The sequence below is a fragment of the Dasypus novemcinctus genome, chromosome 29 (genome assembly GCF_030445035.2).
Source record: "Dasypus novemcinctus isolate mDasNov1 chromosome 29, mDasNov1.1.hap2, whole genome shotgun sequence".
Taxonomy (NCBI): domain Eukaryota; kingdom Metazoa; phylum Chordata; class Mammalia; order Cingulata; family Dasypodidae; genus Dasypus; species Dasypus novemcinctus.
Genome location: NC_080701.1, coordinates 6,503,512 through 6,647,690, shown reverse-complemented (window position 1 = coordinate 6,647,690; position 144,179 = coordinate 6,503,512). Strand labels below are relative to the sequence as shown.

General features: G+C 37.8%; 1 protein-coding gene and 1 pseudogene across 1 annotated transcript; one reads left to right on the top strand and one right to left on the bottom strand.

The window, feature by feature from the left end:
- Positions 1-30,601: 30,601 nt before the first annotated feature.
- Positions 30,602-46,697, bottom strand: LOC101428347 (structural maintenance of chromosomes protein 4-like; annotated as a pseudogene).
- Positions 46,609-139,697, top strand: LOC131276523 (uncharacterized). Its single transcript, XM_058289808.2, has 3 exons — positions 46,609-46,710; positions 51,933-53,060; positions 139,582-139,697. The coding sequence occupies exons 2-3, from the start codon at positions 52,268-52,270 to the stop codon at positions 139,695-139,697; spliced, it is 909 nt and encodes a 302-aa protein (XP_058145791.1). The 5' UTR covers positions 46,609-46,710; positions 51,933-52,267.
- The last annotated feature ends 4,482 nt before the right edge of the window (positions 139,698-144,179 follow it).

The window sequence follows — 144,179 nt, the reverse complement described above, 5'->3', positions numbered from 1 at the left end:
TATATATTTGATCTGAATGTTAAATAGTTAGAGGAGCATTCATTTGTGATAATTCATGGCCCTGTTTATTTTTGTTTTGTGCCCTCCTCTATGCTGTGCTTTACAATAAACAAAAGTTAAAAATGCACCAACTGATATGCACTGATTACTCTAAAATTATTATAAATTTATTTTGGACACAAAAACACCAAGCATCTATAAAATAAATTGGCCTAAACTTTTCAAAAGTTGCCCCAAGTCTAGCCCAGGATTTAACCCACAACAAGGCACCCACTGTCCAACTTCTCTGTACTAAACTGAGCTTGGTCCATTTCTCAATATGAATTCTGGAACTTCCAGTATCTAGTGATAGAACTGGACCTAAGGCATGGAGAATATACTTCTGAGGGAAAGAAGGGAGAGCCAAAAGAAAGGATACTGTGTAAAGGTCAGGTAAAGAACCAGAGACATTGTACAGAGGGATTGGTCCAAGGAGCGAAATCCAATAAAAAAGAATGGGAAGTAAGCCATTTCATTAAGCTGGAACTAGAAGGGGTTCCCTCAGTATTTTGGGTAATATGTAAAGACTTTTCTTATGCTGTACATACAGACTTAGCACAGTGAGGGGTTTTGGGAGTTGGGAAAAACCTCTCACTGTGCTAAGCCTGTCTGGGCAGTTGTTGTCCCAAACCCTTCTGCATATTCCATTCTATTCTTTCCCTTACCATCCTATAGCATCTATATTTTGTAATTGCTAAAAATTTAAATCATAAGTAGTAGAAACATAATCAACTGAGTTCTGCTTTCCAATATGGCTTGCAAAACCTGTAGCCTGTTTTTCTCACTTTTCAGTAACGTAAGAGGTATGCTATACACAAGACCCTTGAGTCTGTTGCAGTCAGAATTTTCTCTGCTCGCTGCCTGTGCACCCCTCCTAGGTTTTGTGGTGATAAGAAAGGTCCTTTGTTCTCCTTCCTTCGGCTGGAGGTTAAATTTGACTGGGCATTAGATGGAAGTTCCAGAAAAGATACTCCACTGTGTGAAACTCAACAGATAAAAAATAGCTGTGTCTATTGCATCTTCTGAAAATCCTCCCTACCAAAACGGGCCCCAATCTTCTACAGAGATGATGGAACTGGCATGCAGAAAGAAAACATAGCAGGGCAGTTGAGATACTAAAAAGATAGGTTTCCCAGAAATAACTAGCTTTGAGAGGAGCTTGCAGAGGTACCTCAGAAGTCAAGATCTCATGCCTTCAATCACCATGATTTCTTACCAAGTTCATAATTACTGTTTTTCTATGGCTTTGTTAAAAGGTAGTACACACTAGATTTATGTCCAGGAAGAGAAATCTAAACAAAAAAATCCACTGATTGATATTGTTTTAGCCAATCTTCTCTCTTCCTAACTGGTCTGTAATTATATATAGTATATAATATAATATATAATACATAATATACATGCATATAATATTTACATAGCTAATTCATCTTCAACAAAAGGGGCTAATTTTGTCTGAATTTAGTTAGAGTGCATTGGTTTCATTGCTTTAATTTGAAAGCTTCTAAGTACTAGTTGTTGTTATTAATTCTTTGGTTAATCATGTTTTATTGTCTGCATAACTGGTATTCAGAGGAGTTGTGTATAGTGAAGACAAGGTGGTGTTTTTTTTTCCCAGTGGCTACTTTCAGACGTGCCGCGTTGAAACGCCCTTCTCTGCTGGGTAGCTGGGCCCTTCACAGGATATGGTTTTAAGTCCATAATTGTGCCATCATTTTCAATTTCTCACTTTAAGTTCTGGATGTGCCATATCACCTTGAAAGCGCGGCATGTCCTCTGCCTGCTAGACCTGAGGCCCGAGGGACGTGGAGCAGCTGGGAACTCGGTCCCTCCTTGCACTCCTTCACCTTCACGCCCTGCGGGACTTGACCTCGGGGGGCCAGGCTTAAGGACCCGGTGGAAGAGGGCCCGGGGCCAGCACACTTGCTCTCCCAGCGACCTGCAGAGGCGATTTCCCTAGTCAGCTCCTGTCAAGTGAGCTGCTGAGCAGGCAGGCAGGAGCCCAGCGCTGGTTACAAGGGAGGCTGATGTAGGGACCTGGAGGGGCACGGGCCTGACTTAGCCTTTTTATCCCTTTTTATCTATAGCAAACTTGTTTGTTCTCTTATACATTCCACTTACTGTATCTTTGGTATGTCCCAGAAGCTACTAAATTACTTCAATCATGAATTCTGCCCAAATGCACATGCTAGTTATTTACTTACCATGTACACATAACATTTTGTATCCATCCTGGTTTGTTTTCCTGTTTCCTATAGCAGAATTGAATTTTACATGTAATACAGAAAATTCACTTTAGGGGTATGGGGCAAAAAGAGTTGAGCTTACACTAATTATAATTAAATATCATGTCCAAGCCATTGCATTAGGCATGCTGCCCTTGTCAGTTCAACTCATTCTTACTGGAAGGGAGACAGAAGTGTTCCCCTGGGGGAGAGGAAGCCCACGGCTCGGAAGGTGGGGGATTTGTTCAGTGCCATGTATCGTAGAGCCTGGGTGGAAATACAAGTCCCTCTGGCATCAAAGTGAGACAAGCCACTGACTGAAGCACTAGTCATTGGATGGAAAGTTGTTCTCTCTTTTTTTTTTGCCTAAAAGAGAAAACAGCAAAAAGGCAGGATGGGAACATCTCAGGAAACTCAAATAATATCACTCCAGGTCCTGAACAGATCATTTAACAATTTGTAATTATTCTATACTGCATGATAAAATAAACAATTGTCTCTCCCTCTGTGCCTTTCTATTTCCTTCTCCCTGGCTCTTTCTGAACAATGTTGTTCAGGCATGACCACTATCTATTTCCAAAAACTTTTATCACCCGTAAAGCAAGTTCTGCATCCATTAAACAAGAGTTCCACAATCCCCCATCACCCCTGGCACCTAGTAACCGCTAGCTACTTTACAGCTACAGGAAATTGTCTGTTGTAGCTATTTCATGTAAGTAGAATCAAGCTTTTTCACATCTGGTTTATTTCACTTAGCTTACTGTTTTCAAGATTCATCCATCTTTAGCATCTTTCATAATTTCATTCATTTTAATGAATTATGTTCCATTGCATGTATGTACAAATTGCTTATCATTAGTCTGTAGATAAGACCCTTGGATTGCTTCCACCTTCTGGGTATTGTGAATAATGTGGCTATGAACACGATGTACAAGTATCTGAGTCCTCGCTCTTAGTTACTCTGGAATTGACTTGCTGTGTCATAAGATAATTCTGTATTTAACTTTTTGGAGTGAACTGATATACACAGTGACTGCACCATTTTACATCCCCATGAGCAATGCACAAGGGTTCCGGTTACTCCACATCCTCTCCAACACTTATTTTTGTTTGTTTTTTAATTATTTTTTTAATATAATATAGCTGTACTAGAGAGTTGAAGTGTGAAGTTGTATCTCATTGTGATTTGGATTTGCATTTACCTAAAGACTAATGATATTCAGCATGTTTTCATGTGCTTATTGGGCACTTGTCTATCTTTTTTAGAGAAATGTTTATTCAAGACCTTAGTCTATTTTTTAAAACCAGGTTATCTTTTTGTTTTTAAAGTTGTGGGAGTTCTTTATATATTCTAGATATTAGATTCTTATCATAAAAATTATTTGCAACTATTTTCTTCCATTTTGTTGTTTCTTTTTTCACTTTTTTGATAATGTCTTTGGATATACAAAAGTTTTTAATTTTGATGAAATCAAGTTTATTTAGTTTTTCTTTTGCCGCTTGTGCTTGTGGTGTCCTATCTAAGAAACCATTGCCAAACCCAAGGTCATGAAGATTTATACCTATGTTTTCTTCTAGGAGTTTTATGGTTTTAGCTCTTATGTACTGGTCCTTGATCCATTTAGAGTTAATTTTTGTATTGGGTGTGGGATAGGAACCCAAATTCTCTCTTTTATGTGGAAATATAGTTTACCCAGCACCATTTGTTCAATAGATTGTTCTTTCTCCATTGAATGAATTTGGTGCCCCTCTCAAAAGTCAATGGCCATAGATAGATGAGTTCATTTTTGGACTCTCAATTCATTCCATTGGTCTATGTGTTTATCCTTATATCAATGCCTCAGTTGTGATTACTGCAGCTTTGCAATCTGCAATTTTTTACTGCAGCTTTGTACTAAAATTTTGAAATTGGGAAGTTTGAGCCTTCCTACTTTATAATTCTTTTTCAAGATTGTTTGGGATATTTGGGGTCTGATGTGATTCCATATAGATTTGAGTATTGGCTTTTCCATTTATACAAAAATGGTTTATACAAAAATTTTGATAGAGGTTGAGACAAATTTGTAGATCTTTGGGTAGTATTCATTCTTAACTATATTAAGCCTTTTAATTCATGAATATAGGATGCCTTTCCACTTGTTCTGGCCTTTTAAAATTTCTTTCAGCAATTTTTGCCATTTTCAGTGCACAAGTCTTTTGCGCTCTTGGTTAAATTTATTCTAAGATATTTTATTCTTTTACATGCAATTGTAAACAGAATTTTCTTAATTTCCTTTTCAGATTGTTCATTACTGGTTTATAGAAACATAACTGATTTTTGCATGTTGCTCTTGTATCCTGCAACTTTACTGCATTCAATTATTATTTCTACTAAAGTTTTCTTTTGGATTCTTTGAGATTTTCAATATATAAGGTCATATCTTCTGTGAATAGTGATAGTTCTTCCTCCTTTCTAATTTGGGTGACTTTTATTTCTTTTTCTTAATCCATAATGTATTGGATGAAAATTTAGAAGTATGGGTCTCTACTTCCCTTTGCCATCTCCTGAGAAATTCTCACATGAAATATATGTTGGATTTGGTCTCAAAGGCCATTCTGTTGGTGACATTCCTGGGGTCCTCTTTAAGGTTGTCAAAGTAGCCAGTGTCTCTTCTGGCTTTATATAAAAGCAGGAAGGATAGACCAAGATCATAAATTTTGATGATGCACAGCAAGCAATAGTAATAAATTTTCATATGCAAAAAAGAAAAATGAATTTGAACCATCCAAAATAGTTGCAAATTTTAAGTCCACTGAAGGGGTAAAAAGGTTATTTCTGATGTTATAGTCTGTTAAATATTTTAATCTATTTACTATGCATGCAATTTAGGGGAGAATTTATTTACTTAAGTCATTTAGGTGAAGGTGATATTTGACAAAAAGTTTCTTTCATTATTATAATTATCACCATCAAAATACAATGACATTTGACAACTATATCTTGGGATTACAGCTTTAGCTATAATTTACTGTGGTGCTCCTTTGCAATAAAAGTGCAACCAGAATAGATTTCCTTTACCTGACCTTCCAACAATTAAATACCAGGCATCATACGAACCTCAGAGATATAGATATTGACATTTACTTAAATTACAAACATCAGTAAAATGTTGTAAGGATAATGAGACTTTTTTATTGCATTGGAAATAGAAAATGAGTCACTCAAAATTTTTGCGTTTTATAAGAACAATTACTGATTTGTGATCGTTTTTCTCACAATTTCCTTCCAATATGGCCTTTCTCGGAAATAGCAGGGAACTTAACTACCTACTGGCTCTTGTAACCCATTACTTAGTCACTGGAGTGCATAGTGATGTAGATTTTCCCAAGGCATAAACTACATTTTGGGGATTAATCAGCCAATTTTGGAAGCTCTTTTAACTCTGTCAGAACTCCAGAGCATTATCAGGGCACTGATGCAGAATTTATTAAGTGACAGTTACATGCTTGAAAAATCAAGCTCAATTATTAATTTGGAAAACATTTTGATGAAGATTGAACTTAATTTTCCAAGACCGTACCTATCATTTAATAAAAAATATTTTAGTATCTTTGAAATAGTGCATATCTTTTCTATTAGATAAGTATTAGCAGATCTATAGGTAAACCAAAACATTAAATCCCATATAACATAAAACTAAGTCCTAAAACTTCATTTTCATATACCTATGTCTAAGATAATATAGCTTAGAACTTCATAAGTGCATTTTATGCTTACAAATTGGATTATTTTTGTACCCTTGGACAAGTGTTGGCAGAGTAAGATGCATTTTCTAGCATAATGTTTAGAAGGAAAATGAGAGCAGCACTTGATTCATTAAATTTTCCACCTAATGATGACAGACATTTACAATTTCATAAGATTGAAAACACTTGAAGTAGTTCATGGTGAACATAGATACTACCCTGTGAAAGAATTTAAGTATCTTGTCAATAATAGAAAGCAAGGAATTTGATGGGATATGTTGTTTCCTGGGTTATCTTGATGTTTGAGGTCCTAATTTCTTAGAAAATTCCTAGCTTCCAATGAATCTTAAAGCAGAAATCATTCAAAATTATTTTGTACAACTTGATATATTCAGTTCTCCCACTTGTTATTTAAAAGATACACAAATCTTATGATATATGTTAAGTTCCAGATGAAGTTTTTAAATAAAATTGAACACTTGTATATTTGACAAATGATTGGAAAAGATTTCAATTGCATAAAATTATTTGTAAAATTATTTGTTTTACCAAAAACTCTAATTTTCCAAATTGATTTTCAACAGTTTGATTGTGCATCATGTAAATATGATATTATAAATGCCACTATTTGGTTTTCAAACATACATAGGTGAAACCAGCTTTCATAAAGTGAAGACGAATTGTTTTTACTGGATTCATCCAAATATATGGCACCAATACTCTTTCTGTTCTCTTTCTCTACTTTTTACACCTTTCAAAAATACTTTGTCATCCCATTATTTATTTTTCAAATAAAATTGCAGCCAGTTGGTTGTTAGAATTGAATTACGACTGTTCTAGTTACTGTATCTGCATCATACATACATTTTCCTTATATTATAGCGATTAGAAATAATGTAATAAGGCTAATAAAATTGATTTTGCTACCACAGGAAAAGAATGCTTCAGATAAATTTGCCTTTTCTTATTTGCTAAAAATAGTTAATGATTTGGTAGTTTTCTGAATAGTTGCTTTTCCTCCCCCACAGTATAGCCTTTTGGGAAAGGGAGGGAAAATTAATGTCTTAGTTTTCCAGGGTGGCCAAAACAGACCAGAGCAAGCTGGTGCCTAAAGCCAGAGACAGGTGCCTTGCCTCGTGCGACAGCGGCTGGAGTCTGAAATCCGGGGTCCAGCAAGGCTGGGCGCCTCTGAGCACCGTGAAAAGAACCTCCTCGGCCTCTCTGGACTTGGGTCAGCGACTTGCCGAGGATCCTCCAGCCCCCTGCCTCATGTGGCGATCTCGCTTGGGCTGTGGCCAACTCCCTCTTGTTCATAAAGGCATCGCCACGTAGGATGAGGGCGCACTCTGATCCAGCCTGGCCTCCTGTTAACTAGCAGAATTTGTTTCAAACTATTTTTAAAGAAGTTTAGGTAACAGAAAACGTTATGTGAAAAATATAGGGGATTGCCCCACCCCCTCCCCTCTCAGATTTCCCCTTTTAACAATATCCTTCATTACTGTGATACATTTGTCACAACTGACGAACACCTCTTGAAGCACTGTTACTAACCATGGTCTATAGTTTACGTGATGGTTTACACTGTAAACCACACGATTTTATAGGTTTTGACAAAAATGGATAATGGCCTCTATCTGTCATTGCAATGACTTTCAGAACAATTTCAATGTCCCCCAAATGTCCCATGTTACACCTATTCTTCCCTCTCCCTCCCTTCAGAACCTTTGGTGACCACTGTCCTTCTATCAGTGTTACAAGCTCTTCCACTGCTAGAATAACATCGAGTCTCCTTTAGTCCATAGTTGCATCCCCCTTATGTTTGTTCATTCCTCAGTCTTGAGGATTTGGGGATGATGATGCCCACTCTGCTTCAGAATGAGAGGGGGTTTAGATTTTGGGGGGCAGATGGAAGGAACTGTTTCTCTTGCAGCTGTGGATACTCTTTGCTTTGGGGGATGCTCATTGTCCATTATTGACATTTTGTGCATTGTCCTGGGAGGGTCTGATGAACTGAGAGTGAATGTTGGCTGCAACTCTGCCGAGATGCAAGGCTCCACTGGTGTATGAACAGACTGAAGATTTAAGTCTCTAGAATATGTATTTAACAGGTATAGTGTTGATTATAGGTTCAAATAAAAGGGGTAGGAGAATCACATGTAGGAAAGTTATAAACGAGTCTAACTCTGCTATGTTGGGGAAGTAGGTTATCACATATTCCAAAGTAAGGTAATAAGATCTTCAAAGACCCCATTTCCAAATAAGATCAGGACTTAGGACTCGAGCCTGTCATTTTGGGGGACACAGCTCTACCTACAGCACTTACCTGTCTGTCATTAGTTCTGAAAATGCACTTAGTTGCTGAGGTACCTGATGATCCTGGTTTTCATTAGTCAGACCTACCTTTGAGAGGTGACTACTAAGGGGTAGCGTTTCTTTGTGTGTATGGGTTTTTTTGTTGTTGATCTTCTTTTTCTTGGAGTAATGAAAATGCTCTGATATTTATTGAAGTGATGAATTCACCACTCTGTGATGCCAAATGTCATTGATTACACACTTCAGATGAGTTGTATGGTTTTTAATATATTTCAATAAAAGCGATTTTTAAAAAAACTTCCCAGAGAATGTGTTGGGGTGCCCACGGTGTCTGCTCTACAAACCACATATTGTAAGTTTACTGAGATAAAGAGCATGTAAACAAGGCAGTGCACAGGAGCTTACCCAAAGCTTCCAAAGCTTTTGAGCCATTTAAGCCACTGGACTTCATTGGTAACTGGACTTCATGTACTTCAGATATGATCTCGAATCAGTGCCTGTTGTACTCTTACACTTATATCAGTTGGCGGTGACTGCATGCAAGCAATCCCTTTTCTCAAACCTTTCTCTCTCTGCTTTAATAAATAGCAGTATCTATCTATATAGAGATATGTAACACTCTATTTCCATCTTTTTCCTTTCCAGTAAAGCCAAAGAAAATATTAATGTTTTAATATAAGTTAAAAAAAACTGGCTAGTGGAGAAAGAGGAAGAGGGCAACAAATATGGCTTTTCTACCAGGGAATTCATAATAAATGACTTTCAAAAGAGGAATTATTTGGTCTACTTAAAAAGAATAGAAACTTTTGTAAGCATAATAGATCTTAATTGTGCATCAGGTATATGTGTGAAAAGTTGAATACAAAAGATGATAAACTTTTAAAAATAGCTTTTATAGTATTTTTATAATCACAGAAGTGGTTATAAAATCATGAACTGTTTTCATTGTGTTAATGGAAAATCGAGGATATTAGGTAAAGGAAATGGGTTCATATCTTATTTTTGTTTTTTAGTAGATTGTGATATTTGGAAACTGAGTATTACCAAAGAAAAATGACTTGGACAAGGTAATATAATAAGAATTTGTGGATCCTTGCTTCAAATCTAAGCTCCTCTGATTCAAAAGATTTTGCTCATGAACTTCATAGGTTATGGCTATTGGTATTTGTGGGGAATGGTTAGAGCATTGTGCTGAATAACATATCATCCATCAGCATATTGCATAATATATTTGAATATGCCATTCTGAATATTCATTCTCCAATCTTGAGGATTTGGGGATGGTGATGCCCACTCTGTTTCTAATTGAGAAGAGACTTAGATCCCATGGGGCAGATGGATGGAACTGTCTTGCTTGCAGCTGTAGACACTCTGCTCCTTGGGATTAGCATTGTCTATCATTATCTCCTTGTTAGTTGTCCAGGGTGAGTCCAATTTTTTAAATCTTAGTATAATCAAAGAATTACTGAGACAAATTGCTATTTAGAATAGTGTCAATAACGTGTCAATAAAATTTACAACTGTCAACTTATGCTACATCTACAAAGATGTTTTTATAATTTTAATTATTGTTGGTCTTCTTTCTTTGCCACTAACTTTGCAAGTATTTCAAACCTAGCTCTATTCTCAAGTTCTACAGTTAGAGCAGACGTCTCATCAGAAAATATGCAAGCCATAAGGCAATAGAGCACTCTTTGAAGTGCTCAGAAAAATGTTGGAAACTCTTAATATTGTCAATCACTGTGGACAAGGAAAAGGTTTAGGCAACAGAAAATCTGAAGAAATGGTTCTTGAATTAGAGAAATACCTCTTTTTCTAAAACTGGTGGAGGGAAGCTACAAGTGGATATGAATATTTATCCTATGTCCACTCATACCGTATATAGTTGGGGAGGGAGTATGAGAAAGATTGTATTTGATCATCGTTCTTTTGGACGAAGGTATAGATGAGGACAATTTTCTGAGAATGAGGGGAAGATGGTAGAGTTCAAAGAGGGTGTGCATAAGAGATAAATTTTTCAATGGCTATTAAGAATTTCACCTAACATTTAAAAATAATAAATCCCATATCTATGTCTTACAGTTTAAGCATTCAAAAAATTTTGTATATTTGATTGTGAAAAGGAAAACCAAAACCATAAAAATGTGAGAGACTATATAAGGGTATATCTATACCTACATCTATCTATCTATCTTTATATATATATATATATGTATGTATGTGTGTAAACATATTTACTTTCTAAGCATGACCCTAAACGTAGAAATAATGTTGGAAAAGTAAATTACACCACCAAAAATTAAGAATAGCAAACGGTTTAAAAAATTTTAAATGCAATAAAGGTACTCCATATCTTGTAGACAGAATTCCACAAATGGATATATACAAGTTTCAGGAAATTTATTAACCAAAATGTTAAAGGCAGCTCCTCAGGTTGTGGATTTTATAAGTGATTTTCCCTCTATTTCCCTAATCATTTTGCAATGAAGATACATTGACATAAATCTAATCACATTCTTAATATATTCAGTTTATTGCATACTAATACCCAGACGCGTGCGTACGACAGGGAGTACAAAAACAATCTGTTACAAAGTCCTTGCTTTCAAGAGTTTGATGGACAAACAGACACAAACAGCTCTGATCTCCAGGCATTTCCCTAGGTAGGTAGGTCTAGAAAATGATCTGCAAGTCCCTTTGGACGAACATGACTGAAATAAAAATTAAGAGCCTTGCAGTTTCTCTACATCAGGTTCTGAGCCCAACTGTAGACCTAAGAGTATTAATATGCACAGAAATGTTCATCCCTGACATTGCTCATGTCCTTTGCAAGAAAAATAAAATGAAAGTCATTGAGAATTCTTCTAGTAGCAACGATGCTTGGTTAAAAACAAAACTTTGTCATTTGTTACCCATAAGAAAAAACAGACCAACCTAGGATACATATATTTTTAAATAACATTTTTGTTTTTATATATGTATCTATTGTTAAGAGGGGAAAAAAATCACATTACCCCACAAATACAGATAAGGTGTGATAAAATACTTTCCAGTCTTTTATAAACGTATACACATGTGGAAACTTATGTTTTAAACAAATAGAGGGTAACATTAATTTTTTTTTGTTTTATTCGGTTAAAATATTTTTTTCACTTTAAATATTTTTATATTATTCTCTTGACTGTATTACAGAAATTGAATGAAACAGTTCATTATAATTTATTTAGCCCATTCCTGTTGGTTGGATTTTTGCTTTGTGATGATCCCTATATAACAACACCATGTTATGAAAATCATTGTATGCAATCTTTGTTCACATTTTCATAAGGAAACCTCTAAAAAGTGGAATAGCCAACTCAAGGAGAACAGAAATATCATGCATTTTGATACATATTGCACAATTAGTATTTTGTAAAGCAGAAGTGAGGATTGCAATGTTGATTGGCATAAACTACTTGAATTTAGATCAGAAGAAAGATCATGCCACCTTGATTCTATTCAGAAAATGACAAGATGGAGAATCTGAGTAATGATCTATGTTTTAGAGGACAAGAAGGTTGTCATTTGATGAATACAGAAGAAGAAGCAATTCTGGTCATGGAAGTAAATAATAGAGCTGGGTCACCAAAGAACAAATGTAACAGGAAAACATGGAAGAGACACTCGTATATGATGCAGAAGGAAATACGGTGGTCAGATATTTGTACTTGACATGATGGTCGAAAATGCCCAGAGGTATAAAAAAATGATCAAATTGGGATGTAGTTCATCTGAAAAGAAATAATCTGGAATTTAAAAATAAATTAATTTTTAAAATTCTTGATCTAAAATTATTTGTTTCTTATCAACCATTTTATTCTTAATTTTTTCCCTGCAAGTGGATGACAGCTTCACAATTTTACTACATTCAGGAGAAAATGGAATAAGAATAAAAATAGATCTTTGGTTATCATAAATTTCCCATTTACTATCATTTTTTTCTTGAAAACTCTGAGGCCCCTTTAGATCTCATCTATTAAAGAAAACTTGTAATTAGTTTTGAGAGCTCACACTGTTTGTTTCTTTGTAAAGAAGGCTCACATTGCTTTCCTTTTAGTCTCAAATCCTTTATCTAATTTGTTGCTGTTGTCCAGGACTCATTAATTCTTTTGTTCTCCTTGTTGTTAGTGCTCATTACTTTGCTCATTTGAAATCAGAACAGGTTAGAAAGGTTGAAAACTTTTCTTAATATGTGTCCTGAGAACAAACAGCCTCTGAGATAAAACCGAACACCCGAGCATTTGATGTATTACATCTCAGTAATATCTGACAACACTTACTCCCTGGTGATGCAATTTTTTCCTAATAATTTAATCTCAGTCTATTAAAAGGCAATTACAGATAATGCACATGGGCAAGTGGTGAAGGATGCCCAGAACAGCTTTTGTAGAGAGGTTATCAAAACACAATTCACCAAATGGACCTCTGCATTGATTTTTTAAAAAACGATTTCAAAACCAGAGTTATACAGATTTTAATGGACTAACTACAACTCAAATAGGATGGGAAGGATTTTATTCTTGCTACTTCATATAACACATTTTTGGAAACACAGGTGAAAATTCACATAACAATTCTTAGCCTTATTTATTGTATCTAAATACTTAATTTTATTCCTTTGTGCCGTTTTGAAATATATATATATACATATTAGAAGATAAGAACGTGATTCTGTAGTTCTCCTGTCGATCCTTCACTTTGTATCATTCCATGACTTATTGCTGAAGTTAGGACCTGATCACAATAGCCATCACTGAGTGACCAGGCTGCCGTGTCAAGACGTTCTACAAAAAAATAAAGGTATATTCAGTCGAAGCTATTGTTTCATTCACTCAGGAACCTCAATTTAGCCCATTAGGGACTTCAAATACACTGACAATCACACCAAACACCAGTGATCCTGTGAGGCGTGAGAGTTCCTAAAATCCTTCTAGATAATTCATTGGTACGTACAGTGCACTTGCCCTGCTGGCTTGCTGCCTGGAGAACGGTAACATCTGGAGTCATCACATGGAACATACCCAGAAGGTCCATCTCATCTAAAAAAACTGCTGCCTGACTAAGGTGGACTGTTCTTCCAAGTTGAGTTGGACTGCTTCTGGAATAATTCATAACAACCAGAAGCCTGTTCTCCAGGCTTACTGCACTTGGTGGGAATCAGAAGACCTGGTCTCTGCTCTCCCATGCCAATTATGCAATTTCAACAGTTTTTTTCCTCTTTAAAATGAAGAGCTCAGAGAAAGTCTCTCTAAGGACTACTTCCTCTATGTCTAGAGGATGAGAGGGACATCAAACAATCTTTATATGAGAGCAATAGGAAGAACATGCAGTGTAGTAGAAGTGAGGAGAAATCCATTTCCTGAGTAGTACAACTAGTTGTGCAAGCTGTGGTTAGTCACATAAATTTTCTGGAATCTCAGTTTGTTTCTCTGTAAAATAAAGGGTTGAACTAGAACAATGCTTTTCAAATACTTTACAGCAAAAACCTTTTTGCCCTAGAAAAATCATATGTTGAACCCACTATATAAAATACAAAAGGAAGGGAGAGCCAGTAAGATGGTGGCAGAATAAGGAGCACCTAGAGTCAGCTCCTGCTACAGAGCAGTTAGTAAACACCCAGAGCTCTCTGGAGCTAGCTGAAGCACCTGTTTGGAGGCTCCAGGAGACCAGAAAAGCATCCTGCCACATCCTTGAAGGAATGGAAGGAGGAGGCTACCCATCTGCAGAGAAGACTCATAAGTAGAGGCTCCATGCCACAGAGACCAGTGCCCATCCTCCAATGGAGGCACAAGCCACCTCAGGAACTGTTCTGTGGCTGGAATAGAAAGTTCCACTTCACCAAAACTAGGGAGGAAGAGATGGTTGGGCACCAACGTCAGCTACTAATGAGTAAATTCAGCAGGCTGAAGTATAATCCTGAGAACAGCTAAGGTTTGAGCTTGTCCAGGTTAGAAAGAGGCCAGGAGCCACCATCTTAACTCTGCACTTAGCAGGCGGGGAAGCAGGGTGGACTGAGAATCCCAGTACTAGTGGGGACCAGCTTCTTTCCATCCAGGTCAGATTGCAGGCCTAGCCCCAGTGCCACCTCCAGCAGGGAGGAAGCTGCAGGGACCTGCACCAGCCTCTCTGGGAAATTGCCAGCCAAGCCAAGGAGACCTGTAATTAACCCCATTTCCAAAACACAGGAGCAGGAGGACATTGGTTGCTGATTTTGGCTACTGATTGATAGAGTAGGCTGGGTAAGACGTAAACCTGGGAACAGCTGGGGTGTGAATCTGCCCAAGTTAGAAACAGGCTGTTGGCTTCCATTTTGACTCCGCCCCCATCCTGAAAGGAAGCTGGGCTAAGCAGAAATCACACAGATGGTAGGATATGGCTTCTTTCACCCAGATCTGCCTGCAGCCCTAGGCTAGGATTCAGCCCCACCTCTGGCAGGGAGGAGGCTGGCGGGCCCTACACCAGCCTATCCACATAACTGCAGGTACCTTTGGCTGGCACAGACTGAAAATCAGGTCTACGAGGGCAACTGCAGTCATCTTGGACCTGCACTGCATAGATTGCTGCCCACACTTGCAGCTCCATCCCTGCCCCAGGCAGGGGAGAAAAGGGTGTGAAGCTTCATTAGTCTCTCTGGGAAACTGCAGTCTAGGCCTGCACAACTTGGATTATTCCACACAGCTGTGACTCTGTCTCTGCCCCTGGCAAAGGAGAAAACTGGGAGAAGCTTCATTGGTCCCTTGCACAATAAGGGCAGCTTGTACCTCCACAGCTTACAACACCAATTACATTCTGGCTCCTACTGCACAACCAGCAAGGGAGAAATAGCAGGAAGCCCTAAACTAAAGAGAAAAACTGCACTGAGAATAAATACTCTAGTAAGCCAGATGCCAAGACACCAACAAAAAATTACAATCTGCACTAAGAAACAGGAAGCTTTGGTCCAGTTAAAGGAACAAGATAAGACTCCAGAGGACATAAAGGAGTTGAGACAACTAATCATAGATATTCAAACAAATCTCCTTAATAAATCTGATGAGATAGCTAAAGAGATTAAAGATATTAAGAAGACACTGGATAAGCAAAAAGAAGAATTTGAAAGCATACATAGAAAAATAGCAGATCTTATGGGAATGAAACTCAGAATAAATGAAATTAATTTAAAAAAATTGGAATCTTATAACAGCAGATTTGAGGAGGCAGAAGAAAGGATTGGTGAGCTTGAAGAAATGGCCTCTGAAAGTGAACACACAAAAGAGCAGATAAAGAAAGAATGGAAAAAATTGAACAAGGCCTCAGGGAAATAAAAGACAGCAAAATGCATGCAAATATACATGTCATGGGTGTCACAGAAGGTGAAGAGAAAGGAAAATGGTCAGAAGGAATATTTGAATAAAATAATAGTAGAAAATTTCCCAACCCCCTTGAGGGACATATCCATGTCCAAGAAGCACAACATGCTCCCATCAAAAAAAATATGAATATATCAACTCAAAGACACATACTCATCAGAATGTCAAATGTCAAAGACAAAGAAAGAATTCTGAGAGCAGCAAGAGAAAAGCAATGCATAACACATAAGGGATATCCAATAATATTAAGTGCTGATTTCTCACCAGAAACCATGGAGGCAGGAAGACAGTGGTCTGATATATTTAAGATACTATAAGAGAAAAATCTCCAGCCAAGAATCTTATATCCAGCAAGTTGTCTTTCAAAAATGAGGGTAACATTAGAATATTCACAGAAAACAGAAACTGAGAGAATTTCTAAGCAAGAGACCGGAATATCAGGAAATACTAAAGGGTGTGCTAGGGACTGAAAAGAAAAGACAGGAGAGAGGGGTCTGGAAGAGAGTCTAGAAATGAAAATTATATCAATAAAAGTAACTAAAATTTTTAAAAGAGTGGTGAAAATAAAATATGACAGACAAAACTCAAATAGTCAGGAATAAACTTAACCAATGATTTAAAGCACTTATATTCAGAAAACTGCAAATTAATGTTAAAAGAGATAAAAAAAAAAAAAGGTCTAAATAACTGGAAGAACATTCCATGCTCATGGATTGGAAGTCTAAATATCATTTGGATGTCAATTCTACTCAAATTGATATACAGATTCAATGCAATCCAATAAAAATTCCACCAGCATTAAAAAAGAAGTTGAAAACAAGATCACCCAATTTATTTGGAAGGGTAAGGGGTCCTGAATAGCCAGAAACATCATAAAAAGGAAAAGTGAACCCTCATCCCCAGACTTTAAATAGTATTACCTAGCTATAGTGGTAAAAACAGCATGGTACTGACATAAAGACAGACACATAGACCGATAGAACCAAATGGATGGTTCAGAAACAGACCCTCACATGTATGGTCAAGTAATTTTTGACTAGCCTATCAAACCCACATAGCTTAGGCAGAACAGTCCATTCAGCAAAATGGTGCTGAAAGAACTGGATATCCATAGCTAAAAGACGTAAAGAGGACCCCTATCTCACACTTTATCCAGAAATTAACTCAAAATGGATCAAAACATAAAAATAAAAACAAGAACCATAAAACTTCTAGAAGAAATTTCGGGAGAATATCTTCAAGACTTTGTGGTAGGTGGTAGATTCTTAAAGGAGATAAGAGAAGGACTGAGATGGACTACTGAAATTTAATGTATGTAGAAGTTTTAATTAGCTTTACTGTAAAAGTGTGGAAATGTACAGAATGTATGGTAACAAAGAGTGAGTAATAGCTAGTTTATAAATAGGGATGTGGCTAAAAATGGTAGTCTAGGTATGTAAATGCCAATTGACAAAATGTTAGAGAATAATCTAGGAACAGAATAACACAGTAAACCAAGAGATGGATGAGAATTGTGGTTGATGGTACAGATGCAAGAATATCCTTTGTGAGCTAGAGCAAATGTACATCACTACTGCAGGATATTTGGAATGCATGGGAAAAATACAACTAGAGTGAACAATGGACTGTGGTTAGCAGTAATAATACAATATTCTTACATCTATGCCAAAGATGTACTGTGTTGATAATGGTGCAGTATTGAAAATGTGAGCCAAATGTATACTATGGACATGGTAACAATCAGATGATATTATCTTATCTGTAACAAATGTTCCACCACAGTATGGTGTGTTGATGGAGGGGTGTTGTTTGGGAATTCTGCTCCTGTGCATGATTGTCATAAGTTTACAACTACTCCCAAAAACTATATTTAAAAAATTAAAATGGGGTGGATTGGGGGAAAAACACACAAATGTAATATAAGGACTATAATTAGTAGTAAGATTTTGACAATATTCTTTCATAATTTGTAACAAACATCTCATGACAATGCAAGGTGTTGGTGGAGGGTTGATGTATGGAACTTCTGTATGATGTTATGCATTTTTGCTTTGTAAGTTCACAACTTTTACTATACACTTAATTGTTTATGTACGTTCACGTATAAATGATATAAGATAATAATAATAGGGTTGGTTGGGAAAAATACTTTGGTCAGTAGTAATATTTTGATAATGTATTTTTAATCATTAGTTAAAAAGGTTTAACTACAATGCAAGTTATTGGTGGAAGGAAGAATTATGAGAGTCCTGTATGATATTATATATTTCTGTTTTGTAACCTCACAACTATTATTATACACTTATTGTTTATGTATGTTTATGTATGAGTGATAATCTTCAATAAATCAATTTTTTAAAAAAATTCAAATGACTGGATGTAACCACATTTAACGCCTTTGCACCTTTCCCCTCAGATATGTTGTATATAAAGATAACATGGTTCTGTTTACATTTTACCCACTTATTATATTGTTAAGCATTTTCCTGTCTTCCCATGACATTATTTTTATATGGCTGCATTGTATTTCATTTCACAAATGCATCATAACTTTGAAACTTCATGTAGATTAGTATATTAAAATCACATGCAGTGCTGGCAGACCCTTATATTTAGATCCTCCCTATATTTAGAGGACCTGGACAGAAGAGATGAAAATTATCAGATGAGAACCTACAGACATAGAGAAGTAAATAACTCAGTTGAGATCACAGTAGATTGGGACCCGGGCTGAGAGGGGAGCCTGTGCTTCTTATTCTGAGTTTAATGCTCGGTTCAGCATCTTTCCCTACTCCCAGCCCCCACACCCTGTTATGACCTTACCTCCAAGTAAGATTTCCTTAAGGTCACCTAATCAAACTTCTTGGGAGTTATCAACATATTGGGTGATTTATATTGCAGTAATGAGATATAAAGGAAGAAAGTGATGCTGGAATGGAGAGAGTTGGGATGGAGCATTGCTCTCCCTCAATTGGGAGCACCTCCTGTGTGAGGCTCTCTCAGATTTTGCAGACAGCAGAGGTTTAGAGATCATTCCAGTCTCCTGCAGTATGAGATGAAATGGGGAAAAAATGAGTGTGGAGCAAACTGCCACTTCTAATAACTGGAAAGCTTCTTCCAACAAGTAGAATCCATTCACTTAGTGACTAAATGAAACAAAAGAACATGAGGTGGGCATTCCCATCCCTTAAGCAACTACCCTGCAGTGCTTTCATGAGCCTTGAGGAAACGATTTGACAATGTAATGGAGCAGGAGACTCACTGCTGACCAACAGTGAGAAGAACTCATTCAGATCAGATATGATACATTGTCCTTCCAACCAATCATCCTGCAACTCTCCCTCTTTCTAAAGTAAACAAACTATTTTGATACAGTGTTGGAGGCACAAAGGACACGGATCTATTGGATTGCTACTTTCTGTAGTTATTCTTTTTTTCCTGTTTAGAAATAAGAACATGCTTTTCCTCCCAAACATGTAAGACTGTCTCTTCCTTTGTAATTTTCAAAATAAAAATTTCTGAAAAAAAAAATATAAGAGGAAGGCTACTTAGGAGAAAGGTAGATTGGAAGTGAAGGGTCCTGGCCGTACATCCTTGAGTCCGCGTACACCTCACTCAGATCCATGCAAGGTGAACATATGTTGAAAAGTCCTGGATTAGATGTTCTTAAGGACAACATTGAGATAAACCTGCACTCCCTCATTCTCTCCTCTACCCTTCTACACACATATTCAAGCCCCCAGACTTTTGAAATCAGATTACTCTCTAGGTTCTAACTAGTAACACCTGAAAGTAAGTGATAGCATTATCCATTTGCAGGGGCAAGTTCTGGGAATATCTTGTGGCAGGAACTGAAGAGATTTGGAAACAACCTACCATGATGAAACCTCAGCAAGGGAGAGCTGTAATATCAGAGACTGCAATGACCTGGGCTGTACCCTGTCTCAGGGAAAATGGTTAAGAAGAGAGGATGGTCAGGATAAATCCAGTGTGATATTTTTCAGAGAACACTCTTCAGTGTAGCTCCTCTATTTAAGAAACATTGTATTAGACAGAGTTAAAATGGATTCCTTTATTCTTTTTACATGCACTTTGATATGCTAATTTACATGATAAACTTCCAAGAGGGATATATAGTTTGCAACATTTTCAAATTTATGTTAGAGAGTCCAAAGAATTGAAAAAGGAACGCTCAGTTTGCATTAGTTGAAGAAGGTGTTGGAACCAGACTGGCTTTGTCAACACATCCAGTGTTTGACGGCTCTGGAAAAACTCTCCTAGGCTTGGGTAAGTAAAAATAACGAAATCATAATTAGAATAACACACAAGTTCCCTCTCACCCCTCCCACCACTGGTATGCCTATCAGTCCAGCTGCGCCTAATCTGTTCTTGATACCACAGACAACTGCATGCTTATCACTGTCACCCTCACAAACTTGCACTAAACCTGCATCTGTTGACCACATAGTAAGATGAAGCTTGTAGCAGAGCAAAACATTTTACCCTAATACAGATTATAATCAGATAGCAAGTTGAAAGTAGTAGTTCTAACAATCGTTTAAGGTGCCGAAGAGTTTCAAAGTGAAGTGCTTGGAGTATAAAGAGTTTCGGGAGCCCTCACTGGGGCTCATGTTCCCCTGTATGTTCCTTAGTTAATTGCAATAAAATGTAACTTGTATGGGATTTATGTGCCAGGGTCAACATTTTCCACAAACCTCAAACCCAAAAATCCATCTATACACTTTATACCAACCCATTCCATCTCAAGAGAGAACTCAGCCTTTGGGAGTAATTAAGAGAGCATGTTTAAGACCTTGTGTTATAAATTTGCAGTCGTATATGTGCTCCTTTGTTTTCTTTACAGAATGTAAAAGAGTGGCTACTCTTTCATGACTCTTTTTCTTACTCATCAATAAGTTTTACAGATCTTCTTATATCTGAACTTATATTCTGCCAAATGACTTTTGTGACTGTCTTGTGTCACAGAGCAATTCTTTTGCAAACATACAAAAGCGACCAGTCTTTGTACACACCTCTTGAACACACATGGATCAATTTCCTGAGATAGTATCTTTTTTCATCTTTTTAAAAAGAAGTTACCAGGCATTGAAGCTGGGACCTTGAACGAGCCAAACAGGTGCTCAACCACTGAGCTACACCCACTCTGCAAGTGATAGTCTCAAAATTGGCACAGTTTAGTTTTTATCACATTGCCCTAACAAATGCATTTCCCACTCCAGTGTTCCCAACTGGATTAGCGTTTCCATTTAGCTGCTCCAAAAGGCGAGGCATATTTTGGTGCCATTCTAATTTCTATTTCCCTGAATCAAAGTGAGGGTCCCCCTGTTTTCATATGTTTCTTGAACATTTTGTCTCCTCTCTTTCTCTGATTTTTCTTTTGGATCATTTGTCCTTATTTTTCTTATTTATTTGTCGGAGACTTTACGTTATACGTTTTGCAAATGTGTTTTCAGCATGTTACTTATCAAATAACTTTGTTTATGGTGCTTTTTATCAGAAAGAAAGCACTTATTTAAATATTTATTTTGTCTAGTCAAATATGTTAAACTTTCCCTTCAATACTGCAAGAGTTATTCGTTGTCTTAAGAAAACTTTCACATGCTAAGATTGAAAAAAACATCACCACTATTTCTAGCAACTTCTAATACTTTCATTGTTTGGGGGAGGTGGAAATGCTTTTTAACTACTCTAGCTCTTCCTTTCAAATGGAGAGTTCACTTTTCACCCAACATTCCTGCGCTTCTCCCTCTCATCCCCAAGGGAATAAAGATTGGAGAGCTGGGGGAAACACTGGACATGTATGGAATCCTCCAGCAGGTGAACCTTCTGTTCTCCTCCATGCTGTAAGTCTTTCAGAGACAGACTCTGACCTAAATGGTGGAAGGTGGCAACTATATTTGGAAGATAAATTGAATTTGGTAGATACTATCATTTGATGTACAGGGCCAACTCATTTGAAAAAGAGCCTGGAAGTAGGATTTTTAGGAAAAAGAGTCTTTCCCTAGGGGCTATTTAGTCACTGGTGGGAAGAACAGTATCTGCTGATACTAAGGTGTAGTTTAGATTGAATTATCACTGCCAGACCTAGGTAAGCAACATCTGCACTGGACAGTCAGCCTTCCAATCTGCTCTCTACAGGATAGAACTGCGGAGGAAAAGGTTGAATCGATTTGCCTTTTTCGCACACTTAAGGGTTGGAAGTAGAAGTACCCCTAGAACTTCTTGGTTACCTTTAGTTATAGTAGATGCTTATGAAAGATACTTTTAAGAAATTGAACTCTAAGGGAAGATGGGACCATAAGAAAACTTATTTTAAACAGTAGTAGTCAGGAATAAAAAGTGTATCGAGCCCAGATCTGATTTAGAGACTGTCTTTGGGAAAAGAATATGACTTTAAAAGATGAAAGTAAATCAGATCTAATTGAATAATGGATAGATGCTTTTGACAGACTCAGAGTAATATGTTAGGGAAATGTACGTAGGCCAGAAAGCAAAGAGGAAACAAAGAGAGAAGGGAAACAGGTCCAACAAATTCCTTTACCACGAGGGGGTGCCAGCTGATCGATGGGGCTTTTGATGACAGGTGGTAGATTCTAATGTCACTCCACGAAGATACCTTCTTCCCATCCCTGAGGAACACTGGGGTTCCAGAAGTATTGGGCTTAAAGGGAAACTATAGCTAAGAGGTTTGTAATATTTGAAAGGGAAATAAAGTCACCTAAAATAAGACCAGTGGGACAGGGCTGCTGCCAATGAAAAGTTTAAAACTTTGTGAGCAGTCACTAATGTCTCAAATGCTGCTCTCTGTACAAAGAAGTCATATCACATAGAAGGGCTTTTATCTCCCAGATATTATGAAAACGGTGCTATAATTCATTTTTAAAGGAGCATTTTCCAATTTTGGTCAGCCATGCAAACTTGGGCAAGCCTATTTTATTTGCTCAATTAGGAATTACTAAATCTCAACTGTGTTATTAGCAATCAGTCTCTGGATTGAATGAAATATTGGGTTCCGGATACAAAATTTGCTCCTCTAAGTGTTGGGGAATAGTGAGTATATTTGTCAGCTGTTGCCTTAATAAAGCAAAATAACAAACAATATCATTTTTTAACCAAGAATTTATTTAATCAAGGATATATACACACATACACACTTATACTAGGCAACTAGAGCTCAGGATCAGCATGGAAAAATAGGCTTGCTGCCTTGAGTTGATATAATTCCATTTTTTAAAACAAATCAATTTAATTGACACTTAATAGTAAAACATACAAGACATCCAAAGTGTACAATCATTGATATTTGGCATAATCACATAGTTGTGCATTCATCACTTCGATCATTATTAGAGCATTCTCATTACTTCTATAATAAAAATAACAGTAATAAACAAAACACAGATGAACAAACAAACCATCACCTCTCAATCTCTCTAAGCTTCGCCTGCTATACATAGCTGCTATTTCTGGCTATTCTTACTTACTTACTTACTTACTTACTTACTTACTTTATTTATTTATTTTCAACCAGTTTTACTGAGATATATTCACATACCATACAATCTATCCTAAGAGTATAACCAGTGGGTCTTAGTATAATCACAATGTTGTGCATTCATCACCAAAAATTTTTAGAACAATTTCATTACTCCAAAGAAAAAGTCCACACCCCTTTTTAGTCAACTTGCAATCCCTCTATCCTTCCCCTGTCTTACATAACCACTAATCTAATTTCTCCTTTATAAATTGATTTATATTTACATATTAAATGGAATCTTAGAATATGTAGTACTTTGTGCCTGATTTCTTTCACTTAACATAAATTTTTATCTGATACTAACATCTTGTTTAGCATATTTTTGTTTAGTTTCAAAGATAAAACATTTTATATATGCAATTTTATCCATATTCATATTTCACATGAGGTTTTACTGTTATATAGTCCCATGTTAAATTTTTCAGCTTTCCTTTTAGTAATTTACATGACCTTAGACTTTCCCTTTCAACCAATCATACCCATATAGTAACACTGCTAGTTACAAACATTATGTTGTGCTTTCACCTTTTCTATTCATTTCCAAAGATTAACACACATCCTTTTTAACAATTCTGCACTAGTTAACCCTCAGCTTTGCATTCTCTAAACTCGTTCTATTTTCTGGTGACCTATATTCTAATTATTAATTCCACGTACTCACATAATATATTTAGTTCATATTAGCCCAATCATACAGTATTTGTCCTTTTGAGTCTTGCTTGCTTCACTCAACATAATGTCCTTCAGGTTCATCTATGTTATAATATGCTTTACAACTTCAGTTCTTCTTTCAGCTGCATAATATTCCATCATGTGTTTATACCACGGTTTGTTTATCCATTTATCAGGTGATGGACACCTGGGTTGTTTCCATCATTTGGCAATATGAATAATGCCACTATGAACATCCGTGGGCAGATGTCTGTTTGTGTCACTGCTCTCACTACTTCTGGGTATGTATCCAGTAGATGTTTCACCAGGTCATGTGGCAAATCTATTTTCAGCTTCTTTCGGGACTGCCAAACAGTTCTCCACAGTGGCTCTGTCATTCCACATTCCCACCAACAGTGTAGAGGTGTTCCCACCTCCCCACATCCTTTCCAGTATTTGTAGTTGTCTGTCTTTTTAATAGTGGTCATTCTAATAGGTATGAAATGATATCTCATTGACATTTGATTTGCATTTTCCTAATCCCTAATGATGTTGAACATTTTTTTTTCTAGTGTTCTTTTGCCGTTTGTATTTCTCCTTTGGGAAAGTCTTTTGCCCATTTTTTAATCAGGTCCTTTGTGTTTTATCATTGAATTGTAGCATTTCATGTATATCAGATATGTGATTTCCAAGTATTTTCTCTCATTGAGTGGGCTGCCTTTTCACACTTTTGGCAAAGTCCTGTGAGGTGCAAAAGTGTGTACTTTTGAAGAGGTCCTATTTATCTACTTTTTCTTTTGTTGCTTGTACTTTTGGTGTAAGGACCAAGAAACCACCACCTACTACAAGGTCTTTAAGATGTTTCCCTATATTTTATTCTAGTAGTTTATGGTTCTGGCTTTTATATTTAGGTCTTTAATTGACTTTTAGTTGATTTTTGTTTAGGGAGTGAGAGGGGGATCCTCTTCATTCTTTTGGTTATGAATATCCAGTTCTTCCAGCACCAATTGTTGAAGAGATTGTTTTTTCCCATTAACATGGACATGGTAGGTTTGTTGAAAACCAGTTGACCATAGAAGTGAGGATTTATTTCTGGGTTCTTGATTCTATTCCACTGATCAACGTGTCTATCTTTATGCCAATACCATGCTGTTTTGACCACTGTCACTTTGTAGATGTTTCAAGGTCAGGCAGTGAAATTCTCCCGAATTTCACATCATTTTTAGAATGTTTTGGCTATTTGGGTGCACTTTCCCTTCCAAATAAAATTTGGTAATTGCCTTTTCTCTTTCTCTAAAGTAGGCTATTGGAATTTGGATTGGTATTGCATTAAACCTATAAGTCAGTTTGGGCAGGATGGCCATCTTCATGATATTTAGCCTTCCAATTCATGAACACAGTATGTCTTTCCCTTTGTTTAGGGCTTCATTAAATTTTTTTTTTTTTTTTTAGCATTGCTTTGTAGTTTTCTGAGTATAAGTCCTGTTCTTCCTTGGTTAAATTGATTTTTAGGTATTTGAGTCTTTTTGTTGCTATTGTAAGTGAAATTTTCCCCTGATTTTCTCTGCAGATTGTTCAGTATAAGTGAGTGTACAGAAACATTTATTGATTTTTGCATGTTGATCTTGTATCCTGCCATTTTGCTGGACTTGTTTATTACTTCAAGTAGCTTTGTCATAGATGTTTCAGAATTTTCTAAATATAAGAATATGTCATCTGTGAATAGTGAGAGTTTTATATCCTCTTTTCTTATTTGAATGCATTTTATTATTATTTTTTCTTGTGTAATTGCTCTACCTAGAACTTCTAGCACAATATTGAAAAACAATTGGGAGCGTGGGCATCCTTGTCTTTTTCCTGATTGTAGAGGGAAAGCTTTCAACTTTTCCCCATTGAGTACAGTGTTGGTTGTGGGTTTTTCATATATGCCCTATATCATATTGAGGAATTTTCCTTCTATTCTTATCTTTTGAAGTGTTTTTATCAAGAAAGGATACTGGACTTTGCCGAATGCCTTTTTGGCATCCATCAAGATGATCATGTGGGTTTTTCCCCCTTCAATTTGTTAATGTGGTATATTATGTCAGTTGTTTTTCTTATGTTGAACCAGCTTTGCATACCGTGCATAAACCCCATTTGGATGTGGTGTGTAATTCTTTTGAAATGCTGTTGGATTCTATTTGCAAGTATTTTATTTAGGGTTTTTTTGAGGTACCAGGGCCAAGGATTGAACCCTGAGCTTAAACAGATGGATCCCCTGAGCTTGTTCCTTGTTCCCTCACTTGTCTGCTTGTTGATTTTTTTTTTTTGTTCTCCCAGAGGCACTATTAACTGAACCTGGGACCTCCCATGTGGGAAGCAGGTGCCCAACTGCTTGAGCTACATTCACTCCCCTTGTTTAGAATTTTAGCTGCTCATCATAAGAGACATCGGTCTGTACATTTCTTTTCTTGTAGTGTCTTTATCTGGCTTTAGTATTAAGGTGATATTGGCTTCAAAAAATATGTTGGGTAAATTTCCCTCCTCTTAGATATTTTGGAATAGTTTTTTAAAACAGGATTGGCATTAATTCTTCTCAAAATGCTTGGTAGAATTCACCTGTGATGCCATCTGGTTGGACTTTTCTTGGGGAGATTTTTGATGATTGATTCAATCTCTTTAAATGTGATTGGTTTGAGTTCTTGTTTTTCTTGTAGCGTCAGTGTGGATTGATTTTGTGGTTCTAGGAATTTATCCATTTTATCCAGGTTTTCTAGTTTGTTTGCACACAGTTTCTCCTAATATCTTCTATGGTCCTTTTTATTTCTGTGGGGCCATTTGTAACTTCCCCCCTTTCATTTCTTATTTTATTCATTTGCATCTTCTCCCTTTTTTTCTTTGTTAGTCTAGCTAAGGGTTTGTCAATTTTATGATCTTCTCAAAGATCAGCTTTTGGTTTTGTTGATTTTCTTTATTAGATTTTTGTTTTCAATTTCATATATTTCTGCTCTAATCTTTATTATTTCTTTCCTTCTGCTTGCTTTGGGAAGGGTTTGCTGATCTTTTTTTGTTTCTTTAGTCGTTCAATTAGATCTTTGATTTTAGCTCTTTTTTCTTTATAATATATAGGCTTTTAGGCTATAAATTTCTCTCACAGGACTACCTTCACTGCATTCCACAATTTTCTATGTTGTGTACTCATTTTCATTCATCTCAATATATTTACTAATTTCACTTACAATTTTTTCTTTAACCTACTGATTGTTTAGGAGTGTGTGTTCGGCCTGCACGCATTTGCAAATTTTCTCCTTTCCTGTCTATTACTGATTTCCAGTTTCATTCCATTATGATCTGAGAAGGTTCTTTGTATAACTTCAATCTTTTTACATTTATTAAGACCTACCTTGTGACCTAACATGTTGTCTATCCTGGAGAAAGGTCCATGAGCACTTAAGAAGAATGTATAACTTACTGATTTTGAGTGCAACATTCTGTATATGTTTGTTCGGTCTAATTCATTTATCATATAGTCCAAATTCTCTTTTTCCTTTTTGATCTTCTCTCTTCTTTATTTATCTAATGAAGTGACTGGTATATTGAAGTCGCCAAATATTATTGTAGAGATGTCTATTTCTCCCTTCAGTTTTGCCAGCGTTTGCCTCATATATTTTGAGGCACCCTGGTTAGGTGCATACACATTTGTAACTGTTATTTCTTCCCTGTGAATTTTCCCTTTCATTAATATATAATGGCCTTCTTCATCTCTTATAACATTTTTGCATTTAAAGTCTGTTTTGTCCACTATTAGTATAGCTACCCCTGTTCTTTTTTGGTTACTGTTTGCATAGAGTGTATTTTTTTCCGAACTTTCTCTTTCAGCCAGTTTATAACCTGGGTCTGAGGTGAGTCTCTTGTAGGCATCATATGGCTGGCTCATGATTTTCTATCCATTTTGTCAGCTTTTATCTTTTGATTGGGAAGTTTAATCTTTTACATTCACTGATACTCCTGCAAATGCATTATTTACTTCCACCATTTTATCATTTGTTTTCATATGTCATATCTTATTTTGATCTGTCTTTTTACTCTTTTGGTTAACCTTTCTGCCAGTGTTGCCTTCTGCACTCTCCTCTTTTTTTTCCGGCTGTAAGACTCCTTTTAGTAATTCCTGTAAAGGCAGATTCTTTATTTATGAACTATTAGTTTCTGTTTGTTTGTGAATATTTTAACTCACCTTCATATTTGAAGGACAATTTTGCTGGATAAAGAATTCTTGACTGGCAATTTTCCTCTTCCAGTATCTTAATTGCCTCCATGGTTTCTGGTGAGAAATCTGCACTAATTGTCACTAGCCGTCCCTTGTATGTGATGGTTTGTTTCTCCTTTGCTGCTCTCAGAATTTTCTCTTTGTCTTTGATGTTTAACATTCTGAGTAGTGTGTGTCTTAGATTAGATCTATTCGGACTTTTTTCTGATTGAGATATGCTGTGCTTCTTGGACATATAAGTTCATTTCTTTCAACCCTCCTTGGTTGATGTCTTGTATGTTTTTTTTATTTCACCAACTATAATTGGCCTGCTTTCCATTTTACAGGAATTCAAGGTTTATGATCCATTCATGGGGCTCTTTAATTTTAAATTTAACATGCTCGATATAGAATTTTAATTTAACATGCGGATATCTTTGTTGTTATTTGAAAGGTTTTAAGGGTGGGAAACGTGGCAGAGGAGAATACTCAAATCACTACATTGATAAATTTTTTCTAAGGGAGAGCTGGAATTTGAATTGACCTTCTGACTCAATTCTTATTCACATAGTGTACTTTATATTTCATCTGTCTATATTGCATCAAGTGACTGCCTTATTGTCATCAGCTCTCACCTCCATAACTCTCACCCTGCTTGTTTGGGTATTTTGTGTGTTATAAATATCCACTTGCCCAATGTAATTAACAGCCAAAAGGGGAGACAGCTCTGTAGGGGAAACAGCTCTGTAGGGGAAACTTGTTTGTTGAACCCTCAGTAATTTCTCTTTTTGAATTAAGTTTTCCTTCATTAAACTTTTAGGTATAATATCTGATAAACACACAAAAAACAAGTAACATGTTTGTGCATTTTTATATACACCTGAGGAACCAGTACCTAGCCTAAGAACTAAATCTTTATCAACCACCTGGATTGGTATGCTCTTTTCCATTATCCAACTGTCCTGAAAGTATGCAAACTTTTGGTTTAGCAGTTCCTTGTTTTTATGTTTATAATTTAATCGCATGGGTATGTAACTATTAGCATCAACCTGCTCTTTTATGTTGATATTGAGCTTTCATAAATGATATCTTAGTAAGCGGTTTTCTGGGCCTAACTTTTTCCATGTATCATGTGCCTAAGAGTCATCCATAATATTAAATGTAGTTCAAGATCATTTCTCTTCTGGAGGTTTTGTATTATCTTTAATAAAAATACCAGTGTTTACTTATCCACTCTCCTGTTAAAGAACCCTTGGGGTGCTGATAGATTTTGCTTTATTTTACTGTGCTAGTTTAAACATTCTTGAACATGTCTTGGTGCACATATACAACAGATTTTTAGGAGTATTTCCTGGAAGAGGAATTGATAGATATGAGGGTACATTAACTATAACAGGCTAAATCACTTTAACAAATTGACACCAAATATAAAAACTCAAACACAATAAAGTTTAATTGTTTTTATGTTTTGATTTTCAGATTTTGCTTTATTTGAAATGCTAATGTATTTACATCTTTAATGGCAATATTACCATATAAACTGTCTTTGTTGGATTTTAAATTCTTAAACAATAGTGCACTGAATAATGAGGCAATTAGCTCACGTTTCATTCCTCAGGATAAAAATCTAAAAATTGAATAGCTATGGCAAAGACTTTTGATTCAACTCCAAAATTCCTTAATACCAAGTGGTTTCCAACCTATTTTCAGTAGAATTAGAACAATCTTGAGCCAATACAGTGTTAAAAAAGAAAACCTGATAAATTGACAGGCAAAATAAACAGCATTCCATCTTAATTTTATTGATCTTGTCACTAAGGAACTTTACCCCTACATACTTCACAGTCTTTTTATGAAGCAACTACAGTACAGTATTTTTCCTTTTTACTTATGGCTTACCCTGTTCAGATATTGCCTTAGTTTGCCAGCTCTCTTCCAAGTAAGCTTTTAAAAACATCCAAACCTGTCAAGTTTTAGAAAAACTTATGAGGCATTTACATTTCCATCCCTACAATTCAAAATGACTTACTTTTAAAAAAACTTTCCCATTAATTGCGTAATAAAGAAAGTGATTGACTAAATAAGTAAATTAAGTGGGATTCCTTAAGAAAGTATCTAAGATAAGTTAACAGACTTTTCCAGTATAGGTCGTAAGTTCAGAAGGGTATGATGAGCCTTGATCATAGGACCTAGTCTAGAACTTTCCAGTGCATCAGCTAAAATACTTTTAGCTCTGCTGGTGGCAGTTTAGGATTTAGGGCAAGTCACCTGACCATCTAGGCATCTTATTTTCTCCATAGGCTGATGCTAAAAAGTTGTCAGAGTCCTATAATTTCCTACAAACAGGATTCAGAATATTTATTACAGTTATAACATATCATAACAGCATGAAATAGAAACCAGTTTTTTAAAATCTAGTCTGTATTTTTTATACAGTTGGATTCAATTTGGGGAATCTTCAAGTTTAGTGAAATTCTTAACATGCAATTTCTTTTGGATTTACTGCAACCCTTTGGCTATATTTATGTCTTATGGACTCCAGTCTGAACTGAAATCTCGAACTTATTTCAAAGAGAAATTATTACGAACTGGGCATTTTTTTGGCTTGTTCATATATATATGTTTGGTTTACATACATATATATATATATATATATATGTATGTAAAATACAACAATGGACACATTTTTTTTAATCCAAGGGCTGTGCCAGTCTTGCCCCTGAAGTAAAGGGGAGTGGGCTTGCAGTGGTGAAGAGCGCATACAAAAGCAAATAAACTAGGGTTTTTCTCTCTTCCTGAAAGTTTGAAGATCTTCTTCTAAATTTTCTTAGGTGGCCAAACACTGGCCCTGATTCCTTGAAAGAAAGTATACAGGCTGTCCGTAAGCTCCAGTTCAGCATCTCCTCCCAAAACAAACATTTGGTAATTCTCCTTTAATTTATTTGTTATTACATAAAAACCTGCTATAAGTTCATTCACCTTTGTTTCTGAAGATCGTATGCCTGTCTAAAATGGTCTCTTCCCTAGGTAGTTTTGATCAATTCTGCTACCCATTACAAATATAGTTCTTCCTTCTTTTTATACTCTGCAGTGTCCTCAAGGTTCATTTTCATTACATGACACAGGGATTCCAAAAGCGCAATTTGATTTGTTATAGAATCTGGATTCTTGACTGCTTCAAGATCCTCTGGGCTTAGAATGGAAAACCTCTTCAACAGGATTGTCTTCTATGGGATGCAATGATATTTCCACCAGTGTCTCACTTCAGAATGTAATTTAATATTAAGTGCATCTTTTCGAATAGCATATCTCTTGCCTTGAATTGCTTTTAGGTTTTGAAATAGATTATGCTGTTCTTTCTGGATGGCTGGTAAGAACTCCTTTGCAGTATTTGTATTCTTTACAGCCTCTGGAGCTTTGTCCTCAAAGCTTTTTAGGTCTGCTGTTAAGTCATCTACTTCTTTCTCAGTATCTTTCATTTCTTTCTCAATGTGAAAGAGTCCTGTGCCTTTTTAAAATTTCTGAATGCAGTCTTGAGCCCAACGTGGGATTTATTAATGGCAGAGGCACATTCATCTAAATGCTTACTTATTTGCTAAAGTTTGTCTTGATGTGTCTTTACTTTATGGTTACTGATTTCTACAATGATATTATGTTAACTTTTAATCTTAACTTCTACTTTATCAGCCCTCAGCAACATTGCCCTTTCTGTTTTTAAAGCACCAGCATTTTCTCCCAGCCAAATTATACTTTTTGGGGGGAGTGGAAAAGAAGGGTTGGAGAGTCAGGGCCTATAGCAAGTTCATAGCAAGTACATTAACTTCAAGTTTCTTACCTTGGCCGTGCAAATATTCTTCTTGTTCTGATAAAACCTGCATGCTTCGCAGTAAACTCTTCTCATTTCTCTTTCACTATGTAGTAACTTTATTGCTTCTTCAAGTTGCACGTTCTGTTCCTGGATCTGCACTGCTTTTTAAAAGTCTTTTTGCAGCTCTGATCCCATTTGCTTTACCTCTTTTTCAGAGATTTCAACCGCAACTGATTAACTCGTTCTTCCTTTCATTACTTTGTTTCCACTGCCAGTCATGGTACATGACTGTTCTATGATTTGCCACTGTAAAGTTACCACTCTCTGTCTTCAATCTTTTTGATGTGCTACTTTTGTGGCTTGATTCAAGTTGTTAGCTACCAAGGAATCTTGTTAAGGAAAGTCAAACGCTTGGAGGACTTTTCTTATCTTTTACCTGTACTAAATAAAATAAGAGAGGAGTGTTTTCAGGAGTTTGCATTTTGGTCATTCCCCCACCCCCCGCCCACACAGTCATGTTATCTAAACCTAGAAAAGTTGTAAGCCTAATATGTCTTTTAAGGAAGATTACACATCTTTAAGCTGTTTCAGTAGAATTAACAATAATGTAATCTAATGCATGACAACAAGATCAAATAGCAGCTCATATTTTTCATCAGGGATTCCAGTTCCTAAATCCTTCAATGTTCCATATATTACTGGAATCCTGCCAGATTTATTGTTAAATTATTGCAGCAAGGACTAACCTTCCCCCTGCCCCAACCTGATTCATTGCTAAAGTACTCTGCTTTTTCAGCTTTTTGAAAAGATCAGAACCAAACTCCAAGTTTATTCCTTCTTGTCTAGGTTTTAGAAGTTCTTTTTTCTCCTTTAATTCTTGTTCAATTTTAGGGAGTTCTGCTTCTACATTTTCAGTTGCAGCTTTCCTTTCTTTGAGAGTCTCAGAAGCTGTAATTAGCTTGTTTGGCCCTACCTACTTGAGGCTGTGGGTCTGTGAAGACGAGATAGAGGCTAAGTTCTGACTGGCTGCATCCATCTTTGAATGTGTTTCGTTTACCAATTTGCCGAAATCCATGAGATCTTTCACTTGACTTTCTTTACGAAGTCCTGTGTTTCCTGTTTAAAGGTATCCATAACTTCCTTTAATTTTTTTTCTTCTTTTTCTTTTTCCCTCTGTTGTCTCAGTTGTTATATTTTTACTCTTAGCGAGTATAGCAGTTTGGCATAGTTTATGAATTCCAAAAATAGACATTGGATTATGTTTGTAAACTGGTCTGTTCCTCTGGACATACCAGATTTTATTAGATTCAGAGGCTTCACTTTTACCTGATTAAACTATAATTAGGGCTTTGATTGGGCCATGTCAGTAGGACATTGAGTTCCTGCCTACCAAGGGAAAACAAAATGGCAGAGGAGAGTTGGAGTTTTGATGCTGGAGCCCTGGGAATACACAGGGGAAGAACACAGAGGAACAGAGACAGTTCCATAGACACGGCAGAGGCCCTGGGAAGAGAGAGAGCCTGAGGGTCTACAGCTGACCTTGTGGAGAGAGCAGAGCAGCTGAGCCTGGGAAAGAAACAGACCCCGGGGAGAGAGACAAGCCTTATCCCAGCCTACAGCTGATATTGGAAGAAGCTGGGACCATGGAGCCTGAAGAGGAAGAGGGAGCTGAACCCTTGCAGCCAACTTCCTCCAACCCACGGCAACAGACTTTGGTGAAGGAAGTAATTTACTCTTTTGGCTTTGTGACTGTAAGCTCCTGCCTGAAATAAATATCCTTTATAAAACCAAACAATTTCTGGTATTTTGCATCAGCATCCTTTTGCCTAACTAATACAGTATGTGTACTTTTAAAAGTCTTTGACCTTTTCTTTTTGAAGATGTTTCTCAAGTTTTTTGTCTTCATGTTTGGTGTCACGTTTTAATTTTCCCCTAACTTGAACATCTTTTGAACCCAGGTGTATAGATTTCCCTTTGTTCTCAATATATTCTGTAATTTTATTCAGTTTCATCTCTACATGTTTTACAGCCTTATTTGTAGCTTTCATTTCATTAGACTATATATCCTCTTCTCATTAATTTCTCTGGTATAATCATGGATATTTTCCTTTTTGCTTCCTATTTTAGCAATTAGTTTCTGCAGGTAAGTGTACTGGCAACACATGTGACTCTTTACCTCAAATATTTCATTTTCCGAGGTAAGAAATTTGATGGTTCTTTTCTTCCTTTCTCCTTTACCACCATCTTTTTCTCTCTAGCACCGTCTTAATTCTGTTTGACTTCTTTCTCTGTGTTAATTTAATATTTCAGCTATTTGACACAAGAATTTAATCGATCCACGTAGCCATCCACGACCAATTATGTCTTCCCAATATTCCAAGTTTATCTTCATTGTGTTCAGTTTGACTTTTTGGTTTCATCACAACAAATTGTTCAACTTCATGATGTAAAACTAAAAATCTTTATTAACCAAGAATTATATGAAAACAACTGTTTACAAAACTCTTTGTTACCATTTATGTCTGTAGGCTCTTCTGCACACATGGCAACTATTGTTAGACTCTCCTTCCTGCAGGGCAGGCCTCTCAGACCAGAGTTAGAAATGGGAGCATAACCCAACCTCTCTGGTCTGCTAAATAAAATGCTTTGCTATAAATATATGTATACAGATTGATATGATGACTTAACTGACTCCAGAATAAGAAAGCAATACACAGACAAATATTTATTTATTTTATTAAACTTCTGTTAATAATTGGGAGAATATAAAATAAGCAAAGTGTTGTCTACAAACAGGGGTTCAACTGCTGCATCATAATCATTTATGATATATATGCTTAAGATATAAGCTCACCAAACAGTGGGACACACCAACTTACTTGGCCCACCTCCAGCCAGAGTCCCAACTGGATGTAAAACAAATACGTATATGCACATCTAGTTTAATAAGTCTATACTGACAATTAGACTGAGACAAGAATACCAAAGCCAGTCAAAAGGTTAAATCAATATTGATCAGAGTCACAAAATGACAGAAAAATAGAACAGTTTTACATACAAACTCACTACCTTCTAGCTCACAGCTGGGAAGCTCCAAGTCAGAGGCCCATACCAGGGTCTGAATTGAAAGCAACACCTGTTCAGAGCACCATCTCCCAGAGTGGGATTTCAATTGGCCTGACCAGAGACTGTCCTTTTTATTGCTCTCAGAATCAATGAACTCGATGCTATCGACGCCAACTTGTAAGTACTGTGCCAAATCCCAAGGAAGTGACCAGCCTCCTCAGGAAGGAACACAACACTCCCTGGGTAGTAGTTCCAAGGTTTATGTGTCCAGCCCAAGAAAGTGGCCGGCCATCCCAGGGAGGAGCACAACACTCCCCGGAATGCACCCTGTCTGTTCTTATTTCTTACACAACATCTGGAATGCACCCACTGTTCTAGTTCTCATCTTTCCTCCTGAAACATGAAAAGTTCTGACCAGCAAGGCATTGGTTTGCTGATTAACAGAGCTTCCTGCCTGATGCTTCACTTTGGGGTTTGAACAATACTCACAAAACTTTTTCCCAATACACTCCCCCAGCTCCTACCATGCTTCAGTTCTGGGTCTTTTATGAAAAATCTTTCTTTTTTAAATTGTAATATATTTAGGTAAAATTGTGAGGATGTGTTTAGTAGGCAGAGGGATTTGCCCTATGTGTGATTCAGGAGCGGGCTCCTTTTGTTGTGTGACTCCCCCTTTCCAATGTTTTCTTATCATCTACTGGCATTTTCACAAGGAAAAAGTATATGCAGATATGCTTCTGCTTTAAAAGCCACTTCACTTGTACTCATATTCCTTTGCCTAGAGTTTAAATACATTGCCACAATTAACCGCAAGTGACACTGGAAAATGTAGCTCATCTCGGTGCTCAGGGAAAAGAGGATGCATGTTGTGGGCAGGTAGCAGCCCAGTCACTATCTGCTCCCTGGCCACCAAAAGTCCACCTGCATTCTTTCCCCTTTGGTACACAGCCCGTCCCTAAAGGAGTCAACCCAAAGTTCCACATGGACGCTATATTCAGCCAAAATCAAAGATCTCTGGGTGATATTTACTACCCTTTACGGTTCAGTGATCTAATGAATTAAAGACAAAATATCCTTTTTTTCCTCCCGACACAATCAAAACAGTGATGTGGAAGAACAAGATGACAATGACAAAAATAAAATCTTCAAATTATCATATAGAAAGAGAAATGGAAAACTCACAGTAGAAATTGAACCATAACAGTGATGGATACTGCTGGACAGGAAGGGAGAAGATATTTTGTCCCTATCAATGGAGAAAGTATCTTCAGCAATTGAGATATACCATCCATTGCTCCTCCTGGTTCTGAGCTGCCGAGATGGTCTTCCTTGGCCATAGTCCTTCATCATCATCATGATAATAGTGAACGTAGGGGAGTATGTCTTCCCTGGAGACTGACAAACTTCTGCAGTCCTCTTTACTATGCATGTTTTGGAACTGTGTCAATTAGGCTGGCATTTTAGACCAAGACTAAGTTTTATCAGCAATATAATTATTTAAATAATGAAATAGGTTTCTGAAATTTTTCTTAGAGGCAGATCCATATGCATATGATCACATCAAAATATTTTCTGGGCACTGTTCTCATTCCTGCTGTACTTATTTATTTTTGTGCTCTGCTTACTCTCCACCCTCGTTTTCTCTTTTTCTCCCTCTCACTTAATGAAGGATATCTTGAAGCCATTCCAGAAATACTAGTCCTGGAGGAAATGCAGCTGCAGTTAGCTTTCCGAAAGGCCTTGGATCTGTAAACTCTTTCTATTGCTTGTAAGCCTCCCGATTTTCGCCCAGGCCTATCTCTATTTTTGTAGTATCTTCCCCAAAGCCTCAAAAAACCAGTAAACCAAATTGACATTCTGTCTCTTTGCAATGTTCCCTTTAGAACTACAACCTTAGTTGTAGGTATATGGTCTGCTTTTTTAAGTTGTCAAAGATGACAGTTTTAACAAGTGTTTTATTTGACAGAAGAAAGGGGTGCAGCTGTCCAACCTGCGGTATTTGTTTCCTTGCCAGGAGGTGCCTGATTGCTAGGACACTGCCGCCTGTTTCTAGTTAGGTAACTCCCCATTTTCTTTAATTCTTCATATGAGTTAGAATAGACGACTTCTATAGCAAACAGCCCATAATGCAAGAGGAAATAACAGGGGCTAGATTTATACTCACTTGTGAAACAACTGAAAACAAACAAACCTGAAGACATTGGTCATTGGGCAACAAAGTACTGAGGTCCTCGAGGGATGGTAAATTGATGAGGTGAAGCCTGCCGTGGTGCAGCTTATCTGCTGAGACAATTTCCAGGTCATGGCACGTGGGGGGGGGGATGGGAACCCAGGCGGAGGATGGAGGAGAAGTAGGAATCTGGGGAAGTCAAGGCTGCCAGAGCTCCCAGGGGAGTAGATGGGAGAAGAGAGAGCTACACAGAGAACGGGGAGCTCCAGAGATGTGCCGAATCCTTCTCAGCATTCAGCTGGCCTCAGACCAACCATCGGGTACATATGAGGAGGCTTTCTGAGAGTGGAGAGAAAACTACTAAAAAAGAGGGAAAATAAAAAAGCACCTGCAGGGTGGGGTGCTCACAGATCACACAGGGCCAGGGATAATAGCTACTCCCAACTCTGAGGGAAAAGCTTTGTAATTCAGGGGACATCGCAATTAGAGTGCCAAGAAGGACCTTGCCTCAATGGGTAGGAAAAATTATTCCTAATATAAATACCCTCCTGGTCTTGCCTAATAAAACTTAAAAGCAAGATATGAAAGAATCAAACTATATTCAAGTATCTTAACTGTACCCCACCAACAAAGCTCAAAAATGTTTTCAGAAAGACAAAAATATCCAGCACTGTCTGGCATCTGGTAAAAATTATCAGGTATGAAAAGAAGCAGAAAAATACGTTACATTGAAGAGAAAAATAAATCAATAGAAAGTGACTCAGAAATGATACATGATAGAATTAATAGTTAATGACATTAAAATTGTTGTTATGACTGCAACACATCTGTTCAAAAAGCTAGAGGAAAAATTGGACGTAAAGTGCAGATATAGGAGATTAAAAAATATCCAAGTCTAACGTCTATAGAAATGAAATTTGTGATGTCTGCGATGAAAAAAATAATACACTGGAGCTGCTTTTTGGCAAATTGAACAAAGCAGAAGAAAACTTAGTGAGCTCGAGCACATAGCAATAGAAATCATCCAAAATGAACATGGCAAAAAAAAGAGTATCAAGAAACAAACAACGAAAACAGCATCCGTTAACTCAAGACAATTTCAAGTGGCTAAATACATGTGTGTTTGGAATTTCTGAAGGAAAGAAGAGAGAGGGAACAAAAAATATTTGAAGAATAATGACTGACTTTTTTTCCAAAATAGTCTCCCTCTATATAGTGCAAATCTGAAAGAAGAAAACTATATCATGGCACAGCATAATGCAATGCTTAAAAAACAGTGATAAAGAGAAAACCTTCGAAGCAGTAAGAGAAAAAAGACAAGTTATGTACAAAGGGAAAAAAGATAAGGGTAACTGCAGTTTTCTTATCAGAAACAATGCATGCTTGAAGACAATGAAAGAATACCTTTAGAGTATTAAAAGATTAAAAAACAAAAACTGTCAATCTTGAACTCTTTACCCATTGAAAAGTTTCCAAAAGATAATGAAATAAAGACTTTTCCAGACATACAAAAGTTGCATATGCAAAAAATTCAACCTTCAGGTGATAATGCCCAATAGTTTTACCAAATTGTTCTCTCTGAAACTTGACATTGGTAGGCTTATTACTTTTTGCTGATTTATTAAGTCTATAGGTAAGGCGCACAGCCCCTTGAAATCAGCACTCTGTCCATGGGCCCTACCTTGGAATATATGGCAATCTATTTCCCCAATGTAACAGAGGTAGACTCATTTATAATTTCCCTACATGTGTTTCTCTACCCCTATTATTTGAGCCTATAATTAGCACTGTACCTGTTAAATACACGTCCCAGAGATTTAATCTTTGGTCTGTTCAAATGCCATTTGAGCCCTCAATCTCGGCAGAATTGCGGTCAACAACTACTCTCCAGTTCATCAGAGTTGGAGAGGACAACTAACAAAATGATGATGATGATGGACCATGCCCATCCCCAAACACAGAGTATCTAAACTGCAAGCAAGACAGTTGCTTCCATTCTGGCCCATAAGATTTAGGCCCCTTCTCAATCTGAAGCAGAGCAGGCATTGCCACCCCCAAATCCTCAAGATTGAGGAATGAACAATCATAAGGGGGTAATGTACCATGAACCAATGTAAGCTTATCATTATTGTAGAAACAGAAGAACTTGTAACATTTATTTAAATGTAGTGGTTACCAGAAGTTCTGAGGGGAAGGAACGGGAATAATAGGTGGAACACAAGGCATATTTAGGGCATTGGAATTAAGTGTAAAACAATGTAAACTCTAGACCTTGGTTAGTTACAATGTTTCAATATATATTCATCAATTAAAACAAATGTACCACACTACTGTAAGATGTTATTAATAGAAGAAAATGTTTAGGGGGTTTGGAGTATATGGGAAACTCTTTTACTTTCTATGTAACTTTTCTGTAATCTAAAACTTCTTTAAAACAAAGTTGATTATATGAAAAATTATAGTCTTAATGTACATTTAATTTTAATATACATCTTTTTTGTCTGTTTATTGATGGTAGGAATTTCTTCCTCTATTGATCATTCATGATTGTGAACATTATTCTATTGGTTTGTCTGACTTTTTTTTTTGGAACTACCAGGGTTGGGGATTGAACCCAGGATCTTGCATGTGGAAGAGGTGCTCAGACTCTGAGCCTCATCGGCTCCCAACTTTTTCTCAATGATTTGTATTTTATAAACTAACTTTGTTCTTAATACAGAGCTATTATCATTTCTTTTCTTATGGTGTCTATTGAATAATAATAGTTCTTAATTTTAATGAAGTAAAATGTGCTGATTTTTTTAATGGTATGTTGGAATCTTGCTTATTAAATAATTTTCTCTCCAAAAAGCAAAATAAATCCTTTATAATTTCTCTCTGAATATTTTAAAGCACAGGCAATGCTTGTTTTGCATGGTTCTGATATGCACAAATTTCAGCTGCCATAGTTCATTCACCACCAGTCCCCAGCAACACCATTTTATAAAGCACAAAGTTTAGTGGTACTTTTTTCTTTTTTACGAGGTACCAGGGATTGAACCTAGGACCTTGTACATGGGAGGCAGGAACTCAACCACTTGAGCTACATCTTCTCCTCCTGGTACTTCTTCACTCCACAAATTATTATGTGAATAAATGATGCATATCATAATCACTTACTAATCGCATAACTTCTTTCAAAATCTCTTGGTGAATACTAACTGTGCCTCTGATATCCAGTTCATGCATAGAAAGGAAAGCATGCAGGTGAGTTGCCTTGTCTCCCAACGATGAACCCACACAACCTTTTACAAAAATGGATAATCAAAAGAGGCAATAGACTGAAAAAGATTGAAGTGCAGCAAAGGAATAAAAAGTGATGACATTGGAAATGAAATTCAGATTGAACATAAATGGAATTGTAGCAGAAATAGTTGATCCTACCACTATTGGACAGACTCTAAATGTGCCACCCAAGGAATTTAGTGACAGCAAACTTATCATCGTAAATGAGCAAAGTGGCTGTGACCGAAAGAATGAAGATGTCTTGGGGAAATGACACTGGCAAAAAATTCACTTAAAGGAACTCTCAGAGATATTTCACAACCCTAAAGTGCAAAGGAGAAAATGTTGAAAGCTAATCCAAACTTAGAAAGCAGCCTGGCAGTTCACCAGCACAGAAAAAAGGCATGCTCTATATTATGTTATACAATGAGAAGAAAGCAAACTGCTCAAATAATTCTTGCTGCGTTTTTTACACAGAAATGAAACACCATAGTCTCGATATGCCTAATGTTTTATAGCAAACTAAATAAATTTTAGATTTATTATATTTTTCTTTCTCTATACCTTTATAGGCTAAAGAAAGGAAGTTTTTAATGTCTTGGAAAAAATATTGAAAGTTATGGAATAATCATGATTATTGATTGTTGAGATCATTTTGCAGTTTCAGGTTGCACCATCGTTTTCATGGTGCTACAGTACCATACAAACAAGGACTACCTGTGCCTGACTTGCTTTTTACCTTTAATTCCCTATTGCATATAGGATTGAGTTTTTGGTCTTTTGGGATTTTCTTTGGTTTTGGCTTTTTCTTCTTTATTTATTTTAAAGAAATTTTAGATGGCATAAAATATAAAGAATTCCCACATGCCCCACTCCCTCCTCCTCCCACACTTTCCCACATTAACAATATCCATCATTATTGTGGTACATTTGTTACAATTGATGAACACATATTGAAGCATTGCCACGAACTGTGGATTATAGTTTACATTGTAGTTTATACGCTGTTCAGCACAATTTTGTAAATTATGACAAAATATGTAATGGCCTGTATCCGTCATTGCAAAGCCATGCAGGACAATTCCAATGTTCTGAAAATGTCCCCATATTACACCTATTTTTCACTTTCCCTCCTCTCTGGTGACCATGCAATGGAAAAGCCAAGAAGTCCGAAGACTGCTGGCCAGCAAGAAGATAAAAACCCTGTGAAGAGGTAAGCCCTCTAGCCTCTAAAACTGGGAGCCAATAAATTCCTATTAAATCAACGCATTATAGGATACCTCTTGTATAGTTACGAAACTAAAGCAACATCCATGGTTAAATTTATTCCTAGGTTATTTATTGATTTAAGATCTATAGTGAATGGGATTATTTTTAATTTCCATTTCAGAATATTCTTGGCTGCTGTATTTTTATCACACAATAATACATAATAAATAATAAAATACATAAATAACAAATAAGTATAAATAATAATAAATAATAAATAAAAATAAATAATAATTTATATATTTATAAATAATTATAAAGACATAATAAAATAAAATAATATAAAATAATAAGGTACATAAAACGTGTATTTTATCACACAACTATATTTTTGTGTGATACTTTTGTAGCTTGCAACTTTGCTGAATTCAGTTGTTGGTTCTAATAGTTTTCTTGTGGATTTTTTTTTTTTTTTTTGGATCATGTCTGTGTGAATAGAGACAGTTTTTCACTTTACTTTCCAATTTGGATGTCTTTTATAGATTTTTCTTGACTGATGGCTCTCGTAAGGATTTCCAGTACAATGTTGAATGGTAGTGGTGAAAGGGGGCATCTTTATCTTGTTCTGACTGAATGAGGAAGCTTTCAATATTTTACCACTGAAAATGATGTTAGCTGTGGGTTTTTCATACATGCCCTTTATCATGTCATGTTGAGGAAGTTCTTCTATTCCTATTCCTATTTTTCCAAGTTTTTTTTTTTTTTCTGGTCATGAAAGGGTGTTGGATTTTGTCAAAATCTTTTCTGTACCTATTAAGATGATCATGTGATTTTTCTCCCCTTCATTCTGTTAATGTGGTATATTGAACTCCTTGCTTTTCTTGTGTTGATTGAACTTTGCATTCCTGGGATAAATCACACCTGGTCGTGGAGTATATTCTTTTCACATGTTGGATTTGATTTACTAGTATTTTATTGGACACTTTGCATCTATATTCACAAGTGACATCTTATTATATCTTTATCTGGTTTTGATTTTAGTGTAATCTTAGCTTCATAGAATGAGTTAGGAAGAACTCTCTCCTCTTCAAATGTTTGTGTAATTTTGAAAAGGTTTGGTGTTAATTATTCTTTAAATGTTTGGTGGAATTCACCAGTGATGCGATCTACTTTTGGACTTTTCTTGGTTGGGAAATTTTTGATTATTCATTCAATGTCTTCAGCTTAGACAGTTATGTCTTTCATGGAATTTGTTCATTTCCTCTAGGTTATCCAATTTGTTAACATACAGTTGTTTTTAGTATTCCCATAATTCTTTTACATTCTGCAAGATAAATGATAGTGCTTGCCCTTTCATGTTTTATTTTAGTTATTTGCAACTTTTCTCTTTCTTTGTTAATTTAGCTAAAGTTTCATCAATTTTATTGATCTTTCCAGAAGACCAAATTAGGTTTCATAGATTCTCTTGTTTTTCTATTATTTGTTTAATTTATCTCTTCTCTAATCTTTATCATTTCTTACCTTTTACCAACTTTAGGTTTAGTTTGCTCTTCTCCTTAAATTCCTCCAGATGTGATGTTAGATTATTGGTTTGAGATCTTTCTTCTTCTTTTTTAATATAAGCATTCAAGCTACACATTTCCCTCTGCACTGACTTCATTGTATCTCATACATTTTGGTATGCTGGATTTTTGTTTTCATTTTTCTTAAATTATTTCTTAATTCCCCTTGTGATTTCTTCTTGGACCATTTGATTGTTTAAGAGTATGTTGTTTAATTTCCTCATATTTGTACATTTTCTGGTATTCCTCCTTTTATTGGTTTCTTCATTCCATGTGGTTGGAGAAGATGCTTTGTACAATTACAATCCTTTTAGATTTATTGAGACTTCTTTTGTGACCTAACATGTAGTCTGTCCTGGAGAATGACCTTGTGCACTTTAGAAGAGTGTGTATTCTGCTGCTGTTGGATATAGTGCTCTTTATATGTCTATTAGGTCAAGACAGTTTATTATATTGTTTTAGTCCTCTATTTCCTTATTGAGCATCCATCTAGATGTTCTACCTATTAACAAAAATAGTGTATTGGAATCCCCAATGATATTTTTAGAAGTACCCATTTCTCCCTTCAGCTTCATCAATGTTTGTCTCATGTATATAGGGTATATGTGATTAGGTTCATATATGTTTATTATTGTTATATCTTCTTGGTGGTTTTACTCTTTTAATAAATATAACTTTGGGTCAAGGTGATGCTCTTGTAAACAATATAAAGCAGAATTATGCTTGTTTATTCATTCTGCCATGTGTATTTTTATCTAATTTTTAATTAGAGAAGTTGTAGGTTTAGAGAAAAATCATACATAAAAATATTGTTTCCTTAAACCCCCCCAAACATACAGTTTTCCTAATTATTAATATTTTGCATTAGCATGATGACTTTGTTACAATTGAGGAAACAATATTGTTATAATTGTAATATTAACTACAGTCCATGTTTACATTAGAGTTCACTGTGTTATAGATTCATGTGAATTTTTAAATAAATCCATTTATAATATATATACAACCTAAACTTTCCCTGAACTACATTCAACTATACAATTTGATGAACTAAGTATCATTCACAGTGTTGTGCTGCCATCACCAACATCCATTACTAGAAGTATTCCATCAACTCAAACAGAAACTAATAACACTAAAGTACCAACTCCCCATTCTGTAACATCACCCCACCTTTAGGTAACATTTATTCTAGTTTCTGAATTTATGAATTTATTTATACTAATCATTTTATACCAGTGAGATAATATAATATTTGTTTAATTCACTCAACATGATGTATTCAAGATTCATCCATGCTGTTGCATGTATCAGATCTTCATTCCTTTTCACAGCTAAATAATATTCCATTGCTTGTATATACCACATTTTGTTTATCCAGTCCTCTACTGATGGACATTTGGGTTGCTTCCATCTTCTGGCAATTATGCACAATGCTGCTATGAACTTTGGTGTGCAAATAAATATCTGTTCATATCCTAGCTTTCAAATCTTTGTGTATATACCTAGAAGTTGATTGACAGATCATCTGATAATTCTACACTTAACTTTCTGAGGAATTGCTAAGTTGTGTTCTACAACAGCTGTACCATTTTATATTCCCACCAACAATGAATTACTGTTCCTATTCCTCCACATCCTCTCCAATACTATTTTCTGCTTTTGTTTCTAATATTAGCCATTCCAGCAGTTTGAATGGTAATTCATTGTGGTTTTGATTTGCATTCCCTAAACCAATGAAGTTGAACATCTTTGCATGTGTCCATAAGCTTGTTGTATATCGTCTTTGAAAAAAATGTTTTCTCAAGTCTTTTGCCCATTTTAAAATTGGGCTTTATTTTTATTTATTTTATTTATTGTTGTTGTTGAGTTGTAGGATTTCTTCATATAGCCTCAATATTAAACCCTTATCAATTATGTGATTTCCAAATATCTTCTCCCATTGTATAGATTATGGCTTTCATGATGAAGTACTTTGATGCACCAAAGTTTTTAATTTTGATGAAATTCCATTTATTTACTTTTTTTGTTGTTGGTCATGCTTTTGGTATAAAGTCTAAGAAACCGGGAAACCGACTTTGGCCCAGTGGTTAGGGCGTCGGTCTACCACATGGGAGGTCCGCGGTTCAAGCCCCGGGCCTCCTTGACCCGTGTGGAGCTGGCCCATGCGCAGTGCTGATGCGCGCAAGGAGTGCCCTGCTACACAGGGGTGTCCCCCGCGTAGGGGAGCCCCACGCGCAAGGAGTGCACCCATAAGGAGAGCCGCCCAGCGCGAAGGAGGGAGCAGCCTGCCGAGGAATGGCGCCGCCCACACTTCCCGTGCCGCTGACGACAACAGAAGTGGACAAAGAAACAAGACGCAGCAAAAAGACACAGAAAACAGACCAACCGGGGGAGGGGAGGGGAATTAAATAAATGAAAATAAATCTTTAAAAAAAAAAAAAAAAAAAAAAAAAAAAAAAAGTCTAAGAAACCATTACCTAGCACAAACCTAACTTGCTTCTGTACATTTTCTTGTAGAAGTTCCATAGTTAAGATTCCTATATTTAGGTCATTGATCCATTTGGAGTTAATTTTTTGTATATGGTGTGAGGTAGGGGTTCAACTTCATTCTTTTGTAAGTGGATATCCACATTAGCCAGCAGGATTTGTTGAAAAGGCTATTCTTTCACCATTGGTTGGGCTTGACACCCTTGTGAAAAGTCAATTTGCCATAAATGTGAGGGTTATTTCTGAACTCTCAATTTGATTCCATTGGTTTATATATCTGTCCTTGTGCCAGTATTATGCTGTTTTAATTACTATGATTTTGTCATAAGTTTTAAAATTGGCAGTGAATTTTCAATCTTTGTCCCTTTTCAAGTTGATTTTTTAAATTTTGGTCCTCTTACCTTCCATATGAATTTGATGATTTGTTTTTCCATATTTGCAAAGAAGCTATTGGAATTGGAGTTTTGATTGAAATTCCATTGATTGAATTGAATCTGTATATTCCCTTTGGTAGAATTGACATTTTGTTGCTGCATCCCTTCCCCCAGCCTTTGTTATCTCCTTCCTCCAGCCGTTGCTGTCCTTCCCGCCAGTCCCGCCCACGTTGCCAATATATAATCTGCCTCCTTCCCTAGCTACTGCCTACCTCATAGCCGCCTGCACAACTCCGCCTATCCACTACTGCCCCGTAGTTAATCCGCCCCAGCTCCTGCCCCTCCCTCTACCCAACCCTATATAACCAAGTGTATTTCCGCAATAAAGCAGACTTGTTCCTGCGCTCAGGCTGTCTCCGTGGTTTCTACCGCGCGTCCCCCACACCTGGAGAACCTAGGCTAAAACCTTGGCCTAGGGGCTCCCCGCCGAGCCGTGGAAGGCTTCCCGGACTCCGTGAGCCGCTGACCCACGACAGCGCGCCCACACTTGGGGGCTCGTCCGGGATCCTTTCCTTCCACTGCCCTACGGCCCCTGTTGTCTGCTGTTGCTGTTGTCTACTGGCGACCATTTCAGCTCTCCAGGTAGGGACCACATCGCCGTCTTTTCTTCTCCCACTATGGGCACCTCTCTCTCCTCACACCATACACCTCAGGTTCGGCTTTTAGCCGCCCTGCTTGATACCAATGGAGTCCGCGTTTCCCTGAAACAACTCCAAAAATATTGGGACCTGCTCCTCCCTTTTAATCCGTGGCTTGCCATCTGCCAGCTCTGGAGCCCAGACACATACTCTCGACTCATAGATCGGGTCACCTCCGCCATGGAGCATGAAAAGCGGTCTTTTCCGCCCGGCCTGTTACCCACTCTAGTGGCCATTCGAGCCTGCCTTCTCGGTGCACCATCCGAAGTCATACGAGATAAATCGATTAAGCAACCCAATGACTATGAGCCCGATGATCCTAGAAACATGAATTCTCTGTCCGACCAGCTCGCCGCTGCTCTCGAGCGCGAGCCTCCCCACCCGCGCTCCCCACAGCCCCCAGAAACCGTTTCTGTGGCTCCTCAAAATGGCGGACCTCCTCCTCCTTCTTCCACCTCGGCCCAAAATGGCGCACTTCCAGCTTCTTCCTCACCCAGATCAGAGCCCGCCGGCGAGAACAAAGGCGCTTCCTCTCGCCTTTACCCACCCCTTCCTGTCTCGTCATCCTCCGGCTCGGCCCCCGGAAATGATGTGTCCTCGCCGCCATCTTGGCCGGCCCCCGGAAATAATGTGTCCTCGCCGCCATCTTGGCCGGCCCCCGGAAATGATGTGTCCTCGCCGCCATCTTGGCCGGCCCCCGGAAATGATGTGTCCTCGCCGCCATCTTGGCCAGCCCCCGGAAATAACGTGTCCTTGCCGCCATCTTGGCCGGCCTCCGGAAATGACGTAACTTCGCCGCCATCTTGGCCGGCCTCCGGAAATGACGTAACTTCGCCGCCATCTTGGCCGGCCTCCGGAAATGACGTAACTTCGCCGCCATCTTGGCCGGTTTCCGGAAATGACGTGGCTTCTCCGCCATCTTGTCCGACGCCCAAAAAGGTCCCGCCGCCAGCTTGCTGTCGCTTTGACGTTGCTAAGATGCCGTTCTCTCACCTGTTTCCCGCTACCGTTCATTCCTCGCCACCGCCATATAGCGGCGGCTCCGGAGAGGCACACCCTTCCTCCCCCCAGTTATACCCGCTCAACCCGCTGCCCACACAGCAACGCCCTCAGCCTTGGCTTCCCTTTACAGCCGAAGAAGTTAAAACTCTTCGTAAAGCGGTTAAAGAAGACGGCATAGGTAGCCCATATGTCCAACAATTAATAGAAGAGTTAGGGGTCCAACTTGTTCTTCCTTATGACTGGATTTCTCTAGCCCGTTCCATCCTTCCGCCAGGCCAATTCCTTGAATGGCGTGCTTATTATCAAGTAGCTGTTGACAAGCAAATGGTAGAAAATGTCCAAGCAGGTATCCAAGATCCAGCTGACGCCTACACGGGAATTAACAACTATGCTGACCCTCGTTCTTATGTCAACATAGATCCAGGGTTTTGGCACCGAGTAAAAGCTCTTGTTCAGCGATCGTTCTCTTTAATTTCTCCTAAGCAGTCCACCAAATTTGCGCAAATGCTTCAAGACTCTCAAGAGACCTTTCCAGCATTTGTCGCACGCGTTCTAGAAGCATGCCAACGGAAAATTACTAACGAAGATGCCCAGTTTGTGTTAGCAAAAGAACTCATTCTCGACGGATGCCTTGCACCCTTCCGAGCTGTTATTCTTCCTATCCGTGATAAGCCAATACATGAATGGGTATTAGCTTGTCGAGATATTGACCCACAGACTAAAGCACTTACCGCGGCCTTTACCTCCGCCATGTCCGTGTCATCTGCCTCAGCTTCTGCCTGTTATCGGTGCGGTCAACCTGGACATTTCATCCGCGAGTGCCCTCAGCAAACGACTCCCTGCCCTGCCGGGGCACTGCGCAGACCAAGAGGCCCCCCCACGCCGTGCCCGCGCTGTGGAAAAGGATATCATTGGGCCCGCGACTGCCGCTCGTCACAACAGCCTTTAAACTCCCAGCGGGGCAGGCCTCAGCCCCTCTCCCAAGAGGCCCTCCAGAGAGCTCCAAAACCTTGATGTGGACAATGCCTATCACACGCCACCAGAGACCCTCCCTCGAGCTCAAAATCAATGGGCAATGGCTTGAAGGGCTCTTAGACTCTGGTGCCGAAATCTCTTGTATTCCCTTTGAAATCGCCGCTTTCAACCATTGGCCCCTCGAGACCGGCCCTCAAGTCATTGGCGCCACAGGAGCTGCTACCTCCTGGAAGACCTCACAACCTTTGCATTGGAGCGATCGAGAAGGTCACGAAGGCCAAATTCGTCCACTCGTCCTTTCCTCAGTCCAAACCATCCTATGGGGAAGAGATGTCCTCAGCCAGCTAAAAGTTCGAATCACCACAGAAGCCTTCTCAGCTGCGCTGCCCCCCCCCCTTCTAGGGGCCACTGCTCCCGTCTCAAGACCTGACCCTATCCCTCTGGAATGGGACACAGAGGAGCCCATCTGGGTCGAGCAGTGGCCCTTGCCCGCGCACAAGCTACAAGCTCTCTCTGCCCTCGTCGACGAACAACTACAAGCGGGGCACATTGAGCCGTCCACCAGTCCCTACAACTCACCGATCTTTGTCATTAACAAGAAAAACACCGGTAAGTTCCGCCTTCTCCACGACCTTCGAGAAATCAACAAGCACATCAAGCCAATGGGATCACCTCAGCCAGGCTGCCCCCATCCTACTGCAGTCCCCCAGCATTTTCATGCAGCGACCATCGACATCAAAGACTGTTTTTTCTCTATTCCTCTTCACCCGCGAGACTGCCCACGATTCGCATTTACAGTCCCACGCACCAACAATCAAGGCGCCGCGCTTAGATTCCAATGGCGGGTGCTACCTCAGGGCATGCGGAACAGTCCGACAATATGCCAACTTTATGTCAATAACGCTATTGAGCCGCTACGTTCTAAATTCCAGCCTGAGCAAACTTACATCCTTCATTATATGGACGATCTTCTCTTGGCAGCGAGCTCGAGCGCCCTTCTCAATGACTTGCTCTCAGCAGTAATAACAAACCTCTCCAGTCTCGGACTCACCGTGCAGCCAGATAAAATAAACCTCCAACCTCCTTTTCAATTTTTAGGCTTCCATTTTCATCACTTCATTCAACCCTCCAGCCCACGCCTTCATACCTCTCCCACCATGACGCTCACTGAACTTCAACAGCTCTGTGGGCAAATCAATTGGCTCCGATCAGCGCTCCCCATTACGACAGCACAGATGCAGCCCCTCTTTGAGCTCTTACAAACCAAGAATAGCCCGCCGGCCGCAGTCAACCAAAAAATTACTCTCACTCACGCTGCTCTAGAAGCTGTCCAACAAGTCAGTAATGCTTTACAACAGTGTCGCTTAGAGCGATTCTCTCCCGATCTCCCAGTCCTTGCCCTAGTTCTGCCGACACCGATCACCCCTACGGGCCTCCTGTGGCAAGATGGTCCTCTCCTTTTTCTGCACACGTCAAAAAGCAAGCTCCCAAAAATTTGCCCTTTTATAAGGGCTTGGATTGCGCTAGCCACCGACTTGGTACTCCTTTCCATACAAACATATGGCATCCCGCCACACACCATTATTTGGCCTTTAGATACTAAAGAAGTTACATCCCTCATCATGAACAATGCCCAAATGCAGAGCCTGGTAGAGCTCTTTCGCGGCTCCTTTGACAATCACTATCCTCATCACCGATTGCTGCAAGGAATGTCTCAATTAGCGTTCTCCAATCCGTTTCATCCGTTGCCTGCGCGAAACCCAATTCCCTCAGCCATCACTGCCTTCACAGACGCCTCAAAAGCGGCGTTTGCAGCCATCATATACACTCCTGGAAACCCTAAACCCCGGCAGCTGTCGTTCACTAATGACTTCTCTGTTCAAGTAGGCGAGCTCCTGGCAGTCGCAGTAGTCCTCAATCTCCACCCAAGCCAGCCTCTCAATATTTTTACTGACAGCCTATACACACTGCAAGTTTGCCGCAGCCTGCCGCTTGCCACCTTTTTACCAGGCGATTCAAACATTGATCGAGCGCTCACCTTCGTGCAACGCCTGCTCGAAGAGAGACAACAGCCATGGTTCATCGCTCACTTAAGAAGCCACTCCAACCTCCCAGGGCCTTTAGCCCACGGCAACGACCTTGCCGATGCAACTGTGTCAAGCCATAAAGTTTTTCCGCTAGCCTCCAAAGACTACGACGCAGACGAAAATCAACTGGGAGACTCTGTCAACAAAGCAAAATTACTGCACTCTCGGTTTCATTACTCTGCACGGACTATTCACAAACTTTACCCAGATCTGCCCATCGAAACCTGTAAACATCTAGTGCGCTTGTGTCGCATTTGCGCGCCTCTTCTCCCCCTAGGGCCCCTGCAACCTCAAGGCGTCAACCCTCGCGGCCTCCGACCTAACTCGCGATGGCAATTAGACGTCACTCACGTCAGCGCCTTCGGCCGCCTCAAATATCTTCACGTAGCCATTGACACCTTCTCACACCTGTGTTATGCAGTGCCCCTCGCAGGAGAAAGCGCCAAACATTGCATCAAAGCTCTTCGCCAAGCCATTCTGTTCATGGGAGTCCCGTGGGACCTCAAAACAGATAACGGGCCAGCATACCGCAGTGCTTCCTTCGCCAACTTTGTGCAGATGTATCACATCACACATCACTTCGGCATTCCGTATAACCCACAAGGACAAGGAATTGTCGAACGCACTCATCAACAGCTCAAGCTACTCATTCAAAAAGAGAAAGCCTCTTCCCCGCACAAAGCTCCAACAGATGTTGTAACAGCTTGTCTCATCCATCACAATCTTTTAACCTTTGATAATCAAGGACTCTCTCCCACACATAAGCATTGGGGGCCTCTGTGGCCGCCTTCTCAAGTTCTTGTAGTTTACTGGAAAGACCCAGCCACTAGCCGTTGGCAAGATCCGGCTCCCCTGCTAGCACAAGGAAGAGGCTTCGCCTGTATCTTCCCAGAGACAGAACGACAGCCCATCTGGGTCCCAGGGCGAAACATCCGGCCTGCAACGCAGCCACTTGACCCAGAAGACCTCCCGCGCCCTTTGTCACCCAGACAACAATGCTACCAACAAATCTAAAAATCCCAAGTGTTTTTTATCTTGCTAAATATTTCTGCTAATCGTCCCTCCTCCATGAGGGCTCCTTTTCTTCTTTTTGTCATTACAGATCTCTCAAAAACACTTGACCCTGCATACTCCACAAGAAAAGCTTTCGCTGCCTCCCCAACCCGCTGTCGACAAGTGCCTGACCGTCACTCAAACGTGCCTTATCGCCCATCAAGAAAGAACTCCCAGTGCAAATGCTCCTTAAGCTCCCCTCCCACCCACTTTTACTTTGCTTTTTTCTTGTAATTTTTACTTTCTTAACAATTTTTCAGCTGTCTGTCTCGCAGCCACGGCCCCGACAGATTGGAACCTTCGCCAACGCCTTCTCCTCGCTGTCGCCTGGCTGCTTTTAATTGCCATCCTCATCTCCTTTGTAGTTTTTCTCCCATAACCACTATGCGCCCCCAGGTACAATCATCTGAGCCTGCCATTCCAACACCGTCGTCCATGGGGACCACACCAGCTCTCTCTTGCCGCGAACGACGTCGACAACGCTTCTTTGCCCGCCGCCTAAGCCGTCTCTCCCTTGAAGATGATGACCCCATCGAACGTCAAGTTCTTCAACTCCTCAGACAAGCCCGCTCTATCCAGACCCCCGCCTCCTGCCCCTCCACCCTCCCCCGTCTCATTCATCTCCTTATCCTCATGCTGTCTCTAGCCTCCTCTGCTACCGCCAACCTGAATCACCAGCCCTTCAATTGGACCCTCAGCCTCTGGCAGTTTGAAAAACTTCTCGCCTTCAACGTGACTGCTGGAGCCCCCTCCTTCACGCTGCACGTTTGCCGGCTAGCTGGATACGATCACACAGATACTAAAATCTCAGGCTCTGTTATAAATACATTTAACATGGGATACATCAGTAATAAGTTGCCACCCCGACCCAAGTGCTCAGGCACCCCTAGTAGTGGCCTTACTGGCCCCTACGGAAAAACTCTTTCCGGTTACTATATATGCCCCCCTTCAGTGAGAGGCTGTCATGATCCAACACATTACTACTGCCCATCCTGGGGCTGTGAAACCATAGCCTATGGCCTGTCTACATCCCCAAAAGACAAAGACCCATATCTCACCCTCAAGTATGGAAATCGATGGGACCGCGTCACACTTTCTGTCAAAGACCCTAATTCAGATCAGTGGTTCACAGGCCGCATTTGGGGGATCCGTCTGTATATGACCGAGTATGACCCTGGTGCCTTTTTTATTATAATGAAAAGACCTGTCTCCGCCCCACTCTCTGCTATTGGTCCCAACCACATCCTTAACCCTCCTCCCCCACCCACTGTTCACCTTCTTCCATCCTCATCTACTCCCCTCAAAATCTCTTCCACCTCGACCGCCTTCGTTCCTTCTACTAGGCCCACTTCCCCCCCTGCTTTAGATATACAACCACATCCTCTCATCTCCTCTAGTCCCTACTTCAAACTCCTAAACGCCTCCTATTTCTCTCTCAATGCCTCCCACCCCAACCTCACTCGCTCTTGCTGGTTGTGTCTTTCCCCCAGCCTCCCCCTCTATGATCCACTTGCTATTCCTTCACCACTCTTTACTTCCTCCACCGACGATTCCCCCTCTTCCTGCAATTGGAATCAATCTACTCATGTCCCACTCACTTTTACGCACATCTCTTCCAAAGGTTTATGCATTCACCCCCGTTCTTCTCGCACTCCCAGCCTTACAGCCTGTGCCAACTATACCTCCCCACACATCTCTGCCAAATATTTAATTCCCCTAAACACCACCCTATGGCTCTGCTCTTCCACTGGACTTACTCCATGCTTATCTGTTGCCACACTTAACAAGACCAAAGAAACGTGTGCTCTCATCCTCCTCACGCCTCGAGTCATCTATCGCACTCCTCTACATTTCTTTGAGGCCTTTGACCATACACAAGAAGCTATTTACCTCCACAAACGCGAACCTATTACTGCTGTACTCACTGTCACTTCCCTCCTAGCTGCAGCTGGAGCTGCCACTGGTGTTGCAGCTCTAGCCACACAAGCATCCGCCCTCCAAAACCTCAGACAAGCAGTAGACTCTGATATTATCTACCTCCGAGACGCAGTCAAATATCTTAAAGACTCTCTCAACTCTCTCTCTGAAGTCGTTCTGCAAAACCGCCGAGGCCTTGACCTCCTTCTCCTTAAAGAAGGTGGCTTATGTGCAGCTCTGGGAGAAGAATGCTGCGTCTATGCCAACTATACCGGTTTAGTAGACTCCAGCTTAAAAGAACTTGAAAAAGGTCTCAACCAACGCCGACTTGAACGAGCCCAAACTGCTGGTTCCTGGGGCTTCCTGCAGCCCCTCCTCCCCTATCTCCTCCCGTTATTAACCCCAGTTCTGCTCATTGTCCTGGGCCTCACCGTCGGTCCCTGGGCCATTCAACGAATCATCCGCCTTGCCAAAGATCATGCTGACAGTGTATTCTCCTCATTTGTCCAAATCCATTACCAACATCTCGTTGCTTCTGATTCCATTCCTCAATCTCGACCACGTCCTCGCCCCCCTTCCCACCGTACTTCCTGCCTGTAAGCTGCTTACTGTGAAACTCCCTGACTTTAGCCGCCGGCACGGGTTTGTTTCCCTCGGCGTAAAGGGCTTGGGTGCACCCTCCGCCCCCCTTTATTGCTATACGTCAGAGAATTTTTGCAGTTAAGTTAACCACAGTGCTATCCACCCCAAAAAGAAACGTCAAGTTAAGTATTTCATCTAGCACTAGCGCGTACCGACCCTAAGGGCTATACATGCATCCTGATCAAATGCTATGTCATTTGCCCTTAGCCAGTCAATTCTGCCCCCTCACCCCTCGTCCTCCCCAGAGATACTCCGTTTTCATCTACTCTCCCTTAAAAAACAGAAGGAGCAATTGTTGCTGCATCCCTTCCCCCAGCCTTTGTTATCTCCTTCCTCCAGCCGTTGCTGTCCTTCCCGCCAGTCCCGCCCACGTTGCCAATATATAATCTGCCTCCTTCCCTAGCTACTGCCTACCTCATAGCCGCCTGCACAACTCCGCCTATCCACTACCGCCCCGTAGTTAACCCGCCCCAGCTCCTGCCCCTCCCTCTACCCAACCCTATATAACCAAGTGTATTTCCGCAATAAAGCAGACTTGTTCCTGCGCTCAGGCTGTCTCCGTGGTTTCTACCGCGCGTCCCCCACACCTGGAGAACCTAGGCTAAAACCTTGGCCTAGGGGCTCCCCGCCGAGCCGTGGAAGGCTTCCCGGACTCCGTAAGCCGCTGACCCACGACAGCGCGCCCACAACATTTTAACTATTAATCTTTCAAGTCATGAACACATTCCATTTATTCATGTCTACTTTGTTTCTTTTAGCAATGTTTTGTAGTATAAATCCTTTGCATCCTTGGTTAAAATATTCTAGATATTTGACTCTTTTAGTTGCTATTGTAAATGGAATTGTTTTCTTGATTTCCTCCTCAGATTGTTCATTATTACTGCATGGAAACAGAACTGATTTTGGTGAGGTGATGCTGTACTCCACCACTGTGCTGAAACCATTTATTTTTTCTGATTGTCTTTTTTTGGTGAATTTCTCAGGGTTTTCTAAATATAGGATCATGCCATCTGCAGGGAGGCAAAGTTTTACTTCTTTTTCAATTTGGATGCTTTTACTTCTTTTTCTGGCCTAATTGTTCTAGCTTGAATTACAGTACATTGTTGAATAAGAATCATGATGATGGGCATGCTTGTCTCACTTCTGATCTTAGAGGAAAATTTTTGGTCTTTTACCATTTAATATGATATTAGCTGTGGGTTTTTCATATTGCTTTCATTATGTTGAATAAGTTTTTTTATTATTTCCTTTTTATTATTAATTACATGAATTGATTTTCCTAGGTTTAACCACTTTTACATCTTGTATAAATTCTGGTTGGTCATGTTGTATAATTCTTTCAATTTGTTGCTGGATTCAGTTTGTTCATACGTTGTTGAGGATTTTTGTATCTATATTCATATAGGAAATTGGTTTCTAGTTTTCTCTTCTTGGGTTATCTTTATCTTGAAAAATGTGTAGGAAATGTTTCCTACTTTTCATTTTTTAGGAATAATTTAATCACAATTGATGCTTATTCTTCTTGGAATATTTGTTAAAATTTATCAGTGAAGCCACCCTCTAGTCCTGTGATTTGTGTGTGTGTGTGTGGGGGGGGTGGATGGGGTAGGAGGGGTGGCAGATTTTTCATTACTCCTTCCATTTTTAATTTGTTGTGGATCTGTTGAGATCTATTTTTTTTGAATATGTGCAGGAAGTTTATGTGTTTCTAGGAATTTGTCCATTTCACCTATGTATATAATTTCTTGGTGTTTTCATTCTCCAACTGCTAAAACAAATGGACAGGCTTAAACAATGGGAATTTATTGACTCATGATTTTGAGTTAGGAGAAGTCCAAACTCAACCATCATCAGGGTGGTCCTTTCTCCCAGGTGACTGTGGCATTCTGGGACTGGCTGCTGGTAAGCCTTGTTCCTTGGCTTCTGTGTCCCATTGCAGTGTCCCTGGTCACCTCTCCTGACCTCTATGGGTACTGTAGACTTCCAGCTTATGGCCCTCTTTATTTGCCTGAATTTCATCTGCTTATAATGACCTCCAACAATAGGATTGAGACCAAACCTGATTCAGTTGGGTCACACCTTAACTAATGTAACCTTATCAAAACATCCTATATAAAATGGGTTCACACCCATGGGAATGGATTAAGATTATGATCATGTTTTTCTGGGGTACATATGTCCAATTCACTACAGTTGGAGTACAAATGATAATAGTATTCTTAATAACCCTTTTTGTTTCTGTGGGCTCAGTAGTAATGCTCCCTTTCATTTCTGATTTTACTTATTTGTATCATTCTCTTTTTTTCTTTGTTGTCTAGCTTAATGTTTGACAATTTTATTGATATTTTTCAAAGAACGAAATTTTGTTTTTGCTGATTTTCTTTTTTTAAATTCTCCACTTCATTTATATTTGTGCCATTTGTTCCTTCCTTCTACTTGCTTTGGTTATCCCTGTGATTTTTTTTTTTTTTACTTTATTGCTTGTATTGTACTGGAATTCAAAATCTTTTTTCTTTAATCACTACCCTTGAAACATTATCATGCATATTATACCTAATTTTATCAGATATATCACCTTAATTTAATTATCCCTTCTTGATATGCAATCAAATGTTATCCAACATATTTTAGTTCTATCAGGTTTTTTTAACCATGCAAATTAAATATAGTTATTATGCATATTTTACTTGGGCAATATCAATTTATAAGCATTTACCATTTATCCTTGCATTTCACACCATCTTTCTGGGTGGAAATATACTTCCTAATTTTTAAAAATAGACTTCATTTTTTAAAAGTTTCACAAAAATAGAAATATTTGGATGATTATAGTGAGTGTCCCTAAACATTGCAACTGATTTTTCTTATTGTTAATATCTTATATTAGTATGATGCATGTTTTACATGTAACAAATCAATACCAATAAATTATTATCAAAAGTCCATAGTTTATTCAAATTTTCTTAGTTTTCACCTAATGTTCACCAAACATATTACATTACATTTAATGGTCTCACCTCTTTTTGACTTTCTTTACTATGACAGTTTCTCATACAATTTTGAAGAATAAACTCAAGATACATTATAGAATGTTCCTCAGTTAGTACTTCTGATGCTTTTGTCATGTTGAGCTTTGGGGAGTGTATTAGTCAGCCAAAGGGGTATTGATACGAAATACCAGAAGCCTGTTGGCTTTTCTAAAGGTATTTATTTGGGGTAGGAGCTTACAGATACCAGGCCATAAAGCTTAGGTTACTTCCCTCACCAAAGTCTACTTCCACATGTTAAAGCAAGATGGCTGCCAACATCTGCCAGGGTTCAGGCTTCCTGGGTTCCTCTGGGCTCAGCTCCTCTGTTTTCTCCACAAGGTCAGCTGTAGACTATCAGGAGAATGGTTCTGTCTCTCTCCCTGGGGATCCAGCTTAAGACTTCATCATCAAACTACAACATCAAAACTCCAACATTAGAAACCTCATCTCTGTCCTTTGCCATCCTTTTGCCCTAATGATGTGACCCAATCAGAGCCCTAATCATAACTTAATCATGCCCAGGTACAGACCAGATTACAAACATAATCCAATATCTATTTTTGGAATTCATGAACTATATCAAACTGCTACAGGCGGGAAGATCACAGAGGTGAAGTGCCATTTTCATTATCCCATATCACAGGTACATGCTGTCAACATGATTTATAACTGTTGACATAGACCTTGATCATCAGGCTCTGTATTTGTTGGGTTTCTTTATTGCAAAGTTACACTTCACCTCCACATCTGTACTATATCTCTTGGAGGGGAGTCACTATATGATGCTCACACTGAAGTGGGTAATTTTTCTCCACCTCTTGAGGGTGGAAGGTCTATATAAGTTATTTGGAATTTTCCATGGGAAAATTGACTTCTCATCATGGATATTTATTTTATACTTTTGGCTATAATCCAATAGTGTTTTAATTTGTTACTCAAATTGTTTTAGCTTTAGCTATTGGAGGCTCTTTCAGTTGACCTTCATGCCTATTTGCCATATTACCATCAATATGGGGTTATTTTTTAGCACTTCCTTATAAAATACCCTAAGAAAATGTTAAGTCATTCTTGTTTTTTTAAAAAATCCAATTATATAAAGCTCAAAATTTGATTAGGGTAAAAGAAATATATAGCTTAAATATCAACTAAGTCCAACTTGTCTCAGATCTATCTGTCTATCTATCTATCTACCTATCTATCTATTATCTACCTACCTACCTATCTATCATCTATCTATGCACACATACCCATAAACAGAAGCTCTACTCTGCTAGCTCATGATCTAATGCTCAAAATTTTACAAATTTTTCCTCATGTCTTAAATCCATTGTAATATCCTTTTGCTCCAAACCAACCCAAATGTACACTACAAATTATTTTCTCTGACCTCTGAAAATAGTAAAATTTACTTGATTCCCTATTTCATGGTTTCTATTTTTCTTACTTTATTATGTTGAGCCATATAGCAACAAACCTTTCACTACTAAATCACCTCTGGGGCGATCTTTAAATCTTTTATGTGTGATAATAAATGATGGATCCTATTTCTCAGGTCTTCTGGAAAAACAAACATTTGGTTTAAAATTTCATGTTGTATTTTCCAGTTTTCTTTGAATCGTCCCACCTCATTTATGTGACAGAATTGGTAAAAGTCAAAATAACATTGAGTGTGTGAATATCCAACCATTCATCCAACCATACATGAATGTGGAAAAGAATCAAATAGTACAGGTCTGGGATTGCCCACCAGCAATCCCACTATCCCCAGAGAAATATGAGAGATGGGGATTTATCTTCCTTACTACACTTTTCTGTCACTTGTCCTCCCACTTTTTGATAAATATTGTTATTGTATTTTAATTCTTCTAATGATTTCCTTTGAAGTATCAATAATATATTTAGCCTCTATTGATTTTCTGATAATCATTTATATAATCTATTGATTCCTCACTTTTTAGACAGATATATGTATGGCATCATATCTTTCTGGCCACACTTTATAAGATGAAGGTATCAGCCAGTGCATTTCCTTAGTAATTGTAGAAGGAGCTAAAACCCCATTTGTCTGGAAATTTAGGTGGGGAACTTGGTATAGGGTGTCAGTTGGCCAGTTTGTTATCTTTATTGGGTGGAGGGATGGCTTTCAGACTCAGGGATCCAAAGGACACCAAGAAGTCAAAATGAAAAGGGTTTTATTCTGGGCGACTCAACAATGTTGTTTTTAGTATTCCCCAAATAATTCTTTCAATTTCTTAGTGAAAAAAAAAGTGTATGAGTGAGCACCAGGGAAGAGTATGATGGCTATTTCCAGAGAACTCACTTCAAAATGTGTTTAAAAGAATGTTTTCCAAGTATGGTTCTTGTGTCATTTGGGATACTTGTTTAAATGCTATTGCCTACCACACCCAGATTTAAACCGAATTTTTGAAACAGGGTCTAGTACATTTATACTTCAGCATGACTAGTCAAAAGAAGGACATGTTTCTCTCCACTGGGGTTTAAAAGCAGGATTTATAGAATTGACTTTGTCCACAGACTGAATGAGTATACAGTGTAGAGAGAAGGGGTGAATATTTAATCAAAAGCCTCAACTTTGGTAGGCAAGGATTCAGTATCTACTCATTTTAATTAGTGAATTAATTAATCATGGGATTGCTTTGAGACGTCGGATGTTGCCATAAACCCAGCACACAAATTCTGAATTTGTCAGCATCATTGAATGCCATTTTTAAATAAATAATGTCATCACTAGTTCACACGCACAGTACATAACTGGCCTTGGACCCATATTCACATTTTCTAAGTGCCCTGAACTTTATAAGAAGTTCCACATTATTGCATAAATACATAATGATTGAACCTAAGTTCTATTTAAAATTGTCAGCTTCAATAAAGAGCATGTATCAACTGGGGTAGGAGGAAGAGAAATACCTACATACAGGTGAATGCATGCCAGTTAGTTCTGGAAACATTTAATTAACACAGATGTGAATTTAGTTTACTTAGGTTCCTTAATATACAGCATAAGCTGATTTTGAAATCTAAAATGTAAGAGCAGCTGCAAGCACATGTCAGTGATCACATCATCTTAGCCTTAATCAGAATAGCTCTTAAGACAGTAATGGAGATGATATGCTGAAAGAAACAGCTGGCTTTGTTTTGCATTAGAATCCCCAGCAATATGGATGAAACCCAGCTGCTAATAATTCTGATTAATTATGTATCAAACTATAGTTCAATTTTCTTTCTCTTTTAGTTGAACATAAAGTTTCCAAGGTTTTTCTTGTTTTCTCTTTTAATATATTAAGGACAGATACTTTCCACAGAATTTCATTTTATTTATGAAATTATACAGAAACTGATTTAAGATGTGATTCAGCTAGAGCATTTGAGTGTGCCTAGTGGTAAATTTTGACCTTGTCAAGGGGAGACAGCTGAATTATGATTCAACTGCTGTGAAAAATTATATGCTTCCAATATTAGATTAATTTCCTATAAACTTTACTATTCTGCATTACCAAACCTTGTAAATGTCATCTTTATCCATCATCCTGAGGTATTTCGATGTTGCTTGTATAGTAATTTTTATTTTATTTTCAGTTTTTCTGAAGAGACAGTTATTTCCCTATTAAATCACACTCTACATTTTTATTACAAATTTTCTCAAAAGATCCATGATATCCCTTTGAAAAAATAATAATACTTGTTTGTTTTCCATATAAATTAGATGACAGAGTGATGCATTTCTGGGGGTTAAAATGGAGCATCATAGAATGAATATTTATAATTAAGTTAATATATTTTTATACAGTACAGAAACAGTAACTTACGATTAGTTCATTGCATTAATTTGTTGCTTATGTATAATTTGAAATTTCCAAACATCCACGTTTATAATGACTTCACTAGAGTACAATGAGCACTTCATAAGCAATCAAAAGACATGGGGTTGTAGTCCAGGTTCAATTAAGTCTTAAAATTATCACAAAAAGATATTCAGTTTCAACAAACCTCTTTTTGCTGGTTTACTAAAAAATAGAATTACAATATCTATTTCAAGAGCCACTTCGAAGTTCTAGTGTTCTTCAGTGCTATCTGTTTATTATACTTAATGGGAGAAGAATTGCTATACATTTGTGCTTTAAGTCTTATGCATAAACACACATAAAATATAGAACAAATATATCAAGTCACAAACATTTATTGAATACCCAGTCTATGAAAAATGTTGTATACAATTCAGGGAATAGCATTAACTCTAGATAAGGTAATTTGAAAAAAAGAGGCCACAGTATTTTGCTATTCAACTTTAAGAGGTGACGTATATTTCTCTACTGTTTGAATTTGGCCTGAATTCTTGACCAATTGGATTTAACAGCAGTGACTGGCTACAAGATTAAACTACAAGAAACCTTGCAGCTCTGACTCTTGCATTCTTGGAACACTGAACAAGTTCAGAAGAGTCTGCTGGATGATTCAAACCAGCTGACTTCCAAAGCCTCCTGCAGTTAATCGCATGAGCTCAGGTGAGAAGCAGAAAAACCATCCTGCTGAGCCCAGTCCAAACTGTCCACCTCACAGACCTGTGAGCTAATAAATGTTACTTATTTTAAGCCACTACCTTTTGGAGCTGTTCATCATGCAGCAACAAATACCAAATATAGCAACTATCATTCTTTGAGCATTACCATATGCCAGGCATGTCTATGTTCAAGCACGTAACAGGTTGTCTCATTACTCATTATTATCCTTCTCCAAACTCTGATATTGGAAATCTAATTATCCCCAGATTATGGGTGTGAACCATGAGACTTAAAGACTTTACTTACCTTGCCCAAGAGTACAGAATTAGTCCACTGTGGAACCATGATTTAACCCTGTGGTTCTGATATCATAGGCTGAAAATATAACCATTAATCCTCTGCTCTTAAATGACACATAAGTTGGTATTTCTTATATCTTCCCACCTATAATGATATGGTGCCTGCATGCATAGAAGCCTGCAGAAGTATGCATTTGTATTATTACTACCTACTTCAGTAAAAGAAACCACTCATTCATTCTCCACTTTGGAATCCCTGCATACTTCATGCAGTACTCTTGGATTCTTTATTACATTAGGCCTTGAAAACTGTGTTGCTGTTACTGCTAGAGCCTGAAGTCAAGGTGTTTGACACTGTCTTCTCCAGTGGGAAGGGGAATGTGTTCTTCATGTTTCATGTTGGAAATGAAGATAAAATTCAACAGTATTAACACCGTGGCTGAACATTTAGTGCATTGAAAACATATTTTGAATCATTGATAACAGGTTCACCAATCATTAACATTTTTAAATTTTAGAGATTTCCCTATACACTCACACACATGCATTTCATTCACATTATTTGAAACTTATAAAATCTGAATGAGTATTTGACCAAGAATTATCATTTGACGAAAGCAAACTCACTATTGGAAAACCAGATCTGCTAAGTCAGAGCCTATAAACCTAAAGATTCATAGCTGTTTAGAATGAAATTTGTAAGTCAAAATGTTTAGAAAATTCTGCCTGTCTTTGTCTGAATTGACTGGATAGTTTTCTAGATAAAGTGAATTCCTCCAAATAATTACAACAAGTCATGCCATCCTCATCTTTTATGTTAGTGGTTGGCTTTTGGGAAGTCATTTGTTGGCAGAAGACATCAGATCCAAATGAGGTTAAATTGTAGCATTGATGTGGAGAAAGTGGCCACGGTAGCTGCTGAGGGTAGAGAGAGGGAAGAAGAGATAGGATGTGGGGGCATTTTCAGGATTTGGAGTTGTCCTGGGTGGTAGTGAAGGGACAGATGCTGGACATTGCATGTCTTACCATGGCCCATTGGGTGGCCTGGGGAGAGTGTGAACTACAGGGTAAACCATTGTCCATGTGGCACAGCAGTGCTCCAAAACACATTCACCAAATGCAATGAATTCCCACAGTGATGAAGGAGGTTGTTGATGTGGGAGAAGTGGGGCGAGGGGGGTGGGGAGTACATGGAGACCTCATATTTTTTTAATGTAACATTTTAAAAAAAATAAAGAGAGAGAAAAAAAGATTACCTCTAAATTTGTTTCAGGAATCCATAAGGGATCTCTAAATACTGGCACTGAGATTAGCATATGGAAGTCCCTTCAAGAACAGCACTCTAATCTACTTCCCCCTCTAAAATAAAGGGATTTCAGCTGGAAATGAGGTCAAGCCATATTTTCACTGATAGCAGGAAACATATTTGACTTCAGGGAATAAAACAGTGTTAACACAGGAGTGGGGTACATTTCTTACTTCCAATCTTTACTCCTACCAAATGATTGTCAACTAATCACAGAGCGGGCATCGCAGCACTTGATGCCTCTTAAGGGTTTCTCACTCCCCGTCCCACATGCCTGGCGTTGTTGGTCCAGACTGAAAGTCTTGTATGCTGACATCTGACTTCAATTGCACGACGGACTGCAAAAGAGAACTACTTAAAGAAACACTTCCTGGATTCTCTTTAAACTGCCAAGTTTTCGGGTATTTTTAAAAACATGTAGATGTAGTAACTGGCACAGAAAATACCTTGCCGTATTTTAAGACATGTTTCAGCTTGGCTTCACTCCAATGAAAATCAGAGATTATGAGCTCTTAAATATATATCAATCTCATATTAGTAAGTAACTATGCTTGTTATAAATGATTCTTCATTTCAAATAATGACTCTAAATACTAATACCTTTATAACAATTTAATGTTTGAGTGCAATCTTAGAGTAAGCCTTTTTTAAATTTAGCAGTTGATCTTTGAATAAGTATTGAGATTCTCAAGTACAATGTGTTATATGACTCTCCCCTTTCCCCAGCCTTTCTGGTGACATTCTTATAGGGTTCTTAAAGGTTAATTCACAATTACTAAAGGGGCAGGCACATCTGGGAAAGTTGTGTATTCAAGTGTAAAGTAAATTTCATATCGGAATTGATGAATATATGGTATTTAAGTGGACTACAGAATTGAAAGGAAATAATCTTGCAAATGTAAATTCTCATGTAATAGATATAGGCACATAAGTTATCCAAAGGCAGCAAGAAATGGTGGGAAAAGAAAAGATTCTTGTTCCAGCTTTGTCACAAACTCGCTTCTTAGGCTTATTCAAGTATTTTACCTCCCTAAGTATGTCAGTTAGTACACTTTTTGCTTGCAGTTGATAGAAAACTCAAATAAATCTTAGTCAAAAGGAAATTCATTGGGTGGTATAAACTACAGGTTCCCAGCAAGGATTGGAATGATATTATCATCAAGTAATTAAGTTCTTTCTTGGTTTTGTCCCCTGAAGCCCAAGCTCACATTGGGATAGGCAGAATTCTAGGGCGTGCCCCTTCTTTTTCAATAATCCCCTTCCATGGAGTATGGACAGGACCAGTGAATGTGATGACCTGTAAGTGCCCTAATTAGGTTACCAGTCAGTTGACTTGGTCAACAAAAGGCAGATTACCCTGGGTGTGTCTGACCTGGCCAAGAGGACCCTTTAGAAGAGGGAGAGGCATCAGGGAGCACTGTCCTCCTATCTCCCCATCAGTTCAATACCTGCAGCCCCTTGAGAGAAAACCCCAAGCCCTAGAGGGGCCCACAGCTTGGCCGAAATCTTCAGTGCAGCTGCCTAAGCCTCGAGCAGGTAGTTTATGCTAACCAGTGACTCAACTCCTGATCCACAGACTGCGAGAAAATAAAAAGGTGTGTGTGTGGGGGGGAGTGGATGTGGCTCAAACGTTTGAGCGCCTGCTTCCTAGATGGGAAGTCCCAGTGCCTCCTAAAACCAAAAACAAGAAACACCAAGCAAAATAAACAAAGAAGCAACTCCGAGGAGCCGATGTGGTTCAGAGGTTGAGAACCACCTTCCCACATATGAGGTCCCAGTTTCAATCCCCAGAGTTGGTACCTAAAGAAAAAAAAAAAAAAGAGGTATCTTAAGCCACTAAGTTTGTGGCAATGTGTTAGGCAGTAGTAGAAAATGAAAATACATGGCCTCCAAATTTTGGATCTTGAAGGCAAGCTTACCCATGGCATTTCCTAGGCTGTTTAAAGCAAAATACCCTGAAATAGTTCTGCTTAAAGCATGAGAATTTATTAACTTACAAACTTATAGTTTGAGGGCTGAGAAAAAAATGTCCAAATCACGGCACTGGCCGGTGATGCTTTCCCCCTGAAGACAGGCTGCCGGCGATCCTGGACTCCTCTGCCACATGGCTAGGCACATGGCGGCACCTGCCGGTCTCTCCCTTCTTTCCCAGGGTTCATTGCTCTCAGCTTCTTGCTTCTTTGTCTTTCTTTCTCTTTGTTTGAATTCATTCTCTTATAAAGGACTCCAGTAAGAGGATTAAGACCCACCCTCGGCCACCCCTTAACTGAAATAACCAAACGAAAAGGTCCTACTGACAATAAGTTCACACCCATAGGAATGGATTACCTTTAAGAACATACTTTTCTGGGGTCTATTCAGCTCCACATCATCACAAATTTTGTACTGCAATTTAAACATGATCTTTGTCTTGGTCTTCGTTCTGGTACATATGGACCCAATGAAACTTAGTTCTCTTTGAGGTGTGACATCAGTTAAGGTGTAGCCCAACTGAATCAGGTTGGACTTTAATTTAGATTACCAGAGTTCATTATATACTGAATGAAAGTCAGAGAGAGAAAAAGCCAGGGAGAGCAGCCCGAAGCCGAAAGTCAACAGAACCCAGAGGAAAAGAAAGATGACATCGCCACATGCATTTCCATGGGACAAAAACCAAAGTCCAAGGATAGCTGGTAGCCAGTCCCAGAATGCCAGTCTTCTGGAAAAAAGCACGGCTTTGCTGACACCTCAATTTTGGACTTTTAGCCTTAAAACCATGTGCCAATAAATCCCTGTTTTCTAAGACAAGCCATTATATGGTATTTGTTTTAGCAGCTGGGAAACTACAACAACTTCTTCCTTAAATTCTGTGATATAATGCTTGCAAGGAATAAAGGAGAAATTCAGATTATGTTGTTTTATCTGTCATTATGTATTTCTGTTTCACTTAACATGCTAGTTTACAACCACCAAGATTAAAGTTATCAGATTTAAAATTTGGGGACTTGCATCTCTTCCAGTCTCACGCGGCTAAATAGAAATACTCCCTAAATAAGGAATATTCATGCATAAGCATACATTCTTATCAATCAAATTATGTATTATTTTGTAAACCATTATATGTTTATTTCCCATTTTAAACAGGGCAGTTTGGGTTTGTAAAGACAGAACTCAAACTTGGAACAACTCCTTCTAAGCTTCTATTCATAAATTGTAAAATATTTTCTCTTCCTGTGTCTCACAAGCTTTCCAAACACCAAAGCAATTGCAAAATGAGATTCAAATTTTTCAAAATAAGCATCCATATTTGTCTTAGTTTGCCTGAGCTGCTGTGAAAAAAATGCCAGGCCGGATGGCTTAAACAAGAGGGGTTTATGGGCTCATAGTTTGGAAGGCTCGGAGCTCAAACTCAAGGCTTAGGCAAAGCTGCGTCTTCCTCCACGCCTCCAGCGCTCGGGTAATGGCCTGCTGCGGTCTCCTTGGCTGGCGCCTCTGCCTGCGGTCACGCGGAGAGCCTTCTCCTGTGTCTGCTCCTCTTGTTCCACTGACTTCCGGCCTCTTCTGCAGCATCCTCTGACTCCCTACATCCGAATTTCCTCTCTCTAGAAGGCCTCCAGTTTATGAATTAAGACTCACCCTGATTCAACTTGGCCACACCCCAACTAGTAAGAGCCTCTTCGAAAGGTCCTTCCAGTGTCCATGGGAGGTGCTGAATTCAGGGAGAGGGAAAAGGGGTGTAAAATGGGGGCACTCTAGGGACTTGGAATTGTCCTGAATGACACTGCAATGCCAGAGGCAGGCCATTATATATCCTGCCATAACCTACAGAATTGAGTGGGAGAGAGTATAAACTACAGTGTAGGCTATAATCCACGCTGTGTGGCAATGCTCCAAAATGTGTTCATCAATTGCAATGAATGTACCAACGTAATGAAAGAAGTTGTTAATGTGGGGAAAACTGAGAGGTGTGGGGAGTGGGGCTTATGGGAATCCCTTTGAGGTAACATTTTTTGTATTCTAAGTATCTTTAAAAATATATACATATTAAAAAAAAAGATAAAGAATCCTCCCCCCCCCCAAAAAAAAAAGTCTTATTTACAAATGGGTTCACACCCACAGGCTTGCAGATTAAGATTTGAAATGCCATTTGTCTTTTGGTTCAATCCCCAACCATATTCTAATCCTGCCATCCATTCTTGATTGCAGCCAATATCAAACACACTGAAATGCATTTGTTAAGGTCTTTGATTCCTTTTAAATGGAAGCAAGTTAATAATTCCAGTGACAAGTTCTGCTTGTGATGAGAGCCTGACTTTACTATTAACAGCTGTGTGAGCTTAGGAAAACCACAAACCTCTTTCTACATCCATTTCCCCGTGTGCACAACAGGGATGAAACTATTAAATATTTAGCATGGTTGCTATAAGGATTATATGAATTAATGAACATGAAAGTATTAGAACAGTGTCCGAAGCATAGTGATAACATAATAAATGGTAGCTCTGAATAATATTAGTGATGATATAAACATTGAGATGTTAAAAATCAATTTTTTTTATTGTTATTTTAGGAGGTACTGGGGACAGAACCCAGGACCTTATGCATGGGAAGCAGGTGCTCAACCACTGAGCTACATCCTCTCCCCAGAGGTGTTAAGATTTGTGACAAAGCCGCAACTTCCTGAACTCATTACTTTCAAACCCTGACATGTATGAAACTATCACTGCATTGTTTTATTAAGTCCCATTAAATCCGGCACTGAGCTCTCCCCTCCTGTCTGACTGTGGGGCAATAAAATGTCAGTCTTTTTTTGATGGAACTCTCTCCTGCCTAGAGAGGGGCAAGGCTCTGAGACTGGCATGCACCCAAAACATGGGAAAGAGCCTTTGTGTCCAGGCAGCTGTCCCCAGGTGGCTATTTTTCCAGGACTACCTGGCCCATTCAGGTAAAATGTAAGGAATAAACTTGTTAATGGTTTTGGAATTCAGAAAGCCAGTCCCCCTGGACACGCCTGGATGCCACCTCCATAGGGTTTTTTCCCTTTAGAGGGTCGTTGCCAGGGTGGGGCTCGGCTCCCTTTTGCTCCCGTGTCTGTTAGGAGCCCAGATCCCACCCGGTCCTGGGCGGGGCAGGCTCCATCCAGCGCTGTGACTGCGGGGGCCCTGCACTCAGCACCCGGGCCAAATGTTATTACTCGATTGCCGGCTTGGCCTTCTTAAGACTTTTAGCCACGGATGTGTATTTCTCACGTGATGCCCGATGGGAGGACGGATCCTCTGCTGGAGTTTGGAGCCTCTACTCAGGCACAAGCCTCCGGGGCCTCCCTGCCTCCCCTGCGCAGGTGCTGGGCAGGTGCTGGGCAGGTGCAGGGCAGGTGGCATCCAGTCTCCACTCCACTGCTGCTGCCCTGCCCTGGGAATGGGTGCAGGTGGGAAGGGGTCTTAGGGGTTGGCACGACCGCAGCGCCTGGTTAGGGAAGAGGAAGCAGCCACCATTCTGTGCCCCAGCCTGTACTTCCCAGGGGTATACTGATGCTGAGGAAGAGCAACGCTGGATAGCCAATACAAATGACAAAAACGGGGCGTGGGCGTGGCTCAGTGGTTGTATTAGTCAGCCAAAGGGGTGCTGCAGCAAAATACCAGAAATTGGTTGGTTTTCATAAAGAGTATTTTTTGGGGGTAGGAGCTTATGGTTACCAGGCCATAAAGCATGTTATTTCCCTTACCAAAGTCTATTTTCACATGTTGGAGCAAGTTGGCTGCCGACAGCTGCGCGGGTTCAGGCTTCCTGGGTTCCTCCCTTCCAGGGTCTTGCTTCTCTCTGGGTTCAGGGATCCTCTCTTCCTGAGGCTTGCTTCTCTTTCCTCTTCCTGGGGCTCCAGCTTAAGGCTTCAGCATCAAACTTCAACATCAAAAGCCCTCAACTCTGTCCTCTGCCTTTTATCTGAAAGTCCCCACCCACCAAGGGGTAGGGACTAAATGCCTTAATGAGGGGCCCAGTCCAAGCCCTAATCATAATTTAATCACGGCCAGATACAGACCAGATTACAGACATAATCCAGTATCTAATTTTGGAACTCATAACCATATCAAACTGCTACAGTGGTTGAGCGTCTGCTTCCCATGTAGGAGGCCCTGGGTTCAATCACCAGGACCTTCTAAAAAAGTGACAGCACTCCCCCCCTGCAAACCTACCATGACTGGTCAAGTGAGAGACCATGGAAGAAAAGAAAGTGCAATCTTTCCTGCTTCTTGAACAAGGGGCCCCACATTTTTGTCTTGCACTGGGTCACACAAATTATGTAGCAGATCCCGTCCCCAGTGCTGGCATGACTTCTCCATGCACTTTCCAGCCTTCCCTTTAGCATGGCTTTCAGAAACCAGTCCACATGAATAGAGGCTGCCTTGAAACTGCGCAATCTTTCTGTGAGCCAAGGGAGCACAACACAACGAGGAGACTTTCTTGGGTCATGGGATGGAAAACCAAGGTAGGAAAATGACTTAAATGGAATAAACGATCTACCCACGATAGTTGGGTAGAAGATGCCGTGTGACTTGGTTAAACATTTTATCTCATCTGATTCTCACAACAGTGTTATGGGGTTGGTACCATTTTATAGGTATTATGCATTAAGACGTTTATACAAATTGAGCTGTTTCTGTCTTCACACTCTGGCAGGGTTGACAAGTCCATAAGAAATCCTATTCAGGCAGGATGACCGCTATGGCTGTACACAAATGCTCCCGGGCAATGGGATGGCTTTTATGAGGGGCCCCAGCACCAAACAGCAAAGAGGATCTCACGAACATGGAGATTCCGAATGCTGGGGCATGGAGGGATATTATCGGGCTGTTTGAATTAGGAAGTATGGAAAAAGTTGTGGGAGAAAGAATTTTGCATTTATCAAAAACAGTATGTTTAGAGTGACCAGCTTGTCCTGGTTTTTCTGTTTCCTTTTCCCCATGTTTTCTTGATTTTAGCACTGCGAATATTGTATCCTGGGAAACCCTTCAGGTCGGGCAGAGCAGGATGGTGTGTATGCTATCACTGTGCTAGGCCCCTGACAGAATTACCTTAGATCAATCTCTACGAATAAAATATGAGCAAAGGCCCAAAGGCAAGGAAGGGGCTTCCATAGGGAATGCAAATCTTCCATTTGTAGCAGAGGAAATGAGGTAGAAAGTGGTGAACGTGGAGGACGTTTAGGTCAGGGAAGGCTGATTAATAATTTAAGCAGATCCCAGAAATTCGATCTAGAGTGAAATGCAAGAATAAATGGCAAAATATTAATTAGCTTTCACTGAATGGCAAAACATTAAGGAACAACAATAATCTGCAAAATTACACTGAAGCACATCAGAAAGCTCTGAATAACTCTGGTTATTTTAAGGACATCTCAATACCAATCTGGTATGTAACATTTGAGTTGGTGTGACCCTCTTGAAAACAACTATCTTGTGCCAAACAAGTTTCTTTTTTCACTTGTGGAATTATTTGTAGTCCATAGAAAGAAATGTCAGTTTTCCTTCCTTTAGTGAGAGCTGTGATACATTTAACGAGATTTTCAGTGGCTGCATCTTTGAATAAAAGAACAAATGCGTTTTATGGTTCATTAGCCATGCTAATACCTAACATATTTTGCCAATCAATTTGAATAATAGATTACAGCTCACAGTGTATTTTCATTGGGATTTACTGTTGAAGTTATTTTTAAATAATCTGATCAGGAATTAAAAGCAAGCTTTGATTATTGTACGCACCCCTGCTATATTTGCATCCTTTTTTTTGTCTCTGTACATGTATATACGGATCTTGCTTAACATTTTTCTCTGGTATTTTCCTGGTCGTGGTAATTTTGTTTTTGTTTTGAATTTCTAAAATCCCATGCTGCTCAAGATGATCTGTGTCAACATAATTTCACACCCCTACAATATATTAAACCTGCACAAGGATTTCTCCTTCTTATTCTAATTATTACTTCAAACCTTTCAATTTGTCCTCGATTACCATTGATTGCATATGATCTCTCATTTAGTTCTAGCTACTGATAAAAAGGAAGAAGAAATAGACCAAGCAATTGGAAATTCAGTCCCACCAACCAAAGCACGGACCCAAGGAAAACTTCTCCCAAGCATCACTTAAATGAAATTTTATGAAGAGCCTAACATGCAGGTGTGAACAGCTCATTTCCACTTTAATCCCCGAGGACTCAAATGCAGGCATTTAGTGGGATTCTGTTGTAGCCCAGCAGCAGGCAGGAAGGAAAGAATTGTCATATTCTAGAAAGGAGGCAGGTTACCCCGATGAATGTGTGCTGTTAGCAGAATTACCTTCAAGAGGAAGGAAAAGGAAGTTCAGTTTCTCCTGGCCACTGCACAGAGGCCTCACTCACGCCTGCGTTTTCCGAATCTCCTCTATTCCCACTGTGTTTCTTCCCAGCAGCACAAAGCCACCGGGGACCGCAGTGGATGTCCTTCCTTGCTCGCCCCCTCACGCCTCACTTCTCAGGGGATAATTACTTTATAGTTGAAGAAACAACATAGTAAGCGTCGTTCAGTGGATCGATTCATAAAATGAGCGGGAGAACTAACCAGATGATTCCACAAGCCCTGAGATGCATTTGGGCTGGGCAAAACTCGTTCCCTTTCCTCATTTTGACTCATAACTTAATAATTACAAACATAGCTATATCTCAGATACTGTGCAAGTTCTGATTAAAGCAATATCCTCTCTATATTTCTATATATTTTTCACTTAACCTTATGTTTTTTTGTTTGTAAGGAAATAATACAGACATCTCCTCTTCCTATTTGGATCTCAGTCCAAATTAAACTTAGTACTAAATATTACTCCACCTTCCTGGATTCTCACTGAATGGCTTCAGTTTTTAATAAATGAAATGGTAGTTTGAGCATAGATTTTCTGTAAATCTAGACCAGAAATAAGAAGCAAGGTTATAGTGAGTTTTAATTTCTTTAAATAATTACACTTTGTGATATATTTATTTTTTTACTGGACTCCTGGTATTTATTTATTTCCCAAAGTATTTCTTTATATTTGCTCACAGATACCTTCAGGAAAGTACTACAATATGCATACAATATGTAGTGATGTTCATGGCATTGTAGCTCTCTCTGTTAAACTGAGAAGGTGAAATTGGTTTATGCAGACAAGGAATCACATTTAATAAGTTTTTTGTAACAACAAGCTAAGTTATCAAAGAAAGGAACATATATACCTGCATAAAAGAGCTGTGTGACAAATGATCTCAGTACATAAAAAGGGCCACATTTGTATCTTAAAATATTAAAGGAATGTAAAATAGTAGAGGATTACTTTGGGTCACTGAATTGTGTGTGATATTATGGTAGTAGCAAAAACAAGAAAACTGATATAAATAAGACTTTGTCTTGAACGTTAATTTTAAATATGCAAGGTAATGAAATTCAGTGTTATTAATAGAGAGAAGTTTCCACAGCACACATTAGGTTTTAAAAGGTGTTTTCTGGCATTTTTATTATATCACTTGCATGTCAAGGAGAAAGAATTTCTATTTTAATTAGAATATAAATAGAAAATGATACAATTTAGAATGTCCCATTCTCTAGGGAGACATCATTTCACTTCATGCTCTTCTAAATCCTAATCAGTTTTAGTTTTGCCATGGTTTCTTTTATATCTTCAATAATGGGGATTCATTTAGCATGATATTTACATAAGACATTTGCCTACTGTCTTAGTGTATTGGAGCTGCTATGACAAATACCCCATGATGTGTGGCTTAAACAAGCATTTATTTTCTCAGAATTTTGATGCTGGAAGTTCAAGTCAAGGTGTTAGCAAACAAAGTCTGTGGCTTTCTGGTGATGGCAGCCCTGTGTCACATGGTGATCTCTCTCTGGCTTCTCTTAATTCTAGCCTCTTGTTAGGCCTGCCTTCCTGTGACCTATAAAGACACCAATCATGTGGATTAGCCCCATCTAAAGAGGATCTTTGAAGATCATATTCTCCAATGAATCTACTCCTTAACCAATAATAGCATCTTCCAAAGATCCTATTTAGAAATGGGTTCACACCCACAGGAATGTGAATTAAAACTTGAACGTGTCTTCAAGGGGGAGATGCCCAACACCTACAAATAAAAATCTTATACAATTTTCCTATAACACAAATCCCATGAATAGAATAAACATAAGACCATTGCTATTATACCCTTAATTTTTTTAGAACAAAACTAAAAAGAAATAATAGAACATTAGAAATAATAGAGTATATATGTAAAATGACTATTCAATTGAAAAATAATGTGACTAGTAGTTTGTCTTTGTTGGTAATCTCTTCCTTGCTTACTTGTTGACTTACAAGTAAGTCAAATAGTAGATTAAGTGCTAAGTCATTTGTGCTATTCACCAAATACCTTTGGCTGCCTGCCTTCCTGGGATAGGGTCAGATTGTACTTTTCCATATACTTTTGATACCCATTAAAATGAGATAGGGCCATGTGGCAAGTTTTCACCAATGATTTGAGAGCCATGTGTTTAATTTGCACCTGGAGATAGTCAAAGCTTTAATGTACATTATGTTAGCTTATAGCCATCTATACTATGTTAATGGATTTGGAAGACTCACAGTGTTAAAACATCAGTTATCCCCAATTTGTTCTGTAGATTCAATACAATTTAATCAGAACCACAACAGTTTTTTTGGAAGAAATTGACATGGTTATTCTAAAATTTACATGGAAATAAAATGGATATAGAATAGCCAAAATAACTTTGAAGAAAAGAAAATTGGATTATTATTACTACTAAAAATCTAAATGACTCTTTAAATTGAATAACAAGAAAAAGAAGACCAATAGAAATGGTTGAAAATTTGAAAGACAGTGTACCACAGCAGATTTGTGAGTTGCAAATAAGAGGGTTGCACATGAAAAAGATACTCGATACTGTCAGTCATTAGGGAAATGCAATTTTAAACCACAATGAGATCCCACTTTACACTTATTAGAATGGATAAAATTTAAAAGCCTCACATTAACATGTGTTGGCAACAATATTTCTTTCCTTCTGATGGCAGATATAATGATCCAAGTTAAAAGATAAGTTTAGAAAGATGGCATGAATATTTTGGTCAGGAATGGGAGAGATTTGAAAATGAATGACTGTTCTGTTCTGTGTTTAGCTTCCCAAGGAACTGCCAAGCTTTCTTCCACAGAGCCTGCACCATTTTACAATCCCACCAACAGTGAAGGAGTGCTCCTATTTCCCCACATCCTCCTCAGCACTTATTGTTTTCTGTTTCCTTTTTATTAATGGCCATTCTGTACTAGGTGAGATAATATCGCATCATTTTGAGTTGCATTTTCCCTAATAGCTAGTGATACTGAACCTTCTTTCATGTGTTTTTGGCCATTTATATTTCCTCTTTGGAAAAATGTCTATTTAAGTCTTTTGCCCATTTTTTAATTGGAGTCCTTTCTCTTTTATTAAGTTGCCTGATTTATTTATATAGAATGGAAATCAAACCCTTATCAGATATGATCCACCAATTCCACTAAAAGGAATATATATGGAAGAGCTGAAAACTGTGATGCAAACAGACATTTGCACACTGATATTCACAGCAGCATTATTCACAATTGGAAACAACTCATTGTCCATCAACTGATGAATGGATAAATAAAACGTGGTGAACACGTATGATGGAATACTAAGCTGCTGGAAGAAGAAATGAAATCGGAAAACACATGGTAACATGGATGAACCTTAAGGACATTAAGTGAAATAAGCCAGACATGAAAGGACAAATACTGCATGGTCTCACTAATATGAACTAAATATGAAGAATAAGTGCAGGGGGTTAAAACCTAAAGTACAGGTTATTAGGGGAAAAGAGGGCTGAGAAGGAGCCCTGATACCTAATGTACGCAGTCGTTTTAATTAACTTGACTGTAAAAGTGTGAAAATGGATTAAGTTGATGGTAATACATTATAGTGAGTAGAACTGACACGGCTGGTTTATGAATGGGATTGTGGCTGAAAAGGGTAGTCTAGGGATGGAAATGCCAGTTGAAAGAAAGCAAGAGAATAACCTAGGGACTGAATGACATAGTGAAGCCAGAGGTGGATGGGAAATGCAGTTAGTAGTACAAATACAAGAATGTCCTTCTGTGAATTAGAATGGATGTACATCACTATGGGAGGGTGGTGGGAATGTGGAGAAGCATGGGAAAAATACAATTAATGTAACCTGTGGACTATAGTTAACAGCAATACTGTAATATTTGCACCAATGCCAAATATTTACTGTGTTCCTAGGGGTATGGAAAAAATATACCAAATGTACACTATCGACCATAGTTAGTGGTAACAGTCTGATGATATTTTCTCATAATCTGTAACAAATGTTACACAACAATGGAGGGTGCTAGTGGAGGGCTGTTGTGTGGGAAGGCCACATGTGTGTATGATTGTTTTGTAAGTTCACAACTGCTCTAATAAAAATATATTTTAAACAATGAGTGATGTTGAGGTCACATCCCACACTAACCTGGGCTGGGGAGCCATCGTCTGTGGGAATGGGGGCTGGGGACCCAGGGAAAGCCACCACGGGACCCCTGCCCCTGGGGCGGCACAGTGTTCTTGCACTGAATATGAGGATTTTAGGTGGACATATCGCCAGCAGGCCGCTCCCTTCGTTATGGCTGGAGTTAATGACCCCGAGGATGAGGTGGCTATTTACAATCCCGCCATAACTACGGAAGTTTTAGGTGAGTGCTTCAGCCAAGTGAGTGAAGTAAAAACAATGTTTCATTCGGAAAAGGACACATCATTTTTGATGAGATGGTGTTAAATGGCTGCACTGTGGAAACTAACAGGACGAGAATCGTGGCCCCTCTGCTAAGTTTTGGTAAGATGTCAGAAAGCTGAATAATGGAAGGCCCTGCCAGAAAACACTGATCCACCAGAAATGCATGTGCTATGCCCTACTTCTCAGCATCTGTCACCCGAAAGAATCTGCAAGACCACGCATTGCGAAACAGGTATCCTTCCAGAGCCGTTATAAATAGGCATTTCCCAAATAGGAAACAAAAATGCATTTTAAGATAGGATGTACAAGGAAAATTTGTATCAAAACCAAGAGATATGAGTTTTATTTTCTAACAGCAGGCATTTTTATGCACTGTAAAATTTAGGGGGAAAAGGAGGTTTTGGTCTGTGCTTTTTTGCTTTCAACTGTTAAAATATTTTTTTGTTGTCATGGTACCAGGTATATAACATAAACTTTGCCATTTTGGCCATTTTTAAGTGACAGTTCAGTGGTACTCTTTTTCAGCACTGTGGTACCATCACCACTTTCCATTTACTGAAATTTTTCATCACCTCGAACCGAAACTCTACCCATTAAACAATAATTCCCAATTCCCCTTACCACCAGCTTCTGGAACCTCAAATAAACTTTTTGTTCTGTGAAGTTGCTCCATCTAGGTATTTTGTATAGGTGGGATCTTATAGTGTTTTTCCTTTTTGTGTCTGGCTTATTTCACTTATTTCACTCAGCACAGTGTTCTGAGGGTCGTCCATGTTGTACTATGTATGTGAACTTGCCTTTTTAGGCCATTGGATGGGCCACAGCTTGTCCTTTCAGCCATGGATGGACAGTTGTATTGTTTCCATCTTTTGCCTCTTTTGAACAAATGTTGCTATAAATATTGGTGTAAAAGTAAAAAAAAAAATCAATGAGTATCTAGGGCACATGTTCAAGGTCACTGAATGGCATTAGAAAGCCTACCGAGGTCCTTGACTTCATAGATTTCATAATATAATTATGAGAGGAATACAAGCAGAAAGTTAAATAAGGTTTATAAAAATGTTAGATAATAATGTACAAAATTCCATGAGGAAGAATGTCATTCACAGCTAAACCCAGTGGTGCAGTGAGGGGGTTGATGGTAAAATTTCGAAGGAGAAAAGTATCATTACAGATGTCTTCGTGAACAGTTTTTGAAGAGTTGGTAAGAATTGAGGTGAACTTTGATGGGAACTGGCAGAATAGGAGCGAGCATTCAAAGAATGATAAATGTAGATACATTTGTGGAAATGAGCAGAGCATTTTTAAAAAGAGCAATACAAAGAACAGTCTGATTGGATCAGAGGATAAAAGGAATGAGGTTTTAAAGGTAAGCTGGGTCTAGAATGTCAAGACTGGAAAGCTCGATTTGCCCTAACAAAGAACTCTAGAATTCATCGTTTTCAGTAGTAGATTAAAAGAGGGATTGATGAATTTTGAAGCGTACTTTCATCATGAGCATACTGTTGAGGTTTTTCTCCAAAATATTATTGTGGAAATATGAATTACAGCTTGACTCACATGAAAATCATTCATGCTAGGACACATTGTTTCTAATTAGGCACTGCCCAGCAGGTGATTGCTACAAAGGAAGCTATTACTAGATATGGCTCTATGCAGCTCTCCTGCTATCTTTTTTTTTTTTTAAGTAGATACCAGGGATTGAACCTGGGACCTCATATGTGTGAGGCAGGCACTCAATTGCTGAGTTACACCTGCTCTACCTTGCTGTTTTGCACAATATCCAAAGTAAAGACCCTGGCGATGCCAGCTGCTTGCATCCACACTGACTTCTCTTCCTAAGGAAGTTCATAATTCCACATTCTCACCATCATCTTTGCCCCCTTTCACTGCTTTAGCAAGTTCGCATAAAGCCTGAAAAAAACAATTCAATCTAAAAGGGACTTAATCACAATTAAATCTACTCTGACTTGCAGGGGGAGATGGCACAAAATACAAAAGCCTCATGGTTTGTATGTTTTTTTCTCCAATTGATTGATGATAGAAATGACCCTTCTTGAGAGGGTATACGTCAGGTTTAGTACTCCACAACCTATTTCAAATGTAGCTGGTTCAAGATGCGTATGTTGCCATGCAGAGGCTCCAATTATTCTATTACAAAGTGAATTTAAGCCTTATTGTTTCAGTGTGGTCCAAAAACAGATGGACATGAGGACTTTTAATAGGGTGGCTTTGATCAATGGAATCATTTAAATTGGATCAGACTCCTCATCAGTGTAACAGGACCTGCACTTTGAGTTTCGTTTTTGCTGCGCACTGCCAGGACCTCAGGCGTCCCTGGGCATATGTGCTGATCTGGCTGGGCCACCTCAGGGTTCTGCCTGCACGGAGGGGAGGCTTTTCTTACCCTGTCCCACTCCCACTCTCAGAAGCTCCTCCTGCCTAGCCTGCTTTCCTAGGCCTGATGTAGAATATGGACTGCGTGCTGGTAAAGGCTACTCAGGAATGCGCTCCTCCTCAACAAAGTTCCAGGATCACTCACACTCAAATACAGCATCTTGGACCTTCCACCAAGCCCAGCAACTGGTGCAATAGTTTTCCAGCTGGGTAGTGCCATGACTAGCAAATAGCTAAGAATAGCCGTACTGCGTTTGGGAAAGCTTCTCTTTCCAAGAGGATGTGTTTGGGTAGCGATACACATGAGCTGGCGGGTGAAAAATAGTCAAATCCATTGAATTCCTCTCTGTAAGTGATATGTTGACCGCTGCCTGTTCCGGTTGCGTCCTTGACTACTCCATGCTCATCTTCCAACGTACCCCTCTTCTCCAGGTACTCCAAGGACTTCAGGTCGTGTACCTCCAGTGACGCTTGCTTCCCTCTACACACCTTCGCCCTGTTCTTCAACCTTGAATGTCTCCCCTGCCACCACCCTCTGTTAAGAGCCCTCTGGTTCTTTGCGACCTGACTCACATTATGCCCTGAAGAATTAGAATCCTAAAATAATTATTGTGGGACATAAATGTTTCTTTTTCTATGAGAAATGCCTACCCTACCATTCTGTCGAATGAATAAGCTTCTTGCTCAGTGTTTCTTATCTATAACTTATTATTGTCTCCTAGATCATGCCTTTCATTCATTAACATTTTGTTTTCACTAAATTTTACTGGTATACTCATAATAATATTTATTGTGCACTTACTATATGTCAGATACTTTGCTAAGTTCCTAACATATATTATAATGTTTAAACTCAAACCACATGGCACAAACTTTCCATTTATAAGAAAGGATCAGATTCCTGGAAAGATCAAGTTAATTGCCAAATTTTCAACTCTGGGATGCAAAGTAAGCAATATCTAACTTCAAATCCATGTTCCTTATCACCTCATTATATGTCAAATATAACATTACTCAATAAAGAAGCTACTTACCAATATGAGAAGGCTCTCATAATCATTCCTTGAATGCACTTGCTCATTCGAAGGGAAACGCCTATCTAACTAAAATTGTCTCATCAATAATGCCAGGTTTTAGTAATATGGAACAAGAAGTAAGGAAAAAATAATAACAACACAAAAGGCTGCTGGCATGCCATAATAACACTGAGAAATATTGACAAACGCACAGAAAAAATACAGCTGCTATTGTCCTATATCTTAGCTGTCTGCTCATTGATCAATGTCCCACAACAAATAGACTAAAAATCTCCTGTTTCTTTTTTTCTTTTCTGCCTTGCTCTTTCTCTTTCCTATGTTTCTACAGTTCTCAAAAATAGACAGTGCATTTGACATTTACGTCCCTAGCGTGCCCTTTTCAGCCATAATCCCATTTATAAACCAGCTGCTACCCACTATAATGTGTAATGTATAATCTAGGGACTCTATAACACAGTGAACCCAAAAGTGGATGAGAATTGTGGTTGATAGTACAGATGCAAGAGTGTCCTTCTGTGAGCTAGATCGGATGTATGTCACTATTCCAGGGTGGCGGGAATGTGGAGAAGCATGGAAAAATACAACTGGTGTGACCTCTGGACTGCAGTTAACAGCAATGCTGTACATTCTTGCATAGAAGCCAAAGATGTACTGTGTTGAAAATGAGGCAGGTATGGTAAAAGAGTGCCGAATGTACACTGTGGTCTGGGGTAATAGTCTGAGGGTATAATCTCATATCATCAGACTGAAGTGTATTGGTGAAGGAGTGCTATATGGGAATTCTGTACCTGTGCATGCTTGCTTTGGAAGTTCACAACATCTATAATAAAAATATTTTTTAAAATAATGATAAGGTGGGTTGGGGAAAATACACCAAATATAAGATACAGACTATAGTTAGTAGTAAGATGATAGTCTTTCATCATTTGTAACAAATGTTTCAAAACAATACAAGGTGTAGGTGGTGGGTTGATGTAGGGGACCCTGTATGATGTTATGTGTGTTTGTTTTGTAAGTTCACAAATTTTATTACACATTTTTTGTTTACGTATGTTCATGTATGAATTATATACTTCAATAAAATTAAAAAAATAGATTGTGGAGTTCCGACAATCCATAGGTAGAACAGATGCACAATAAAAACGATACCAACAGCTTTATGAAAGCAATCTCCAAGAAACCAAACATGAAAATGAAGTATTTTTAATTTCATTGAAACTCAGTATGCAAGATATTTTCCCATGGAGATATGGGGAAATAATGGCAATAAAGGTCTTATTTATTCAAATCTATATTTATGGAGCACCTGCTACATGCCAGTTCAACTTCTTGTCCTGCTATAATACACGTTAGTGGAAGAGGACGTGAGTGTGGGGGTGGGGGTGACCACTGCTTGGCAACAATAATGAAGATGAGGGGTTGAAACCACCTTCATTAAAACAACAAAACAAAAGAAACCTGTCCTTCCTGGTTGCCCTCTATTTTTTCTAGTCAAATAAAATATCTCCTTCTCTCTAGAAAACTTGGTCCTCGCTCAATGCCTGGTAGTGGATCACTGAGGCTAGAACTGGGCACACTCTCCCTGCTTGGCACAAGAGGGCATCCTTCTTGGTCTGTTTTGTTTTGTTTCTTTTCCACTGCATTTTCCCAAAACATTGGACCTTCCAGGTTTTATCTCAAGCAACAGGACTCAAAACAGACTTCCCAAAGTTTTTATTTCACTTAAATATTTTGATGCATACAATACCAGAATCCTTTTAAGCAATGATGGATTCAAAGTGGGATTTCATTAAGCCCTTTTTATTTTTCTTCCTTCTGAATCATCATTTACATACTTGGCCACATAATTCTTAACATTTTTAGCAAGGGCATTTCATAATGAAGGCAACGAATATCTTATAAATATTAATGAAAGTCCAGGCCATAATATATAAACCTCTGAAATTAATTACTAGCAATTTATGAGATGATAGGAGTTTGAAGGAATGAAATAAAATAAAAAATTATCTTAATAATGTATTTTTTTAAATCATAGGAACATATATCTTTTCCTCTGTAATTCTCAACAAAATGATCAGGGACTTTTGCCAAACAAGATTATTTCTATATGAATGTCTTAAATTTAAGCAATCTATTTTGCATGCATGTATGCTTTTAAGCAAGAAACTAATTATTATTTCTAGCTAGAGATGTTCAATACTTCTTTCCACTGACAAAAACTGCTTATTGCAAAATTTGATTAAAACCCCCTATTGTTATTCTTTAATCATATTTATAATTTGATATGTGAAGAAAGCATATTTTACCATAAATTTATACTTTACAAATTTTGTTTGTTGCTGTCACACATTCTATGAGACGAATATAGAAGTCTATATTCTCGGGAAGCGGGCTTGGCCCAATGGTTAGGGCGTCCGCCTACCACATGGGAGGTCCGTGGTTCAAGCCCCGGGCCTCCTTGACCCGTGTGGAGCTGGCCCATGTGCGGTGCTGATGCACGCAAGGAGTGCCCTGCCACGCAGGGGTGTCCCCCCTGTAGGGGAGCCCCACGCGCAAGGAGTGCGCCCCATAAGGAGAGCCGCCCAGCACAACAGAGAGTGCAGCCTGCCCAGGAATGGCGCGGCACACACGGAGAGCTGACACAGCAAGATGACGCAACAAAAAGAAACACAGATTCCCGGTGCTGCTGCTAAGGATAGAAGCGGTCACAGAAGAACACACAGCGAATAGACACAGAGAGCAGACAATTGGGGGGGGGGGGGGAAGGGGAGAGAAATAAATAAATAATCTTTAAAAAGTAAAAGAAGTCTATATTTTATAGACTTCAGGTTTTAAGGTAGAGATGTGTAGTCTTTCATTTATTTAACTTATGAGTATTATTTGTGCTATGGTTTTCAAGAGAGCTTTTAAAACCTTTCGACAATACAATTAATTAAAATTGATAATAAAGGAAATAATTATTATCAGCAGGCAGCATTTATCCTGAGCCATAGAATTTACCCAATTTGCGATTAGCCACCAGAAAACACAATTTAGTTTTGTTCCAAGGAAAGGTTAATTTCGCAATAACCACACTACCCTGGATCTGAGAACACAGTGGTCGATATGATCCCACATCGTGCTGCTCAGCAAATGAAAACGTCTCTTTTGTACGGTGGCAAGGAACAGGCTCTGCTCGTTTACCATGAGTCCAGGAATGCTAAGTGCTTTCCTTAATAAGCTTGGCAAGCACAGATACCTGGGGAAAGCTTAAAAGAAACATTCAAGTAAAAAAAAATGCAAAACCAAATCTTTTCTGAAGATCCCCAAACCCTTGCACCAGTTGCGTGCTGGGAGTGAGAAATGTCTCTTCTCTGGGACTCACGATTGCTGTTCTGGTCAGAGCATCTTCAGCACCGAAGTTGTACCTCACCCAGGGCTTAAACAAGCTGCGTTTCATGCTTTGTCATCTGGGAGGAAACTAGCAGACAGAAGATGAAGTCCTTACATTCTTTGGAAAGATGATGATTGATGGCCTCCTCACAAGCTCATGTGATGGTGAAAGAGGCCATGTTTTCCTCAGATTTGCCAGGCATTACAAACACAAAACCCAAACAGGAATTTTAATGAGAGTCTCAGGTCCCATTCAGATTCCAAGTCTGGAATCATCCTCTTCATTCTTCATTGGAAAATGAAACAAAGCTACAGACAGCAGCGATAAACAACAAGGAATCGTCAGTAAATTTAAATTATTATGCTGTTTATCTCCCAGCTTTCTTTAGCAATTCATAAAACAGCAATTTGTGATGGACACACACTGAAATTTGCATTTTTTTTTTGCGTTCTTCCATCATGATCAATGCATGAGACTAAATTTTAAATACAGTTTCTAAAGCCTTCACCTTTCAAATACAAGTTTGAAGCTCCAGGCATTTTAATGATAGTCTCAGGTCCCATTCAGATAATTTGTATTTGTGGGGAGGGGGTCGGGGGTTGCGCCTCTTAGGGTGAAAAGGAGGCTGGAAAATTCCTTCTCTTAACGTAGATACTCGTAGGATTGTGATTCTCTGCCAGGCTTTGTCTTACTGGTCTCCTCAGGAGCACTCTGTAACTATTTAAAACCATCACAGGCCAAGGTAATTTCCTCCAAAAGTATTTTTTGTTCTATTCTAAAATCCCCCCTTTTAAAAAAAAAAAAGTTCAAAATAAAATATTGAAATTACCCTCAAAAATGATAATCTTTGTAAGGTTTACTGGGGGACAATTCTAGTCAGAGGGGAGGGGATGCCCTAAAGACAGATATGCATCATTTTTATGCCCAAATGCTTGCCATTTGCTGCCTCTGTACCCTGAGTTGCCTGGTGCCTCTGCTTGGAATGTATGGCTTTCTTCACTCGACCCTACGCTAACCCAACCACGAATATAATTAATCAGCTTCCATTGTTTTTTGAAAACCATTTTTATTATTCAATATTTCAAACTTGCAAAATAGTATCTAATGGATATTTAAAGTATAAAGCCTAATAAAATAAAGCTATGGCCCTACTACCCACCCTCCGAAGTCGGGTACTAGAGATAACCTTGACGCTTCTTTGTTCCCCTCCTTAGGAGTATTCATCTGCTCATCACAGGGTTTATGCAATTAGAATTTTGCATGACACAGACCCATGTTTTTCACTATAAATTTAATGCATATGTTGTGTGTCCCTAACATATGCAAGGTCAAGCTTTGTAGGTTTATGAACTTTATATAAATGATGTCATACTATATTAATTCTTCCATGACTTGCTTTCTTCATGCCATATCGTTTTTGTGATTTATCCATGCTGATGAGGGAAGCTGTGATTCCTCAATTTTAATAATACAGGTTACTTATCCGTTTTCCTGCTGATGACCATTTGGATTGTTTCTATTAAATATTAATACAAAGCTGCAATGAAGTTTCTTGATGATGTCTCTTGATATATATAACAATAGTTTCTTTTAGGGATATAGAGTATTATGTATTTTTAATTATACAAGAGAATGTTAGATTGCTTTTTCAAGGTGATGTACAAAATTACATGGCAACCAGTAGTAAATAAGACCACATCTTCATCACCATGATTATCTGGTCCAAATTCCACAAAGAGCCCTGTTTGAATTTTAATTGAAGACCATTGAATATTTTAATCCACTCCAGAACACATATTTTTATGATAATAGGTCTCCTATCCATGTGCATGATTCATCTCTTTATTTGGTTTGGTCTGATTTTAGAGCTTAATAGTGGATATCTATCAAAGTTTTTCTGTTGTTGGTAGGGAGAAATGCCTTGAGGTTTTGCATGTTGATCTTGAATCCTGTCACTTGGTGAATTGTCTGATAAATTATAATTTTTCATGATTTTTTTTTGTTTCCTAAGTAGGCAATTATTTAATCTGTGGCTAATGTAATTTTGGTTTCTTCTTGTCAATCCTTACATTTTTCAATTAATTTTTTTTCTTCTTTCACTCACTGTGACTACCAATAAAATAATGGCCATTTTTTCTTCTTTATGGTTAAATAAATGCTTTCAATGTCATTAAGTTGATATTAGTAGTAATATTATGATAGATATCCTTTAATGCACTAAGAAGCCATTCTCTTTTTAGTTTGCTATTGAATTTTTTCAAATGCTGCTTACATTTCTTATAAAGTAATAATTTGGTATTCTTCCTTCAGTTTGTTATCATGAGGAATTAGGTAAGTTATTTTCCAAAGAATCAAAACAGAAATCCCTACTTGAATAATCTTAGCTAGATATTTTTTGTTTCAATGCTAATCATTGAAATTACCCTTTCCTTTGTCATAATTTTCTGATTTTGATAACAAAGGTATGTAAACCTTGTAGAATGAATGATATTTTCTTCACTTTCTCTCTAAAAATAAATATGTAAAAGGGATTACTTATTTATAGGAATTATCTATTTAGTGATAGATTGGTAAAACCAAAGTTTGAAACCATTTATAAATAACTTGTTGAGTGTTTTAAAATGTATTAAAGTTATTCAATTGTAAATAAATTTATTCAAGCTACTTCTTGAGTCAGTTTTGGAAGACTATATTTTTCTTGAAATTGATCGTTTTTTCTAAGTTTAAAACTTCTTGGCAAAATAGTATTCAACATTTTCTCTTATTTACTTTATAAGTTCTCTGCTTAGTGCTTTTCTCTTTATTATTATTCATATTTTGTTTCTTTTAATCTTTTCCTTGACAATCTTTTATGTATTTCAATTTTGTTTATCATGTGTCTCATTGAATCAAGCAGAACTAATATCAAATCAATGCATGATAATTAAGTAATAAATATTGAAGTTATAGTGCAAAACAATCTTAGTTATAAAAACTGACTCAAACTTACTAAGTTATAATATTATTGAGACTATCCATTATGTAAAATATTATTATATGGTGTTTTTCCAAGAAGGCAAGGATGCTTTAAATTATTATTATTATTTTTAAGGATGCTTTAAATTAAAGGGAAAAAACTTTTTAGTGAAATAAGTTATTATGAATAAAATGAGAAAAAAAATTTAGATTACCATGCTTTGCATTGCCAATAATTATGAGTGTTCTGTTTCCGAATGACTGCCCATCTAATTTGAGTAGATTAAGAAAGCCTAGCATAATTGACTATGGTTCACCCACATATTTTATTTTAATTGAGCACTCTGGATACAGGAGAATTTAACAGTGGAAACAGATTCATTAATTTGAGTGTATTGAACAGAATAGAGGTTGTTTCTCTTACTTCCCCATTGTTACACCTGCAGTTTCAGGGTAGATTATATTTGTAAATCATATTTTGCAAGGTACTTAAATTCCCTGTGTGTCCCTTTCTACCTGTAAAATGGGGGAAAACACACAATAAAACCCAGTTTGTGCAGGGATCCAATAACATGTAAAACTCATAGAATAGCACCTTGCACATAAGAGTGCACAAACATTGGCTATTACTACTAATATTCTGTTGGCAGAGATATGATTAACTGCAGATCCACTGCAAAGAGTTCCTTCCAAACCTTGGCGAAGCTGTGCCGACCCCTGCAAAAATTCTTGGTACTGAACAATGAGAAGAGAATGACTGAAGCTCTGGGACGCACAGAAATAGGACGGATATTGTATTAATTTGCCAGGCTGCTATCACAAACACCATACAATGGTGTGATTTAAATAACAAGCATTTATTGGCTCATGGTTTCAGACACCAGAAGCCCAATATGGACAAGGTTTGCTTCCTCCTGGAAGGCTGTAACCTTCTGGTGTTGCTGCCAGTGATTTTCCAGCTCCTCAGCCTCCATCTCTGCCTCGTGCCCCACAGAGATGTCCTCTCCTTTGTGTGTCTCTCCTCTGGTTCTGACTTCTTAGCCTCCATCTCTGCCTCGTGCCCCACAGTGATGTCCCCTCCTTTGTGTGTCTCTCTTCTGGCTCTGCTGACTTCTGGGTCCTGGCTCCTACAAAGCCTGCAATCGTGGTTATTAAGATCTCCCTTCCCCTTAACTAAAAGTAGCATCTTCGTGGGTTCTTCTTTGCAGTGGCTTCATTGCCCTAGGAATGTGGATTAAGAACATGCCTAACCTGGGGTGCATAATTCCATCTGGCACAGATAGGAGCCAATGGCAGCTCTCAGCCTGCCTGTGACCCATCTCTCATTTACGAGCCACCCCTCCCACTTCACACATGCACACGGAGGCACGGGGGGCCTGGGACAGTCCTTCTCCCCCAAGGTTTACGCCTTAACCTATTCTCCGCAGAGTCAAAGCCGCGTAGTTGAGATCCCCCTTCTACTGGCATACCTGCTTCATCTGACCCAAGGACACATCAGAACAATTCTCTCACCACATTTCCCTAATCCTTAAATTTATGTCTAATTAAGCTAAACCTCAATCATGATCCAAACTCAATCACCTCACCTTTCTTTTTCTAAAGGAACAATATCTTAACATCAACCTAAAAGAAAATTTCCTACATCCTATTCCAGGAACAATATATTGAATGAATACTTGAATGAAGAGACTACAAGTGAGACTAAACAGACATACTATCTTCTGTGATTTTAATCAAAATTAGAGAAACAGTTTTGCTGAAGCAGTTCCACATCGTTGAATAATGTAGTAAAATTGGCCACCACTATCTTGGTTACGATAGTAATAGGAAGTTCTGCTGCTTTCTTTATGCTAATACCTGTCTTTATCTTGTCTTATTGCACTAACTAGGACCTCTCATTAACTGTTAAATAGAAGGGTGAGAGCAAGCAATGGTCTTGATTTTAGAGAAAAGACGTTCTTGTTTCACTGTTAGTTAATGATGCTAATTGTAGCTTTTTTGTAGATATCCTTGCTATGTTGAGGAAGTCTCCTCAATTTCTAGTTTTCTGAGATGCTTCTTTTATTTAATCAACATTGGCTATTGAATATTTTCAAATGTTTTTTTCCTGCATCTATTAGGTATATAGATTTTCTTCTTTATTTTGTTAAATAGTTAATTTTATTGATTAATAATCTTTGAATATTAAACTAACCTTGCATTTCCAGGATAAATCACACATGGCCATGCGTGCTGTCTTTTAATATATTGCTTGCTTTGATTTGCTAAAGCTTTATTAATTATATTTCTTTCTATTTTTCATGGCTATTTTTCTGTAATTTATTCTCCTTGTAATATCATTTTCTGAATCTCACATCAGAATAATACTGTTCTCCTGAGTTTCTGAAGGTCTCCTCTTCTATTTTCTGAGAGTATGAGTAGAATTAGTGTTATTTCTTCCTTAAATGTTTGATATTATTAAAAGTGAAGCTATCTAAGGCCTGACATTTTCTTTTTAGGAATATTTCTAATGACAGTTCAAGTTGTTGAAAAGAAATAGGTCTATTCAGGTTTTCTATTTCTTCTAATTGTCAGATTTAGTAAACCATTTCTTTCAAGGAATTTGCCCACTTATCTAATTTGTATAATGATAGATTCATATTAAACAGCTTGATCTTAGAATAGCAATGAGTTCAAACCCAAAGTCTTATGATGATGAAACTCGGAATAGGTACCCAATAACAGAAAGATATCCTCCTAACATATGACTTTACACAACATTGTCATTCTTCTTGGTAAACCTGTGTCTTCCTTACTTATCTGCCTGTCATATTGCTATGTGCCCATCAAGACTGTGTCAAATGTTACCTCCCTCTTCAAGATTCACTGGCCCCACTCAGGCACAGCGTTCGCAATAAAGGTGCCATTACTCTTCAGTGTCTCGTTTATTCACTCAATTATTTATTCAAAATTATTTGCTGAATACTATTTGCCAAACACTAGGATCAGTGTTAGGTGTGCAGAGAGCTATCAATGAGATTAGGTCCATTTCCTCGTATGAGTTTACCAGCCGTAAATAAGATGGATAAACAAGTAAACAAAAGACTCACTGAAGAGAAGAAATTTGTACAGAGAATTTGAAGTATAAGGAAAACCAGGCCTGAAAATGTGCACACGAGTGACTACTTTAAGTTTAGGGAGGGAATGTGTAAAGAATGGTGAGTGTGACAGGTAGGGAGGAGAAAATGTGGGGAGGATTGTAGAGAAGAAATCAGAACGTGAAGCAGGACATTACCTGATCCAGTTCTTAATAATATTTGCGGGCTGGATTTGGGTTTTAAGAATTGGAAGTCGGTGTGTTATATAATCTGTACCTATGATTTTTCATTTGCTATATAAAACATAGAGCTGCAATGCAAGATTAATAATGACAAAAATATAAAAAAATATATAAGGAAGTATAAATGTTAGGTGAGCATCAGTTTTGTCAGTTTAATTTGTAAATAGTTAACCCTTTTACTAAAAGTATCCCCACATTATGAGAGAATAAAATTATTTAAAGCAAATGTTTATTTCATTAGGTTATCTCTTCTGGATGATTCAATTTCTACCCTATGAAACTACCTATATTTTCATAGAGAACAGCTATCTCTAAAGCCACCCAGTCTTAGAAGATTTGGGAATGAAAAGTTGAACGAGGAAATACCTTACAACTCAAAGAATTTTTTTAAAAAAAGTCACAATTCGGATCTCTCAGATATGTTAAACAATCCAAGGCAGGGAGCTCATAAACATAGTTGGCATTTGCATAGAAATTGCCCAGGTATGATGAGAATGTATTGTCTTTCGTGGTTTTGTCATAGCTATTCTTTCTCCATTCATCTTATTTTATAAATTCAACTCTTCTGTAAAATAAATTTTTTACCAAATGAATTAATCAAACCGTCATTGTCTATGTTTCAGGGTATTTGTACCTCTGAAAGATGAAGATAATTGAACACTTATCTTAATGGTGTCCCCTTTGGGCTCATAAAATTTGGGGGCCAATATAATATTTCTGTTGTAATATGTAATATCTATACATGTAATATTTAACCTAACAATACATTCTTGCCCTATTGCTACTGTGTAGGCTCAGTTAGAATGAAAGTTTTCTTTTCCAGAGACTGCAATTTGTTTGTTGCTATATACAGCACAAAATCTACATGTGCAGTCCTCATAGATTTTCAGTATTTTGTGAAACTTAAATTAAACATCTGTGATAGATATTGTAATTTCTCGTTAATATTGACTTTTTGGGTTTTGTTTTTGTCTTTCCGGTAAGCAGCAAACTCTGCTTTTAAGTTTCTACTCAGCCAGGACCAGGGGACAGGTTCTCTCAATAGGTTGAAAGTAAACATGACTTGTCACACTTCCAAGCCCAAAATTTCCAGAACACATCGACTTTCTTGTCCCATAACATAGTATAGTAAGAGGGAAGTGGGATATTCCACATGGACTAGCTAAAAGATGACACTGCTCTGCACAGATCCACAGGTGATATGTAGTGTGAGCAGCAAAATTACTTTCTGAAGCCATGCAGATTTTTGGGGCTGTGTCACTGCAGGAAGGTTGATTCAATGGTAACTAATTTATACCTTTCTTCTTTAGGGGCATATAAATCTTAGTGGCTATATAAATCGCAGTGTTCTCTCCTTCCTTTTTCTCTCTGGGGCAGGGTTCAAATGGGAAGACTGAAGAGTTGTAATAAATCTTATATAAATTACCATCCATTTGCTTTCCAAGTTGAAATTGCTCTATGTAGAATGGTTACCAAAAAGGGTTGTAACGACAGCATATATGGAGAAAAAACCCTGAGGGGAGAGGGGCTAGCACATAACAGGCACTCAATAATGTTTTCTTGATTAATTGTCAAGGTTTAATGAATTTCCCGAAGTCCACAAATAAATGAATTTTTATCAGTCCTGCACCAGATATGTATCACCCTCACATATTTTTGTCCAGAATTATACAAAGCCCTTAGGATCCTGCTAGCAATTTTGTAAATGAATCTTTCCAAACCCCATATAATAAACATCACAACATGCTCTCTTTCAGCTTCTCATTGTTTGATTTTATTAAATCTGTAATGGATTTCAACTAGTTAGTATTATAGGTTTTATTTAAGTATTATAGGTTTTTCTCTACTTCAACTCAGGATTTTATACCAAGGAACTGGTGATGGAGAGGAGAGTTGTACAAATGTGGTCTTTTCATTATGATCTTGCCACATACTCACCCCATTTTTATAATATTTCTGTGTCTATGTTATCCCTTCTAACCACACCAGACTATATATCAAAACATTGGAGGAAAAGTAGATAAAACACGTGGACACATAAGACATTGTTTTTCTGAACTTCATCCTCCAGATTCACTATTGAATCTAGGCTCTATTCTTACAAACAACTTCCTATTTTTTTTCAAACTGAATCTGACATTTCAGTCTGCTTTCTTTCTCTCTAAAAGCTATCGTTAATAATCATTTCTTGAGAGTTGCTCTCTGTGAATTCAAGATTGAGCAGTGTCAGTTGGCCCTCAACTACCAGCTATATCCTATCAGAAAAACAAAGGACTTTCTGCATGTGACACAATAAATAAGCAGAAATTTCAAAGTTTCAGGTTTTAAGAAATCTTTGATATTTTGCATAGTATTCTTATTCTACATTTGCAACTGTCTTTTATAAATGCTGCTTGGTTTTCAGGATGTCCCCTCTTACTTTCATGTTTCATTCTTGAAGGTCGAATCTATCAGTCTGCTTTTTAGGCCAACAGGTTTCTTGCTCAACAAGGATTCAGTAGGCTTGAAGGTACAATTAGAAAGAAACAAGAAAATCACTAATAAGTAATGGATGCATCAGGAAAAAAATCCAAATAGGTGATTCACATCATATTATATTTTAGCTCCTTATGGGACAAACTACTTTGAGACACAGATTTCTTATATTTACTCTATAAAGACCCACTTTATTGTGAAAAAAGGGTTATTAACAGACACTAGAAAATAGTTGTATTTTTAAAATCTATCAATTGAGAAAATGCTTAGGAACATAAAATTTCCAATAGTACTTTTATAATATTTTAAGTTAGGCTGTGCTGTGGTAAAAAGAAAAGAAAGAAAAACACCAAACTCAGTGACTACAGAAAGATTGGGGGTTGTTGTCTATTTGTAGAACTGCCCTGTGTGTCCTCCAGTGCCGGTGTCCCAGCTAATTAATCAGACTCCACCTGCTACATGGTGTTCCTGGGGCAGAGAGAAAAGATCAAGAGAGTGCCTAAAACATGCAAGATCTGTAACGAGGAAAGAACTGTCAACAAGCATTTTTCAAAATATTGGTCAAAGCAAGTCACAGGGCCAAAGCTGAAAGCAGCACAAGAAAAACGGTGCCTCCGACCACAAGGCACTGCAAGTCAGGTGGTATGATGGATTGCTTATATAAAAAAAAGTTCTATTATTCTCCTTGTGTCTACACGTCCTGCAATGTGACTTCGTAGATTGTCCCATTGACAAGTGAGATTATTTCCCCACCCTTTAAATACAAGCTGACTTTGTGACTTGCTTTTGGTGATAGATTGAGCTTTAATTCATAGGTCATCAGCTTTGAAGGTAGTCCTCAAGGCGCTTTTTACACTTTTTCTCCCTCTTCTTGGACCCTGCGCCACTCTGAGAAGAGACAATTCACCAAACTGAGGCAATCCTAGGCAAGTCGGCCCCATCAGGATGCTACAGAATAACAATTTCCATAACAACTTCACGATTTACCCATCCATTATTACTTTTGGGTTCTTAGATCTTATTTCTCAGAATGTTTTCCAACATTTCATACAACCGTCTATACCCTCCCTTTCTTAAAGCTTTTCATTCCGTTGACGTCCTTGGCAGTTTATCTTCCTATCTCTCTTCCTTTTCTCCCATAGAACTAAATATAATTAGTGGATGCCCTATATTGCCTGGACCACAAAATAAATGCATTCATAAAAATCACTCAGCTGCTTAAGAACATTCCTATAATCTCTCCCATAGAAACTATTTAATATTCAACTGCCCTTTCATTAAGAAAATCTTCCCAGTCTATAGCTCTGATACTGACCTATTCTCTCCAAGCCTTGTATTTTCAGCCACCTACTGTCATTTACTATCCTTTTAAAATATTTTTTTTCCCAAAATTCAATTGCTTCTTGCTACCCAGATTGGAAATAGCACTCATCTTTGATTCATGCATACATCTCATTTGCTATATCTCATCAGTCACTAAGGTCCTTTTAAACTTTACTTTTAATCATTCCAACATCTATTTTTTCCTTTGTGCACTGTCAATATCATCACCCATGGATTTACCAGTTGATACCTCAACTAGCATTCTTCATTTGGGCTTGTCCACTCTAATCTGCGCAGCGCAAGGATGCCGGGTTAATGTCCCTCCCTCATCCCTCCTTTCCTCCCCCCTTCCCTCCCTTCCTCTCCCCCTTCCTTCCCATCCATTTTTTTTTATTGACTTTGTAATAATATTACATTAAAAATATATATATATGAGGTCCCATTGAACCCCAACCCCCCACACCACCTCTCCCCCCCCCCTCCCCCCAGCAACACTCCCTCCCATCATCATGACACATCCATTGCATTTGGCAAGTACATCTTTGGGCACCTCTGCACCTCATGGTCAATGGTCCACATCATGGCCCATGCTCTCCCCCATTCCATCCAGTGGGCCCTGTGAGGGTTTACAATGTCCGGTGATTGCCCCTGAAGCACCATCCAGGGCAGCTCCATGTCCCAAAGACGCCTCCATTTTATAGTTACTCAAAGCTACCGACTCAGAACCAGTTAAATAAATCTAAAATAACTTTTGTTGTCTAGTGACTTCTGATTTCAGGTAACTAATCTCATCAATTCTTTTTCAACAACAGAGAGGATGCTTTTGATCAAATCTACTATGTTTTTGCAGAAAATGTCTCTTGAAATTTTCCATTTTAATGTTTTTGATTTTTCACAAATTTTTTTAAAAAATTTTGTTCTGTCAGAGCACAATTGCAATTGTCATTCATTATAAAATGTGTATTTCTACATCCCCACTTGTTTCTGTAACAGTACTATACCTCCACTTTAACTTTCCAAACTTGTCCGTACTTATTAAACTAGAAAAATACTTTAATTATATTGCAATTAAAATATGACATATTTAAATTCATTTACCAATTATAAATTACATATCCAACACTAAGTCATGCTCATGCTGTATTCATTATTCAAATACTTTGTCGTGCTTACTGGTGTGTAGAAACAATTTCATTGGAAATGCTTAACACTGAGTGGGTTACCAATTAGTTTATATACAATATTAGAAATGATACACATGCCTGGGCACTACAATGTAACAATATCTCATGTGATTAAATTATTAAAGTGAAAAACATTTCCCCCAAAACAATAAAGTTGCATTTAATAGAAAATGTTTTACACTGCTCTGGTTTTTAAGTTAAAACTAAGTAAAATTTAAAATTCACTTCATCTGAAGGGTTAGCCATTTATTACCTACCGTTTTGGATTAGGCAGTCTTAAAGCAACTGATGCAGTGATTATCATGAGTATTTGATTGATTGTTTTTGAAGAGACTAAAGAAAGAAAGAAAATGGAGATGCCCAAAGCTGATAATCTAAACAGATTGTTTTTGTAATATTTATTTTTGCTACTGAAGAGTAAACAATCAGCAACAGTATGAATTTTAAAAACTTTTGTTTTATTTTGCATTTATATGCTTATATAAACTCTTTGCTTTGCAGCTCAAAAATCCTAAATGAAAAGACATTCTTCTCTAATAAATCTATATCAAATGGTAACTATGAACCAAACTCTGTCAGGAGTCACATGTTGTGTTATTTATAATTACCTAATTTGGACAACTGATGTATTTTAAATGTTTCTCACTCTCTGAAATGTTTCCATATAACAAATGCTGCCGTGGGAATCTACAGTTTTGGTTTCTACTTACAACTCTGTCATGAAAATCTCATAGCATTGGAGAAATCATTTCAAACTGATTCTCAATGCAACTGTGATACAAAGCCTGAAAGTTGTTATTTATGGCAAGATACTGCCTTGTGCCTCTCCCTCTCTTCCATCATAAACAATTGGTCACTTACATCCAGGATGAAAAACATAGAAAACAAAATCAACAGCATTCTCATAGCACGTAGTTAGATCTTGACTTTTGACCTCTAAAGTAAAACTGAAAAACAAACAAAAAATCAAAAACAAATGGAAAGGAGGAATTTAAAGCCTATTCCTGAAATACCTTGTTTCTTATAGTTCTTCCACAGTACCACCGGAAATTGGTTCCTAATTAAAAACGGTACTTCTACATAATTAGTTCAAACTTAGGTGGGAGTTTTAGGTCCCAGTCTGTATTTCAGCAGAGTCGATACACAAGGACACAATACAATTATGTGACTACCACTAGCCATGAATTAGCTATTGCAGTCCCTATGAGTGTCCCTTTAATGCTTGCCTTGTGTCACAAATGTTCAGTGGTTTGAAACTGTGACTGATCTTAGTTCTAGCTATATCAGCTTATTTTGTAAGCACTGTTTCTTACAAGAATGTTAGTGATTGCAAAGGCCGTTTTAATTAGCAAACGGATGCCTTACTCCTTCATAGGATAAAAATGACATCGCATTTAAACTTGCAAAGAAGTTTTGCGCCCGTGTAGAGGAAATCGTGCAGTGGAAAGAGCAGGACTGGGCGTTGGCGGGCTCTGCTTCCTGCCTGCTGCTGAGCGCTGTGTGGCATTGCCAGCCAGCTGCCCACTGCCTCCCCGTCCCTTGAGGACTGAGGTCTCTGTTACACCCCTGCTCTCTGCTTAACAGGGGTGGACTGAGAATTGATGAGGGAAGGCTGCAGTCTGCTTATAGCTGCCCTAACAAATGCATGCCTAAAATAAATAAAACAGTTCCTTAATAGTTAAAATGACTAATGCATATCCTCAGAAATGATCATTTTAATGTGATGGGTTCAAAAGGGAAGCAGATTTGGCTCAACTGATAGGGCGTCCATCTACCACATGGGAGGTCCAGGGTTCAAACCCCGGGCCTCCTTGACCCGTGTGGAGCAGGCCCATGCATAGTGCTGATGCGTGCAAGGAGTGCCCTGCCACGCAGGGGTGTCCCCACGCAGGGGAGCCCCACGCGCAAGGAGTGCACCCCGTAAGGAGAGCCACGCAGCGCGGAAGAGAGTGCAGCCTGCCCAGGAATGGTGCCGCACACACAGAGAGCTGACACAGCAAGATGACGTGACAAAAAAGACAGCAGTTTCCCCATGTGGTGCCGCCGATGGTGCAAACGGACACAGAAGAACACACAGCTAATGGACACAGCAGACAACAGGGGAGGGAAGAGGAGAGAAATAAATAAATAATAAAAAAATACATAAATAAATAAATAAATCTTAACCAAAAAAAAAAAGATGGCAATTGTGCCTGCAGGCAGAGAGTAGCACCTTGCTTAGAGGAGGTCCAGACGTGAGTGGTGCAAAACTCGAGAGCCAATCACTTAAAATAGAGGCTTGATTTTGAAATTCGCCCATTTAACTAACACATTCAGGATTCCTGCTTTAGAAAACACAGAAATGGAGACTTAAATAATAATCTAAGTGTAATGTGAATGCCACTGTATGTTTAAAGATTTTTCAGAAAACATAGTGGATTAAAAGATTAGACTACTGCCAGCAAGTATAACTAACTCTACCTTAATTTTAGTAGGAATGCCTGGAACAGACAGTAAATAACACACTGCATCGTCTATGGAGTATGGTTAGACACATATCCAGATAATTTTTATAGGTCAGTTTTCATTGATTCAACTGTTTTGAATTTATTGAATCATCCCCCAAAATTCTAACCCATATCCTTGAAATAATAACATGCTGAAACTAGAAGAGTCCTAAAATTTTGAAACATACTGCTTTAATAACGCTTAAGAAAAACACAAAATGCATTGAAATAATATTCAAAATACACAATACAATACTTAGGACATTGCAAAATAAATAAGTTTCCTGTGCCTTTCAATTTGTGTTGTACAAGACTAAAAACACTTATGTATGTGGAGATCAGCAAAAGACATGAAGTTGGCAAATCTGTGTTCTCACTTTATATTTGGTGCTTGGAAACTATGATCCTGGGCAAGCCAGCTTTTCATTTGAGAAATAACAAAATTGTACAATATGTTCTCCAGTTCCCTTTAAAGTGCAAAATATTGGAATACTATATGAACTCAAGACACAAAGGTTTGGAACTGAAATAATTTTGCTTAAGTCATGAATTAATACATAGTGCTTACTGGATAGATTATAAAAAGGAAGGTGTCAAATATATTGTAAAAAAATGCTTTTGATGTTTGAAAAAATTTAACTGTTCAAATTATTTAATTACTGCGCTAGAAGAAAGCTTGCCAATTTTCATAAAAATGCACATAATTATTTAAACAAATACTGGCAATTGTAAACTCATATATAGAACAAAAGAATGATGTTTTTTTAAGTTCTTAAACATGACAATCCAGCAAACAGCCTTTTTTTGAAAGTTACAGAAACATATAGCTTAAATAAGTAACTTCTCTTGAGAATGCCTACTAGCATGTTTAAATCGGTGACCTGATTTTTTTATCTTTTACATCAATTTTAAATGAATTAAAGTGTGTTTATTAAGAAGGTGTCTCTGTAAAAGCAAAAGTAACAAATAAACCACTTGCAAAACAAAAGCAAATAGAAATATGAAACTCAGGAAGGTCCAGAAGCGATTTATACAAAGCTGACATTTGGTGAGTGTATAGTTTGTGCCATATGCTAAGAGCCTTGTACTTCCGGGTGTCTTAGATCTTCCACAACTCAAATGGTAGGTGCTATCCTTATATCATTGACAAAGATCACACCAAGGCACCTAGAGGTCAAGAAATGATCAAGTGCATCCAGCTGGCCAGCGGCAGAACGAGGAACTTAAGCCAGGAAGCCAACCTCCAGAGGCCATGCTACTTATCACTCAGCTGCTCAACATATATTTAGTTTGGGGAGCAAGACAGATCAGTTTGCCTGAATTACAGGGAAATGTGAGAGATGGCAATCAGAATTAGTTTGTGTTGCATTAGGTGCCAGGTCAAGGAGTCTGGATTTAAATTAGTAAGATATGGGAAGTTGTTGAAATTTTCTGAGCAGTGCTTTGATGAGACAAGAGCAGAGTTTCAAAACAATTCACCTGGCAGCAGAGTAGAGCACTCAGTGTGTTAGAGACACTTCAAGTTAGGAGGCTCCCACTATAGTGAAAATGAGCTAGCAGTGACCTGGGAAGAGAACAGCCGTCTAAAAAATTAAGGAGGCATTGTGAACATAAAACAGCGAAGACTTGGCTGCTGATTAATATTGGAGAAGGAGCCGTGACAAAATGTTCATAATAAAAGGAAGCTCCACAATCTTGATTTGGCTGGGACTTGGAAATGCATGGTAGCATTATAGAAAAAAGAAGGCCAGAAAGCACAGTTGGTTGGGAATAGTTAAGTCTGAGATAATGAATTCAATTTTAGGCTTTTTAACAAACTCTAAAGCCTCAATTTAATATTATAACAGTTTGAAGATAAAATACCTACCTAACCTACTCTTCTGGGTAGAAGGGATTTAAGAATACTACAAATTTTCAAAAACTAAACTACATAAGATTTTGTAATGTCATCAAAAACTGTATTTTGCATCATAAAAGGATGAAATTATTGCTCAAAAAATCTAATCGATGTAAACCTGGATACCTTCCTAAAGAAGATATTTGTCATTTTAACATGCTAGAGAAAAAATTGAAATGGATTTTTTAAGTAATCAAATTAACTTATCAGATAAACTATTTCTCCATCTGTAGCTCTGTACCTGCCAGTTCAAATTATTTGTGATAAAGCACTTTTAAGATACAGAGGGAAACTAAGAATATTTTATGCACATTGTTTTAGTTTGTTAAAGACTGCAGATGCAAAATACCAGAAATGAGGTGGCTTTTATAATGGGGATTTATTAGGTAAATTCTCAAGTTCTGAGGCTGTGAAAATGTCCAGATGAAGGCATCATCAGAGAGGCTATCTCAGCAAGGGTCGGCCTCTGGTGATGCAGGACTCCTGCCACATGGCGAGACAAGATGGAGACTGATCTCCACCTTCTGCTCCCAGGTGCTTTCTCCCAAGCTCAGCTGTAGGCGGTCAGGTGCATGGTTCATCTCCCCCCTCTCTTCTGAGGTTGCTTCAGCTTTGGGCTGCTTCACTGATTCCAGCCTCCAGTCTCTCTCAAAGCTTCCCAGGGTTTCTCTGTTTTTCTATGCCTGCAGGAGATTCTGGAGTCCTCTTTCACATGGCAGGGTAAGAAGGCAGCTTTTCCCGTCCACTCTCCTCTGTTTATATAGGACTCCAGTAAAGGATTAAAACCCACCCTCGTCCCACAATCTAACTGAGGTGATCTAATCAAAAGTGATCTAATCAAAAGGTCCCTTAATGGAATCTAGCCAAAAGTTCCCTTATAAATAGATTTACATGCACAGGAATGGGTTAATTTAAGAACATAATTTTTGGGAGCCCACAAAAGACTCAAACCAGAGCATATGTTTTTCCTCTTTCAAATTCATTATCTCTTTAATGGTTTTAATAAGATGCTTAATATGTTGAAATAGGATGGGTCCTATAGAGGACTATTAGCGTGGTGTAGCAGACACTATTACTAATGAAAGCAAAATTGTTTAATGTGCCAAGAGTAAACCTGCATTCTTGGCCTCCATCTCTAAATACTAGGAATTTATAAATCCCAGGGATCCATGTTCCACAGAATGGAGCTTCATCAAGGAATATTCAATCTCAGTTCAAGCTGAAGAAAAAAACAAAAACAAGTGTCAAATTATTTATTTCTTGGTGAAATACAATCATTTGTATTAGTTAACATTTGTAATTAATATTATAAAAATTGATGGTAGAGGGGAAGCAGGCTCCTGTGTGGTAAAGCAATGCACCAAAAAGATGATGATGCAAACAGATTGAAAAAAAATTAAAACAGATAGAAACGCATCTTTGAAAGGGGTGGTGGTAAGTAGAAATCCTAGTTTCAAAACTCCATAATTTTTTTTTTAGTTTTACACTTATAACCTATCAACTATTTAATTTTTAAATCATATTATTGCAACGTGTTGAGACTCTGTTTCCCAAAAGTAATTCTAGAGGGTGAAATCAAATGATTACATAAAAAAAAGAATATATCTGAACCAAATGTAAAGTCCACTGTTTCAATTTAAAACACATTTAATGCTCTACAAAAAATACCTAAATAGACGAACAAAGAAACAAATTTCCTAACAGCTCATATGCACACACACATTGGTTACTGATATGACTCAGGATGCATTATTTGTTGGATCATTAGACTTAAAATGGCATCCAAAATTGTCCTGCTTGTAAACAAAAGAAAATATTAGTAATGCCTCACCCTGAACACAGTGCCTCCCTCCTAATTGGAGTCACTGAAGCTGTTTTAACCAGAGTCTTAGGCCACCTTCTCTATACCTTGCAGGATTTTTACCTTCTTTTTTGTTGTTGTAACATAAGTATTAAAATTTTTATGTTTTTACAGCTTAGAAAATGAAGTGAAATGAATTAATGAAAGGGAAACGCAGTAGCACACCTTGAATTTTTCTGAAAAATGATTTTTCATACAAGAATACATTCTCAAGATTCACCCATGTTATATTATGCATGGTATTCCATTTTAAGAATATTTTGCAGTGTATCTATTCAATTGTTGATGGCTATTTTGATTATTTATAAGTCTTTATTACTGTGAACAATGCTGCATTAAACAGTCTAATAAATAAATGGTTTGGAGACCACATAAATACCTCCCTTCAAGCAGTGGGTCTTAACATTGGTCCTTCTCGAAAGCTACCCCCTCCTCTCAATGCTTTTAACTGAGAAGTAGGATCAAGACTTGGTATTGTTGACTGGGAAGTACTGCTCCTGCTCTGGAAGAAAAGAGATCATCCACAGAAAGATTTGTAGCTCCTAGTTGCTGTATACAAGTGGACACTGGGACGATAGGCATTACAAAAAAAAAATTTACATTACATTGAATTACATCATTAAAAACACAGGCAATTTAATTTTTCTTTAGAAATATTTCCTTTGTATAATACTTTGTGATATTCCAACCAATATGTCATAATCTATTCTGAGTATTAAAAAAATCTTATTCTTTTTAAATTAAATTCAATATGAGTAGAAACATGTATTTTCATCTGTGAGACTTAAATTGTCAACCATTCAACACACAGTGTGCTTCTTAAACATTAAAATACTACATTAAATTTTCAAAAGTCATATTCATCTGAGCCCTACTTCTCTTTCTGTTCCAATAATATTACCGATAATAAATTGGGAAGGAAAAAAACCTTTAATGTAAGATTTTATTTTGTTAATGACATTAGATGTTCAGGCAACTCTTTTCAATCAACATAGGACTATGTCAGAAAAGTCACCTATGTGCCATGATCAAAGAGCAAATCTCGAGGGAAAAAACACAAAATTTATGTTGTAGGTATACAAAGTTTGCCTTTATTATTATTGAAAAATTACTTTCAATAAGTAATAAAACAAAATTCTACTAGGATATAAATCATCAGCAATTTGATAGGCAATTTATTTTTTAAAAAAAGAAGAGAGAAAAAGGAGTGTCAGAATGCATATCCCAATTATCTTTGGGATAAAGATGTTTATTATATCTTATTTAATCTTCAAAATGATCCATGTAAGGTAGTTAATATTATTCCCATTTTATATGTGGGGAAACTGAAAATCAGTAAGTTAAATAAGACTAGTGTAATCATTAACAAGCTGATAGATCCTGGTTTTGTTGAACGTCGTCAAAACAATAACAGAACATAGATAAAGCATGATAGGTACTTTTTGTTTAAAGATTTATTTATTTACTTTGAAAAAAATGTATCCTTCCCTCCCTCAGATAGTTCTCTCCTTGTTTGCTTGCTTCTCTAGGAGGCACCAGGAACCAAACCGGGGACCTGCCACATGAGAGGTAATACCCAATGGCCTGAGCCACATCTGCTCCCTGTGGGCTGCAGTGTCTGCTGGCTTGTAGCATCTGCTCCTTTAGGCATCTCCTCATTGCAGCAGGTGCAGCATCTGCTCCTCTTCTTTAGGAGACACCAGGACCCCAACCAGGCCTACCATGTGTAGGCAGGCACCCAACTAGTTGAACCACATCCTTCCCTTTAGGTACTTTTGTTAATCTGTTTGTTTCATCAGTGGACATTTTTGAAGGTTTGTAGAAAAAAGTGTTCTTTTCTAGGAGGTAAGTTTTCTAAACATTAATATAGGTTGTCAAGCTTCCTTCATATAATACATGAATATCAGCTTTTATATCCCATGGTCAACTTCAAATGATTCATTGGAAAGATAAATTGTATCTCCTCTTAAAATCACACATTATAATATGTGGTTAAAAATACATAGGGTTAACTTTAAAGTAATTCTGCACTAAATACATCTGAAAGATACACAACACATTTTATAGACACTAAAGAATAATGTCACTTTTTAATAAATCGTAAATATGTTTAAAGAGAAATGATGATGTAAATAGAATGGAGAAAATTGGGATTTCTTATAAACTATATCTTTATTCAACAATGTACCAAACACCTAATTGAATACTTTAGGAATGAGGAAATCAGCAAATATAAAAATTTGCATCCAAATTTTATATTCATATGTCAATAAATGGTCTGTTTAAGGGGAAAAAATGCAATACACAATGGAGACAAGCACATAGCTCTACTTGTTACCAGAAGGTAGATGAAAGTTGTCAGATGTCTAGAAGGTCCTCCATGCAGTCTACCAGAAAATGGTGGAGAAAATGAGCTAATCAAAACAGTCACATGTATCTGTTACATATTTCTTAAATTGTTAAGGTGACAATACCAGGGCAAAATGGTGATGGTGGAAAAACTTGAGAGCTGAAAGGAGAAACACTCTTGATAGAAAATCCTGAATCTTTCATTTTAATTCTTATTTGATTGACTTATCTTCCAGAGAATTCAAAATCATATCTGTCATCATATTCTTAGTCAGTAAGATACTAATATTCTCCATTTTATGTCAGTCAGACTTGTATGTAAGGAATAATTTAATCAAGAGAACAAACATCTGCACAAGCTCCTTGATGATCCAAGGTAGATGAAAGAGTGAACTCAAAAGGTTTACATAGAGAAAAAGGAAATATTTCCATGGTTATTCAAATTTAAACATTGGCTGATGATGACTGAACATATTTAATTCATTCAGATTTTATGTGCAAGAGGAAAATTCAATCTGAAGAAAAGAGGAGAGATACTGTAAATATTTGGAGTAAGCATTTTGAAACTATGCATATACTTCTGGAGAGTATTTGTTACAAGAAAATAATTTTTAGGTATCAGTAAGCACTTAGGTTGGATTTGAGCCTATATATTCTCAATTGCTCCATTGTCAAAAATTCTTGACTTAGGAATGTAAGCGTTTATTAAATAATAATTTTATGAAAGGTATATAATTAGTAGAAAACATTGTTTATTAATTTAACAAGAAAGCAGAATTTTTTTAGGAGGTGCTGGGATTGAACCCAAGACCTTGTAAATGGGAAGCAGGTGTTCAAACAACGAGCTACATCCACTCCCCAATGGGAGTTCATTTTTACATTTACTTGTTTTCTGGAGGTACTGTGATGGAACCTGGGACAGTACGTGTGAAGCAGGTGCTCAACCACCTGAGCTACATCTGCTCCCCCTAAGTAGAATTTTTATATGCTAAGCTTTAGGACATTATCCCTCAAAAATCTAAAACAAACCCAAAATAAAAAAAAAACAACTACCAGATGTAAAGGTTTAGAGAAAGAGAAGCTCACAAGTTACAAAGTTCGGGTTGAAAAAGAAAAAAAATAATATATCTAGTACAGATAACCATTATGGAAAACCACCAAGGAAAATATGTCACTGTTACAATTAGAATAGAGAACTTCTAATCATCTGTATTTTAAGTTCCAATTCACAATAAAAGATGCTATTACCAAGCACCACAAAGAAATATTACATCGAGCCAATAAAACAGACACACAAGCAAAAGTACTATCTTCATCTCCCCAGGGCTGATGTGAATTATTTATGGCAACTAGAAGTCCTCAGAAACACCAAACCTTTTTAAGAACTTATATCCTCACTATCCACACATGTCAGGGAATAATTCTTTGAAATTTTACAAATTGGCTCTAAGAAAGTAGGAGTTATAAGGAGATAACAATTCAGAAAAACTGTGAGACTTTATTTTCCTTTCTGTAACCTTTATTTAAATAATACCCATTGGAAGATCTGTTTGATCCTTGGAAATTGAAAAAGGCAGAGGATTTGGTAAAGGACACTGAGCCTAGGAGGCTAAATAAAGAATGGTTAATAAATACTTGATAAGAGAAACCACGAACACAAGAAACCTGCCAACATTTCCTCATTTTCCATTTTTGAGGACAATTTCAACTGGAAAAACAAAGGAATACTATAGATTGTTCAATGAATTTGCTATTTCTGCATAACAATCTTCTAACTAGCTCATTGCTTAAAAAAGGAATCATATATTTAACTCATTTTTGTATGAACAACTTAGGCTGAGATTGCATAATTGGTTCATCTGGACTCCCCTGAGCCCACATACAAATCCAAGAGTAAGCTGGACACTGAAGAGCTGGGGCAACTGTCATAAGTAAACTGTTAATCTTTTCAACAGGTTTCTCAAGTCCCTCTAGTAGGCTGTCCTGGGAATTTTCTTTTAGTGAAAGCCTGGGTTCAAGAGCAGCAAGAGAGAGAGACACAGTTTCCCAGTTTCCAAGCCCTGATGACATCACATATGCTAAGGTTGGTTGGCCAAACCATTCATAACGCAGTCCAGAGTCAAGAGGTGGTACAGATTACCTCCTGTCTATTGGAAAAATGGATTTTGGACCATCAGTATGATCACTCCATCACAGCCCACCCTCCAGCCACAATTATTCACAATAGTCTCATATGCAAAATATGCTGCCTTGCATCTGGGACCTCCAAAGCTTCATCCAATCATGCACCAGGTTTGCTTCAGGAGCTCATGGTTCACACAGGACCACCTGCAGCTCTTCTGATAGGGCTTCTCTTGATTGGGAGACCTACAAAGTAAAAAGACAAATTATCCAGTCCCCACACACAAAACTATGAGACAGGGACAGGAAAACTGGGATAAACATTATTTTTCTTAAAAGAAAATAATGGAAGGAATGTAATAGTCACTGGTCCACTAAAATTGTGAAATCCTGCTGGGCAAGTGTTGCAGCAACCTCTGATCTGGGGACAGGTTATGTCCTCCTATCAAGGCTTAGCCCTGCTCTTGGGAGAATCTCTCTAGTCCAATGTTCTCTATAATAATTGGCTCCACTTTCTGGAATGTCCTCCCTTTTCTGCATTTTTTGGCCACTTCTGAGAGTTAATTAAAAATTATGCCCTTTGAACAAACTTCTTAGACAGCTTCCTGCCAGTGGAAAGTTGGGGACGCAGAAGCCTTTTTGAATTTGAATAAATTCATACCATTGTAAACTAAGATTGTAGTATATTTCTCAATTGCCCCCCTCAAACATTGTGTGAACTTCCCATGAATGCAATTAGATTCCATTTACTATACCAAAAACCAAGTTCACAATTCGTTTCAGACATGATCTCACTACATTTGAGCACTGCTACTTTTAGTTATTGTGTGACAATCCCTTAAAGTTCCTATAAGTTCATTTGTGTAACTGCAAAAACCTAGTAGGCATTGCCTTAATTCTTTTAGAAGAGTCTTATAGGACCTTGATTTTATTTTTTTCCCCTAACCTGTATTTTACTTTGATAATCTAGCTGGAAAGACTGGAGGTGGGAAATAATTTTATTTTCCAGTATAACAAATCCTGCACCTTCTATATTTTCTCACAATACTCTTGTAAATTTATTAGTTATTTTATTTAGCTTATCATTTTTTTCTTATAATACTTTATTATATGCAACTAGCTAAAGCCTACTTACACTTTCTGCCTAAAAATTTTGTTGCTTTAATTAAAGTCTTTCAAGAATATCAAATAGGTAATGAAAATGTTCAATATATGATGGACTCTACTTTCTACATGTGCTTATTAAGCAATCGAAATGTGAATAGTGCATTCTGGAGCTTAATATTTAATTTAATTTTAATTAACTTAAATTAAATTGTCACATGAAGCTCGTGATTGTTATTCTGGCCAGTGAAGCTTTTAGTACATTTTCTGTCAGGTTACTGCAGATAACAACTTTACCAATTTTTCCATCACTGCATTAGACATTTTTTCCCAACTTCCATTAACCATTTCATCATCTGTTTTCCAGGTTCTTCCCACCGTCTGGTCGCAAATTCTGATTTTAACTGATTTTGCTGGTTGTTATGGTCACACCTCGCTTCTACACATATTTCTGTGGTTGTGTAACAAATCGCTCATTAGGGTAGTGGTTTATGACAACCTTTTAACTGGGCTTGGCTGGTCCATTCTGGTCTCCTCTGGGATTCCAGCCTAATCTGGAGAAACTTCAGCTGGGACATTTTGGGCACCTGGAGAGACAGGACAGCTGAATTCTTCTGCACGTTTCACATCTTCCCAGCAGTTCCCATTGGTGCTGGTGCAGGAAAAGCAAGACATCAAACCCTAGCACGCAAACGTTTCTCAAGCCCCTGTGTATTCAGAAAGAGGGACAAACTAACTAGCTAGATATATAGAAATGATTTTACAAAAAGTGGAATCATCTTATAAGGACTTTAAAACTACATTAGTTTACATGAAATCTAGAGAAGAAAAAAGAAACTGAACCGAAAGAGAAGGAATTCTTGGATTTCAGCTAAATAATTTCACCACAATAAATCTCTCTAAGGTTGTAAAAATAGATTTCAACAAAATATTAAGAGGAGAGAATCAATATATTTTCACACTGAAGGATTTCTGCTTTATAGAATATTGATTGAATTCCTGCAAAGAAGTATAAAGAAATTAGTATGATCACATATCCTCCCTGCTCATATGTCCTCACTTCCTGAATTTTGTTGAATATATCTTTATCAATATATTTCCATGTCACTACCACAATGCCCAAAGATGTTTACCCCTAAGCTTATTCCACATGGATAACCAGCTTCGATTATTTTTAATTGTTATAGTAATTTTGAAGACTGATAGAAGCAAATATTAAATATATTTCTACTTCCTCTCTCTCACATAAAAAGTTGCATATTGTACATATAATTCTATAATTTTTTAACTTATTGTATCCTGGATCTCTTTCTCCATTAAAAAATATAATTTCAATTTTAACAGCTTTTTTGAGGTATAATTTCATAAAACCAAAGGTATGTATTCAGAGTATACAATTTGATAGGTTTTAACAAATGTATACACCCATGAACCACAGACACAATCAAATAATCAACAAATACCATCCTCATGTTTCCTTGCAATCCTCCATTATATCTGCCTCACATTTCTTCTTAATCCATCTCTAGATAGTCACTGATATTTTTCTTGTTTCAAGAATACATTTTTATTTTCTAGAATTTTATATGAATGGAACTAGTGCATATGTAGTTTTTATTGTCTGCCTTCCTTCACACAGGATAATTATTTTGAGATATAACAGAGCTTCATGTATTGATACTTCATTACTCTTTAAATTTTTCTTAATTAAAAAAATGTTTTAAAGATATATTATAGAAATTTCAGATAAAAAATATAGGGAATTCTCATATGCCCCACTCCCTATACATCCCATATTTTTCCACATTGACAACATCCATCATTAGTAAGGTACCTTCACTGCGATTGATGAACACATTTTGGAGAACTGCCACTAAGTGCGGATTAAAGTTTATATTGTAGTTTACACTCTTTCCCACATCATTCTGTAGGTTATGACAAGATTTATAATGGCCTGATTCTGCTGTTGCAATGTCATTCAGTACAATACCTAAGTCCCAAAAATGCCCGTGTATTACTCCTGTTTTTCCCTCTCACTGCCCTCAGAACCTCCAGTGATCACTGCCTCCACATCAACGATATGATTTCTTCCATTGCTAGAATCACAATAAGTCTATAGTAGAATACCAGTAAGTCTTCTTTAGTCCATAATTCATTCCCCAATCCTGAGGATTCTAGGATGGTGAAGTCCACTCCACCTCTAATTGAAAGGGGTCTGTGATACCATAGAGCTGATGAATGGGAATTTCTTGTTTGCAGTTGTGGACTCTCTCAGTTCCTTGGTATGTTTGCTGTCCATCATCACCTCCATGTTAGCTGTCCTGGGTGAGACCAATGAAATGGAGAGTAAGTGTTGCAACTCTGTTGAGATTTAAGGCCCAGGTGGCATGTGGACAGCCCAAAGATTTAGCTCTCTTGAACATACACTTACCAACTCAAGCAGTAATTATAGGTTCAAATAGAAGGACAGACAAGCCATGTGTAAGGAAACCACAACTGAGTCCAAATCTGTCACTCTGGGGAGCATAAATTCCAATGTAGGATCCACTGGCAAGGTACCAAACTCCTGAGCTATCTTCCCTGACTATAGTGTCTGAATGTCTCCAGAGCCCTCAGGAGTCCCACTCTTTGGGGTAGTGTCTACTTTGGCAGTCAAAGAGATCCTGCTGAGATACACATAAGCTTAAGCTCTGGAATGACCTCCCGACTCACTTTGAAGTCTCTTAGGCATATAAACTCATTTGTCTTTACCATTTTCCCCTTTTGGTCAACGTCTTTTTCCAGTTGCATTACTAGTTGGTGCCTGGTAGTAATCACTTGGTGCCAGGGAGACTCATCCCCAGGAGTCATGTCCCACATGGCATGGAAGGTAATGTAATTATATGGTAAGTTTGGCTTAGAAAGAGGCCTTATTTGAGCAATACGGAGGCTTCCAGGAGGCAGCTCTTAGGCACTCTACAACACTAGGCTAAGTTTCCATTTTAAGAGTAAATGTTTATAAGCATAGTTATCAATATCAAGGAACTGTCAACGGACCATCCTTCTTCACTAGTCATTGTTCCTATACTTGGGAGTGTTCATGCTAATCTATTAGAGAATGTGGCAGAGCTCTCTAGAATGGGAATTTGATATTCCTTCAGTTATTGTGTGAATTTCCACCCACCATGACAATGCTCCATGAACATATGAACACATTCATATGCCTTATATGTATGCCCAAGTGAGCTTCCTCCATGTATCCCCTGTCACTGTCACCCCATACCAACGATCCTCTCTTTTCACAGTTGTAACCCTTTGGTGATCCAAAACTTCTTCAAAAAAGAAGCTAACAAAATAGCTAAATAAGATTAATAAGAAAATGAGTGATAATGATAGTTAAAAATAAGAAATAAAATTTTAAAAAATTTAAATAAGTATTTTTTATTAAAATAAAAATAAAAATTTGGAATAATAAAAATAACGAAAAATGTTTAAAAATTTTTTTACAATTTCCCTTTCATCACTGCAAGATCTATTGTGCTATAGGTACAGTGATACTGTCTTCCGTTTATTCCCCCAGTGTCTTTCATTTTGTCCTCAGAGAAGTTTAGGTTGCAGAAAAGACACATACCAAACACAAGGGACTCCCATATACCTAACATCCTGCCCCTTTTCCCCCTTCCCCTATTAATAACATTGCATATGTGGATGGTATGTTTGTTACAACTGATGTATAAATATTGAAACATAGCTACCAACCATGGTAAATTGTTTATATTAATGGCTTACTTTTTGGACCATACACTTTTATAAACCTTGATGCAATTCAGCATGGCCTGTATCTATCATAGCAAGATCATGTAGAACACTTCCATCACCCCCAAAATGTGCTCCTGTTCCATCTATTCTATTCCTTCCTCCCCCTTCCCTGGGGACCCATGGAAACCACCATGCTTCACCACTTGAAGGAAAAAATTCATAGTTACTTGCAACAACACTGGGGTCTTGATATACTGGTCTCCCCTCCCCCATTAGGCACCACCCGTGCTCTTGAGAAACTGCTGTCACTCTATTTGAGAACATTGCAGGCCTCCTTAGGATGGGAGTCCACCACCTTGCCACTCATTATGTGGGTCTTCTCCCACTGATATAAGACACTATGGCAAGATGAACACTCACACTTCCCAGAAGCCTGCCCTTGGTGTGCCCTGTCCCAAATGCCCCCCACATCCAATGTCCCATACCAGCAACCCTCACTTGACGTAGTGCCAAAAGAGATTTCCAAACATTGTGGCTTCAGCCATGTACCCACCAATCCCCAGTGTTCACCTTCTCCCTCAGCCAACCCTCCCCTCTTTTCCATGGAGTGTCCAACCCACCCTCCCCAACTTACCCCCATGACAAACCAGCACCACCTAACCAAAAAGCACAATTATACCACTGTAATAGTCAGAGTTCTCTAGGGAAACAGAATCAATAAGGGATATCTGTTGATAGTAAGAAATTATCAGAGTCTCTCACGCAGTTGTGGGTATGCACAAGTCCAGGTTCCACAGGCAGGCTGAAACCAGGAGCTCCATTGAAAGTCCAGTGAAGATTCTTGGCAAGTTCTGGGAGATGTTGGTTGTCCAAAGACAAGCTGGGAAATTCTCTCTCAATACTGGAATCTCTTCCCCTTTTAAGGCATTTGACTGAATGGGTTAAGCATCACTCACTGCTCATGGCAATCTCCCCAACTGCTGTGATTATAACTATCTATCTATGATTTACCACTGCAGTAAAGTCAATGGTGACTAAAGCCCATAACTGCCCTTGTATTACAATTAGCCCAGTGCTTGCTTGACCAAACAACTGGGCACAATTACCTGGCCAAGTTGACACAATCGCCTAACCATCACAACCACTATCATTCCCCATGACTGTACAACTACACCGATGTGGGCATTGGTTGACAACCTTCTTCTCCTTTTCTATTTCCTTTAAGCCAATCTTCCAGACTCTAGCTCTGTGAGTCTGTTTGATTTGCTTAATTCCTATCAGTGAGTTCATATAATATTTTTCCTTCAGTGCCTGACTTGCTTCATTCAACATAAGGTCCTCAAGATTCATCCATGTTACCCTAAGTGTTAATACTGTAGTCCTTCTTGTAGTTGAGTAATATTCCATTTAAGGTATATACCACAATTTGTATATCCTTTCATCTGTTGAAGGGCATTTGGGATGATTCAAAGTTTTGGCAATAGTGAATAATGCCACTATGAACATTAGTGTGCATGTATCTGTTCATGTCCTTGCTTTCAGTCCTTCTGTGTATATATCCAGCAGTGGAATTGCTGGATCATATGGCAGTTCTATAGTTAGTTTTCTGAGCTGTACCATTCTCCATTCCCAACAGCAGTGGATAAGGGTTCCCATTTCTCCACATCCTCTCAAACACTTATAGTCCTCTGTTTTTATAATAGCTGCCAGGCTAATGGGGGTGAGATATCTCTTCATCATAGTTTTCATAGGCATTTCCCTAACAGCTAGTGATGTTGAGCATTTTTCATGTGCTTTTTAGCCATTTGTATTTCTTCTTTGGAGAAATGTCTATTCAAATCATTTGACCAATTTTTAAATGGGTTGTTTGTCTTTTTATTTTCAAGGTGTAGGATTTCTCTATATATACTGTATATTAGGCCCCTATCAGATACATGGTTACCAAATATTTTCTCCCATTGAGAAGGATGCCTTTTCACTTTCTTGACAAACTCCTTTGAGGTGCAAAAGTTTTTAATTTTGAGAAGGTTCCATTTATCTATTTTTTCTTTCATTGCTTGTGCTTTGGGTTTAAAGTTCATGAATCCATTTCCTACTACAAGATCCTGTAGATGCCCCCCTACATTATCTTCTAAGGTCTTTATGGTCTTAGCTCTTATATTTAGACCTTTGATTTATCCTGAGTTAACTTTTGCATAGGTGTGAGACGGTGTTCCTCTCTCATTCTTTTAGATCTGGATATCCCATTCTCTAAGCACCATTTGTTGAAGAGAACATTCTCTCCCAGTTGGATGGGCTTGGTTGTCCTGTCAAATATTGATTGACTCTATATGCCAGAATCTATATCAGAATTCTCAATTTGGTTCCATTAATCAGTATGTCTAACATTGTGCCAACAAAATGCAGTTTTGACCACTGTAGTTCTCTAGTTTATTTTAAAGTCAGGCAGTGTGATTCCTCTGATTTCATTTTCTTTTTCAATGTCTTTGGCTATTCAGGGTCTCTTGCCCTTCCAAATAAATTTCATAGTTAGTGTTTCCAATTTAGTAAAAAAAAAATGCTGTGATGATTTTTATTGGGATTGCATTAAATCTGTAGATCAGTTTGTGTAGGATAGACATCTTAATGATGTTTAGACTTCCTGTCCATGAACGGAATAACCTTCCATTTATTTAAATGTTCTTTGATTTCTTTTAACAGTGTTGTGTAGTTCTTTGCACATAAGTTATTTATATCTTTAGTTAACTTTATTCAAAGTTTTAATTGCTATCGTGAATGGGATTTTTTTCTCGATTTTTTTCCCTCAGATTGCTCATTATTGGTGTACAGAAATGCTACTGATTTTTGCACATTGATCTTATGACCTACAACTTTACTAAACTCATTTCTAAATTCTAACTAAATTCATCTCTAGAAGCTTTGTTGTAGATTTCTCAGGGCTTTCTATGTATAGGGTCATATCATCTGCAAATATTGAAATTTTTACTTCTTCCTTTCCAATTTTGATGCCTTTTATATCTTTTTCTTGCCTACGTGCCTGAGCAAATACTTCTAACACTATGTTAAAGAAGAGGTGAAAATGGACATCCTTGTCCTGTTCCCAATCCTAGAGGGAAAACTTTTAGGATTTCACCTTTGAATATGATGTTAGATGTGGGTTTTTCATGTATTCCCTTTATCATGTTGAGGAAATTTCCTTCTATTCCTATCTTTTGCAGTGTTTTTATCAGGAAACGCTGCTGTATTTTGTCAAATGCTTTTTCTGAGTCTATAGAGATGATCATGTGATTTCCTCCTTTCAGTCTGTTACATTGATTGATTTTCTTATGTTGAACATCCTTGCACACCAGGGAGGAACCCATTTGGTCATGGTGCATAATTCATTTGATGTCTTGTTTAAAATAGTTAGCAAATAGTTTATTGAGGATTTTAGTATCTAGGTTCATTAGAGAGATTGGTCTAGTTTTTCCTTCTTGTGGCATCTTTGTTTGGCTTTTGTATTGGGGTGTTTTTGGCATCACAGAATGAGTTAGGCAATATTCCCTCTACTTCTGTTTTTTGGAAGAGTTTAAGCAAGATTGGTGCTAGTTCTTTCTGGAATGTTTGGTAGAATTCACCTGTGAAGCCTGGACTCTTCTTAGTTGGAAGGATTTTGATGACTAATTCTATCTCTTCACTTGTGATTGACCTGTTGAGTTCATCAATTTCTTCTTTTGATAGAGTAGGCTGTTTGTGTATTTCTAAGAATTTGTTAATTTCCTCTAAATTACCATCTTGTCATAAAATTTTTCTAAGTATCCTCTTGTGATACTCTTTATTTCTGTGTGTTAAGGGGTGATATCCCCTTCTTCCTTTCTTATTTTATGTATTTGCATCTTCTCTCTTCTTATATTTGTTTGATAGCCTCAGGTTTGTCAATTTTATTAATCTCCCCAAAAAACCAGCTTTTGGTTTTGTTTCTTTTTCTAGTGCTTTCTTATTTTCAATTTCATTTAGTTCTGCTCTAGCCATCATTATTTCTTTTTTTTTTTTTTCCTACTTCCTTTGGGGTTATTTTGTTATTCTTTTTCTAATTCCTCCAGGTGTGAAGTTAGGTCTTTGATTTTAGCTCTTTCTTCTTTTTTAATATAGGCATTTTGGGCTATGAATTTCCTTCTCAGTACTGCTTTCACTGTATCCCATAGGTTTTGATATGTTGTGCTGCCATTTTCATTTATTTCTAGGAAGTTACTGATTTCTTTTGAGATTTCCTTCTTGACCTACTAATTGTCTAAGAGTGTGCTGTGTAACTTCCATATCTTTATGCCTAATCTGGTTCTCTGTCCCCTACTGATTTCCAGCTTCATTCCATTGTGTTCAAAGAAATAACGCTGTATAACTTTGATCTTTCTGAATTCATTGAGATTTGTTCTGTGGCAGAGCATGTGGTCTATCCCCAGGAATGATCCATGTGCTTGATAAGAATGCATACCTCATTGTACTTGAGTGTAATGTTCTGTTTATGTCTATTAGATCCAGGTCCTTTAATGTATTATTCAAAGTCTTTGTTTTTTTATTGATTCTATGTCAAGATGTTCTGTCTAATAGTGATAATAGTGTATTAAAGTCTCCCACTATAATTGTAGAGACATTTATTTCTCCACTTAGTTTTTCCAGTGTTTGCCTTGTATATTTTGAAGTGCCCTGTTTTGGTGCATACATGTCTATAATTGTTCTTTCTCCTTGGTACATTAACCATTTTATTAATACATAGTGTCCTTGCTTGTATCTTACAATATTTTGGCATTTAAAGCCTATTGTTTCTGATTTTAGTATTGCTACAACTGCCCTTTTTTGTTTGTTTGTTTGCTTGTAAAATTGTTTTCCAACCATTCACTTTCAGTCTCCTTGCATCCCTGCATTTAAGGTGGGTATCATGTAGACAGCATATGGATGGGTCATATTTCCTTATCCATTCTGCCAATCTGTGTCTCTTGACTGGTGAGTTTACTCCATTAACATTCAGTGTTATTACTGTCAAGGAATTACTTACATTAGTCATAGTTTCTTTAGATATATTTACTATGTGTTGTTTTTATTTCTCTTTTTATGTTTTTAGTTGTTCTTACACTATCTTCCAACTCTCTCTCCTGCATTTTCTTTTCCACCTACAGAATTCCTTTTAGTATTTCTTGAAGTTCAGGTGTTTTATTGAAATAGTCTCTTAATTTTGGTTTATCTGTGAATATTTTGAGCTCTCCCTGATTTTTGAAGGTCAGCTTAGCTGGATAGAGTTCTTGACCGGAAATTTTTTTTCTTTCAGCACCTTAAGTATATCAACCACTGACATCTTGCCTCCATGGTTTCAGATGAGAAATCAGCACTTAATATTATTGAGCTTCCCTTGTATGTGGTGGTTCTCTTTTCTCTTGCTGCTCTCAGTATTCTCCCTTTGTTTTGAGCATGAAACAATATGATAAGTATGTGTCTTGGAATAGGCCTGTTAGAATTTTTACTGTTTGGAATGCACTGTGCTTCCTGGACATGTACATCCATATCCTTCAATAGGGTTGGGAAGGCTTCAGCCATTATTTCCATTAACATTCTTTCTGTCCCCTTTCCCTTCTCTTCTCTCTCTGGAATGCCTAAAATGCATATGTTTGTGCATTTCATGTTATCATTCAAATCTCTAAATCCCTGCTGAAGTTTTTCTATCTTTTAATCTATCTGTTCTATTATCTGTTTGATTTCAAATGTACTGTCTTTCACATCACTGATTCTTTCCTCTGCCTGTTCAAATCAGATTTTATGTGCTTCCAGTGTATTTTTTAATTTTTGGAGTTTGCCCTTCATCACTATCATATCTGATATATCTTAATGTATGCTTACAATTTCTTCAATATGTTTTGTCAGTGTCTTCTTAATATCTTTAATCTCCTCCTTCACTTCATTAACTTAATTCATGATATTTGTTTGGACATTTCTGATTAGTTGTTCCATGTTCTGCATCTCCTCCTGGTTTTTAGCTTGTTCATTGTACTGAGCCATGTCTTCCTGTTTCTTAGTATGGCTTGTAATTTTTTTTAAAAAATTAATTTACTGAAATATATCACCTGCACATAAACATATACAAATAATAAGTGCATAGTTATAGTTGTGAACTTATAAAAGAGACATAAATAACATAATACAGGACTCTTATAACTCACCCCACTGAAGTAGGCTAGTGAGATAGGGAATTAATAGATGATCTGGAACCTGGCAGAGAGTCCACATGGACATCAGCAACCCCAAGATTGCTGCTGGAAGACCCTCCCCTAAGATTCTGCCACTCAGAAGAAGACTTCCTCTGGAACCAGGAGTAGCTCTGGATATTTCCCCAAGGACTTTATCATTGGGGCCTCCTGGGAGATTGATGGGGGAAATAAGCAAAGTGGTGAACAGCTGGGACTCCTCCTCTGCCATTAGCAAAGGGGTGGAATAATTAGCAGTTTAGAAAGTGGCACTGGGCCCAAGTTCTTTCTCTTGTGCTCTCTTGCCTCTGGACCCAGGTTCCAGCTGCTTCTCCCCGACTTGGATCACCACACAAGTAAAACCTGGGCATTTATTACCTATAATGGGGAATTGTAGCCTGTAAATCAGCTTTCTTTACTTTTCATCTCCTTTCTCTCTACCCAGGAACCCTGCTCTGTTATTTTCTCCTATTTCTCTTCCCTCCCTAGCTGAATAAATTACTGGCCTAACTCACCTGATGTGCTCTTGAAGTTAATTTCTCCAGCATAGCCAAAGAATCTAAATGAAATCAGTAACACAACCACTAACACATTACATTGCTGTTAAGCCTTTTTAACTAATGATTAAAGAGATTGTCAAAATATTATACTAACCAAAATATTTTCCCCCAACCCTCCCTAATTATTATTATCTTTGTGTAATTTATATATGAACATACATAAACAATTAGGTGTTTAGTAAAAGTTGTGAACTTAAAAAGCAAACGTGCATAACATCACACATGGGTCCCATACATCAACCCTCCACCAACACCTTGCATTGCCTTGAAACGCTTGTTACAAATTATGAAAGAATATTGTCAAGATCTTACTACTAATTATAGTCCTTATCTTACATTTGGTGTGTTTTCTCCCCAACCCACCCTATTATATTTTTTTAAATATATTTTTTATGACAGTCGTAAACTTATGACAATCTTGCACGTGTGCAGAATTCCCAAACAACACCCCTCCTTCGACACACCATACTGTGGTGGAACATTTGTTACAGATAAGATAATATCATCTGATTGTTACCATGTCCATAGTATACATTTGTCTCACATTTTCCATACTGCACCATTATCAACACAGTACATCTTTTGCATAGATGCAAGAATATTATATTATTACCGCTAACTACAGTCCATAGGTCACTCCAGTTGTATTTTTCCCATGCATTCCAAACACCCTGCAGTAATGATGTATATTTGCTCTGGCTCACAAATTACATTTGCATCTGTACAATCAACCACAATTCTCATCCATCTCTTGGTTTACTGTGCTATTCAGTTCCTAGATTATTCTCTAACATTTTGTCAATTGGCATTTACATACCTAGACTACCATTTTCAGCCACATGCCCATTTATAAACTAGCTATTACTCACTATTTATTACCATCCATTCTATACATTTCAACACTTTTACAGTAAAGCTAATTAAAACTTCTACGTACATTAAATATCAGTAGTCCATCTCAGTCCTTCTCTTATCTCCTTTAAGAATCCACCACCTACCACCAGGTCTTGAAGATATTCTTCCAAAATTTCTTCTAGAAGTTTTATGGTTCTTGATTTTATTCTCAGGTTTTTGATCCATTTAGAGTTAATGTTTGGATAAAGTGTGAGATAGGGGTCCTCTTTCCTTCTTTTGGCTATGAAAATCCAGTTCTTTCAGCACCATTTTGCCAAATGGACTCTTCTGCCTGAGCTATGTGAGTTTGACAGACTAGCCAAAAATCACTTGACCATACATGTGAGGGTCTGTTTCTGAACCATCCATTTGGTTCCATTGGTCTATGTGTCTGTCTTTATGCCAGTACCATGCTGTTTTTACCACTATAGGTAGGTAATATGATTTAAAGTCTGGAGTTGAGGGTTAGCTTTTCCTTTGTAAGATGTTTCTGGCTAGTCAAGACCCTTATCCTTCCAAATAAATTTGATAATCATGTTTTCAATTTTTTTTTTAAATGCTGGTCAAATTTTTATCAGGGTTGCATTGAATCTATATATCAATTTGAGTAGAATTGACATCTTAATGATATTTATTCTTCCAATTCATGAGCATGGAATGTTCTTCCAGTTATTTAGGACTTTTAAAAATTTCTTTTAACATTGGCTTGCAGTTTTCTGAATATAAGTGCTTTACATTGTTGATTAAGTTTATTCCTGACTACTTGGGTTTCATCTGTCATATTTTATTTTCACTCTCTTGACACTTTTAGTTACTTTTATTGATATAATCTTCATTTCTAGACTCTCTTCCAGATCTCTCTCTCTCCTGTCTTTTCTTTTCAGGCACACCCTTTAATATTTCCTGAAAATCTGGTCTCTTGCTTAGAAATTCTCAGTCTCTGTTTATCTGTGAATATTCTAATCCTGCCCTCTATTTTGAAAGACAGTCCTGCTGGATATAAGATTCTTGGCTGGAAGTTTTTCTCTTGTAGTATCTTAAATATATCAGACCACTGTCTTCTTGCCTCCATGGTTTCTGGTGAGAAATCAGCACATAATTTTATTGGGTATCCCTTATATGTTATACATTGTTTTGCTCTTGTTGTTCTAAGAATTCTCTCTTTGTCTTTTGACATTCTGAGTCTTGGAGTTGATCTATTCAGGTTTTTTTTTTTTTTTTTTGATGGGAGCATGTTGTGCTTCTTGGACATGGATATCTATATCCTTCAATAGGGTTGGGAAATTTTCTACCATTATTTCTTCAAATATTCCTTCTGCTCTTTTTCCCTTCTCTACTCCTTCTGGGACATCCATAACACATGTGTTTGCATGCCTTTTGCTGTCTTTAAATCCCTGGGACTTTGTTCAATTTTTTCAATTCTTATCTTCATCTGTTCTTTTGTATGTTCACTTTCAGAGGCCATTTCTTCAAGCTCACCAATCTTTTCTTCTGCCTCCTCAAATCTGCTATTATGTGATTCCAATGTTTTTTTTAAAATTTCATTTATTGCACTTTTCATTTCCACAAAATCTGCTATTTTCCTATGTATGCTTTCAAATTCTTCTTTGTGCTCATCCAGTATCTTCTTAATATCCTTAATCTCTTTAGTGATCTCATTGAATTTATTAAGGACATTTTTTAGTACATTTATGATTAGTTGTCTCAACTTCTTTATGTCATCTGAAGGTTTATCTTTTTCCTTTAACTGTTTCTTGGTGTGGGTTGTAATTTTTTGTTGGTGTCTTGGCATCTGGCTTACTGGAGTATTTATTCTGGGTGCAGTTTTTCTCTTTAGTTTAGGGTTTCCTGACTTTTCTCCCTTTCTGGTTGTGCAGTAGGAGCCAGGGATATAATTGATGATATAAGCTGTGAGGACTTAAGCTGCCCTCATTTTCCCAGGGACCAATGATGCTTCTCCCATCTTTCTCCTTTACCAGAGGTAGAGACAGAGTTACAGCTGTGTGGAATAATCCAAGTTGTGCAGGCCTGGACTGTAGTTTCTCAGAGAGACTGATGGAGCTTCATGCTCCTTTCTCCCCTGCCTGGGGCATGGATGGAGCTGCAGGTGTGGGCAGCAATCTATGCAGTGTGGGTTCAAGATGACCACAGTTGCCCTGGTGGACTTCAGAGTATTCATTTTGTGCCAGCAAAAGGTGCCTTCAGTTATCTCAATAGGCTGGTGCAGGGCTTCCCAGCCTCCTCCCTGCCAGAGTTGGGACAGAAGACAAGCTAGAGCTGCAGACTGATCTGGGCAAAAGAAACTGATTCCTGCCATCACTGTGATTTTGGTCAGCCCGACTTACCCTCAGGCTGGGGATGGATTCAAAATGGCTGCTTGCAACCTCTGTCCAACTTGGGTAGATTCACACCCCAGCTGTTCAGTGGGCTATTCCTTAGCCATCCGAGTATACCAATCAGTAGCTGAAATTGGTAGCCAACCATCTCCTCATCCCCTGTTTTTGGGAAATGGAGCTTCCAATTCCTGCCACAGAATACCTCCTGGGGCAGCTTGTGCTGCCAAAGTAGGGCCATTACTAGCCTCTACAGCTTGGCCCCACAGTTTCCTCCCTGGTGGAGGTGGGGCTGGGGCTTATGCTAGAACTGCAATCTGATCTGGATGGAAAGAAGCTGATCCCCACCATCACTGGGATCCTCAGTCCGCACTGCTTCCACTTGTGCCAGGCACGGAGTTAAGACGGTGGCTCCTAGCCTCTTTCTGACTTGGAAAGGCTCAAATTTTAGCTGTTCTCAGGATTATACTTTAGCCCACTGAATTTACTCATCAGTAGCTGAAAGTGGTGCCCAACCAGCTCTTCCTCTCCCATTTTTGGGAAATAGAGCTTCCAATTCCAGTTGCAGAACAACTCACGAAATAGCTTGTGCCTCCAGTGGAGGATGGGCACTGGCCTCCGGGGCATGGAATGCTCTGCAGATGAAGAGTCTCCTTCCTTCCATTCCTTCAAGGATGTTGTGGGATGCTCTTCTGGCCTCCTGGAGCCCCCAAACAGGTGCTTCAGCTAGCTCCAGAGAGCTCTGGGTATTTACTAACTGCTGTGTCGCAGGAGATGACTCTAGGAGCTCCTTACTCCACCACCATCTTGCAGGTTGTCCAGCTTGTAATTTTTTGTTGATGTCTAGGAATCTGTTTATCTTGATGGGTTTATTTGGTTGATTAGATTCTATTCTATGGTTTTATTTTGTTGTTTGTGTGTGTGGTAAGGTTTCACTTTGACACTACATTCCTCTTATTCTATTTCCTTGTCACCTATGTCCAATTAGTGTTTTGGCTTCTTCTTCTCTTTAACCCTCATTTTTCTTGGAATTGTGAAGCAGTGTTCTGGTTTGCTGTACCTCAAAGCAGGTCCCCAAGTCAGCCTCTGGCTTTTTCTCTTTTGTTTTAGTGAGACTTAAGCTGCAACTACCTAACCCATTAGCCACTTTCCCCACAATCCCCCTCCCTTTTTACTTTTTATTGGTGTATTTCAATTTCTTATCCATTCACTTCTTGTTGGTCATCTGGGTTGCCTCCAAGTTTTAGCTATCACCATAAGGCTACTGTGAACATTTGTGTACAAGTCATTGCGGAGACATATATTTTCATTTCTCTTAGTAAAATACTGAGGAGTGGAATAGCTGGTTCATGTGGTAAATGAATACTTAACTTTTACAAAACTGTCAGTTTTCCAAAGACTTGCCATTTTATATTCCCACCAATGACAGTTACTCCATATCATTACCAACTCTTGGAATGGTCAGTCAGTCTAATATTAGACATTTTAATAGATCTGAAAGGGTATCTTACTGTGGTTTTAATAAGCATTTCACTAAAGATTAATGCTGTTGTGTTTTCACTAATGATTAGAGTTTATGTGCTCTTTGTCATCTACACATTTTCTTTGGTAAAGTACCTGTCTGTATATTTTGACCATTTTTAATTGGGTTGATTCCTCACAGTTTTGAAAATTATTTACATATTCTTGATAGGAGTTCTTCATCAGACATGCCATTTCCAAATATTTTCTCCCAGTCTTTTACTTGAATTTTCACTCTCTTAAATGTGTCTTTAAAGAGTAGAAATTATTGATTTTAATTAGCTCTAACTTAATTCTATTTTCTTTTGTGGATCATGGTTTTGAGGAGAGTTGACAATTAATGATTTTGAATCTTCCAATCTATCATTATCTCTTCATATGTTTAGGTTTCCTTTAGTCTTTCTCAGCATTGTTTTTTTCAATTTTCAGTGTACAGGTAGTTCCTGTCTTTTTTTCAGATTTATTCACAGCCTTTTATACTGTTAATACTATTGTAAATGGTATTAATTTAATTTTAATTTCCAAATTTTGTTGCTGGTAGTTAGAAAATAAAATTGATTTTTATATTGAGTTTCATCCAACAATCTTGCTAAACTTATTTTTCATCTCATTAGAAACCGCATAGATTCCATCAGATTTTATACATCATGTTTCGAGTGAATACATTTTACCATTTTCTTTTGTAATTGTTTTTTATTAGAGAAGTTGTAAGTTTACAGAAAATCATGCATAAAATACAGAGTTCCCACTTACCATCCTATTATTAAAACCTTGCAATTATGTGGTACATTTGTTACAATTGATGAAAAAATGTTTTTATAATTATACTATTAACTATAGTCCATAGTTTCAGTTAGAGCTCACTGTTTGTGTTGTGTGTTATACAGTCTTATGTTTTTTTTCCTAGAAAAAATTATTCTGGTAACATATATACAACTTATAATTTCCCCTTTTAACCACATAAAATGCAAAATTCCATGCTGCTAATTACATTCACAATGTTGTGCTACCATCACCACCATCCATTACAAAACTATTCCATCAACACAAATACAAACTCTATACTTAAGTATTGATGTCCCATTCCCTATACTCACCCTGGCCCCTGGTAAACTATATTCTATTTTCTCACTATGAATTTGCTTATTCCCATCATTTCATATCTGTGAGATCATACAATATCTGTTCTTTTGTGTTTTGCTTATTTCACTCAACATAATGTCTCCGAGGTTCATCCATCTTTTGGGTATATACCTAGAATTGGCATTTCTGGGTCATGCGATAATTCTATACCTAATTTTCTAAGGAACTGCCAAACTTTCTTCCACAGTGGATGCACCATTTTACCTTGTCACCAGCAAGAAAGGAATATTTGTATTTCTCTGCATCCTCTCCGATTGCTATTTTCTGTTGTTGTTGTTTTAAACAGTAGTTATTCTAGAGGGTGTGAAATACTATCTGGTTTTGTGGATTTGACTTGTATTTGCATAATAACTGGTGATGTTTATCAACTTTTCATGTGTTTTTTATCCATTTGCATTTCATTTTTGAAGAAACATCTATACATGAATTTTGTCCATTTTTAAAATGGGTTGTTTGCCTTTTAATTGTTTGGTTATAGGAGTTCTTTCTATATCCTGGATATTAAACTCTTATTGGATATGTGGTTTCCAAATACTTCCATTGAGTATGTTGCCTTTTTAATTGTACAATAAAGTTATTTGATGGACAATATTTTCTTTTTTATTTTAATGGGGTCCCATTTATCTACTTTTTCTTTTGTTGCTTGTGCTATCAGTATAAAGTCTAAGAAATCATTGCCAAAAGCTGGTGCTAAAGATGCTTACATATGTTTTCTTCTAGGAGTTTGATAGTTAAGGTTCTTATTATTTAGGTTTTCCATCCATTTTAGGTTAATTTTTTAATATAGTGTGTATTCGTTAGTGTTCTCTAGAGAAACAGAATCAGCAAGAGATATCTGTTAATAGTATGCAATTCTATAAGAGTCTCTCATGCAGCATGGGGAAGCAGAAGTCCAGGTTCCACAGGCAGGCCATAACCAGGGGCTGCAATGAAAGTCCAGTGAAGGTTCTTGATGAGTTCTGGGAGAAGTTGGCTGTTTAAAGATGAGCTGAGAAATTCTCTCTTAATGCTGAAATCACTTCCCTTTTTAAGGGATTCAACTGATTGTGTTAAATGTTACTCCTTGCTGATGGTAATCTCCCTGATTGATGTAATTACAACCAGCTAGCTATGGTTTACTACTGCAGTAAAGTCAATGGTGACCGAAGTCCATAAATGCCCTTCTATTACAGTTAGCCCAATGCTTGCTTGATTAAACAACAGGGCACAATTATCTGGCCAAATTGACACAATAGTCTAACCATCACATGGTTTGAGGTAGAAGTCCACCTCCATTTTTTTTTGCATTTAGATATCCAGGTTTCCCAACAAATTGAATAATTATTTCCCCATTGAGTAGATTTGACACTCTTGTCCTAAATTAGATGGCCATAAATGTAAGTTGATTTCTGAACTCTCAATTTGATTCCATTGTTCAATGTGTCTGTCCTTGTGGCAATAAAATGCTGTTTTGATTACTGTGGCTTTGTAATGAGTTTTAATATCAGAAAGTGTGCATCCTCTAACTTTCTTCTTCTTTTTCAAGATGGCTTTGGCCCTTCAGGGACACTTACCTTTCCATGTAAAATTGATAACTGGCTTTTCCAATTTGGCAAAGAAGGCTGTTGGGATTTTTATTGGGATTGCATTGAATGTATAAATCATTCTGAGTAGATCTATCATCTTAACAATATTTAATGTTCCAGTCCATGAACGTGAACTGTCCTTCCATTTTTTTAGGTCTTCTTTGATTTCTTTTAGCAATGTATTATAGTTTTCCATGAGCAAGTCCTTCACATCCTTTTTTAGATTTATTACTAGGTATTTGATTTTTTTTTGTTGCTATTGTAAATGGGATTTTTTCCTTATTTCTTTTTCAGATTATTTGTTACAAGTGTATTGAGACATTCTAAATTTTGTGTGTTGATTCTTATACCCTGACATTTTGAATTTTTTTACAAGTTTCAGTAGCTTTGTTGTGGATTTTCAGGATTTTCTGAATCTAGGCTCATTTCATCTGCAAATAGGGAAAGCTATACTTCTTCTTTTCCAATTTGGATATCTGTGATATTTTTCTTGCCCAATTGCTGTTGCTAGAACTTCCAGTAAAATTTTGAATAACAGTGGTTACTGTGGGCATCATTGTCATAGAGGGAAAAGCTTTCAGCCTTTCACCATTGAGTATGATGGTAGCTGTGGTCTATTCCTATATGCCCATTATCATGATGAGGAAGTTTCCCTCTATTCCTAGTTTTCTAAGTGATTTTTTTAAAATCAAGAAATGGTGTTGGCTTTTCTTAATTGCCTTTTCTGTGACAATTGAGATGATCATGGTTTTTTTTTCTTTGTTCTATTAATGTGGTGTGTTATTAATTGATTTTCTTATATTGAATCAACCTTGCATACTGGAAAAAATCCCATTTGACCATGGTGTATAGTTTTGTTTTTTTTTTAGGGCGGCGGACTTGGCCCAGTGGTTAGGGCATCCATCTACTGCATGGGAGGGCCATGGCTCAAACCCGGGGCATCCTTGACCCATGTGGAGCTGGCCCATGTGCAGTGCTGATGTGCACAAGGAGTGCCGTGCCACACGGGGGTGTCCCCTGCATAGGGGAGCCCCACGCGCAAGGAGTGTAAGGAGAGCCGGCCAGTGCAAAAGGAAGTTCAGCCTGCCCAGGAATGGTGCCGCACACACGGAGAGCTGACACAACAAGATGACGCAACAAAAAGAAACACAGATTCCCGTGCTGCTGACAACAACAGAAGTGGACAAAGAAGACACAGCAAATAGACACAGAGAACAGACAACCAGGGTGGAGGGGGAAGGGGAGAGAAATAAATAAATAAATCTTAAAAAAAAAGTTTTTTTTAATTGTCTTTAATTTTTTAAAGATACATAGATCACAAAAAAATGTTACATTAAAAAGTATAAGAGGTTCTCATATACCCCACAGCCAATCTACCCTCATTCCTCCCACATCAACAACCTCTTTCATCATTGTGGCACATTCATTGCATTTGGTGAATACATTTTGGAGCACTGCTACACCACGTGGATTAAAGTTTACATTGTATTTTACACTGTCCACCAGTCCATTCAGTGGTTTATGGCAGGATATATAATGTGCAGCATCTGTCCCTGCAATATCATTTAGGACAACTCCAAGTCCCAAAAATGCCCCCACATCTCATCTCTTCTTCCCTCTCTCTGCCTTCAGCAACTACCGTGGCCACTTTCTCCAGATGAATGCTACACTTTCTTCCATTACTAGTCACATTAGATCTATAGTAGAATACCAGTAAGTTCACTCTAATCCATATTTATTCCTCCATCCTGTGGACCCTGGGTTGGAGAGGTATGCTCCACCTTTATATCAAGAGGGGGCTTAGACCCCACATGGCTGATGGATATAATTCTCCTGCTTGTAGTTGTAGGCACTCTCAGTTCCCCGTTGTGGTGGTTGACAATCCTCACCTCCTTGTTAGCTGACCTGTGCAAGTCCAACAAACCAGAGAGTAGGAGCTGCAACACTGCTGAAGCTCAGGGCCCAGCTGGCTCATGGCCAGTCCAGAGATTGAAGTCTCCTGGGTATACACTAACCCCAGCAGCAACCACAGATTCAGTAAAAATGACAGAAGAGGCGTGTGTAGAAAGTTCACATCTGAGTCCATCTCCATCACACTCAGGAACACAAATTCCCAGGTAGGGCCCAATGACAAAGCACTGAACTCCAGAGCCAACTGCCATGATCGTGTGTCTCTATAGCCTTCAGGAGCACCAGTACCTGGGATTGTATATACTTCTTAATTTGAACCTCTTGTGCACCTTCAATTGGATTTTATCAGTTAAGGGTCATTTGATTAGTTTGCTCCAGTAGGGTGTAGCCCAGGTGGGTCTCGATCCTCTTACTGGAGTCCTTTACAAATGGAGGAATGAAAGTCACAGACAAGCAGAAAGAAGGCTTCAGAGATAAAGGGAAACCCCCAGAAGTTGTAATCAGTGAAACTGGGAGAAAGAAAAGCCACAGACAGAGCAACCTGAAGCTTGATCAACAAGGCCTGGAGAAGGGAGACACAAGCAGACCCTGCCATGTGCCTTTTCACCCACAGCTGAGTTCAGGGAGAAAGTGAGCCTGGAGGAGAAGGCAAAGACCAGCAGAGCCACCACTGTGCTTTGCCACGTGGCAAGAGTCCAGGATCACCAGAAGCTGAACTTCAGTGAGACTGCATCTATGATGATGCCTTTATTTGGATATTTTCACAGCCTCAGAACTATAAGCTTTTAATCTAATAAATTTCCATTATAAAAGACAACCCATCTCTGGTATATTGCTCCCAGTAAACTATGACATTGACATTTAGCACATTATATTGATTTTTGTGGAATTATGTGGGAAGCTTTGTGATATTATCTGTAAATTTCATTTAAGAATAATAAAGGGGACATTACAAAATATTTGAATTTAAAATAGAGTCTTAGGTTTAATTAGGTGACACTACTTTGGGGGTTTCTATGTTGGTTACAACAGGCTGGAGGGCAAGGGTAGGGAGCTCAGTCACAGGAGCCAGGCTGCTAGGTCTAAATTCCTGCTGACTCTTTCCAACTGTGAGACCTGGAGCAAGTTACTCTCTTTATGCCTTGTTTATTATCATTGCTATTATTATTGTTACTATTATTTATAAAAATATATATTATAATAGTACCTATGACATAAGGTTATTGTGAGGATTAAATGAGTTAATACAAAGCACTAGGAACAGTTAAAGTATTCAAATATTGCATTAAAGATTTCACTGTGATCAGACCTATTGTATCAGTTTGATATTATTTATGAATTCCAAAAAGAAATACAGACTATGTTTGTAAACTGGTCTGTTCCTCTGGCATGATAACCCTTTGATTGTATTAGATTATGTTAAGATGAGAGCTCTGATCCAACCACATCATTATTGTGTGATTAGGTTTTGAGTTCCGGCCCCTTTGGGGATCACACAGACATGCTAAAGTAAATACATAGAGATGAAGAACACAAAATTAGATACAAGGAGAAGAACACAGAGGAATAGATACAGCTCATTAGACATGCCAGATGCCCAGGGAAGAGATATGAGCTTGATAGCTTACAGCTGCAGCTGAGCATGGGCAGAAACAAGCTCTGGGAGAGAGATGAGCCCTCCAGCCTACAGCTCAGATCAGAAGAAGTGGGACCATGGAGACTTAGGAGGGAGAGGAAGGCTGAACACTCACAGAATCTGGCAACCGTCTTGCTCCAAAACATGACAACAGACTTTGGTGAGGGAAGTAACTTACTCTTTCATGGCCTTGTGACTGTAAGCTTCTACCCCAAATAATGATACTTTATGAAAGTCAATGGCCTTCCAATACTTTGCATCAGCACCCCTTTGCCTGACTAATATCCTTACCTATCTTTTATTCCCTCAATTAGAAGCAAGTGTTTTGTTGGATGAAAAAAATTACAGAATACCGATCAAAGGAGCAATTTGCCAGTTCATATACTACAGTATTGTTCTTTTACTTTTATCTGGTCTACTCCAGATCTTTTTTTTGTGTGTGTGTTACTTTTTGCATGCAATACCTTTTACCAAACTTGGATTTTTAACCTGGTTGTGTCCTTACATCTGAGGTTGGCCTCTTACAGGAAATATATAGATGGCTCATAATTTTTTATCAGTGTATATCTTTTGTTGTTTTTTGTTTGTTTTTCCTTCTTCTGTATTTTCTTTTAAATATTACACTCAAAAAATATGAGGTCCCCAATACTCCCCACCCCACCCACCCCACCTGTCCCACATCAACAACCTCTTCCATCATTGCAGCACATCCACTGCACCTGGCGAATACATTCTGGAGCACCACTGCACCACATGGACAGTGGGCCACACTGTAGTCCACACTCTCTCCCAGTCCGCCTAGGTCAATTCCAAATCCTGAAAATGCCCCCATACCGTATATCTTCTTCTGTTTCCCTACCATCAGCAGCCACCGTGGCCACCCTCTCCACATCACTACTACAATTTCTTCCCTTACTAATCACAATATTTCCCCAGCAGAACACCAGTAAGTCAACTCTAATCCATACTCTATTCCTCCAGCCTGTGGACCCTGGGATGGTTATGTCCAGTCCCCCTCTACATCAAGAGGGGGTTTAGATTCCACATGGATGATGGATGCAATTCTGCTTGCAGCTGTAGGCACTCTTGGCTCCCTGGTGTGGTGGTTGACCCTTTTCACCTCCCTGTCAGCTGGCCAGGGTAAGTCCAAGAACCCAGAGGGTAGGAGCCACAAGTCTGCTGAGGCCCAGGCTGTGGCTATCACATGGGCAGTTCAGAGATTCAGGTCTCCTGAATGTACACCAACCCAAATGCCAACCATAGGTCCAGTAAAAGTAACAGAAGAGGCATGTGTAGAAAGGTCATATCTTAGTCCAACTCCATCATACTCAGGAACACAAACTCCAAAGTAGGGCCAACCGACATGTCCCTGAACTCCAGAGCCATCTGCCATGACCATTGAACCTGTGGGTCTCTGCAGCCCTCAGGAGAACCAGCACCTGGGTTTCCATCTACCTTGCCTGTCTCTGGTACCCTGCTGAGGTGTGCATAAGCATCAACCCTCTGATGACCTCCCGACTCTTTTTTGGAGACTCATACCCATATAAACTCACTTGTCCTTTCCATTTCCCCCCTTTATCCAAAGTCAAAAAGCAGTTTTTAACACCTGATATTACATGTAGGCTGAGATATTCTGCCAATCTGAGTTGACCCCTTTATTCAAGGTCTTTTTCTAGTTACATCATCAGCTGGTGCTTGGTAGTAATCCCTCAGCACCAGAGAGGTTCATCCCCAGGAGTCATGTTCCATGCTGGGTGGAAGGCAATGCATCTACATGCTGAGTTTGGCTTAGAGAGTGGCCACATTTGAGCAACACAGAGGCTCCCAGGAGGAAACTCTTAGGCACGCTGCAGCTCTAGGCCTAGTTAATATTTCAGGCACACAGGCTCATAATCGAAGTCATCAGTATCAAGGGCTCATTGTTGGACCATCCATCTTTATTGATCTTTGCCATTGCACTTGGGGGATTGTTGTTGTTCCACTGGGGAATGTGATAGAGCTCCCCTGGCCAGGAACTCAGCACTCTCTCATCTGTCATTTCCAACTGAAACCACTATGAAAATATCCAAACCTTTCTATGTAGTCTGTATACATGCCTTGGAGAACTCCCTCTCAACAGTGTGCCCCCCCCCCCCGCCAATAACACCCCATACAAGTGCTCCTCCCCCCACCATAGTTGAACCTATCTGTAGTCCAAAAATTCTTTAAAAAGGAAGCCCAATATATTGCCAGTTTCCATTAATAGTAAAATGAAATATAGTAATGTGTTTAAAGGTTAGATATAGAGTACATAGTAATTTAAAAAAATTAGGTAAAGGAAAAATAAATTGGGTATCAAAAAAATGAAAAAATGAAAAGCTTTGTTTCTGACATTTTGCCTTTCAGCACTGCTATAGGTGTTGCCCTGTATGTATAGTGGCAAGACAATTTCTTTCATTTCTTCCTCAGTGTTTTCATCCTTTCTTTGTCTTTTTCTTTCTTTCTAATTATTAAGTTTGTCTTCACAAAAGTTTTAGATCACAGTAATTCAGATATACAATATATGATACTCCCACATATCCAACATTAAACACTTTGTCCCCTCCCCAGCAATGATCTTTTTACAGGTTCATATTATATTTGCTGCAGCAATGTACAGATATTGAAACATAGCTTTCAAACATGGTTCCATTTTGGTTTACATTATGGTTTATATTTTAGACTACACAATTTTCTAAGTTTTTGGCTATCTTATGCTTTACATTATGGTTTACATTTTAGCCTATAGACTTTTATACATTTTTGGTGTAATTTAACATGTCCTATATCCATCATTGCATGATCTTGTGGAACACTTCCATTGTTCCACAATTACACTGATTCCATGTATTCAACAACTCTTTCCCCCTCCCCTCAGGGCCCACCATAGCAATCAGTCTTCATTACTTGAAGGAACATATTCAGAGGGCTTGACATACTTGAGTGCCCCAACCCATTGGGAGCACCAATTCTCTTGAGAGATACAATTCCCTCTGTTTGAGAACATCAGTTCTCCCCAGGATGTGGGTATAACTTCACTCTCATTTTATGGGTCTCCACCCAATTATATAACCCACCATGACAAAATGAGCACTCACACACACCCTAGCAGTTTCTCCTGTGTCAGATGCCCCCCTTTAAACATCTTTTTTTGTCTTTATTTATTTTTTTAATATTACATTAAAAAAATATGAGGTCCCCATATATCCCCCACCCCCCTCACCCCACTCTTCCCCCTATAACAATCTCCTCCATCATCATAAGACATTCGTTGCATTTGGTGAATACATCTCTGAGCACCACTGCACCTCATGGTCAATGGTCCACATCATAGCCCACACTCTCCCACATTCCACCCAGTGGGCCATGGGAGGACATACAATGTCCAGTAACTATCCCTGTAGCACCACCCAGGACAACTCCAAGTCCAGAAAATGCCCCCACATCTCATCTCTTCCTCCCATTCCCTACCCTCAGCAGCCACCATGACCACCTTCTCCACACCAATGCCACATTTTCTTCAATTACTAATCACAATAGTTCATGAATAGAATATCAGTAAGTCCACTCTAATCCATACTCTATTCCTCCATCCTGTGGACCTTGAAATGGTTGTGTCCACTCCACATCTATATCAAGAGGGGACTTAGATTCCACTTGGATGCTGGATGCAATCCTCCTGCTTTCAGCTGTCTTTTAAGCATCTTAAACAGGTAATCTTCCATATTATATTTTCTAAAGAGTTTTCTCTGCATTATAATTTCAACCACATACCTCTTATGTTCAAAATTTGCCCCCTCTCCCCAATTTCTTGTGCTATCTGACCCATCCTCCCATCCCTAGTCCCCCTAAAGCACACACAGTCCCACCCAAAGTTATCCCTTGCCCCCATTTTATCGCTTACCTCCAGCTTATCATAGATTTCACCCAAGTAGGTGTCAGCTCACAACCTTCCTCTAACCCCCAACTTCCTTTAAGTTTATCATCCAGTCTCCAGCTCTCTGAGACAGCTTGGTTTACTTATTTCATATCATTGAGGTCATATAGTATTTGTCCTTCAATGCCTGGGTTGCTTCACTCAACATAAGGTTCTCAAGATTCATCCATGTTATCCCATGTGTTTGTACTATACTTGTTCTTATAGCTGACTACTTTTCCATTGTATGTAAATACCACATTTTATTTATTCATTCATCTGTTGATGGGCATCTGGGTTGATTCCAACTTTTGGCAATAGTGAATAGGGCTGCTATGAACATTGGTGTGCATTTATCTGTTTGTGTCCTTGTTTTCAGTTCTTCTGGGTATATACCCAGCAATGGAATTGCTGGGTCATATGGCAAATCTATAGCTAGTTTTTTGAGAAACTGTCAAACTGTCCTCCAGAATGACTGGATCCTTCTGCATTCCCACCAGCAATGGATGAGTGTTTTCATTCCTCCACATCCTCTCCAACAATTGTAGTCTTCTGATTTTTTGATAGCTGCCAGTCTTATGGTAGTAAGATGGTATCTCATTGTAGTTTTGATTTGCATTTCCCTAATAGCTAGATATTTTGAGCATTTTTCATGTGTTTTTTTTAGCCATTTGTATATTTTTTTGGAGAAATGTCTGTTTAAATCTTTTTCCCATTTGTTAAATGGGCTGTTTGTCTTTTAATTTTCAAAATATAAGAGTTCTTTATATATGCAAGATATAAGTCTCCTATCAGATACATGGTTACCAAATATTTTCTCCCAATGTGTAGTCTCTCTTTTCACTTTCTTGACAAACTCCTTTGAGATGCGGAAGGTTTTAATTTTGAGGAAGTCCCATTTATCTATTTGTTCTTTTGCTCCTCATGCTTTTGGTGTGAAGTTCATGGAGCCATTTCCTATTACAAGATCCTGTAGATGCTTCCCTACATTGCTTTCCAAGGTCTTTACAGTCTTGGCTCTTATATTTAGGTCTTTGATCCATCTTGAGTTGATTTTTGTATAAGGTGTGAGTTAGTAATCCTCTTTCATTCTTTTACATATGGATATTCAGTTCTTCAGGCACCATTTGTTGAATAGGCCATTCTTTCCAAGTTGAGAAGGTTTGGTGGCCTTGTCAAATACCATATGGCTGTGTATATGAGGATCTATATCAGAACTCTCAATTCAGTTGCATTGGTCAGTGTGCTAACCTTGTGCCAATGCCATGCCACTTTAACTACTGTAGCATTGTAGTATGTTTTGAAGTCAGGTAGTGTGATTCCTCCATTTTCATTTTTCTTTTCTATTCAGACTATTCAGGGCCTCTTTCCTTTCCCAATAAATTTCATAGTTAGTTTCTCTAGTTCATTAAAGAATGCTGTGCTGATTTTTATTGGGATTGCATTAAATCTGTAGATCAGTTTTGGTAGGATAGACATCTTAATAATATTTAGTCTTCCTATCCATGAACAGGGAATATTCTTCCATATATATAAGTCTTCTTTGATTTCCTTGAACAGTGTGGTGTAGTTTTCTGTGTATAAGTCTTTTACATCTTTAGTTAAATTTGTTCCTAGGTATTTGATTTTATTATTTACTATTGTCAATGATATTTGATTCCTGATTTCCTCCTCAGATTGCTCATTATTGTTGTACAGAAATGCTACTGATATTTTGCACATTGGTCTTGTAACCTGCAACTTTACTTAACTCATTTATAAGTTCCAGAAGCTTTCTTGTAGACTTCTCAGGGTTTTCTAGGTATAGGACCATATCATCTGCAAATAGTGAAATTTTGACTTCTTCCTTTCCAATTTGGATGTCTTTTATGTCTGGTTCTTGCCTCAGTGCCTGAGCAAGTACTTCTAAGACTTTGTTAAATAGAAAGGCTGATAGTGAGCATACTTGTCTTGTTCCTGATCTTAGAGGGAAAGATTTTAGAATTTCACCATTGTAAATGATGTTAGCTGTGGGTTTTTCATATATACTCTTTATAATGTTCAGAAAGGCTCCTTCTATTCCAATCTTTTGCAGTGTTTTTATGAAGAAATGGTGCTGTATTTTGTCAAATGCTTTTTCTGCATCAATAGACATGGTCATGTGATTTTTTTCCTTCAATCTGTTTCTGTGGTGTATTACATTAATTGATTTTCTTATGTTGAACCATCCTTGCACACCAGGAATGAATCCTACTTGGCCATGGTGTATAATTTGCTTAATGTGTTGTTGAATATGATTAGCAAGTATTTTGTTGAGGATTTTTGCATCTAGGTTCATTAGATAGATTGGTCTGTAATTTTCCTTTCTTGTGGCTTCTTTGTTTGACTTTGGTACTAGAGTAATGTTGGAATCATAGAATGAGTTAGGCAATGTTCTTTCTGTTTCGATTTTTTGGAAGAATTTAAGCAAGATTGGTGTTAGTTCTTTCTGGAATGTTTGGTAGAATTCACCTGTGAAGCCATCTGGCCCAGGGCTCTTCTTAGTTGGGAGGGTTTCAATGACTGATTCTATCTCTTTACTTGTGATTGGTTTGTTGACATCATCAACTTCTTCTTTTGTCAACGTAGGCTGTTAATGTGTTCTAGGAATTTGTCCATTTCCTCTAAATTGTCGTTTTTGTTGGAATATCATTTTTCAAAGGATCCTCTTACGATAGTCTTTATTTCTGTGGAATCAGTGATGATATCTCCTTTCTCATTTCTTATTTTGTGTATTTGCATCTTCTCTCTCTTTTTTTTTCTTTATTAGTCTAGCTAAGGGTTTGTCAATTTTATTGATCTTCTCAGAGAACCAGCTTTTGGTTTTGTTTATTTTTTCAAGTGCTTTCTTATTTTCTATTTCATTTAGTTCTGCTCTGATCTTTGTTATTTTTTTTCTTCTTCCTTTGGGGTTAGGTTGTTGTTGTTTTACTAATTCCTCCAAGTATGCAGTTAGTTCTTGAATTTTAGCTCTTTCTTCTTTTTTGATGTATGAATTTATGGCGATAAATTTCTCTCTCAGTACTGCTTTTGCTGCATCCCATAAGTTTGCATATGTTGTGTTATCATTTTCATTAGTTTCAAGGTAATTATTATTTTCTTTTGAGATTTCCTCCTTGTCCCACTGTTTTTCTAAGAGAATGTTGTTTAACTTCCAAATCTTGGTGCCAAATCTGGGTCCCTGGCCCTTGCAGATTTCCATCTTCTTTCCACTGTGGTTAGAGAAATTATTTTGTATGATTTCAAAATTTCTGAATTCATTGAGACTTCTTTTAGCCTAGCATGTGGTCTATCTTGAAGAATGATACATGTGCACTTGAGAAGAATGTTTATCCTGTTGTATTTGGGTGTAATGTTCTGTATATGTCTATTAGGTCCATCTCCTCTAATATATTGTTCAAAGTCTTTGTTTCTTTATTGATTCTCTTTTGAGATGTTCTGTCTAAAGTTGATAGTGGTGTATTAAAGTCCCCCACTATAATTCTAGAGGCATCTATTCCTTCACTTAGTTTTTCCAGTGTTTGCCTCATGTATTTGGAGGCACCCTTGATAGGAGCCTAAATGTTTATGATCGTCCTTTCTTCTTGAAAGATTATCCTTTTCACTAATATGTAGTGTCCATCTTTGTCTCCCACAATTGTTTTGCATTTAAAGTCTATTTTGTCTAATATTAATATAGCTACTCCTGCCCATTTTTGTTTATTGTTTGCTTGTAAGGTTGTTTTCCAGGCATTCACTTTCAACCTTCTTAAATCCCTAGGTCTAAGATGTGTTTCTTGTAGACAGCATATAGATGGGTCATATTTCCTTATCCAATCTTCCAGTCTGAGTCTCTTGACAAGTGAGATTAATCTATTGACTTTTCAGTGTTATTGCTTTCAAGGAATTGCTTATATTAGCCATATTTTCTTTGGATTTGTGTTTGTCATATTTTGTTTGATTTTCTTTCTCTGTTTTTGTCTTTTTACTTGCTCTTACACTCTCCTCCAACTCTGTCTTTTTTTTTTTTTCCTTTCTTCCTGCAGAACTCCCTTTAGTATTTCTTGAAGGGTAGGATTCTTGTTGGCATACTATCTTAGTTTCTGTTTAACTGTGAATATATTGAACTCTCTTCATTTCTGAATGCTAACTTTGCTGGATGAAGTATTCTTGGCTGGAAATTTTTTTCTTTTAGTGCCTTGACTATGTCATATCACTGCCTTCTTGCCTCCATGGTTTCAGATGAGAAATCATCACTTAATCTTATGGAGCCTCCCTTGTCTGTGATGGTTCTCTTTTCTCTTGCTGCTTTTAAAATTTTCTCTTTGTCTTGAGCATTGGATAATTTGACAAGTATATGTCTTGGAGTAGGCCTGTTAGGATTTATGCTGTTTGGGGCACACTGTGCTTCCTGGACATGTACATCCATCTCCCTTAGTAGATTTGGGAAGTTTTCAGCCATTATTTCCTCCAACAACCCTTCTGTCCCCTTTCCCTTCTCTTTCTCCTTCTGGGATGCCTATAATGAGTATGTTTGTGCATTTTGCATTGTCATTCATGTCCCTAAGTCCCAGCTGGATTTTTTCTCTTTTATCAGTCAGTTCTACTATCTGTCTGATTTCAGATGTACTGTCTTCCACATCACTAATTCTTTCCTCTGCCTCTTCAAGTCTGTTGTTATTTGCTGACTGTATTTTTGATTTCTTGAATTATGCTGTTCATCACCATCATATCCTTTATCTTTTCATGTATGATTGCAATTTCTTCTCTATTCTCTCCAAGTGTTTTCTTCATATTCTTAATCTCTTCCTTCGCTTCATAAAATTGGTCCTTACTATATGTTTTGGGAGCTTTAATTACTTGTTTGATGTTCTGTTCCTCTTCCTGGTTTTTAGTTTGTTCATTGGATTGGGGCATGTTTTCCTGATTATTGATTTGGTTTGTAGTTTTTTGTTGCTGTCTGGTCATCATTTTATTTTTACCAGTTTAATCAGTTGCTTAGATTCTTTGTCTAGTTTGGAGTTTAATTAGTTGTTGCTTTTGCATGCATGTTAAGTCTTCTTTTTGTCACTTTGTTCTTCTTATTCTATTTCCTGGTTGTTGGCTAAGTTCACTTGAAAGAAAATATTAGGGCCTGAGAAAGCACAAGGAGTAAGAAAAGAAAATGAATAATAGTAGTATTGATAGTAAATATTAACAGAGGAAACATGTGAGATACAGGAGAATGGATATTTGACTCATGTAAGGTATGTAGAGTTGTAACAGTAAGAAAAGTAGAGTGCATATAATGAGACAGTAAACTGAATATGGGGAAGAATATAGTGTGAATTAAAAGGCCAGTGTGTTCAGGAGCAAGGAAAAGAGAAAAGGACAGTAATGTAAAGACAGAAAACAGATCAAAGGTATTAGAAATAAAAAGTCAAAAAAATAAGGGGGCAAACAAAGAGAGGTATAATGTAAGAGAAACAATAAATGATTGATGATAGAAAGATGTAGAGGAAAGAGGATAGTTTGTTGGTGGCCAAAATCAATACACACAGAAAAGAGGAAATGGAGGATGAGGAAATACAGCAAATGTGAAATGCTCCCTGCAGCACCTAATGTAAAAAGAATAAAAAAGAAAAGAAAGGAAGAGGGGAAAAAAAAGGGACAAAAGGAAAGGGGGAAGTAAAGAAGAAAGAGAAAAAGAAAAAGAGAAAAAAGAAAGAAAAAAGGGGCCTTGTGGAGATACACAGGAAGGAAAAAAAAAAAAAAAAAAAACAAGACAAACCGGCCAAGTACTAGGGAAAGTTTCAAGCAAGGAATCCTCTTTGTAGTTAAATAAAATTCTTAGGGATCTGATGTTCACCCTTTTCCCTTCCTCATTTCCCTCTCTCCTAGGCAGCAAGAAAGCTGCCTGAGAGGTCTGGTAAGAGATTCAAGTGGGTCCTTGTTGAATCAGCTCCACACAGAAAACAATGACTCTTAATTTCCAGAGAGCGAGCACCCACACCTCACCAGGAAACCCAAGTAAGTTATTAGAAGCTTAGAAAGCACCTCCTACAGTCCCCTCTTCTTTAGGTGTACTATGAGAGGGCTAGTTGATTTTCTGACTCCACCTTCTCCCAGGCCAAGTTTCCTATTCCAGGGTATTTAGGTGAATTGGGCTTCCTCAGCAGATTCACCTCTTCTTTCTTCCCAGACTCTCCCCAAGTCAGCTGATATGCTCCTCCAAGTATAAATAAATAAATAGATAAACAAACAAACAAACAAACAAACAAATAAATAAATAAATAAAGGGGGACAGAAAATTGAACCTGCACTTGCTGGCCCTTCTGTTGCACCCCCCATCAGATCCCTCCCACTCATGGAGTCAGTCCAAAACTCATGGACTAGGTCAATCCCAGACCTCTGGGAGCGCTGGACTCAGGAAAGGGAAGTCTGAGACACTGCAGACCCAGACACTGTTTGTGGAATGTGGGCTATGGGGGCTTAGTGGACACAGAACAGGGGACCACACATCTGGGGATCACGGGACTTGGGAATGCCTCCACACAACTGACAATTTTCAGGGAACACCGCAGCAACAAACTGTAGTGGGAAGGGTCCTGCTTCCCTACAGCCTTCGACATCCAAACTTGCAACCCACAGTTCTACATTTAGCAAGCACTGCCTCTGTCACTGTCTCTCCAAATAGACATCCAAACACCTCCTGCCTTGCAAGCCCCAAAACAACCCACTCCAGCAAGACTCCAACTCCACTCGGCCACCTCTTTGCAGGAAAGACTGTGAGGTACATTCACTCAGGTGCCATCTTGCCCCCTCCTTGGTGTATAAATTTTTAATCTGCTGTAGGATTAGGTTTATTTAGAATTTGTTTAAGGATTTTTGCATCTATATCCATAGGGCAAATATTAGTCTGTAGTTTTCTTTTTTTTTGGTAATTTTTCTCTGGATTTTTTGTGAGGGTGATTTTGGCCTCATAGAATGTATTAGTGAGTATTTTCTCCTCTTCAGTTTTTTGGAAGAGTTTGAGCAGCATAGATGCTAACTTCTTGAAATGTTTGGTAAAATTTCCCTGTGAAGCCATAAAGTCCTGGGCTTTTCTTTGTTGGTGAGTTTTTAATTACCAGTTCAATCTCTGTACTGGTTATTGGTTCGTTGAGATCTTCTATTTTTTCTTGCATCAGTGTAGGTAGTTTGTGTTTTTAGGAATGTATTCATTTCATCTTGGTTATCTGTGATCTGAAATATCAGATTAAAAGTAGAAATCAGTGATTAATGCACACACCCCTGGAGTTTTTAGGAGTATGTCTTTATGTTCTACCCTGGCACCAGCAAGCTACAACTGGAGCCTGAGATCCATCCCACTATTATCTACCATGAGGCAGGGGGAAGGAGGATGGTGGTCACTGCAAGGAGGGTAAAACTCACTGGAAAGTTTTGTAATTTACCAGCCTCTTCCTCCTGCTCCTGCCCAGATGTTTCATGATCAGTCTTCCATTAGACTCCAGAGTTCAAAACAGTTGATTCAGATAGTTCCTGCCATTTCAGTAGTTGTTTTGGTGAGGAACTAATTCCTGGAACTTCCTAGTCGGCCATCTTTCCACAAACCTTTCCTTTCCAATTTTGATATTTTACATCTTATTTTTATTTCATGGGCTAGAACATCTAGCACAATGTTGAAGAAAAAGGTGGGAGCAGAATTCTTGTCTTGGTTCTGATTTTATGAGGAATGAATTCAATATCTTGTTACTAAGTGTGGTCTCAGCTGTAGATATTTTATAAATGTTCTTTATGAGGAAGAGGAATGTCCCTAGTATGCTGCAAGATTTTTTAGATACTGATTTTGGATTTTGTTTAATTCTTTTTCTGCATCTGTTTAGATGATGACATGCTCTATCTCCTCTACTCTGAGGATCTTCTGGACTCTGACTTGGTTCCTTCTCAGTGCACCATGGCCGGGAAAGTATCTCAGAGCATTGAGTTGGAGCATTCTTAAGGCTGACATAATTGTTTCCCTTCTCTCAAAGATTACTGACTTTATTGTTTGCTATCAAGTGTCTTGAAATCTGTTGTTTATTTTGTTTTGTCTAGATTGTTTTATTATTATTTCAGGCAGCAATGTTAGCAGCATATTAATCATTGTATCACCTGAGTGGCAGATATATGGGTGCTCATTGTACAATTGCTTCATCTTATTTATGTATATTTGACAATTTTCCTAATAAAATCCTGTAGAAAAATTCTATTGAGAGCCATAAACACTTGTATGTTCAAGAAATATTTTAGATTGCACTACTTCTGTGGAGTATTTGGGAACAGGTGCCAGACATTAAATTTTCTATGAGTAATTGTTTTCCTGTTTAGATTTTATGATCTATTACTTTGCTATTATTTTTTAAAAAGGGAAAAGTGAATTGTATAAAAACTGGATTTTGAGAATTTTATTCCATTTTGCTATGATTTTTCTTTGAGTACAAATCATCTTCACTCTACATTTATTTTCCTCATTTACACAATAAGTACAAGAAAAACACTGATTTACTTCATATTAATGCAAACGTATGGACACTAATTAAAATCTTTTGATTGAACCACTTTTGTACATAAGGTGAATAAAAGCCTTCATGTCAATTTTCATTTCCCATTTTTTCTTCTGTAAATGTATCAGAAACATTAGAGAGTTTATTCAACTCACATGTGAAAGAGCTTCCAGAGCACATATGCTCTTAGTCACAAAATATTTTTAAAAAACTATTAGTTTAAGAAGACTTAACTACTATGTAAGGTAAAAGTCTATTTAAATAAATAGTTAAATTGCTTAGATAAAGCCATGGGACCAAAACAGGACAGTGATTCAAGTTATCTTATAGAGATTCATTATATTTAAGAAAGGAATGAATATATAACATTTTTCTTATTTATCCTACTTGACTTTTTCTCCTCTGCTCCTCTTTTTCTGTCTACTGTTGGAGGAATTATTTTTGGAATTCCTTTTTTGTTTTCTTTTCATCTATCTCCCTTTGTGTTAAATTTTTTAGATGCTGTTCTATGGATTACCATAAGCATTTTTTTAATTATAGTTTACTTTCACATAATATTTCACTACGTTACAATGTAATAATCTGGCAGCATTATTACTTCACCTATTCTTCTCTCATTATTTGTGCTTTTCTATTATATTTTACCTCAATTTTTCTATAAATTTCAAAATACATTGCTGTTGCTATTAAATGAAACATTGTATATATGAATACACGCAACATATATTTTAGGATATGCATCTATTTTATCGATATATGTGAACCCACATGCTAAAAGACAGTGTTTCATTCCTCCAGTAGATCCATCCTAAAATATTTCTTTTTGCATTTCTTGCAAAATATTTCTGCTACAGATAATTCATCTCAAACTTTTCCCTTCTGAAAATATCATTATATTCCCTCAATTTTTGAAAAATATTTTCATTGGCTATAGAATCCTAGATAATTTGTTTTCAGCACTTCAAAAATGTCCTTCATTGTTTATGGTTTCCATTGTTTTTGTTTGTTTGTTTGTTTGTTTTTAGGAATGGAACCCAGAACCTGGGAGAACAAGCACTCAAGTACTGAGCTACATCTTCTCTCCCTCCCCACTGTTTTTAACGAGCAGTCAGTCATTATACATATTTCTGTTTCCCTCTGTGTAATATTTCTTTCTTCTGGCTGCTTTTAAGATTTATTACTCATCTTTGGTTTTCAGTAGTTTGACTATGATGTGTCTAGCTTTGTTTTTATTTGTATTTATCCTCCTTGGTATTTGCACCATCTCTTAGATATGCAGTTAATAGCATTCATTAAATTTGGAAAGTTCTCAGGAATTATCTCTATTTCTTCTGATTCATTCTCTCTTTCCTTTGGTGACCCAAATTACATGTATGTTACATTATTTGATACCTTCCCATAGATATTGGCTGCTGTGGTCCTTTCTGCTTCTTTGTTTTTGAATTTTTGTCTTCCCTTTCCCTTATTCTCTTTATGTTTTACCTTGGATATTGTCTCTTAACCTTTCTTCAAGTTCATTGATTCTTACCTCTTTTGCCCCCACTTTGTTGTTGTTGACTCTCTAACCAATAATTTTCTTTCTGTCTTACATGTTACATTAGAATTTTCCTTTGGTTCTTTTCTTCTCATGTATTTCTCTTTGTTGAAATTTTCCCTCTTTGCATACATGCTGTCCACCTTTTCCTTTTCATCATAGTATTTTAAAGTCCCTTTCAAATAATTCTAATACTTCAGTCATCTCTGTATCTGTTTATATTGACTTTTTATTTTCTTGACCATAGTTTACAATTTATTGCTTCTTTATTTTTCTTGTAATTTTTGAATGTACCCGATGTTCTGCTTAAAATAATAAGCAAAACTGCTGCTAAAATGTCTACAAAACATGCTACCTTACCCTGCTAGACTTTTAAAGTGAATAAACTTAGTCAATAAAAACTGTGGCTGAAGTAGTTCTGAGATTTGCTGCAAATTTTTTTTGAGTCAACTTACTATTGACTTTATATTATTTTCAGTGCAAGATCATAACTTTGCCTTCAGCAGGGCTTAAGCTCTGAGTCTTAGTGTGATTCTGGTGAACCATTTGCTCTTTAGCTAAACCTCAGCTTTATGAATCAGAAGAGACCTTTGCCTGCTTTACAGAAAGGCTTCAACTTTTAGCATCAAGGGAGAGTTCTCGTTGTTCTCCAGTTCTGATCTTGGCTTGTTCTTCACTTTTGATATATCATTCTCTGGCCTCTGCCTTCTGGGCCTGCTTCCAGACTTTGGAGGGCAGATGCCTTACAATTTGTGAAAGCTGAGGATAATCAGAAAGGATTTCTGTCAGGTTTCCTCTACCAGCCCCAGACTTCAGCTGCTTAAAGTCCAAAGTTCCTTGGAAAGATATATCTGTTCTAACTCTAGTATTTTGTGGACTATCTTCAGGTACATGGTGAAGCCCTGTGAGAAAGAATTGGTAAATAGGTACAAAATATACCTAGAGCTGTAGCTCCTTAGCATTCTAATATATCACAGGGTACAACATGTAGCCATTAAAAGCCCATTAAATTTAAAGCTAGTTTCTTGTTACCACATCCAAGGTGAATTTATCTTCCTACCACAACTGCATCAGAGGTGAGGTAATGGATCAGCAATGGTTCTCTTCTGTCCTATAAAGTAGTTGCAACTGTCTGGAACTCCATTCATTAACTTACTTTGAGTCTTCAGGTTTCTATGGTAGAAAGCAAACAAGTAAACAAAAACAAAAATAACAATGCCTATGAGTGTGTAATTTTTCTGGCTTGTTTTTGAATGTTAGACTATGGACAAATGTTCTCCTATGACTTTTACATCATTACCAGTTGTAGAAGTGAGCAATTTGATATGAACTCATATTTCTAAGAAAAAGAAATACTAAGTTTAAAACAATGGACTTGAGAATAGTAGAAATAAAAAAAAATACTTGTTCTATGCATATTGTACACAACCTAAATATTCTCTACTTAGTAAAATTTTTCTAGATATATTATTTTACTTATATCCCACCTTTCTTTCCAGTAATCTTAGAAAAATATATTTTCTACAAAACATTTTAATTTTGATTAGTTTACTCAAGTATGCAGCACTAAGAATTGAAGTATAGTGTTGGCGAGTTTGCTCCATGCCACTGAATTCTGGGTAAATGTTATCAAAGATGCCTACCATCTTTGGTCTCGTGTGACTGCTTATTAGAAATGTGGTCAATGTGCATCTTTCTGGGATCACTGAATAGTAAGTCATTCCTTATACTGAACTTTCTTCCATAGATGATTTTGTTCCTTATTTCACAACTGAGGAAATATTAAGAAAATATTACAAAATCAAAGACATTGCCCTCATCTTATTGTCTTAATGTCTTATCTGACAATGTCCAAAAATGAGGGCTCATATTTTATTCTTGAACTAGTTTCTAATATGCATTTACAGATAATTTAGCATAAGGAGTAGAATTCCTTATGAATTATGTGTATATATATACAAATATGTATATTCATGTAGTTTTACACCTATATCTATATAGCTTTTTACCTCTCACAGTAATATAATATGTTATTTTATTTTATGCTTCAAATATGTAATTTTCTTAAGAATGGGCATAGCTGGCTCAGCATATGTGTTCCCAAGAATCTTATTTAACTAGGAGAATTTCACTGCAATTGTCCTTTTTTAGCATTGCTTATGTTGCAAAATAATTTTAATTCTTCCCACCAATCAGAAAACAAACTAATTTACTATGCAAGTTTAATTCAAGGCTGTTTAATTTTAAAGGTAGCTTTTAAGAAATTTACTTATTTCTAGTTTGCAACTCAGAGAATGAAGATTGTGAGCATAATGCTTAAACCTTGCCTGTCACTGAAAACCGCAAATATAGTATAGATAATGCACCAGTCAGCCAAAAGGGGGTGCTGATGCAAAATACCAGA

Bases quoted from the DNA above. Each gene is read 5' to 3' on its own strand.
- LOC131276523 (XM_058289808.2), top strand. From the start codon at position 52,268: ATGCGCCCCCAGGTACAATCATCTGAGCCTGCCATTCCAACACCGTCG. The intron at 53,061-139,581 runs GTGCCTTTTTTA...GCATCTGTTTAG, and splicing joins TATGACCGAGTATGACCCTG to ATGATGACATGCTCTATCTC.